This window comes from Lygodium microphyllum, chromosome 8, assembly GCF_053477565.2.
Source record: "Lygodium microphyllum isolate KBCC chromosome 8, Lygodium_microphyllum_v1.1.10, whole genome shotgun sequence".
NCBI lineage: Eukaryota > Viridiplantae > Streptophyta > Polypodiopsida > Schizaeales > Lygodiaceae > Lygodium > Lygodium microphyllum.
In genome coordinates, this window is record NC_141142.1 from 6,205,048 (window position 1) to 6,349,226 (window position 144,179).

Below are 144,179 nucleotides of genomic sequence, written 5' to 3' on the forward strand. Positions count from 1 at the left end.
TCTTGGATGTCCAAGGTGTAGAAATGCATGGCCCTTTCTACTACAAAGGCTGAGTATGTTGGAGAAAGGAAGGCCCGATCACACATTGTGACTGTTGAAGTTTCCATTTCTTGTGTCTCTCTTTCTTGCTCTTGCTCTCCCACCATAGCTCTCGAGTGCAAGCTTTGATCCTTCTCACCTTTCAGTAAATTCCCCGCCTTCAGGTCCTACTCAAACGATATGCATGACTCGAGATAGATTCTCGAGGGGCCCTTGTTACTAGTGCAAGGTGGAAACTTGGTGGAAATAAAGTGCATCCTTACAATTGCAGATATTGTCCTTTTTGAACAAGACTTGTATCTCTGATAAATTCCTAATATTAAGTTTATTTCCAGGGAACCTATTTGAATTTTTTTTCGTGTCAGTGCCATAAGATTACGTGAACGAACCATGTCCTTTAAGAGGCTAATTAAGGAAGTTGCTTTTACATGTCACACCTAAAAGTGATAAGACTAATTAGATAATTAAAGTACGCCTATTGAGGGAAGCAGGTGGGCGGAACCCCCAACGGGTCTGTCCAAGGTGGTCCCAGAGAACTGGGAGGCTTCTCACAAGATTTTAGCGTCGTTCGATCTATGGGCAGCATAGGTTAATACCGGAATTCATATCGTTTTTAAAGACCAGAAGGGGATTATGCCCTATGGGCAGGGAGGTGGAGCGACGCATCCCTCTCTTTCCTACTTCTCCGTGAACCAAGTGGGGTATGGACTTGCTTCGGATTGGGTAAGTCCGCATATAGTAAAGTGACTGGGAAACCTTGACCACCAAGGATTCAAGATTCAAGTCGATCATAGTGGGTTCGGCCACAAACATTCCGTTGCGAGGCGGACTCAGAAAATCCTTGGCGACAAACCCCGTGATATTGCATGGGAGTGCCGAGCAGCAACGCTTAGATTTGTTTCTCGATGGACTGCCAAAAATGTGCTCGGACAGCCAATAGGCGACATGTAACAAATGTGCACAGTGACTATCCATAGTGCATAAAACATAACATACATGTACACATACACTATCATCTTGATCACTCATTACATTCTAGCGCTCATCAAACACACATGATGCATTAGACACATGTTAGGTTTCTCTTTCCCTTTTTTTTTTCCACTTGACACCCAAGTTGCTCGCTCAAGGGATGGGACAAAGGGAAGAAGAAGATTGGAAGGTGGTATTTGGTAGTATCTGCACCAATGCACAATGCTACATAGTTCACACATGCACATGCACATTGCATAGAATGCACAACACCCCTATACTAATATGTATCTTTAGCCCCACTTAGCACACTAAGCTTTACATTGCATCTTGCATCTTAGTACTTTGTGCACCCTCTATTAATCCACTTTGGTATACATGCATGCATGTACGTACCTCCACACATGTACACTCGAGCACACATTGTGTCTCCTGCTCTTTCTTTGAATCAATGCTCACCCGGTTTGCAAGGGGAGTTTGAGGTGTAGGATGAAGAAGAAACAAGGCACCCCTTAGTGCCTTCAAGAGTGCCCTGTGTACCATTCTACCATCCTTGCTACTAGAACCTTGAACTCAATTCTCATCATACAAAAAGCCTATTCTAGTGCACATATCTTGTTCACTAACCCTAGCATAGTGCACTGCACTTAGTGCATTGCACCCCTACATATCCTCAAGTACTATGTAGTGAAATAGTACATTAGTGCATCCTAGCATACAAATACAACACTCCACCCTAGTGCATGCACCTAATGTAATGCACATAGTTTACTACAAGTAGAATACTACAATTTCTTGCACATAGCCCAATACAAAAAGCCCAATGTTTCCTTACACCTAGTTCTTCACCTTAATGCACTACATCATGCACTAGTGCACATGTACTAGGGCACACATACATTTATGCATCAACTCACAAGTAACCATTCATGCACTTGCTTGCCTCCACCCTAATGCACTCATAGTGCAAAACACCCACACCCTAGCTTACTAGAACATTAGACTACTTGCATACTAGCCACATGCACTAGCCCCTTGGATAGGCATAGTGCATGCACACTCTAAAGTGCACAATGCACATCTGCATATCACACACATGTACAATACACTAGCACCCATCCTTTCATTTGTCTAAGTGATTAACCCTACATAGCATAGTGCACATAGCTTGCACCTAGGACTAAACACCTCACTCATAGAATAATCCCATATACACCACTCTTGCGCACAAAAAAGGCATGCACACTTACACACCTACTAATTGCCCCTTTTTTCTCTCTGTCTTGGCAACACCCACCCTATTCACAAGGGCAATCAAGAGAAGCAGGGAAGAAAGACATGGACACCTTGCAGTGCACCATGTATGGACCCACAACACATTCTTGTACACTAACCACATGCACCAATGCATCTTAGTGCACATACACCTCATCCAACTTAGCACACTACACTAGTTCACTCCATTAAATTCACCGCAATTAGTACATGCATTCAATATAGAACACACGCCGTTATTTACTTACATACCATTATCGCAAAATGCTAGTACTGGACAACTCTAGTGCACATAGGCACTTGGGGTACCCACCTTCACGCATTTAGGGCATTCATCTTTTATTACATCCCCATTCATTGCTTTCTATCTAGCCTCAACCTAGTGCATAGTGCATAGTGTACACAAAGATGTACATGTGTACTTACACATTGCACACACCCATAATGCACTTACACTTGCATCTATCCACAACACCTACTATATGCATCGTGCACCAAGAACCTTACATAGTAAGCAATTTATCACCATCAACAAGGTCGGCAACAAAAATCTTTAGGGTCTTTGATTTGAATGAGATTCCATGTGCATGAAAAGAGCAAAAAAATATTCGGTAAGCCCTTTGGATCTATGTGTACCTTGGCCTTTAGGTAAGGGCCTTTTTGCTCCATTTTTCAATTTGACGTTGTTTAAAGCTCTATTTTTTACATATAAGTGCTACATCTGATTCTTTTTTTTTAAATTATGTAGGTTATTTAGGAACTACAAAACATGTCAATGATTACAATGTACAATGCAACATGCTATACATAGGTCACTAGGCACACGTAACCAGTTGACAAACTACCAAAACCAAGTAGTTTTAGGTTGTAGGTAGTTTGACAAACGTTGAAAATTACAGAATTCACAAATTTGGAGACTATTGTTAGCTAATATTGTATGTAGCAAGTGCTATTGGAGTCAAAACTTTTATGCATATGCTACAACAGTTCTTAAGCTACAATGTATTGTCATATTGTTTATGCATTTTTGCTCGTGAACGAGCAAAAACACTATTTCTTGATGTATGTTAGTGGGTTCAGCTAGATCAACCTTTCGATATACTCGAAAATATTTGGATGATATTATGCAATTAAATTTTTGAGGAAGCATTAATGCCATACTACCATGTTTTGACTATATGCATTGACCTCCACAATGTTTGGATATTGATATGTGTATTATTGGTAATAAAGCATTGGTTCATTTTCTAGCTTCTCTCAATTCTAGTTATAGTGGGCAGAGGTTATAGAAAGTCTATCAATTCTACAATGCAATTTGTTGATTTTCTTATTGATGTCACTTGCTAATTGATTGCTATTTTATACAAATGGCTTCATAATCTGCCATGGACATGAAACTATATAGCATCATGAAGTTTGATTGTACTCGCCTTAATTTGTGGAAGGAACATATCCAAGATGTCCTAATTTAGAGAAAGCAAGTAAGACTAATAAAAAGCATACATGGAAAACTAATAGACATGTGTGAACAAGATTAGTCTTAGAGCTTGATGCATTAGCCAAATCCACTCTTAGGCTATAGTTAGTAGAATTTGGGTATTTCACCATTATGAATGAGACCACCTACACATGACTTATGAAAGAAGCTAGGGGACACTTATGAGAAAGAAACTTCCTTTAACAATGTGTACATTCTTTGGAACCTATGCTATATACCTAAGCCTATTAAGAGCTTGATATCTTCTGGTTAGTTGGATGACTCGAGATACTCTACTACTTTTGGGAGTGAATCATGGAAAGTCCATAAGGGACTATTTGTTGTTGCTAAAGGGGGCCAAATGTAACACTTTGTATCTCCTTCATGTGTCTTGTATTATAAATCATGTAGTTGTAGTAACCAAGGTGCCAAATGTATCTTTGTGGCATTGTCAGTGTGACATATGTCTAGAAAAGGAATGGAAATGCTATCTCATTTGGATTACTCACCTTCTCTTTATTTTTCTAATCTTTCTAGTTACAATCATTGTATATATGGAAAGCATGCATGCTCAGCCCATAAGAAAAACAAACTTAGTGCATAGCAATAAATGTGAGTGTATGCTTACAAAGTCTATATGGGGTATCCTATTTTATCACATTCATTGATCAAGCAACTAGGAAAGTGTGGGCTTTCTCACTATGGATAGAAAAAAGGAGGCTCTGTCTTGTTTTAAAGAAGTTGTAGTACTTGCAATATGGCAAGAGACTTAAGAGTCTTAAGACCGATAATGGTGGGAAATATGTCTCTCATGAAGTTAGAAATTTTTGTGAAGCACATGGATATAAAGAGAACTCATTGCATACGGTAATCTTGCCCAAAACGGTGTTATAGAGCATATGAATAGGATGATAGATGGAAGGATGCTTAGGATGAAGGGAGTGAGCTCATAGTGGAAACACATGAGTAGAAGCAATAGCTATGGTAAAAGGAGCAAGAGCAAGATAGAGAGAGAGAGACACACACACACAAGATGTGGAACTTCCAATAGTCACAATGTGTGAATGGCCTTTCCTTTATTCAAATGTCGCTAAAAGAATAAAGAATAAAGTGACAGTGATGGACACATGCTACCTGCATCGTACAAGTGTGCAAGTACTATTTGTGTAGCAATACATAAGTAGCTAGACGTAAGCGCCTTTACCCCTAACAACCTCCCACTTAAAGGTGAATGTACGCCCACTGAGGAGAGAAGAAGAAAAAAGTGACAAAGTACAATTGTACACAAGTACAACAGGATGACAAAAGATGTCATCTCATCTAACATATATCAACTTCCTAAGAAAGTCAAAATGCTCTGCTAAAAGGCTTTTTGTGAGTAGATCTGAAAGATTTTGGTCTATTGAGATTTTGACAAGGTTAATAGATGTGTCCTGAGTGACCTCTCTAATGATGTGGTAACGCACCTCAATGTGGTTTGTCTTCATATGAAAGACTAAATTCTTGGCTAACTAAATAACATCCATAGAATCCAAATGCAATATAGAGACCATATCAGTAATACCAAAGTTTGCTATTAGATGGCCTAACTAGAGAGCCTTTTTATAAGCTTCAATGTTTGCAATATACTCAGCCTCCTCGATAGTAGAGAGGACCATGCATTTCTACATCCTAGACATCCAACAAACAATATCTCTAACAAAGATAAAGACATAATTGGAGGTGGACTTCCTCTTCTTTGCATGTCTTACATAATTAGAGTCAATATAGCCCATGAGTCCTATATCCTGGCCACCATAACCTATGCACATAGCTACTTTAGGTACCTCATGATATCCTTAATGGCATCCCAATGCTACCTGCTAGGTGTAGCCATATAATATACAACAACTCCCACTGCAAATGTTATGTCAAGTCAAGTGGCTATTATAGCATACATTGAACTCCCCACATTAGATACTTAAGGGATCTTGGCTATCTTGGCCTTAGAATCTCATTAGATTGCAGACAATTGGCCTAACTAACCTTCACATGAGAAGGAAGAGGATAGCCAATAGGCTTACCACCCTACATATGAAACCACTTAAGGACTTTTTGGATATACTTCCTTTATGATAGATCAAGGAGGCCCTTAAAGCAATCGTGCGTGATAAGCATCCCAAGAATATGTGAGGCATGTCCCATGTCCTTCATCTCAAAGCTTCTTGAGCTGAGTTTTCAAGGCATTTAACTCATGGTGATGAGCTCTCCCAGGAATAAGCATATCATCCACATAGAGTACCAAAATCATAAGGCTACCATCATGAGCCTTCTTCATGTATAAACATAGATCCATAAAACTACAACTATATCCTTGTGAACGCATAAAAGCATCAAACTTGTGGTATCATCCACTAGGTGCCTGCTTAAGGCCATAAAGGCTCTTTCTCTACTTATACACTAGTTGTTCCACGTCTTTTATTTTCAAAGCCCTTAAATTGCTACAAATAGATCTCATCATGCAAGTTTCCATGTATAAAATCCATATTTACATCCATACAATAAAAGTCCAAATCCAGCCGAGCAGCCAATGCTCGTCCATAGGAGAAAAAACTTCATCGAAGTCAACACTGTATTCTTCCTTGAAATTCTTAGCTACCAATCCGGTCTTATAAGCGGGCTTGGGATGTCCAGGGATACTTATAAGAAGTAAACTCTGACTCATAGTCATGTCCCATAAGTGACTATCATCTCTATGCATAGCCTCATCATAAGAGAGAGGGTCACCTACATCTATCACCATAACATAATCCATGGAGGGCATAAAGCACTTAGGCTAATGTCTAGCTCTAGTAGAGCATCTCAAAGCAGGCTATGATCCTGCACAATAGGCAGGTCATGGGCCACTAGAGCATCAGCTCTACTATAAGCTAACTCACTGGTTATATGGGAGGAGGAGGCTCCTCCTAAAAGATCACCCTATTTACCTCAATTACCTGCTTAGGCTACTTATGCATATTTTATCATAGTAAATGACATCATGGCTATAGATAACCTTGCAAGTCTATGAATCACATAGCCATCTCACTTGCATCCCCATCACCAAGAAAGATGCATTTCATGGACTTACGATCCAGCTTATTGCACTTGTCCTTGGAAACATGGCAAAATGCCTCACAACCAAAGATGCACAAATGAGCATATGATGGAGGTTTTCCAGTGCATATCTCCTCTGTAACCTAGCAATCAATAGCAATGCAAGGGAACATATTAATCAAGTGTAAGGCAATAGTAACTACATCAATCCAAAAGTTCTGCAATAAATCTGCCTAGCTAGCCATACTGTGGACTCTCTTCTAAATCATCATGTCCATGCATTTGGCACTACCATTCTAGAGAGGGATGTAGGGGGCAGTCAACTGATACTTAATACCTTGCTCATTGCAAAACTGCTCAAAAGCTTTTAAGAAATACTCACCCCCATTATCTAACCTTAGGCATTTCATCTTATATCTAGACTGATTCTCAACAAGAGTAAGCCAACATTGAAAGGTAGATAAGACATCCGATTTTTGCTTAATAGGGAAAGCCCAGACATTATGTGAGTAATCATCAATAAAGATGACAAAGTACTTCGCACCACCTAGCAACTGAGAGGGCATAGGACCACATACATCCAAATCAATAAGAGCTAAAAGCTCACCCATGTGCTTCATGCCAGACTTCTTATACATACTACTTGTCTATTTGCCACATTAACAATGATCACAAGGCTCAAAAGACTTACAGTCTAGGGGCAAAAGATATTACAAACTGGTAAGCATTTTTATTTCTTTCAAAAACATGTGCCCATGCCAACAATGCTAAAGAGATATATGTGGAATTGTAGCCACAGCCAAAACTTGGTCAACTGACCCAGGTACAAGCAAAGGATAGAGGATACTAGACTTAGCACTAGTGCAATGATAAGATTTTCATAAGAAATCTTCCATGAGGAATTACCAAAACAGATAACATAACTTACATCATCCAAGGTGCCAATAGAGATAAGGCTCTATGTGAGAGCCAGTACATGACATACATCATGAAGAGTGAATATACTGTCTGAACCAAAATGCAGTTGGACATCAACAATCTCCAATGTTAGGTCATTACCCAAATGAACATATCCTATCATACTACGATAGGAGAGAAAGCACTCTCTATGAGGGGTCACATGAAAGAAAGCTGCTGAATCTATCAATCAACACTGAGCATGTCTTAACAAAGCATCAATTAGCTATGAAGCATCCAAAGAAGAAGCTATCAAGATAAGATCATCAAATACATTAGACTGCACCACATTAATCTCCTCAATCTTAACACTAGACTTGCGAGGCACAATGCTGCAATCATTATTCTTGTCTTGCACTTTACCCTTTATCTTTTTCTTGCACTTATCTTTGTGCATTTTATTGCACTTTGGCCAAATATTGCCTGCTTTCCCACAACAATGACAAGTAAGACCGGACTTATGGCCATGGGACTTACTGCAAGATTGTCTAGTTGTCCTAGACTGAGACTTATTAGAGTCTTTACAATGGCCATTTCCATCCTACTTGCCTCTCAAAGTCAATGCATGTGACATATGGGGAGCATCCATATTCTTTTTGTTCACCTCCTTTGTTAAGAGCGCACTCTCAACATCCTATAATTTTAGCCCATCCTTAGCATAGAGAGCCATATGGAAAGTATCTCATAACTCTGATAGAGTACCAAGCAAAAATAAAGGATGCAAAGTATCCTTAAACTTAATTTTCTATGAAGCTAAATAGATGATGATGGAGTGAAACTCATTCAAGTGTGTAGACATAGAAATCCCTTCCTTCATGCGAAGGTCCATAAATTGTTTCAACCAATATATTTGAGGTGTAGGACTCTCCTTGTCATAAAGATTCTTAATATGTGTCCAAATCTCATAATGCAATTTGATTTCTAGTTACAACATCATAGTGAATCTGCTTAAAGAGTGATAAAATGATTGTGGACTTGCATAGCTCATCCAGTTCATCCCAATCCTCAAATGCAATGTTTTCATGTTTTGCATTTTCATTTTTGAGTAGTCGAACTTGCAATTTTTGCACTAAAACTTACCATTATCCAAGTCTTCCAATAGATGTAATCGGTCCCATCTAGTTTCTCAATATTGAAGATAGCACTATCACAAGAACCACTAGCCATAATAAGAAAAAGAAAGTACAAAGAAGGCAATATGAGCTATTGTAATACCCTAAAAAGCAACCCAAAAACCACTGGTAAATCAAGCAAGAGATTGGATATACTTCCAAAGTAATAAGCTATCCACAAATTATAAGAAAAAGACTATCAAGGCCGGGTGATCGACCTCGAATAGAATGGATAAAATTGAAATGACAGTCTATTGTAATAAAGTGTGGCAATATGCCAACAACCAACTGTGAGCAACCAAGAAGAAAGAAGCCAAGGAACATGTATTGAAGACTATCACAACTATAATGTATCAGAAACCATACATGAAATAGGCATAGATGTCATGCATATGGTAGGTATCAAAGGTAGATGAAGAGAAATGCCAAATGAATAACCCATTGAGCAAAGCTTAATACATAACCTAGAAGCTCATAAATACCAATGACAACACCTTGACAAATATAAGGTCCAAGCCAAAGATCAAATCAGTCCATGATAGGGTAACTGCATCCAACGAATATCAAGACAGCATGTACATATCACAATGAGTCCCATTATCTCAATGTAATACGCTCAAGCTCAATTGCATAAACCAAATGCTCTATAGTGCAGACAAGTGTCAATGTAGCTTAGTACATAAGCTAAATAGCTCCCACTGAAGCAAAATTTGAATGCCAAATGAGCAATCAGAGCTGAAAATATCATGTGAATGACATCCGAGTATCCAAGATCCATTGAGCATACATCTAAAAGCATTGAGCTCAAGTAGTTTGCAAGACTTTGATTGTAACATCCAAGTAGCATCCAATGATAGGGATGACAGCTAATATCAAAGCATCCAAGCTCCAAGCTCAGCTTAGGAGCATGTCAGGAACATATCCATAGGCGTACATGAAAACCAAAGTATCGGTACATCCAATATGTGGTACTCGAGTAGCTTCAAAGCATAATGAGCATAATCTTTATCATACAATTGCTTGCTATCCACTATGAACAATGGGATACGATAATCAAAATTGAGTAAATGCAAGCCCAATGAAAGCCCACAAGTATTCTAAGACATGTGTCAAGCATCCTCAAGTGTGAAGTGAACATTTGGACATCAATACCAAGCCGTGAAAGCATCAAGTGACAAGAGGCATATGCTTTTTCTAGATAAATGATATTCAACCATGTTATTATAGCAATGAAATATTTGAAAAAGCTAAATCGAATGTGTGCTAAAATTGGTCCAAAAGCATAACATACTATCCACACACCAAAATAGCATCCTTGAAGTATGAAACATGTATTATGGAATTTATTGTTTGCTATCCAAACCATAATAGTTCTATTCTGTGTGAAATAAAGAGTAGAAAACTACACATAGTCAACTCTGTGAGTGCCCATTTTTGTAGATCTCATCGCGATCTATGTTTCTAGCTATAGAATTCCTAAATCCAATACCATATACAAAAGTTATAGCCAAAATACGACAGTGCTATTAACCTACCATAGTTGTCCATGACTTCTACAGCATGCTTAGTATCCACTGAAAAATGGATACGAAGTTGCTTCTTAGCTCAATAAGCACTCAACAAGGCTTATGAAGCTCCTTAATAAGCACGAGCAAGGTGGAACAAGCCAGAAGAAGCAAAGACTCAATGTATACATCAAGAGAAAGAAACAAATGGTTGCCATTAAACCTTGAGTTGAAGTTTTGATCCAAGTTGAGGCAAGGATAAAGAAGCTCCTTGAATGCTTAGCTCAATTACCAGTTGAAGGAAGTGAGCTTAAGGTGGAAGCACGCAAGTAGAAGCAAGAGTTATGGGAGAGAGAGAGAGAGAGAGAGAGAGAGAGAGAGAGAGAGAGAACTCCAATAGTCACAATGTGTGAACAGCCTTCCCTTTATTTAAATGTCTTTAAAAGAATAAAGAATGAAGTGACAGTGATGCATGCTTGCCACCTGTAGCATATATATAGGTGTGCAAGAATTGTTAGTGTAGTAATACATAGGCAGCTAGACACGGGTGCCTTTACCCCCCAATAGAGAATGGTATCTAATGCTAGTCTTACTACTCAAGGAATTTGGGTTGATCATATCCAAGAAAGATATGCTTCTTGGACTTAGGATCAAGATTACTTGACTTGTCTCCTTTGGTACATGCATAAATACTTAACACTCAAAGACATATAAGTGTTTATAACTAGGTCTCTTTCTAAACATAACTCCTCTAAAGTTTTACCATCCAATGGCTCACTAGGACACCTATTAATCAAGTGCATTGATGTCTTTGGAGCTTTATACAAAATCCATTAATGAGACTAGCATTAGAAAGCATATTATAGACCCTTTTTTGACCACACTATTTTGATAAAGATTTTCATGAGCTATCAACTCCCTTTTTATACCATGTCTTTCACAAGTGTTTGTTAAGGCATGCGAAGTATATTCACTACTATTGTCAGTTCTTAAACACTTAAGGTTTTTTTCCAACCAATTCTCAACAAATCCAAAGAACGTTAAGAACACATCCAATACATTACTCTTCTTATGAAGATGGTAGGCCTAAACCTTCCCAATGGCATTGTCTATGAAAGTGATAAGAGATATAAAGCTCCACCCAATGAGACCTTAGACATAGGCCCGCACAAATCATTGAAATTGAATCCAAGCACTTTGATCTTATAGTGCCATCACCTCTAGCAATTTAGTTTGTTTACTGGAAAGACATTGCCCACAAAAACCAAGATTTAAGAAGTTCAAACATGGAAGATGATTCAAATGGCATAAAACTTTTATTCGAGGATCTAAAATGTGCCCTAAACAATGATGCCATAAAGAAACTAATGTGTGGCTATTCAATGATAGCTACATTATGGTCTTTAATCCTAGAAACAAACAAAGGGCACACCAAATTGATGCCCTTTAGCACCAATGAGAGAGCCTTGCAACTTTTCCATACACAATCTTCAAATGTCACCCTACAATCACAGTGATTGAGCTATCTAGTACGTGTACTAACCAAACTCTTGGTCAAGTCTAGAACATGTCATACATTTTGCAAATAAAAGAAGATCACATTGATAGAATCAAGCATACATCTCTAATACCGACAATGCTACATGCATAGTGATTACCAAGCGCATCCTTGTCTCTCATCATCATAAGTAGCGAACCATTCTCTGTGAGGAGTGATATGGAATGATGCTTCTTATAAGTTCAAAACCCAATTTTGCAACATGCCATTATCCATGGCAACTAAGAATGCATCAATAAAAGGAAAAACATACAAGAGCTTTACATTGTCACTGTTACATGAATTAACCTCTTCTATATTTGCCTTGGATTTCTTTTCTTTTTTGTCATTATCCTCATTATGCTTTTAGTTCTTTTGCTCAATCTTCCACTTGTAGCAATATTTCTTTATTCACGTGGTTGATTTCCTTCTTTTATGTGTCCCCCTTATTATCAAGAAGTTCCATCTTCATCACACCATACAAGAGATGAGCTTTATTGTTTGGTTTACCAAATGTATGTGCTAAAAGAACACAAATCTTGCTTAAGGTATATTTCAAATAGTATGAATTGCTAGGACACAAGACAAGGGATAGTGATGCTCATGTAAGGTTTACATGTAGCTCTCAGCTCGCTTCATGAACCTTTATGAGTAGAGGAAAATCTCTTAAATGTGGAAGAATAACCATTTTGCACATTGAAGCCCTACCTAAATGGTGAAAATTATGACCACATTGCTTCCCTTTGACTTTGGGTTACCCAAAAGGTCATTAGTCATTTATTTAGGTGGTATATATCCTCCATCTTGATTCTTTAGTTTTTAAACAAGATGTGGTCATTTTAACTTTTAAGGCTACATTTCAAGTGATTGGAACCCAATCTAAGAGCAGATTTGAAGGAATACATATCAATAAGATAGATGTGTATCCCTTTTCTTCTACTTTCCTAGATACATTCTAGAATAATAAGTCATTAGAAAGGACCTTAACATTCAAGTTCCTAGTAGATCATACATAGAATTGTTGTTTTCTGCATGTTTAGAGACCTATATTGAAACAAACTATCGATTAAATTCAGCACCTACCTTTCATGTTAGTTATTAAACTTTATAAAGCTTAGTAAAAATTTTAAAATTATTTTGGAAATTAGGTAAGGGCACAAAAACACTTTAAAAGACGCATTTATTGTTATATATATGTCTTGGCATATCCACATTTCTTAGGATATATATGCCAACACAAATGAATGTTATAATTGTATATGAAGCTAAACATTATGTGTGTTTAAAATAGCACAAGATAATATATCATGGAGAGTCTTAAAATTATAACTTAGAGTGATATATACATGCTTGTTTCTCGGTCTCTATGAGTGCCTTAGTATAGTCTAGTATTTAGGTATATTCTTGTTTATATGACAAGTAGAGGAGGGGGGTAAGTGATGGGGCTTGTTGTGGAGAGATTTTTTATTGCACTAGTATTTGAGATCTCTATTTTAAGGTTAACAAGTCCAACACTTTGGGAGAAGTTGAAAGGAAAAGAAGGCATCATGGGGACAAAGGTGAGTATTGCGAGTGGTTATGAGAAATTTGATATTATTAGGATTCACGGATTAATAATGTTCCTATGCATGCTTGTCATATTAACCATGCACTTTCATTATATACATAATCAATCAAACACTTATATGTCTAACCTATGTGTGAAATGGCCAAAATAGCTAGTGAGGACATCTATACGAGTTTATGGCATTGGATCCAAGTCGAGGTAAGTGCATGCAAAGGGGGTCCATCTCCTATTGATATATTTGTTAGATTTCCCATCATATTAATAGTATGGAAATTAGAGAAATAAAGTAGAGAGACATCCATAAAATCAAGTAAATAAGTGTGTGCATGTGCGTGTGCATGCGCATGTGTGTAAGAAAGAAAGTGAAGATAGGATAGTACTACATATAACGAGTGATGTTGGTTTCTATATATGGATTCATTGTTGTTTATATTGTAAACACATCAATTTTATTAAGGAACATTGGTGACTTTAGATTGTCAAGGCTTATATGCACTCAACAATGGGACATGATCAGATCTCTGATTGATTCAAGAGTTTGAACCACTATGGTAGACTAACTCTCAATTAGTCGTTTGCTTTCCTACTCAAAACCATTGGATTCATCTCTCACCATGACCATGTAAGAAGCAAGATCAACGTGAAAGGATGATCATGAATGAGAGAGAGAAGAGCATAAGTGGAAGCAAGACCAATGGCTATGGAGATTTTAACTCTTAGGAAGAGGTTTGGGTTATTGTACTCAATGATGCAAGTATTGGGCTACTTAAGGTTAGGGGCAACTTGTTTCATGGAAGTAGGGGGTTAAGCAAGAGATCAACTTGCTCAATAAGCTAGGTTCCCATTTAACTAAGTCCTCTAAGCTACGAGTTTGAATATAGATGGATAGAGAGTGCAAGAGATTGAATTCTCAACCATAGTAGCTTGAAAGAAGCTTCTAAGGGGCCCCAAAATAGAGTTGCCTAATGTTTCAAGATGTCCTAGAGAAAATAGACTCCTGTGACTAAAAGCCATAGTCCTACATTAAAAACTAACACCTTTTGGAAGCCTAAGTTCTCCCCTTCCATTAGTGAACATACTCTCAAGTTTAAACATTATTCCATTTAAATCTCGTTCACACTACGAGTTATCCAAACTAGTAACTCGAAGTATGTATTCACATTGGCATCAATACACTCATAATTTTGGAGGAATACTTTTTGTTGTATCATATTCACGCCACAATAATCGTGCTACTAGCATTGGAGATATAAAGGTAGTTTACATACCATTGGTCTTAGGCCTATTTAATACTTGAAAACTAGCTTTAAAAATACAAAGAATTGTAAAAAAATCATATGCCATTGGGATTATTAAAATATCATATTTACAATAGTTCTTGGGCTAGTTTGATAATTTGCTTTAGCCATTGTTTGGCTTTATTAGGCCATGGATCGTAAGATGTCCCTTTCGAGCTTGCAGTTGGACATTTGTTGGTATTTTGGTGTGCAAGATATCTTGTGCTCATTATAGCTTCTTCACTTAATTTAACAAACACATTATTTAACATTAAAATATTGGATGGCACAAAGTTTTCTTTTTGAAAGGAGCAAATGGATTATGTATATGTTTAGAAGAATTAGACAAAGCTTATAGAATGCAATGGTGTTAATATTGAAGAAATGGGTGGGTTGGCACATTTAGCTATCATATTTAAACACTCTCAAAGTCATTTATTTTAATGTAAAAGAAACAAAAATGGGTGCCTTTATGTATGGAAGAAGTTATGTAATTTGTGGAACAAGAAAATGGTAGCTTCATAGATATACTCGTTAATAAATGCCAAGGGAAACTCTTGTGAAGAGAGGCAAGTTAAAGAGTAAGTCTCATAACAAGAAGGATGTGGAATGCTTCTTTTGTAAAATAAGAAGGGAATTATAAATAAATATTGCTATAAGTGGAAGACCAAGCAAAAGAACTAAAACCATAATGAGGATAATGGCAAAAATCCAAGGCAAATATAGAAGAGGTTAATTCATGTAAGAGTGATAATGTAGATCTCTTGTATGTTTTTCCTTTTGTTGATGCATTCTTAGTTCCCATGAATGATGGCATGTTGCAAAATTGGGTTATGGACTTAGAAGCATTATTCCATATCACTCCTCATAGAGAGTGGTTCACTACTTTATGATGATGAGAGACACGGATGTGCCCATCTTGGTAATCACTATGCATGTAGCATTGTCGGTATTAGAGATGTACGTTTGTTTCTATCAAAGTGATCTTCTTTTATTTGCATAATGTAAGACATGTTCTAGACTTGACCAAGAGTTTTGTTAGTACGTACTTGATAGCTCAATTGCTATTGTAGGGTGACATTTGAAGATTGTGTATGGAAAACTTGCAAAGGCTCTCTCATTGTTGCCAAAGGGCATCAATTTGGTGTGCCCTTTTGTATGTTTATGGGATTAAAGACCATATTGTAGCTATCATCAAATAGCCACACATCAATTTCTTTACAGCATCATTGTTTAGGGCACATTTTAGATACTTGAATAAAAGCTTTATGCCATTTGAATCATCTTCCATATTTGAGCTTCTTAAATCTTGGTTTTTGTGGGCATTGTCTTTCTAGTAAACAAACTAAATTGCTAGAGGTGATGGCACTATAAGATCAAAGTGCTTGGATTTGGCTTGCAGTGATTTGTGCGGGCCTATGCCTAAGGACTCATTGGGTGGAGTTTTGTATCTTATCACTTTCATAGATGATGCCATTGGGAAGGTTTGGACCTACCATCTTCATAAGAAGAGTAATGTACTGGATGTATTCTTAAAGTTCTTTGGATTTGTAGAGAATCAGTTTGGGAAAAAACCTTAGGTGCTTAAGAACTAACAGTAGCAGTGAATATACTTCTCATTCCTTAACAAACACTTGTGAAAGACATGGTATAAAAAGGGAGTTGATAGCTCATGAAAATCTTGATCAAAATAGTGTGGTCGAAAAGGGTCTATAATATGCTTTCTAATGCTAGTCTTATTAATGGATATTGGAATAAAGCTCCAAAGACAACAATGCACTTGATTAGTAGGTGTCCTAGTGAGTCATTGGATGGTAAAAATTTTGAGGAGTTATGTTTGGAAAGAGGCCTAGTTATAATCACTTATATGTCTTTGATTGTTAAGTATTTATGCATGTACCAAAGGAGACAAGTCAAGTAATATTGATGCTAAGTCCAAGAAGCATCTCTTTCTGATCAACCCAAATTCCTTCAGTAGTAAGACAAGCAATAGATACCATTCTCCACATCCTTTCATTTATCATCCTATTCATATGCTCTATAACACCATTTTGGGAAAGATTACCATATGCAATGAGTTCTCTTTATATCCATGTGCTTCACAAAAATTTCTAACTTCATGAGAGACATATTTCCCACCATTATCGGTCTTAAGACTCTTAAATCTCTTGCCAGATTGCAAATACTACAACTTCTTTAAAACAAGACAGAGCCTCCTTTTTTCTACCTGTAGTGAGAAAGCCCACACTTTCCTAGTTGCTTCATCAATGAATGTGATAAAATAGGATACCCCCTATAGACTTTGTAAGCATACACTCACATATATTGCTATGCACTAAGTCTGTTTTTCTTATGGGCTAAGCATGCATGCTTTCCAAATATACAATAATTGTAACTAGAAAGATTAGAAAAATAAAGAGAAGGTGAGTAATCCAAATGAGATAGCATTTCCATTCCTTTTCTAGACATATGTCACACTGACAATGCCACAAAGATACATTTGGCACCTTGGTTACTACAACTACATGATTTATAATACAAGACACATGAAGGAGATACAAAGTGCCACATTTGGCTCCCTTTATCAACAACAAATAGTCCCTTATGGACTTTCCATGATTCACTCCCAAAAGTAGTAGAGTATCCCAAGTCATCCAACTAACCAGAAGATATCAAGCTCTTAATAGGCTTAGGTATGTAGCATAGGTTCCAAAGAATGTACACATTGTTAAAGGAAGTTTCTTTCTCATAAGTGTCACCTAGCTTCTTTCATAAGCCATGTGTAGGTGGTCTCATTCATAATGGTGAAATACCCAAATTCTACTAACTATAGCCTAAGAGTGGATTTGGCTAATGCATCAAGCTCTAAGACTAATCTTGTTCACACATGTCTATTAGTTTTCCATGTATGCTTTTTATCAGTCTTACTTGCTTTCTCTAAATTAGGACATCTTGGATATGTTCCTTCCACAAATTAAAGCGAGTGTAATCAAACTTCATGATGCTATATAGTTTCATGTCCATTGCAGATTATGAAGCCATTTGTATAAAATAGCAATCAATTAGCAAGTGACATCAATAAGAAAATCAACAAATTGCATTGTAGAATTGATAGACTTTCTATAACCTCTGCCCACTATAACTAGAATTGAGAGAAGCTAGAAAATGAACCAATGCTTTATTAGCAATAATACACATATCAATATCCAAACACTGTGGAAGTCAATGCATATAGTCAAAACATGGTAGTATGGCATTAATGCTTCCTCAAAAATTTAGTTGCATAATATCATCCAAATATTTTCAAGTATATCGAAAGGCTGATCTAACTAAATCAACTAACATACATCAAGGAAGTGTTTTTGCTCATTCACAAGCAAAAATGCATAAACAATATGACAATATATTGTAGCTCAAGAACTGCTATAGCAACCTTTTTTACGATGATAAATCTCATACTATGCAGGGTTTGTGATGGATGATACATATACTAGGTGTTGTGGATAGATGCAAGTAGGCCAAAATGGAGGGAGAACAAATCCTTCGAGCCGTATGATTGAGCACACCACAATAGGCGAGAGCATAACACTGCACTCAAGTTGAGTCTAGGCCCTTAGCTTGTGTGCATTCAACCACACACCCACCTTATCGAGCACTTGAGTGCTCATTGTCAACAACCTCCTTAAGAAAAACATAGCTGAGTAGCATCACCACTAATTTATCATTTTGTCTCAAGTTGTCCAGTTGCCCTCGAGCAGCAATCCTGACCACCTTCAAATCAACTCTATAATCCTATACTTGAATGTTGGTTCCCTACCAGACTATCTCTCAAACTTGAGCCATGTCAAGGCTACTTAAGTGACCCGTTCAAGGCACACCACTTGACTCAACAAGCAAGCATGAAGTAACCACTCAAGTGGTCAAGTGCACTCAACAATTGATCGCCAACCTAACTGGAGTGCTACCAACTACACTCTAAGATCAAGAAAAATGTGGAACCTAGATAGTCAATAACTAGGGTCACTCACTTGACAATAACTATCTGAGCTCATATGTTATTGTACATCAAATCTAGGTGCTCTCACTTGGATGCCCACTCAAGGCATAACACTCAAGTTAAGACACAATAGGCCTCAACTCAACTCTTCACTTAAGTGAGCAAAAGCATTTCCATTCAACTTGAGTGCAAAAGCTCTTGAGTAATGATTGCATCCTTAAGTGCCTACACTTGAGCTAGCCACCAACTCGAGTGTGCAATGATGGACAATAACCTTCTACATGGCAATAAGTTGGCCATGCATTTGAATGTTCACTTGATACTTGAATATTAACATAGACCAATACCAAAAACACACCACTAGACTCAAGCTCGTAAGTGGATTCAAATAGAGTAAATTTGAGTCTCATGTGTAAGTGATATCCGATGAGGCCACAACACTCCAGCCTTTTGCACTCAAGTGATGCTATAGGTTCACACATGCGAAACCCATGTGCACAAATAGTTCGCAAAGAAACACTGAACATGTTGTTGTTTTTCAACTTGCTGCAGTACTTCGTGCTGGATTTATTGCTTTTTAAGTTGCTTCCATACCATTTCTTGCTATAGGAAATTAGGTTGCTGTTGTAAGAATTCAAGTTGCAAGAATTTAGTTTGCAAGGATTCAAGTTGTTGCAATCCATACTGTAATTCTGGCATTACCAGTAAACCTGAATACTCTTGAAATGCTGAAATCTACTAAAAACTTGAAAATTCTAGCAAACCTGAAAAATCGTCTTACAAGTAAAGAACTTGAACACTTCCTGATAGAGAAAACTGCAATATACTTCTGGAAATGTCATCAACTCATCAAAAATCATCACTACTATGCTCAAAAATTGCTTATCCTAAACAATATCAACCATTCCTGCCAAAACATCAACTGCATAGATATCCACTATTGCAAGTACTTGCATAATTCTATTGGCTTCAACTTCATTTCCAATTTGATTAGAATACTTAAAAACTTCAGAAATATCAGGTTGAACTAAAACATCAACAACTTGATCATTATCTTGATCATCCACATCTTCGTTGTTCACTACATGCTCAAATTCTTGAGTATCCTCATTTCGGGAATTTTCATGTTGCTCAGGATTAGGATACATAGCTCTAGAATTCTAAAATAATTTATCCAATTCAATCCTTGCACTTTCTTCAAGTTTAGACTGCTCATTCCTTGCCAAAAGTGAATAAGAATAATGTCCTAAATAGTCATAAACTGCAATATGACCAATTTGTTGATTTTTGGGTATCCCTTTGAGTTTATTTTCAGGATAACATGTTCTCGAGTCATGATTTAATTTATTCTCCTCATTCCTTAACCTATCCTAAAATTTAGGCTACTCCTAATCTTAAGGAAAACTGCTTGAATGATGTCTTGACATATTTCGGCATGTAGATTGAACAGTTTGATGTTCCAAAATTGCATTTTCAACATTGATAGGCTACTCATTATACCCTTCAATGATGCTCTTCACATCTATTTTGAACACAGGTACCATCGAAGCATTTTCTTGAAGACACAATTCTTCCACATCACTGTCTACTTCATCTACCATATCAATTGTTTGTGCATATAGATTTTCAAGAATAATATCTTGATTTGGAATATGAGAACAAGACAAATGAGTATGCAAATCAGCAATTACATTATCCTTTTGAAAAACAACTTCCGTAAGAGCATTAATGACCTCGGAAGAATAAGAAACTTTCAAATCCATTATAGTCATGACATGAAAAACCTCTAATTGAAGCCATGCTTTCTCTTCTTGAAGCCAATTAATGACAAATAAAGCTTCAACTGCTACAATTTCAGCTACAATCTTCTCCTTTTCCAACTCAGAAGAAAGACATTGAATCATCTTAGTTGAAGATTGAGTCATAGGACACAACTCATGCAAATCTTCATGAAAACCACATGAATGGACTAACTTGTGCAATTCATGACTTTCAGCCTGCTATTGTAAATCTGTATCTTGCTGAAAATTGTTCATTTGATGTCCTAAAATTGGCTAAAAACTGATTTGCTGCTGTCCTGAAGCTTACTATCCTAAAAACTGCTCATACAAGCAATAAACTTGAAAATTTAGAACAGTGAAAACTAGCTGAATTCCTTCAGGTTGAACAATGAAATGACTTGGAATAGTATTCAACATGCTAGAAATATAGATATGCTTAAAAAATACATCTAAAAATGATGGATTTTGCACTATGGATAGTGGCATTTCAAGTGCTATTAAAGCCTCTTTAGTGAAATTTGACTCCCTTGTTGCATAATCTTTCTCAAAACCAATAAAGATAACCAAAAAAATAATCCATAATAGCATCTTCATTAAGAAAACCATAATCCCCATGCTTGTCATCCATGACAACATCATCTTCTTGAATATGCAATTGATCTTCTTGATCATTAGATTAATCAACTTCCTTGATGATAACTTCATCACTTCTTTCTTCTTTAGTAAAACAGATTTGAGATCGATTATAACAGTTGGCAAGACTCCAAAGTATGGAAAGTACCTTCAAATTGTCAATGTAAAGTGTGTGATGCTCCACTCTCCCATTGGTAAGTTCCTGTGTTGGGTTTAGGGTGCTTGAGGATTCTTGGATGCTTTGGCTCTTGTCCTCTCTCACTCCCTCAGCCTCAATCTTTGGCAAATCCATAGGTAAAGGGTAGCAATCATCATCATCACTTGAACTTGAATCTTGATTTGAATCCAAAATATCATAAAACTTCTCCTTGAGCTTCTCAACAGCTCTAAGCAATCTTTGAACCTGCTTCAAACTTGAGCAAGAATTAACCTCATGGCCCTCATGATCATAATTCCATTCATAAGCACCATTGAGTACAATCTCAAAAGAAGTCAGCTTTTCCTATGCTCTATCCAATCTTGAACGTGAACCTTTCTTTCTTGCTGAGGAGAACTCCTTGCGAATGCCATTAAACTGCTTACACAAATCAACCATGTAGAAATACTTATAGGACTTCCCTCTTTCACAGGACTCGTGAACATATGGACAGGACTTCGAAGCATGTCCATGCTCAAAGCATACTTTGCATCTCTTTTCCTTCTTCTTGGATTTACCCATAATGAAGCATATCTAAAGTTTGAAAAGAACTTGCTTTTCTTTGAGCCAACCTTCTAACTTCTGCAATGATGGAGTAGTAGATCTTCAACCTATGATGGAGTAGTAGATCTTCAACCTATGATATTCAAGTTATGCCTAAAAAATGCCTAAAAACTCATTTTTTGGCTAGACCTCTCAGTTTTATCAAGCTTCCTCCCATCTTTCCTGCAATTCAGGTTATGCCTATCATTTCCATCTTGCGATTCAGGTAACCAGCCTGAAATTCCTACAATTTAGGTAACTACCTGAAATTTGTGCAATTTAGGTAACTGTCTGGAATTGCTATAGTGCAAGCTATTCCTAGAACTTCATGTAGTTCAGGTTACCATTTCTTTTTGCATCTTGCATTTCGTTCCTTGTCCAAGTGAACACATACCTTATCCTTCTTTATCATCTCTCTTCACAAGATGGTAGTGCATGAAGAGAATGAGAATAGAGAGATGATTGCCAGGTCTTTTGCATGACATTTGCCTTGTCCACTCAAGTTAGAGATTTCTCCTTTCTTGAACTAGCAAGTTTGAGTCTGAGAAGCTCTTAAAACACCCATAATATAGCATACTACTTCCAGAATTAAAGAACAACCATAGTTTGCATATAATTTTTAGGAATACCACATAGACAGCGTAGTTGACTAGAAAAACACATTGTCGTGAATATTAGAGCCCCTATATTGCTCGAATTGAGATCAGGCACAAACATCACTTGATTTGCAAGAATAATATACAGACATATAGTACACAACATAACTGTTTGCAACAATATGCTGTCCTAAAAATTGTAGATAAGATATTTCTTATCCTTGAACTTCATGACCCCCTTTCTTTATGAATATGCCATTCTAAAATCCTGATATGATGGCTTCATCTTGAAACTTTCAAAATGATTAGAGATTTGAAAATTTCAACCTGAATTAGAAGCAAGAACTTCAAATTGGAAGATGGAACCTAAACAATCTGCCTTGAATCCACAGCATTGAAAACTTTTGAAGAGATCAAACTCTTCAAGAATAAGAACTTCAAAATGTCCTCCTTCAAACAACTTGATTGCACAATGTGTCTTATTGCAAAGATGACATGATACCTACAACTTGTAGAAGTGCAAAAAAATGAAACACGCTGCAAACACGCCTTGAATTTTTGAACAATCTTGCTACATTTTCCATAAAAAAGAAACCATATCTCCTACATCTTTTTGGAAAATATCAGCTTTCTCTGATCAGCAATTAGATATTGCCAATATTGTCCTCATTCACAGGCTGACCGTAACAATTTCTTGCTTCATTGGCAAACCATACCCCTTTCTTTCTTCCTAAGACAAAAGCCTAAATCATGAGAACTTTTCCCATGAAACTGACAGAATTGTGAAATTGTTTTGGCCTCTCAAGACCACAACAGAAACACAAGACACATTGGTCTGCCTGAAATAACCCTAATATTGCACGAAACTTCTTGAACCAATTTACAACCATCATACACATAATATTTAGGAAAGATACTCAGACATGAAACACATATCATATTCATGAATGTAGAATTGCTGTCCAGAAAGATATCACACAGTTTACTGCCATCACGATCATTCCTGATGAAATAACTTGAAGTAGACAACATTAATATTCAGGCTACAGACACAGATAGATAGATTCAACAATCATCTACATGCTCTGCCTGAAGAATCTCTCATTCTTGATATACAGGATCTCTATAAATACAACTTCTCCCCGTTTTTGACCTGCACCTGCCTTTCAAGTGAAACATAATATGAAAGCTAAAGTCACTTTACACATGCTAATCCCATAAACCTAAATGCATACAAGTAGTAAGGAATGAAATAGTACTAAATAGATGATAAAATCCAAGCCCTAACAACGTACCCACCTCATATAAGGCACTTAGGGCTCTTACTTCAATTAGGCCACACATGCCTTGAAAAACACATCAACATGCTCTTTTGACCATGTGTATTGCACTTAAGGTAGAACCAACATACTAGAACACATGATGTGACCTTGGTCCCATGCCTAAAATTCAAAACATTGTGCTTTATAATTGACACCACATGTAGCACCATATTTGAAAGGTCTAGCAAATAGGACATCCTTTTTCACAATTTGAGTAGCACATATACGTGATTGGCATACTTTCAATTTCAATGATCATGAGGATTTTATATTTGCCTAGAATTGAATATGCAGGTCCTATGTTAAGGATTGATGGTTGCATTTGTTGGCTTAGACCATTCAATCTCAGTTCATGGAGATCATAGTTTAGGATATTAAAATTTGGTCCTTCATTTTGATTAGAGGACTTTTACATGCTCTCTTTTTGCAACAAGTTTAAGATATGTTGGAGGTATTAGCTTTTCAGATCTTCAAGGTCAACATTATGGCCTTAACCTTATGAATCAAATATTATATCTTGTAGATTTAGTTTAGGTACTGCTATATGCTTTGTATTTGGCACTCTCTAGATGCATGTGAGCAATGTCACATTGTTTGGTGGAAATTCCAACAATGTACCATTTTTGTGAGTAATTCACTTGTCTTCCTTTTTTGTGTCCTAACAACATGATTGGGATAGGGCAATATTCCACGTGAATTATGTTGCCCTCTTCATTGTATGTAATGTAAGGGCTTGTATATTCCTCCTTAGCATATCGTTCTTCCATGAGATGCATAGGAGGGTTGCTAAATGGATATGTTATGATTGGTCCTATGGATTTTAGTATCCCCCAAGGATTAATTTAAGTCATTGGAATGATTGGTCCTCAATTGGGTGGAGCTGATAATGCTAAAAGAGGGGTTCTTTGATAGATAGAGCCTTTATTGGGTTTATGGATTCCAACATGTGCTTGTGGAGCAATATATGGTAGCCTTCTAGGGGCTCAATAATAAATTGTGTTATGGTAGGAACGGCCACAATTGGACCATACTTAATTGGGTCTAACACATACTGAAGGTCGATAGCCTACCCTATAATATACGCAAGGTACATTGGGTCTATTGGTTATAGGCTACCTACGTTAGCCACACAATCTTTCATAGTCTCTCCTTTCTACTGCCCTACATTCATTAGTCACACAAGGAGACTATGTCCTAACCGACTTTACTGAAATGCACTATGAATTTGTCTTTCAATGTAGAGAATTTTGACTTCTCCGCAACAACCAAGCTATTGAATCGAGTTCATCCTTTCTCGCCCAAGCACAATCCGAATTCTTGAACTTTTCTAGAGTCTAATGTAAGGTCACGGGCCTCACATATCGGCTTGAATTGTTTTATTAAATTTTAGGGATCATCTCCCACCTATTTATAATTTTTTTTTTGTGGCAATGAAAATTTTGGTTTGCTCTTAGTTTTCTAGGTGTTCTATTTAGACCAATCAACAAGTTCTTGGCTATGTGCATTCTTACTTGGAGATGTTGGAGTTATCAAGAAGTGGAAGATGTACTAAGACGAGGAATCATTACTGGATCCCATTGCTCCCAATTTGAGAATCAACCTCTTAATATTGTCGATCTCTCTTAGCATTTTGATTTATTCTTTTTGCTCCTTAAATGTGTCCTTGCTACTAATGTGATCAAAGCAACATAGCGTTCTTGGCAACTCAATTAGTTGTTTTCATACAAGCAAGTTGACTCATCTCAACATTAGGTGGTGATGTGAGTTGTGATCCTAGATGTCCTATACCTACATGACTTGAAACCAAGTCTACCCTATCCTAGGTATATCTAGGTTTATACAATTTAGATTTGTGTGTTTGGGATTAGGAGGGGTCAATTGAGGTGTAGCCTAGGCTAGGGTCCTAGGTCTATATACTATCTAGTTCTAGTGTACTTAAGTAGCATGGGTTGGGAAAGCACATGACTCTCCATGGTTGTCTTTGTGTGCCCTAGCCTAAGGGTAATGTAAGAAGTTGGTTAGGCTTTAAGTGTGCGTGAGTTGTACTAGGGTTATGCCTACAAATGTCCTAATGTGAGTTGCTTTAAGTTGAAATATCAAAATAGGCTAGCATGCATGTTTCATTTGACGATGGTGGAGAAACCTAAAATTGGCCTAGTGTAAAAGGGTGTGTGTGTGTGTGTGTGTGTGCCCCTATGAGGTGTGCTTGTTGATCAACAATTCCTCAATGTATTGAATGTGATATGTAGGTGTGAGATGTGGTGTGTACCAAACATGTAACTTAGCCTAAGAACATTGTGGTTTGTATAGACATTGAGGAAGGTGAGTTCACCTAATAACCTAGGGGAAGGATCTAAGAGGTCATGACCAAGGGTTAAGTTGGGTGTTCAAGGTTTAAATTCCTAAGGTTTATGCATTGCACTACTCCTAACTTTGCATGAGAGATGTAAGTCTAACCCTACTGTGAATGCCCTAGGTTGGGTGTTTATGTCAATTGTGATGTGAGGCACCATCACTAATGTAAGAAACAAGGTATATGCCTAAGTTTATGATTTAAGATGAATGGATTTGTAAGTGGAGGATTAAAAGGGTATTTCATGTCTCTAACACCTAGTGCATATTGATAAGTGACTACTTAGATATACCCTAAGAAATAGGTGTATGTGTGGAAAATGGAAGGTGGAGGCAGCTATCCTAATGATGTGTGTATGTGCCGCAGTTAGTGTTATTCTAAGGTTGGGATTCCCTATGAGGTGTTCCTCGAATGTCCTAGGTGTGAAAAGGAAGCATCTAGCTTATGGAATACTAATCTACCAGTGTGTGTTGTTGTGCCTAAGTAGCATAACTATGTATGGGACCCAAGTGGGTGTGATTGCCTATGTGCTTTGAGTGCGTGGCAAGGACTACTTGGCTTCTCTATTAAGTGAGATGTAGTGCTAATGATGTTAGATGTGTGAACCTTTAAGTATGCCTATGTCCAGGGTGGCCATATTGTGTGGTGATTTCTAGGGGTGAAGTGCCTAAGCAAGGATACATATGTGTTTTTGTACCTACATGCCTACTTGTGGTGGAAACATGGAGGTTTCAAGTTGAGTGCATGTGAATAGGGGCTATCTGTGTTGCCTCTAGAGTTGAATTGAAAAGCAAGGGAAGGCCAATCATTTGGATCTTTCATGGCATAGGCAATAAAACGCGCAGCAATGAATCGACCCTCTCCACTATTTTGCACTCTTGAGCAGTGTCTTCTCTTTTTTCACCGTCCTACCCCTCTTGATAATTAGCAACCCCAGTCGAGAGGGGTAGGAAGGTGAAAAAAGAGAATACAATGCTCAAGAGGGGTAGGCATGCAACCTATTGAGTCATGCAACCAAGGGTCCTAATGATCATGGAAGTCATCCTAGAAATACATTGGTTGCTCACAATTGGAGAACAATGTGTTCCCGATTGCTGAGGTGCTAATCGCGATGAAGACACCCATCATAAACTCTAATGTTGATACTCACAAAAGTAAATACTCACCATCATTAGAAATGGACAATGACGCTCTTATCCACATGGGTTTTCTTGTCGAGGGCACATAGGTAAACTTTTTCATAGGTAAGGGAGCTAGTTGTGTGTGACATCAATTGTTGAGTGGTGGCTTATCCATTTAGATTCATATAAGATGTAAGTCATGTAAGGCATAAGTTGAGTACTCCAATCGTTTAGAAATGGAGTCAATTTGAGCATGCGAAAGGCATGTGACTATTGAGGGTTGTTACTCGAGTGTTGGTGGGTTAGGTAGGTGAGAGATGTGAAGTATTGAGTGGTCATGTGTATACTTGGTAGAATGGGCTAGAAATCTACGACCACTCATAAATCGATGGGTGGGTTAGAGAAAGAGAAAAGGTGATAGAGACTACTCTTTTTTAGTGATGGCACCACTACTCTCTCTTTCTGTGTGTGTGTGTGTGTGTGTGTGTGTCCCCCCTTTGTGCTTGTAATTCTTACAACTTCTTCTTGGAACGTACTCAAGTGTAATGGAGTTGAATGGAATTGTAGGTTGGTGACTTAAGGGATAGGTGGGATGTGGTGACTCAAGTGCTTGCGGAAGACTGAAGTGATTGCACTCGACTTTAGAATAGAAAAATAGAGAGTTTGATGGTTCCAAATACCAATAGACTTTCATCAATCCCTTCTTGACACACTTGACAACATTTGGAAAATGGATCAATCATGAAGTGCAACTAATTCACCAAAGGAATAAGTAAAACTTGCAACCATAATCTATGTCGCAAAGGATTGGAAAGTTTGCTAAAATGTTAAAGTTTTTTTTTTGGGATTCAATTTTCAAACCTAATCTATACTATCCTAAACAATCAAACTCAAACTTTAAATTAACCCCCCACTACTCCATGTTGTTCTCAAGCATATATGCCTCTTATTGTAGTGCAAGGTAGGAATGCAAGTACTATTGGAATTTGATTCCATCAGAATCTTGCACATAGCCTCCTCTACCCTAGGAATATGTATGTCACATTGATGATGGTTTAATATGGGGGAGAGTATAGATCATATAGGGGACTAGAGAGTTTTTTTTGTGTTTCCTTTACCCCTCTCCATTGCTTGTTACTACCCTTATATTTTTAATTCTTCTCATTTTAAACTTCCCCTCTCCTTTCTCTCCAGTGTTAGTTTGGATGATGATAGCTATTGATCAATGATGGCTAAGAAAGTTTGAATGTCTTTTAGAAGATTTTCTAGAGATTTTGGCATTTGGCCTTATTAGCTCATTCGTAAGTGAGAGGCAAGAAAGAAAACTCAAAACCTTAAGACTCAAGGAAGTGACTTGACAAGACATGCACATGGGTAGATCCTTTTCAATCATTCACCTCCATAAAGGTGAGAGTGAGTGGGGAGTAAATCGAGTATTCCTCAATCTCCAAGTATAACTAGACTAAACTTAAAAAAATATAGCACATTTTTTAAAAGCTTTAAGTTAGAGTTAATCTATAGTAATGTAAAGGCCATAGCCAATGAGAGGACAAGTAGTTAGAGCGGGCCAATGGAAGGAAGTGGGTGACAATGCCCAATAGAAGCACTAGCGTGCAATGGGAGATAAGTGGCTAATGCTAGTGGCAATTGGGTAGCTAGAGGATGGTGAAAGGGTGTAGTATCACATGGTGACTTCAGTTCCCTTGCAATGTTGCTTTGCAATTAGCAAGAAGTTTACCATGAAGTTGGCTAGCATTCCGAAGTGCAAGGAATGCTAGTTCTTTCTTATATTATAGAATACGGATGATGTGAAGATATGATAGTATCCTTAGTTGTTACATTTGAAGTCACTATGCACCAAAATGTTTGGTTTCCACTATCTCTACTTGGGAAGTTATTAAATGTCCCTCAAGGTTTGATGAGAGTGGGGCCACAAATATTTCCATCCCATCTTGAGCTTTAATCATCACACATCTTTCTCGCTAATACGACATTTGAACGAGGAGTGTGAAGAGCCTACGAAATATCTTCAAGCTGTAATATCAAAATTTGTGATGTAATTGGCCAAAGACTAAGGTTCAAACACAAAAGACCGTGTTTTGAAACTCCTTTGAAAATTACTAGCAAGAGGCTGAAAATATCGTTATTCAAATTTCTGACTTAGCCGGATGCTTATGCATGTACCTTTTACATTGAAAAGAGAAAGAAACGTTATGCCATGTTGAACGATGGATGCTATACAGCACCATAGGTGCCCCCATGACCACATTGTCAAGCTACCTACTTTCTTTTGCATACACATTTGAGGGAGAATCACTTTATGCAGACGCATGGCAAAAGGACATGCCGCGCAAATGGCGGTTTGTGAATGGGGATGATATATGCGTCTCTGTATGTTTACGACTGATACTGGATGCCCCTGCGATCACCACCTTCTTTCCAAGCGCTGCAGTGATTTTGTGATGGCGCAACGATTGCTTCTTCGATCTCATAAGCACCTGCTGCCTTGCAACCTGCGCAGGCATGGGGGCGTCTGTCACCTCTTCAATGAAGCGGCTCGCCCTTCCATCGTCCACAAACGCAGCACAGACGTCCTCCATGACCCTTGGTTCAACAAGGTATGCCTCTTTCTCGTCCACATTTGCATCTTTCATCTCGATCGTGGCAATGTTGCTAGCTCCGGAAGAGACAATCTATTATGCGTCGCGAGCCTTAGAGCAGTCCCGCTCTTGGTTTTCTCTCTTTTCTTTTTTCATGTTTAGGGGGGCTCCCGGGCGAAGGGGGGTTGTGGGAGCTGGGCTCCTCTTGAAAAACCTGCACACGATATAGTTTCTGTAATGTTCAGTCTTGGACATAGATTTGCATTTTTTATGGATCGATCTCGAAGCTTCATAACCGCAGATTTAGAAAGTACTGTTTCGAGCTGGGGTCACTGAGCTTTGTCACCGAGGCAAGGTAACTTTTTCAAAAAATCGAGGCGAACCATTTGCAGATAACCCTTGTAAGTTGTGGTTGTTTTAACTCTTTGGAATAGGCTTAAATTAGTAGAGCGGTCTCGTAGTTGCAGGAGAATCAGCTTTTCTTGAACAAGCAGAAGTTGAATTCTACACGATGTTGGTTTTTTATTTGGGGCACATCATTTCCATAGAGGTGATTTCTATGGATCTTGAGAAGGTCAAGGCAATCTTGGAGTGGCCTTGTCCTAAGCATTTGTCAGCGATGCACGTGTTCTTGGGATTGATAGTGATCCAGCGCATGTGCGTGGACCACTATGCACATGTGACATTGCCTCGTATAGATGCCAAAAGGCCAAAGAGAAGGGCAGGTCCATGAATAGTGGGGGAGATACTTCCAAGGAGGTGGTAGCTTTGAGGGAGCAAAAGAAGATCAAGTAAGGAACAAGTGCTTTACATGCAAGTAGAAGGGTCACATCGTCAAGAATAAATCCAAAAAGCTTGACTCAAAGGATGAAACTTCCAAGTTGGGCACCAAGATTCTGAAGGCCTTAACCTTGTCCATCATGGCTTCTACCCTTAAGATAATACCCTTGGGTGACATGGATTCTTATTCCTTGGGACATCATGATCTTGTGCTTGTGCAAGCGATGGTTATAGGCCATCTTGCACTTGGCTTGGTAAATAGTAGAGCATTTGAGAATTTGATCCAAGGTAGGTTTGTTGAGAAGGATTATCTCCTAATGGTACTCACCACTATGACACAACTAGTATTAAGGAGAGAATTGAGAGGCGAGAGAAAGAAGAGCAGAGGAGAGAGAAAGGAGTGATGAGGAGAGAGATTAGAAAGTTAGGAAAGAAGAGAGAAGCCATAGAAGTTGTGAACAAGAAGGTGAGGTAAGAGATAGTAAATGTATTAATGTTCAAAAGATGTGAAAATTTACATGTCTCACCCCTTTTATACCTATGTTAGTGTGACAAGGTATTATTAATAATTCCACACTAAAATATATATTCTTCCCAGCTTCTTACAATCTATCCCTTTCCAAATGTTTTTGCCTAGAAAAACAAACTTACACGAGTTGGAAAGGATGGATAAAATAGAGTACTACTCTGTTTTCAGCTATATAGAGTACGGAAATGAATGAAAGATTTAAGATATATTGATTGAAATGAAGACATAAAGGTAAGTCTCAGGTGTACTCATGATTCCGATGTCTTAAAAAGAGTTTGAAATTTATAAGTCTACGAGAAATAAGCTTAAGAATGAGAAGATAGCTCGTTGTAAAAATAGACCCTGCTGAACAAAATCTGTTATAACTTTTGGTAGCAGTATCTAAATAAAGCGTGCCACTCCAAGTGTAGCTTTTAAAGAGCACTTTGACTTTGTGTAGGTGGCATATTTCTAAAAATTTGGCAGAGTAAGAACGGTTCTAAAACAAACTACTGTCAAGATCCTATTTGCTCCATAAATAGCTCCACTGTAGTTATGCTTCAGCTATTAATGCATCTTGTAGATAAGGAAACTCATCTAATATAGATTCGGGCCTCCAAGAAGCTTGTTCAAGTGGTAAACGTCTCCATCTAATCAAATATTCAATGATAGCTCGAGAGCAAAGCTTTTTCTCACGCTAACCTATGATCATGTGGAGGATGTATTGAATAAGACTTTGTTTATCTATAGGTGGCAGCTCATCAACTGTATCCATAAGAATACCATAGAAGAGCTTGAGTTGACTAACATGGAATATATTATGAATCTTGGTGGAAGAGGGTAGTTTCAATCTATATACCAAGTCTCCAATGCGCTTCAGGATTTTGTAGGATCCATAAAACCTATTAGCAAGCTTGTTACTAGATCTATCCTTCAAGGTAGAGTAATGAGACTTGGGCACTTTCAACAAAACTAAATCTTTTTCTCGGAACTCTAAAGGTTGCCTATTTTCATTTACATACATCTTCATCTAATCTTAGGCCTTCCTAACATTTATCTTACATTGTTGAAGAAGGGTCTGCATTCTTTCCAATTCTTATTTCCCATGAGGATTGATTTTCTCATTGAAAATGACTGTGGGTAAGGGCACCTTATAACCATACAGAGCCTCAAAGGGTGAAACTTCAATACTAGCATGAGTGGAGTTATTATGGATAAAATCAACCAAGTGCAACCAAGAATCATACGCATGTTACATATCCTGACAAAAATGGTGAAGGTAAGTCTCTAACCACTTATTTCTGTTTTTTGTGTGACCATCAATATGTGGATGATAGGTTGTAGAATGAGTCAATTTAGTGCTTATGGAGTCAAATACCGCCTGTCAAAAGTTACTCATGAACTTTGAATCTTTGTCATATACCATCACTTGCAGTATTCCATGCAATCTAAAGATCTGCTTTATAAATTGATTAGCCACCTGTGAAGCAGTGAACCGTGTCTTGGTAGGATTAAAGTGGGCTGCATTGGTGAGTCTATCCAGTGCCATTTAGCAGTAGATAAACTAGTAATGAAGTCCATGGTAATGTGCGTCCACTTGCTCTCAGGAATAGGTAGGGGTTGCAACATATCACCTAGCTTATGGGGGTGCTGTTCTTATTTTGCTGATAAGACATACATTTCATAATAAAATCCTTAACATCTTTCAACAATCCTTTCCAATAAAAACTTTTGTTGATCTTATCATAGGCTTTAAAAACTTCAAAATGTCTAGCTAAAGGCGAAAAATGCAACTTCTTTATAATTTTTTGTGTGAAAGAAGAAGTAGAGCAAATAACAATCTTGCCATTTCACCAAATCAAGCAAATTTTAAGTTTATAATGCGAGCTTTTCTCTATGAGAGCTTACTATAATTTCTTAAAAATATGGCTGAGCTCATAATCCAAAAGATAGGCTTTCTATAGTTCTTCAATCCAGTCACTATGTAGCTTAATCATAGTTGAAACTTTACATGTTCACATGCGGAAGAGAGAATCAGCTACCACATTGTCTTTGCCCCTCATATGAGTGATGTCAAAATCATAATTTTGTAGAGTAGCTATCCACCTATGTTGCTTAGGAGTGAGATTGGATTAAGTAAGAAAATACTTTAGGACCTTGTGGTTACTTTGAACTCTAAACTGGTTGCCATACAAGTAATGGTGCCTTTTCTTTATCACATATAAGATAGCTAATAGCTCTTGGTCATAGAGATTTATAGCCATTTTCTTATATGTAAGCTTGCGACTTTTAAAACCAATAACTCCATGCTTCTGTAATAAAACAACGCCTATGCCATAGCCACTGTCATTACACTATATGGTAAACTCTTTGGAAAAATCCGGACATATTAGAATAGGAGGAGAAGTAAGGAGTTCCTTTAATTGATTGAAGCTATTATCTACAAGTGTATCTTAAAAGAAAGTTTTCTTATTCAACCTGTCAGCCAAAGAAGCTGTAATAGGCACATAATGCTTAATGAATCGGCAATAAAATGACGATAGACCAAGAAATCCTCTAAGTGAAATAGTGGTAGTAGGTGTTGGCCAATCTTTAACACATTTTATCTTCTTAGGGTTAGCATGGAGGGGGAGAGTACCTCTCTAATGAGTTCAGTGACTTCTTGTGGTTGCAAAAAGAAAAAATAGATATATTGCAGAAGTTGCATAAGCATTAATGACTGAAAATAATATGTTAAAATACTTTTTGTTTGAAGTTGTTTATATTGCTGTCCATATTATGAATAGAACTCTCACAGTTGTAGTTCATGGATGACTCCTAAAGAATGCTTTATAGGCAAAAAGGCCGATGTGTCACACTTGAGAGTGTTTGCTGTATTACATATCTTCATGTGCTAGTTGAGCTATGGAAGAAGCTTGATCCAAAGGTTGAAAAATATATTTTTATTAGATACTCTTTAGAGTAGAAAGGGTATTGTTGTTATAACCCTATCACATGTGAGTTTAGAGTAAGCAGGGATGTTATTTTTTATGAGATGAGTAGTTGGTATGCATTTAGTGGTGGCGCGTTGGATGATGACGATAATCATGATAGTTATGTGCAGAAAGAAAAGGAAGAATCACAAAGTCTTAGTAGACCAAAAACATCATCTGGTACTACATTGTCGAGGTTGAGCGAGATCCCATACTCTGGGCATCAATCAAAGCATTGCTCTGGGTGTCCCCAATGCTCACGGATTAGGCTATAAACAGAGAAGTCATCTAGGTACACCTCAATGAAATCATGCATGTGATTTTGAAATGCGGCCATTATCACTCTCTGAAAGATACCAGGGGTATTATAGAGCCGAAACGACATCACTCTATAAGTATAGGTTCCCTATTTTGTTGTGAAGGTTGTTTTGGATTGATCTTCTTTTTCCATCTGGACTTGGTTATATCCACTAAATCCATCCAATAGGGAATAAAGCTCATGTCTAGCCACTGTGTCTAATAGTCAGTTTGTGAAATGAATAGGGAAATGATCATTCTTTGTCTTGGAGTTCAACTTACGAAAGTCTACACATATTCACAACTTTCCTTTCTTCTTGGGTACTACCACGATGGGTAAAACCCATTCACTATCAGCCATTGGATAGATAACTCAGCTTCAAGGAGCTTCAACAACTCTACTTTCACTAGGGTGAGTAATTTGGATTCATGCACCTTTATCTTTGTCTTACCGGCTTGGCATCGGGCTCTAGGTCGATGTGATGTTGACACACCATGGGATCATTTCCCTTTAGATCTTTATACGATCATGCAAATATGTTCGAGTTCTCCTTTAGTAGGTTATGCAAAACGGACATCTTCTCTTTTGGAAGATTGGTATCCATCTTTAAGTGATGTTTAGTACCATTTGCATCCTTAAAAGTTAATTGCTTTTCACCTTCCACTTTATACATGGAGGTCTCGCGGACTTCTTTTGGATATATATTCGACTTCTTTAAGGGAGTGGCCTCCTCATTTGATGCTCCACTGGAAGTGTATTTTTTTTTCCATGGGGACTTAGTTGGCTCTTTGGAATGTTGAAATGGTACCATGGCTATTTTGGATTTTGTGGGAGTGTTAATCATCTCTTGGCTCGAGGACTCATCTTCTAAGGACGCCTCCAAGAATGTCACATAACAGGAATCATCTGAGTTCTTTTTAGGTTGCAGAATTGGTGTTTGTTGACAAGGTGCATCATTATCGTTCTTTCTTGAGAATGATAAATTAGGGCAACAAGAGTCATTGCTAAGGAAGGCTTATTTTGTTTAATCCATTTTTTATAAATCCTGTGTATATGGTGAGATTCATTTACTAGTCCAAACAGTACTAGAGTCATTTTGTCCAATAACATGGGATCTTTAGCTTCGAAAGCTTTTGGGAGTTTCCCCTTATTTCTATTCTCTTCCAATTGAATAATTTCCTCCATCTGGCTTTTGTAATCTTCATCTTTACTTTCATCTTTGTCCTCTCCAAAATTTAGCTCTGTCTCTGTAGGGGCTATGTAGGTGAAAAACAAACTCTTTGTTGTATCTTCTGCTTTTGCTTCTATCTCTAGCTCTACTATGGCTATGTAATAGAGGGAACAATACATCCATGCTTCTATCTCATTATTAGAGGTTATTTTAGAATTTAATTTTGAAACTGGCAGAAGATATTCACCCATTGACAAGGACTTTGCTTGTTTTGGAAGTTGGCTTATAGTGCCCACTATCAGGAATCGTGCCTTTGTTTTCTTGGGAAAGATATGTTTGATAGCTTTTTTATGTGCTGATGTATCATTTGTAACTTCTTGGAGGAGTCTATTAAGACTTCAATAGAGGTGGATCCATTATCTTCTTGCGAGCCATATAACTTTACTATCATCTTGTTGGGTTCTTTGCCTAGGGCCAAGGTTCTCTTGAACTAATCGGTTCGCGCTTTTGCTTCAAAAAGCCATGGTCTTTCTAGTAGTAGAGGATATGCGGTCCTATAAGAATTTGATTTTACCACCAAATAGGTTAATCAATAGTCTTGTCTTGTGAGAGTTGTCTTCACATATGTGGAAGAATGTCCAAAGGCTTAATTCTGCTATGATCTACTAGTCTAATAAGCCACTGTATAGGCTGTATGCCTTGCAGGCCTAGATTCTTCATTGTCACATCTGTCATTATGTTCATTGATGAGTCGCTATTAATCAATGCATTTGCAATAAAACATTATTTAATCCAAACGCTAATCTTTGGGGTGTTAGGATCTAAGAAGGCGTTAGCCACATCCACTTCTTTACTGGCTCTAGGGCCTTATTAGGCTTGGTGGTAGTTGTGGGAGCAGTCCTTAGGCCACGTTTTCTTGTCAATATGCTTTTAAATTTTTTTCGGCGGCTAGGGGACAACATCAGCAATTGTTGGAATGTTAGGTTTGGTTTAAAGGTGTCCAAGTCTTTGACCAAGTCATATTCTTTGATAGGATCCATGGGCTTCTTCAACCAGCTAGGGAATGGGGCAACATTCACTTTCTTCTTCTCTGTTTCTTCTAGAATCGTCAACATCTGAACTTCTTCAATTATTGGGGGTACTTTTGCATTCTCTATCTCCTGGACATCTAGTTTTGCTTTTGTAACTATCTCTGTATCCTTCTGTGGCACTGGACTGTTTTGTTTCTTTGTTGGAAAATTGAACCTCACAGTTTTGACAAAGGGAACATTCTCTTTTAGAACTGTGGGTTCTTTTTTCCTGGTACATGTTATTGTGGTAACTTTTAATTCCACCAAGTTGGAGGCAGGTTTTTGGGTCTTCTATTGATTATCAATGGTGTTGGCTTTCACAGGAGCTGGATTGGGATAGTCTTTTGCAGCATGTTCTACTCCCTTGCATCAACTGCATAAGGGCTTGTAGTCTATGGGCCTTCTAGGGTTTGGACAATTTGGCGAAATATGTCCATTTTCTCTGCATTTGTAACTTTGAGAGGGAAACCTCCTTGGGCCGAAATTAGAGTTGAACTCTCTAAGCTTTGGTCCCATATCTTGGGTTTTCATATTGGATTCCAACAAGTTGAATCTTGCTTTCTCATCTTTTTTCTTTCGTTCATGTATCTCCTTCAGAGAGCAAATATCCTTTGTGTGGTTCTTTCTTAAATAGTACGAACAGAAGGCTTTAGGGATAGTTGGTTTTCGGGTATATTTAGTGGCCAAATGTCCCACCCGATGGCACTTTTTGCACCATGTATTTAATCGCATCACATCTTTTCCATCTTCTACAATACTAGATATGTTGATGGTATTCATTTTCAGTGTTTGTAGCTATTCTGTAATCACATCTATTAACTCTTTCTTGATGTTTGCCATTGAATTAGACAATAGTCCTTCAAAATTTCTCCTCTTGGAGTACTTGCAGTGGCGTGTGCAATTCCATGACATTTTTGATATGTAAAGGTGAATGGTGAGGTAGCAGAAGAACCAAAGGTGCATGAACACCACCTGGAATTGAAGGTGTAGAGGTCCTAAAGGTTGTGGCTATGTTCAAAGAACCCTCCAATGTGGCATGTGCAATCATCAATGCTAGGAGGTGTCTGATATGCAAAGGTGAATGGTGAGGTAGCAGAAAAAGTGGGTGGGTTTTGAAATGAAGATGCATTTAGTTGATTTTGATTAAGAGATGGCAATTGAAATGATAATGATGATATAGAATTCAAGGAAGAAGAAACACCAAACTTATCTTGACTTGAGAAGAAAAATTGGAAGAAGGAAAGAAAGAAGAAGATTTACCAATCTTTTTCTTATAATCACCCCTTCCTGTATTATCATACATGAATGGATCTTCAGTGGGAGATTTTCCATGATCAATATAGGGGACTCTAGCTTTATCTTGATCTTTATCCAAATGTTGCAAAGGTGGTGAAGCAAAAGAAATAGGAGGAGGAGCAAAAGTAGAAACTTATATACCTTGCAGCGAAGTAGGAGAGAGAGATTGAAAGTAAGAAATGTACTTCGGATCTCTCTCTCCAAGAGGGGGGTGCATCTCTAATGGGTGTCTTGATGGCCTTGCAACATCATTAGATTTATGCACTACAATTGACGAGAAAGAATCAAGTATATCTTCTTCATGCAACTTTTGTTTAAAGGCTTGCTGACATAGCCAAAATTAGCTACAACTCCTCATTTGTAATGGAGTAATGGTGCGTCTCTGTTGCGTAACTAGAAAGATCTCCCTGACCGTGTTGGAACATTGCAAAGCTAGAAGTGGATGCTGGTTTTGCTGAGTTCTTGGCATAGGCTCCTACAAGGATTGAGTAGGTGCTCTACCACAAAATATGTAAATGTAATCGTATGACAAACAAGCATACTTATACAAAACACAATTATGGCTGGGGTAACTCAAAGACAATGATCACAATGAATAATGAGGATGAATATTGAATAGAAAACAATGCTCAACGCAGCAAACACATTGTGTAGTGAAGAATATTGATTCCCGGACTCTACTGTCTGAAGGACAGGGTAGAGAGTATGAGCTGAGAGCATGTCGTACTTTGACGAATCCCAAAACGCAGCAACGCAACCTTTAAAGGTGTTTGGTAGCAACAAATGTAGCTGTAGGATGCAAAATGAGTGATGACAGATGGGCAGCAAACAGGGTAAAACCAACAAAGGCAGAGGATGATGATAACGTGGCAGCAAAATGCAGCACAAGAGTGTGAATCTGACCAGGCAAAAGCAGAACATAAAAAGTGCGAGCTGCAGGATGATGTTTGTGGCTGGATGGCAGCAGGCTGGTGAAAACACAGCCTGTCCAGCAGTTGCCGGCTGTCAGTCAGCTCCTGGCTGGTCCATGCAGGCTGGAAGGTGATGAACATCAGTAAACTGGGCTGGCTGAATGCAGGTGACAAAAAGAAAAGAGTGGACAATAGGAATGCCTGGCTGGACAGCAGCTGAACAATGGCTGGGAATTGAAGAAAGCTGTGGGGAAGGCTGGACAGCAGGTACCTAATGATGATAGACAATGGTGGGCAGCTTCGGCTGAGATATACTTCACATGTGGGGTGTGGACAGCAAAGCTTTGGCACTTGCAAGCTGCAAAAACGAGATTGAGACTAGATGGAGGACAGCATGCCTATTTATAGAAGGTTTGGGTCCTCCCAACTAGGGTTTGTGCTTGTGCAACACAGACAATCTCTAGGAATGCATTTCTTTTTAATAACATGTTTAATTTATTAATTAACTGATTTTTGGGGCTGTTTTATTAAAGCTAATGCATTTTTAGCTCAATAGCACCTCATGTAAATCATGAAAATGAGACCATTCTTAAATTATCTTGATCTTTTCAAGATCCATTTGAATCCCTTCAGAAAAGATGACATGTTGAGGATAATTCATGTTGAGGATAATTCTCTGTGTGGTCCCTTGGTAGAATTGGGTTGTCCACGTAAAACACAAACACCATAGTTTGGTCATCTGAGTTGTGGACATATAAATTAGGATCTGAGTCTGATCTTCGATACCTTAATCTTTTTAGAAGAATGGTTTCAATTTTCTTGTTCCAAGCCCTAGGAGCTTGCTTAATGCGGTAGACAACCTTCTTCAACTTGTACACCTGTCGAGTTGACTTAGAAAACCCAAGAGGCTGCTCAACATAGATTTCCTTCTGCAAGTTTAAAACCACCATCTTCGTTTGGCTATAATTAAAAACAACATAGCATCAAACTCCACAATGAGTCCTAGTCCACAAATCTTGCTTATAGATAACAAATGGATCTTTGACATAAAGGCGCCATCATGCTATTTGAGAAGGATCTGAATCTCACCTACTCCACTAAGTGGGATGAAAGAGTTGTCTCCAATATATGCATTGCCTTTCATCATATGCAACAGTCAATGCCTTCTTTGGATGGACTCATGTGGTAGGAAGTTCCACTGTCCACGATCCTTTCGTGAGCTGTGGGTACCGTCAATGTTGGATCAAAGGAGGAAGGTGTCTCTATCACCTTCAAGCGGAGAAATCTTGATAGAGTAGGAGCAGCAGTAGCTCTAGAAGGCTTGGGATCCTTCTTGGATTTCTCGTTCTTGTCCTTGTCGAGGTAGTCTCTCTTCCAATGACCTATCTTGCCACAGTTGTGGCAGGTGAAGTTGTCCTCCTTGGATTTACCATCTTTCTTATTCTCCTCACCCTTCTTCTTATCCTTCGCATTTTGACTTGTTAAAGCCTACGAATTTCTCCCCTTTAGTGGAAGGTGGAGCTTAAATCGGTCCTTGTGGTCCAATATCATGAGCACCAATGCCTTCCACTTAATCATATCAGCTTTATCCCAAAGTGTTCAAAGTAGAATAGAAACCACTTTAACAGGCAGGTAGCTATGCCAAAAGGGTAAGAACCATGTCCTTGAGGAGATCACCTTTGTGGCATTGAGAATCTCCATTTGTAGCTGTTGCAGTTTGTTCATGTGATCCTTCATCAAATGGAATTGTTTGGATCGAAGGTCCAGATCTGCACCTCCAATGACAACCTCTTCATGGGCGCCATCCTATTCTAGAGCTGCTCGAAGTGTGGCCAAATCTATCGTGCACTTGGCATATGCTTCACAAGTGCAATGACTACTAGTGTGCAAGAGAGAAATATGAACGAAAGGATTGAAGCATTGAGTTTGTCCCAATGCACTTGTACCTTCTTCAAATCAGCTCTCTTGGTGTGAGAAAGAGCTGTAGAGTCTTTGACCCTCAGAGAGTCAAATTGTTCATTCATGAGTTCTGTAAGATCATAGGAGTCTATGATAGTCTTCATCATCACCTTCCAAATGTTGAGGTTGTCTCCATTGAGCTTTTGATCCTCAGGATGCATTGGTAGAACATAGACCTTGCAGTCCATGATGGCTTGGAAATTGATGCCTGAGTCTGTAGACATCCTTCTCTCGCCTTGAACGATCACGCTAATTGGGTAGGCCCCCTCTTAACTTTAAAAATGTAGCCAGCTAGGACTTCTGGAACTTTGAGGTCAGTTTACTGCTGGAGGTGATAGAAAAAACAAAATCTGATCTGACGGCTGAAAACACAGCCTTTTCAGTACTTCTCTTATTTAGTCCTTTGCAAAAATCAGGTCTGCCCACTCCACCTGACTCCATGCAGATCCAAGCAGCAGCCCAAATCAGCGAACACAGCAACTCTTCCTTTGTTCACGTGCACCTCCCCTCACTTCAGCCGTAGGTTGATACATAGCCCATCTGCTCACACTTGAATGCTGAAAATGCAAGCTTTTTGACACGCTGAATACTCCTTTTTCAGGTTTGTCCACCTTGGATCAGCCCTTCACTGCTCTGATACCATGTCAACATGTTGTGTGGCAGGAAGTGGATGCATGGGCTGTGTGAGAGAGATGAATCCATAGACATGACCATGCAGGCTGCAATGTGCATCAATAGGCTGCTGGGGGGCGAAAAATGGAAGCAGGTTGGCCAGCAAGGTCATGTCTATTCATTCATCTCTTTCACTCAGCCCCTGCATCCACTTCCTGCCACATAGCATGTTGACATGGTATCAAAGCAGTGGAGGGCTGATCCAAGGTGGACAGACCTGAACAGGAGTATTCAGCGTGTCAAAAAAGGCTGCATTTTCAGCGTTAAAGTGTGACCAGATGGGCTATGTATCAACCTACAGCTGAAATGAATGGAGACGCATGTGAACAAAGGAAGATTTGCTGTGTTTGCTGATTTCGGGTGCTGCTTGGATCTGCGTGGAGTCGGGTCAATCTGCGTGGAGTTGGCTGGAAGTGTGCGAAAAACAAAATCTGATCCAATGGCTGGTTACAGCACCCCAAATCAGCAAACACAGCAAATCTTCCTTTGTTCAGGTGCCCCTCCGCTCACTTCAGCTGTAGGTTGATACATAGCCCATCTGCTCACACTTGAACACTGAAAAGGCAGCCTTTTTTGACACGCTGAATACTCCTTTTCAGGTCTGTCGACCTTGGATCAGCCCTTCACTGCTCTAATACCATGTCAACATGCTGTGTTGCGGGAAGTGGATGCAGGGTCTCAGTGAAAGAGATAAATGCATAGACATGACCTTGCAGGCTGCAATGTGCCTCAATAGGCTGCTGGGGGGTGAAAAATTGAAGCAGGTCAGCCAGCATGCCATGTGGCAGTGGCATGCATACTTCCCATGACTGCCCGCTGCCCTGCCCACTGCCCTGCCCACTGCCCATGACTGCCGGCTGCCCATTGTACTGCCTGTCCGTGGTACCAGCCTGCTTCCTGCCCTGCCCACTGCCCACCGTCCAGGAGGCGTCACCTCTATCGGGGATGTGAACTTGTGGAGGCACTTATGAAGTTCTAAAATATGATCTGATCCTCAATATTGTTGTACTTGGCTTTCTTTAGAAGAATCAAAATTTAAACTGCTGGATGTATTGATTCATGCATTGTATTACTATTTGGTTGATTATCTAATATTGCTTTTGATCTTGTGCAGGGTACTGCATTTCCCATGACTGAGAGAGATCGATTAGATCTGCGTGGCCTGTTGCCTCCTCGAGTCATGACCTTTCAGCAACAGATTGATCGATTCAGTATGTTTGAGTTCCTGTGTTATTGCTGTTCTTTTATTATGTTTTTGGGATGTTGTTGGGTGTGTGCGCTTGACATCTATGGCCTGCATGTATCTGTGTGTGCGCTTGTAAAGCGTGGCCTAACTATGTAAGGTGGGCACTGATGTGGGTGTGTTAAGATATGGCTTTTATGTGTCTGCTCATAATTTTCTTATCATGTGGATATATAGGTTCTCACTTGTTAAATGTTACAATAGAAAGTCATTGCTCTATTTCTCCATCACCCTCGTAAAGTTACCTGTATTTCTGTTTCATTCTCGTCTATGGAGTGAACTTACTTTATCCTCTCTATCTTGCTTGTAGTTTTGGTCTTTTGCCTAATCTCCATGCACCTCCTTGTTCACCCAAGAAAGCCATTCTCATGGTCACTGCACTGCTCAGGCCTGTGTGATTGAATCAATCCTCCATGTTGTGCCAAATGCATCCAACCTCTGTGCAGTGCTACATCATGTGTGTACTTGACTCTTTATGCATGGAACACAAACTGCAAAACATTTCAACCTTCTTGAACTTCCTGATTTGATCTTTGGTTGGAGCTTTTTGCCCACCACCTTCCACAGGAGCAGATTAGGTTGGCGGCGTGGGGTAGCTTCCCATGACCTGGCAAGTCTTATTTCCCGTGTGTTAACTGATGTCTGGGGTTAGGTATCTCTCCACTTGGTGGCTACATTGGACGGGAAGGGGCTAGTTGGGTGTTTAAAATCCTCTATCTTCTTCATTTTTACAGATGGTTTACCTCGGTGATTGACCAGGCTCTGCCACAAAATCCTGGGTCCAACCTTGGAGGAGACTGGCCAGTTCTTTGAAAAATGAATCGGAATGGCAACAACATTTAGAAGAGCATACATAGGCAATGTTGGTTGAAGTAGTCTACATGGCAAGAACATCCAATGAAAATGAAAAACATATAAGAGCTGCAAAATACTTGGGAAGTAAGGGATCAACAGCATTTATGTATCGTTGTTGGTTGATAAGTAATTCCTCCAGGAAAGACCAATGAAAAAAAGAGAAGTAACTTTACCCATTGCCTTAGTGTATTGAAAAAAGTGTTTAGGATATCCACAAAGATTTTATATTACTCCAAATCAGGCTTGAAAGTAGAGACATGTGTATGCATAGTAGGATAATATGACTATTGGATTGAATGGATAGCTCAATAGACATGAAGTGGAGTAGAAAGTGAGAGTGAGATTAGACACACAAAGAAGCATGCAAGCGTACCTTCACTAAAATGAATCACAAGAATGAGAGTACAAGGTGCAATCCTAAGATTATATAAACCTACACACTGAAGTGTGTTCACATGAGGGAATAACCCCTCCCATGCAAGAGGGTAAAAGTGCCTGTGGATAGGGTGCATTCTCACCATAGAAACTTCCAAAGAAATACAAGGTGTATTTAACAACCCCCTATAGTGAATGATGTGAACGAAACAGGAATGTCACAAATCAATCCTCAAATGGAAGTAAGTCTAAAGCTTTGCAAAAAGCTTCAAACCTTTCTTTTGGTGCCTTGGTGAATATTCTGTAGTTGTTACTTGCAGAGTGCAGGTTCGATCGAAGGTTATATCGATGTTGGACTGCAGGACACTAATCCAATTGATACTATACAAGTGAATGTATCTTCTAGCGGAACTTCTGAGTCATGGAAGGAAGATGACACAAATGCAATTCTTCGGGTGCAATTGATGAATGCAACGAATGCATTTGCATATGTTGCTCCACACCCAAAATTTTCTAATGTAATGCTTGGACCTTAAAAGTCAAAACCCAAGAAGAGGCATTTGCATTCTAGACGTCCTAGAAGGTCATATGGATAATAGCCTCAGTCTATGCCATTTAATGGGCAGCATCCCAATGCGCATGGGGTTCTAGTTCAAAATGCATGGTGCTAGTATGCATGTACAAGGGAATAATTTTCAGCATGCATTTGGGCAGCCAACTATATAGCAACCATTGGCACATCCAGGTTGTTTCAAAGGTAGTTCCGTGTTCTAGGCCATGGATAGCAATGCATCAAGTGGTCTTAGTATACAAGGAAATTATGTTGCTGGTTTACGGCCTGGTTTATAGCAATTACATGGCAATGTTTTTGGTGGTGCACAACCAGGAATGCAACATGGCATGTATGGAAATATTGGCATGCAGCGAGGGTTGCAATTAGTCTTGTATGGACATGTGGGAAGCCTTGTAGAGTAGTATGGAATGCAAAGTTTACCCAAGAATGAGTGTGGCTGATGCGAATGCAGGAGTGGTACCTCTTGTGCCTTCATATTTTCAGCCACCAATTTATGAAAATCTAATGCCTAAGGAAAAGGCTAAAGATCATAGGATTAAAGGTAAAGTTCCTTGTCGTTATTTGGTGAAGTTTAATAACTATGCACCATTGGGTGCAAAGTGGATGGAAGAGGGTGACTTATCAGATTCACGTTGGCTGTTGCAACTTTACCTTGAGGCATTTTAGTAGGAGGCATAGTTGTCTTCGTATGTAGCACGGTATGATTCTTACAGTATGGTACGGTACGTATTAGTATGATTCCGTACAAAAAAAATAGAGTACTTTTGGCCACACCTCAAGCATTAACCTTCCACACACACACACACTCTCTCTCTCTCTCTCTCTCTCTCCCCTTTTTCTCTCCCTCTCCCGAGCCTACACTTTTCTTATTTGTATGATCATTTATGTATGATATATTCAGATTCCAATTTCATCTATGTACTTGTATGTTGTAGCAGATCTGGCACATCAAGCATATACCATAGAGGGTTTGGCATGTTACCCTCAAGCAACATTTTATATACTCTAATAGCATTGCTCTTTAGACTTTACACACTTATTCTATCATCTTTAGTCCAAAATACCCAATATGATTTTTTTTTTTCATACTAATATTGTACCGTGCCTTATAAAATCTTAAGGTATCATTTAGTACTAATCGTACCTTTTGTACTACCTGACAACTATGGTTGGAGCCAATCTTGGTTGTAGCTCCATTAGGCTCAATAGAGTGCGGATTTGGAGCATTGCGTAATGCTCAAGAGGAGGTTTAGCACTTTTCCTCCTGGTCAAATACACTCGGATATTTAGTGGCTGCTTGGTGTACTTTATGTATACTGGAGGTATTGTATGCTAACAATATATTTGCTTTGGGACCTACTATGGTTAGTGTTCTAGAGATTGAATGTTGTTATGTAGTTGTGTGTGGATACTTACTATGGCACTAAGTATCATACTTTTTGGGCAACTATGATTTGGACTGTAGTTGTGGACATGTATATGGCAGTAGCAACACAGATATTGCTTTAGGCCATTTTGTGTAACATTCTAGTGTATTTTATGTTGTTTAACTTGAATGGATTGCTTTTATGCTTAAGGTGTGTCAACAATGTGGATCTCTTGGAATTTCCATAACCATAAGACTTGTGAAGTAGCATGGATCTCTAGGGATGGCTATGGGCATGAGTCTTTTGAAGTAGTCATGGCTATGGGCATAAGTCTTCTGAAGTAGTCATGGCTATGGGCATAAGTTTTATAACACAATTGCTATAAGTGACGGAGGTATCTAGTTGAGCATAGTGTTTGTGAAAGCATTACAGTGTGGCATGTGGATTTATGCATGGTTTTCTCTTTGGTTCTTGAAGACAAGCAAGAGATGTGAGTCTTTGTGATGTGACACTTGTCATATGAGGTTTATTTCCTTGTGGTCCATTGCTATGCTTTTTGGAATGCACTTGAGGATATTACTTCTATTTGTATTGTTGGCAAATGCATGTTTGCACAGAGTATGGCTTTGGGATGCTGCATGATAGAGAACTTTATTATGGCATGAACTGCTATTGTGCAGCAAGTTACAACTTGCCAGAGCCTTTGTATTGATGATGTTAACGTCATGGACTTGTGTTTAGGGCTTTTGCAAATGTTAGCTGGCTGTTTTTCTACACTTGATCTATCGATCATAGATATGAGCTTTGAGGATGATACATAGCTGATATGGAGTGGGTGAATCTCTCAATATGGCAGCTTGGTGTGTTTGCACCCCTAGCATGTAAAAGTTAAAATACATACTATACTATGTTTGACAGTTGAATGGGATGGATTTGTTGAAATGTACGGTCGTCTTTGGTGTCAAAAGAAGTTGGGGTCTACAGTTGTAGAGCATCGATGTTTGATGTTACTAAGAAAGTAGTTAAAACTTTCTTTGGCAACTTTGAGACAAGAGATGGATGCTTTTGTAAAGAATTTGCATTGCTTGAATGAAGCTATTGGGCTTGTTGTATTCTTTTGTCTTAATAGAGAGTAGGCTTTGAGACTTACTATGATTAGTGTGATAGACGTGTGTTTTTATAGCTCTACTTGGTTATTTACTAGTGCAGTGAGTACTGCTTTGATAGCCATGGCCCATGGATATGTACAATTGTGATTGGTTGTATACTAGTATAGTAACTATAATCTTGGAGAAATGTACATTGCTAGAACATGGAGTAATAGCAACATGCTTGGTTACTTGGAAACATGTATGGATAGTTATATATTGGTAGTACATGAAGTAACAACAACATGCTTGGTTAATTGGAAACATATATGAACAACTGTACATTGACATAAACGTAATAATGACAGTATTCTTGATTATTGGAAAACATGTAGTAACGGTAGTATGCTTGGTGGTTGAAAAATATGCAGTAATGGTAATATGTTACTTAGTTGTTGAAAAACATGCAGTAACAATAGTATGCTTAGTTGTTGGCAAATATGTATTAGTCATTTCATATCTTAACTATGTGCAATTGAGGTCGCTTGTGATGTTTCAAGAGGGGGATATGTCACTAGAATGAGAAATGAATGTAATGATTTAATTAAAGTTCATGATGGTTTTTAATTACAATGACCTTTAATTTTGGTATCCCTAGCTCTTGGTATGGTGGCCATTGCATAGGTAATGAAGGATTTGATGTTGGGTATGTAGTGGACAAGTATATAGGCTATGTGGTTTAAGAGCAAGGCAAAAGTAACAAGATGCAATGTGAAACATTGATCGTCTTGAAAGTTTGCACCTTAGAATTAAGTTACATTGAAAATTTTGTCTAGTAAGTAGCTCACTTTTCTCTAGTTTTGGGTTGCCAAATCATTGAATGTTCAGGGCATTCGGACATATGGGTTTGATTTTCCAGCCGCTGAAAGCATTAGATTCAGCAACCAATCTTAGGGCAAAAGCACACTAGAGATTAGGGTTTATGGACAATAAATTTACATGTTTGAATGACTTCAATTTGATAGTCAATTGAAGGTGCACTTGTTAGGGCAAAGCTTTGAGATTGTTGGATAATCAATGCTGAGGCCTTATTGGAAGAATCAGATTGGTTTGGGACTGAGATTCATGTAGATTCCTCATTGATTGCAGTGTAGCGGTAGTGAGAGACCTTGGATGCATTGCTCAATGTTTGGTCAACATTGGAGTGATTGTAGCTTTGTATGCTTGAAGACATGTACATTGGTTTGAATGTGTAATTGAGATAGATTTAAAGCTATTGATCAAGGTTTGTTGAGAGCAATTGAGGACATAGCAGTTGGAGTGAATCTTGTCCATTGAAGAGCTAGACATATGAGGAATCATTAGCAAAAAGAGAGCTGGCTTGTGATAGTCACATTGATCACACACGGGGTTTACAAGTGGTTCGTGTAAAGGATCATCTTCAATATTAAAGAAATACCATAAGGGGTGCTCACCTTGAGGGCCAAGTTGATATCATCTACTGTACAAGTGTGCTCTAGCTCACGGGTACTTTGTGTCATTTATTTTCTTTGCTAAATTGAATAGTGTATCTAGTTTAGGTGCCCTATAGATAAGATCTATAGGCTGGTCTCATCTTCCATGGAAGCTTTAATGACAAGGATAGGTGCTATGCTTTGATAACACGATGAAAACAGAGGGGAAGAGGGTGTGCAGAGTGAAGACAAGTGTTGGGTATTTCACTCACGCCTCACTTACGCCTACGCTCATATCGGAGTGTCGGTGATCAATAGGACACTGGGGCACTTTTTACTCTCGGTAGGAGAGGTTTTTTCCCCCAGACTTATGGTATTATTTTGTATGTGCTTATGACACACGTACAGGCACTTACCGTGTTCGGGTGTGAACACCCCCCTATAACCCTAAGGTTTAAGGGTTGTACCTTGTACTTTCAGTTTACACTCTTTTAGTCTATTGCATTGGGTGTTGTGTCTCACTACTATCTATTGTTTTCTGTGCTGAGCTTCGATCCTACCTCCACTCTCACATTTGGTATCAGAGCATTGGCTCTGCTCAGCTCAGGTCCTGCCCAGCTTCGCTCATCCTCCAGGAGCTTCTTGCTCAATCCACCTCCTGCCCTTTCCCTACTTGGTGTGGCTCTAGTGCTGCTAGTCTCCAGTAGCTCCTCGCCCAGCGCCACTGCCCTGTGCCACCAGACTGCAGCTTTCCAGTCCGCTAGGGAGCTCCTCGCCCGTGTAGCTTCTTGCTTGGAGCAGTGCACGTCCCCTGTGCTGCGCCACCTGTCTGCAACGCCTCTTGTCCGCCGTGGCACTACGTCTTCTACTGTGCCACGTCAAATGCCTCTTGTCCGCCGTGCGCCACGTCTACTGCTGCGCCACGTCAAACGCCTCTTGTCTGCCGTGTGCCACGTCAATGACAGCCCGTCAGACGTCAGGTATTTTTAAAAAATTTTCTTTATCCTTTCATTCCAGATAAATTTTTGGAAGAATGGATTCCTACGCAGCAGGCACAGCATTCAGGAATGTGTTTGGGACACATTGAATGCAAATTTCTGGCCAAATTTATCAGACGTGTTGGGGCTTTTATGTTTTTTGAGGACATTGGCATATGAACTGCAGCTACAGTCATAGAAAGACTATTTTGAACACATTTGAGGCAAGAAATTTTGGGGATTTTGCTGGTACAATATTGCTGAACATTGATTGCACGTTGGACTGCGTGCATAACAGACAGTTTTGACAGAGTGCACCTCTAAACACTAATTGCAGAAAGTTATTTCCTGCAATTTCTGGAAATTTTCAGATTTCTAGTGAAGTTCTGCTTCGACATTGCTCTTTTGCATTTTCGGTAATTGAAAAATCATGGCAAATCAGGGAGGAGATGTTTTCACCTATGTATCCAAGGAGGATAGATTGGATGGAAATAACTATTCACTTTGGTCCTTCATGATGAAGAATGTACTTGTGGCCAAAAATCTTTGGGATTATGTCAGTGGAGAAGAAGCTCGACTTGGAGTTGTCGCTCCAGCTACTCCTCCTCCAAGAGGACGTGCACCACGGGCACCTCAGCCTGCTCCACTTCAGCCACTTCTCCAAAGAACAACAGCTCAAAAAGCATGGGATACATGGGATGCACAGGCTTCGTCGCTGATTGCATTGGTAGTTCAGCGGTAAATCATCCCCCACATTCATTCAGCAACTTCTTCACGAGAAGCTTGACTAACTTTGGAGTAGATGTTTGCAGGCAAGAATGAGACTCGCATCTCTTTCCTAAAGAAAGAGCTAGAGACATTGAAAATGCATGAAGGTGATTCTATTACTCGACTTTTATTGATGACTTTACTTGATTTTGTTGGGTCTACTCTTTGGTCAAAAAGTCAGAAGTATACGATGCATTCTTGGCTTTTATTGCACTTGTTGAAAACCAGTCTGGTTGTAAAATTAAGACTCTCCGTTCGGACTGAGGGGGGAATACATGTCCTCTATGCTGAATTCTTTTTTGAAGCAGAAGGGCTTTGTCCATCAGTACACTACTGCTTATACTCCACAGCAGAATGGGGTTGCAGAGAGAAAGAATCGGTCACTCATGGAGATGGCCAGATGTATGCTGAAGGCAAAGAGCTTGCCTCACAGTTTCTGGATGGAAGCCGTCATGTGTGCTTGCCATGTTTTGAACAGATGCCCCACCAAAGCATTGAAGAAAATTACACTTTTGAGGCTTGGAACAGCCGGAAACCTTAGGTTGGACACTTTCGTACCTTTGGGTGCCTTGCATATGCACATATTCCAAAGGTACTCAGGAAAAAGTTGGATAACAAGGCTGTCAAATGCATTTTTATGGGATATAGCAGTGAGAGCAAAGGCTACAGACTCTATGATCCTGTTTCTAAAAAGGTGTTTGTCAGTAGGGATGTACTATTTGATGAAAAATCAGAATTGTCCCTGGCTGGTTTAGATACATATCAGGCTGCCCGTGATGTATTTGAAGGGCTGCTGCCCATTACATTTGGTGATTCAGCTGGAGTTTCAGCAAGTGAACTCAATGTTCAGCCAGCTACTCCTTTGGAAAATGCAGAGAATCAACCATTAGCTGATCTGAATATTCAGCAAAGTGCTGAAACTGAAATTCAGCAAGAGCTTATGCACAATCAGGAGGCAAGACAAATGCCTAGATGGTATTTACAGACTATGAAAGATAGTCATTTGGATGCACCCATGGCTGGTCGTACTAGAAGGCAAGCTCGTATGCATGATACTGCACATACCATGGAGTTCATTATGGCAGCAAGCACCTTCGATGATGAGCCTGAATGTTTTGAGGATGCACAACAGAGTGTACATTGGATGGCAGCAATGAAAGCTGAATTGGATTCTATCACTAAGAATTAAACATGGGATTTGGTGTCTTTGCCATTTGGGAAGAAAGCCATTGGAACAAAATGGATCTACAAGCTAAAACGGAATGCAAATGGATCCATTGACAAATACAAGGCAAGGCTTGTAGCTAAAGGCTATGCACAGAAAAAATGCATTGACTATGAGGAGACATTTGCTCGTACCTCTCGTATGACGACCATAAGGTCTATGGTTGCTTTAGCTACTCATTATGGATGGACTGTGCATCAATTGGATATTAAAACTGCATTTTTACATGGGGAACTTCATGAGGAAGTATATGTACAGCAGCCCATTGGTTTTGCGATTGAGGGCTTGGAACACTTGGTATGCAAGCTGAAAAAAGCTTTGTATGGTTTGAAACAAGCTCCTAGAGCTTGGTATGCAAAGATAGATGCTTTTTTGCTTAGCCAAGGGTTCATTAATAGCTCATCTGAGTCTACCCTTTACGTGTGTAAAGAGGGGAGATCCATGCTGATCATTTGTCTTTATGTTGATGATCTCTTGCTTACAGGGACACATGTTGATCAGATTTCAGCATTTAAATAAAAATTGCAGCAAACTTTTGACATGTCAGACTTGGGGTCTTTGCATTATTACTTGGGCATTCAGTTCATACATGATGCTAGAGGTGTTGGGTTATCACAGTCAAGATACATTGGTAAACTTCTTGAGAAGTTTGGCTTACAGGATTGCAAGCCGGTTTGTACACCAATGGAACCTGGACTTAAACTGTCATTACATGATGACAGTGATTTGTTTGATATACACACATATGCTCTAGCAGTTGGATGTCTTATTTACTTATGCATTACTAGGCCAGACATACAGCTTTCAGTTTCAGTCCTGAGCAGATATATGCATCAGCTATGCATGTCACATTGGCAAGCTGTTAAGCGTGTCTTCCGTTACTTGCAGGGTACTAGATCTCTTGGATTGCTTTATGCCAAGGGGGGACCACTACATTTACATGCTTACAGTGATTCTAATTGGGTTGGTGATTATGATTCACGTCACTCCACTAGTGGCAATTGTTTCTTTCTTGGCTTAGCAAGAAACAGTCCACTGTTGCCACATCGTCATGTGAAGCTGAATACAAGGCAGCTTTCACTACCACAGTTGAATGTGTATGGATTAGATGCTTGCTTGCTAATTTGGATGTATTTGTTACGGAGCCTACTCCTTTGTTCACTGATAGTCAGAGTGCCATTGTAGTGGCACGGAACCCAGTGTTTCATGCACGCATGAAAAACATTGAGATACATTATCACCTTGTCAGAGAGAGGCTACATGCTGGTGATATCAGCCTTGTCTATTGTCCTACCACCAGTAATGTGGCAGACATCTTCACCAAAGCTCTTCCTCGTGACAAATTTGAAGCATTTCTCCATGCTTTAAATTTGATCTCCTTTGGTGGCGGATGATCCTTGTACTCTTGATCACTCTTCACTCCAGGGGGGTTTGTTGGGTATTTCACTCATGCCTCACTTACGCCTACGCTCATATCGGAGTGTCAGTGATCAGTAGGACACTGATGCACTTTTTACTCTCGGTAGGAGAGGTTTTTTCCCCCAGACTTATGGTATTATTTTGTATGTGCTTATGACACACAGTTACGGGCACTTACCGTGTTCGGGTGTGAACACCTCCCTACAACCCTAAGGTTTAAGGGTTGTACCTTGTACTTTCAGTTTACACTCTTTCAGTCTATTGCATTGGGTGTCGTGTTTCACTACTGTCTACTGTTTTCTGTGCTGAGCTTCGATCCTACCTCCACTCTCACAACAAGGTGAACTCGAAGTATGATGATGTGGCAGAAAGAAATGAAGGAGCTCAGGCTGACATGTCTTAAGCAAATGGCTCAAAAACAGAATTAACATACAAGTTTTGGGCAGCCTATAAATATGCAGAAATTTTAAAATGGTCTGAACAGCTGCAGGGGAAATCTGGCCGACTGGCAAGACATAAATATGGCCATGTGGCAAAATGCCCACAATAAGAAACATAGAAAATAGGGCCCATGGATTGGGGCACAAGTACCATGACTATGACCAGATATGGAGCTGGACATACATAATCTCAATGGCTGCAATTGTAATTGCTTTAGTGTGAATCTCATCATGCACTCTTGGATCATGCACTTTGAGTCATCTGTGCTATCTGTACTTGTAGAAATAGCAAGGTGGGTGACATTGGAACATTAGAAGTTTGCAACTATGCACTTGTCAATGATTATGATAATACTAACATTAGAAGTTTGCAACTATGCACTTGTCAATGATTATGATGATACTAATGTTCTTTTTAACCTGAGCTAGTCTTGTGTTTAATAAATGGATTTGAAATTTCAGGCATAAGTAGCGTTAATTCAAAATTTGTTGATGACTTTTTGAAGGAGAAGGTTTGGATGTTACATTGTCAGCCATTTTTCTGCACTGTAGACGAATGTATGCTGTCCTTCTGAAATAGGATCTGGCTGCTGATAGAGCTAAGGGAACACAGTGTGTGCCTTTAACAAGTACAGATTATGATACAAGGCTCAAGTTATGGTTTTCAGTCTTGGAGTTTATGGTTTGTGTTTGCAGTGGCGGACTTTGAAAGATTGGAACAGGCTTCAAGAGATGGCCCTGCTGATACAACAGCACTTGCCAAGTGGCGAATACTAAACAGATTACATGATCGAAATGAGACCTTGTATTACAAGGTATTTCTATAATTACTGATGCATCTGAGTTATTCAGGCCAGCCTTCCATTTGGTCTTACAGATCTAATTTTGTTGCGCAATGTTGTTGCAGATTCTCATTGACAATATCAAGCAGTTTGCACCAATTGTGTATACCCCCACAGTGGGTCTGGTTTGTCAAAATTACAGTGGTCTGTTTAGACGACCTCGTGGAATGTATTTTAGTGCAGCAGACAGAGGAGAAATGATGTCTATGGTATACAATTGGCCTGCTGAACAGGTGCTGCAAATTTATCTATTTTTAGGCTCTTTGATACATGCCAGCACCTACGATCTAGTTTTCAATCAGTGTCTTCATATTTGTAAGAGAATGGTGCTACCAAGCGATAGCCAGTGAGGATCTTTCTTACTTTGTAAAAAATATTGGAAGAAGAGGATGCTGCTTTGACTTGTCTCCCTAGAGTGCCTTGTTAAGCTAAAGGTCCATTAACATTAAAGCTTATTGAACAGCCCAAAACTCAAATGCATAACTGCGCTTCACTGTTCCATAAGTGAAGTCCTAAACTTTGGTTGTTCCATCTCTATAAGTAGAGAGTGTGCTAGGTCACTTGCATCCCTTTGTATCACCACTCATACCTCTCTGAGAGTCTTTAGCTGCTATCATTCTCGTTCATCATCATCTTCAGCCTCCGCGTCTGCTTCGGCACCTGATCATCACACTCCAGCTGCTGTCATCTTCATCCAAGCTATTACATTTGACGTCCAAGCAGGCCAGCCTGTTCTTGCCAGTTTCTGGAGGACTACTGCTGCCCTACTTGCTGGTCACTGTTGCAGCCTGCTGCCATCATCAGATCAGGCTGCATTTGCTCTTTCCGGACCCTGGTCATCATCGCCTAGCTGCTGATTCACTCCAAGAGACTGCTGATGAGACTGCCCTGACTGCCATGCCATCAAATTTTATCCTGCTGCTGCATTTTTGAGTTTTCGGCATGGACTTCATTAATGTTTTCATCTACAGCAGGTCACTTTTGCATTTTCAGCAGTTTCCTTCATCAGTCTTTACTTCGACTGGTGGTTATTGTACTTGAGATTCATCTCCAGTGGATGACATACTCCGATACCTTCCTCAGCCACTCCAATGAGAGTCATTGATTGTTAAACTGCTCTGCCTTTGAGCATTGTGTATACATTCATTTTCGATCATCAAATTCTCGTCTTACACTATTTTATATTTTTGCATTTTTGTCTAACTTATTGTGTTTAGTTGTGTTCATAGATTTTGCATTTTCTCAATGAAAACCCTAGTATATCTTCACATGGTGTTAGAGGTGGTGCTCTTTTGAAGAGGATTGTGCAACTATCATGAAGGCTTGGTATGTGCGAGATAAACAAGTGACATGGAACCAACTCACAATGGTTGGACACTTTACTCTTGGAAAGCGGTTGTCTCTTCTTAGGTTTCTCCCTCACCAGAAGCTGTGAGGCAGCGTTTTGCTCTCAATGAGGAGAACGACGTATTCTCCCCCTTGTATTCACATAGTCTAGCATATATTGAGCGGATACTAGATGCAGAATTTATAGAGTACTTATAGAGAAGATGGCCCAACTACACTCCTCTTTCAGCACTTAACACTGCATCAAGAGTTGCGCATTAGTTAGAGTATCTGTTTGGTGAGGTTGGCCACCTCTCCACTTAGGGAGCATATTGCACATTTGGCAATTGACGAATCCTCACCTTCATCACAGCTAGGCTTGATGTCAGGTTTGTATAATCCTTTTGACTTATGTAAACTGGATTCCTTCTTTGTTGCTTATTTTGCTATGCAGGATTTGGTTGTAAGTTACCATGGAGACCATGACCAATATAAATGCATCAATATCCATAGAGGAGGCCCTATAGGCAGATGTATGCCTTCATGTATATACCTATTATGGTGTTAGGCTTGTATAATCTGTTTGATTCGTTTAAGCCAAAACCCTTCTCTCTGTTGCTTCTCTTATGTAGGATCCCGTTGTAAGTCACCATGGAGACCATGACCAACATTAGGTAAAACATCATCAGTACAAAATTACTACTATTGCTGAGCACTAAAGAACCAAGGTAGTGCTCTCCCATGAGCGTGAAAGGTAGTGAAGGAAGAGGAACTAATTATCGCCAACCGTCTGTGCCACTACAAAATGAGTTACATAGTAGTAGTACTAACAAGCACCAAAGAACTAGGCTCTAGCATAGTGCTTGACTTTGAGTATGAGAGGTATGCTACAATGCCAACCATGTAAATAGCTCCTCATCTCAAAGCATCATCATGCCTTAAGATGCATTATTGTGAAGAAAGCATAGTGGAACTTGGAAGCGCTTTGTCAATGTTCACCATAGATGTGAAGATGGCCCATTTGTGCACATCATTGTGTGATCACCACTCTTGGACTCTTGGCTTGTAGGCGACACATCCATACATTGGGACGGTGTGGGCTGGTGGTACAAGATGGCAGCACTTGGGATGTGGTTGTGACTTGGCACATTGCTGGCTCCGAGGCTTAGGGGCGAGCCTGTTTAGCTCTATGGCCGGGAGGTGAGTTCGATGTCCATTCTCTTCTTTCAAGGAAATGTCAGTGAACAATTGCTTCTATCAGAGAAGTGTATCTATTGGTGGAGTTGGATCACCTCCCTAGGGATCAGCATGTGTTCCTAAATCAATTGATGGCCATTCAGGTCAAATACTCCTTAGAACTTTAGATTCTTTTTCCTTTGTTGATAAAGTTTGAGTCTATTTCTTCGTCGATGAACTTTAAAAGAGTTTATTCCTTTGTTGATACATTGGTTGTCCATAGCATAATAAACGCACATACCCTTTTGCTTGTCAGGTCTGGTATTTTGTCTTGATGGTCTTGTCCTTATTAATCGGCAAAAATCCAATGTAATTTTCACCTAAATAATATATTTAACCTTGTAAAGTGAGTGACTGGGTTAAGCATGAATCCCTCTTTCAGGATCAGCCAATAATTGTGAACTTTTGTTCAAGCTTTGTTAGTTCATTCTTTTTCTGTTAGTTGTTGCTCTCAATTAACCATTTTCAATCTATGCTACTACAGGTGGACATGATTGTGGTGACAGATGGGAGTAGAATTCTGGGGTTGGGTGATCTCGGGGTACAGGGAATCGGCATTCCTATTGGGAAACTTGACTTGTATGTTGCTGCTGCAGGCATCAATCCTCAAAGGGTGGGGTGATTTGCAATTGATGTGTGAGTGGCTTCCTTCCATTTGTTGTTTGAACGTGAGTTGGAAGGACTTAAACCTGCCATGTGGTGTGTGTGCACCCAGGTGCTACCCGTTATGATTGATGTGGGCACGAACAACAAAAAGCTTCTTGAAGACCCACTATGTAAGGTTCTTAAAAAGGTTCCTGAATTCATATTTTGTGTTGCATTAAAATGTCGTTAGATATTTTCCCCCTCTCACTGTGGAGGCTAAAACTATGCTATGCTATTAACATCGGGTTTTTTCTCTCTGCACTCCTGCTGATGTTCTGTATGGACTTTGGCCTCTAGCTTCCATGTGATGCTTGCAAGGTTTCGCCAGTTTAGAGAGTTCATGAGAGCGAATGCTTTGAAGGCGATGCTTCTTGACATGATCCTAGAGGATAGGGCAACTATTGTAGAATCAGTTCTAACTAGTGGATCAAATGTTTCACTTTGTGTTGATCAGAGATGTGGAAAGGAGGGTGGTTCATCAAATCTAGGACAGAATACATCTGATGACTGAGCCCAAGCAAAGTGGGTAACATTGGTTTGCTTCTCTCTTGCATGGGAATTTGGGTTGAGGAGGACATCCACCCTCATGTTCTATGTGTGGCAGCGAAAGGAGGATTCAATCTCATCTGTACATTGTGGGACAGGAGTGCTTGAGTCTCTTCTCTTGGATAAGTTACAGACCTAGTTACTGCCCTGGCGATTGGTCTTTGAAGTTGACTTCTTTGCTGGCATGGAATGTTTGTCGAAAGTATTCTACCACAAGAACAATGGCTTGTGCATCTCAGATATATGATTTTTAAGTTGAGCCAATGTATGACAAGATAGAACCTGTTCTATAGATCCTGCTTCAAGTTTTTATTTTCACTTTAAAGTGAGAGAAGACACACTAACACAAAAGAGTCCAGAGAGTAGAACAACACTCTGAACGGCCCATGAATGTAATGCCACAAACAATCAGAAAATAATCTGAACTCTTTCCTAATCTGTAAGGTTGCTGCCCACTATCTACCCAATTGAAACCGAATATTGTGGTCCACACATTTATGGATCAAAAAATCCACATGTCCGTACCCTACCCTCAAGTAGCAGCTACAACATCCATGCATACAAGCCAAAAGTAGCAGGATACAAGAAAACCACTAAACTTTGTAACTGTGTGGCTGTCTTCTGATCCAAAGCTCTGGTAATTTGACTGCACAAACAACTTGTAATGGGGATAAAAATCTAAGATGCCATGTCTGTGCTGTTTTTTAGTACTTCTTTGTTTTGAAATATTGTATGCAATCATTTGCAAGTTGCAACCTTGTGCGTGTAACTGCTGCATCCCTTTCAAATGCTTCTGTTGCTTAATGCCTGAAATGTGCCCACTTTCCCCTTTCCAGGGCTCTGAGGAATTTAAAAACCTGAAGTTTCAACTGCCTGTGTGTTTGTTTAAGATCCCCATGCATAATACTTGCTAAATTTGCAAGACTCAAATTTCTAGGGAATAACAGATCCTTGGCTTTATTCCACTTGGCATTGCGGGTAACATTTAATGGCGGAGTTCAAGTGTTACTTAAAATAATAAGCATTGCTAGGTCCTATGAAAGATATGGGTCTGAGAATAGAGGACAATCCCACCAATGTTGTACAACGAAGGAAGAACTTGCAAGACTTACGAGATTGCTATCAAAATCCCCAAAGTAGGACAAATTGAAAAAAATCCTGGGTGAATGTGAAGAATGCCCAAGGCTTTGAAAAGTCCCTTGAATACTCACATTTTTGTCCAGCTCTAGTAATTGTAAAATCTCTGCCATTTGCACATTGCAGTACACCATCTCAAGTTACAAGCTTCAGCACAATTTCGAAGAGTAACAAGTTCTCGGGCATCTATTACCAATGTTGTTCAAGGTCCCTATTTCAAGTGATGTTGAAAAAGGTCCAGTTCAGAAATTTAGCAAAGTGATCTAGAAGGAATTTGGGATTTGTTCTAGATATGACTGTTTTCTGGACACCTTACTATCAATAGTCAGATAATGGTATTTTGAATTGGAACAGTAGGAAGCAGGTTCAATGCAGATTTCTTTATTACTATGGATTGAGAACGTGATATAATACTTGATTCAGCTCACATTGCTTGTGCTTCTCTGCTCATAATTTTACTGGTTACTGCTAAAATCCCCTAGTAACAAAAAGGCAGAATCTATCCTCCCTTTGTTTCTGCAAATTAATATCTATGCACTTCCTGATGCTTTGAGGCTTGTGTTCTGCTGAAGATGAAGCAATTTTGACTGTTTCTCATATTTTGAATGCAGTGTAAATATGTACATGCTGTTTGTCAGTAAATAATAGCTACTAATCTTGTCTTTAGAGTAAACCCTGCACCCACTCGGAGTATGCTGCTTTTGTGAATGTTCCATCTGTTTGAAATTCAGGTTTTTGTATCAACGGATAGTTCAAGCATTTTAAATTTGAAGGTCGTTTGTCATGAATAGATTTAGGAATTCAGCAGCCAAGACTGGATGGAGATGAGTACCTGAGTGTTATAGATGAGTTTATGGAAGCTGTCTACACTCGCTGGCCCCATGTCATTGTGCAGGTTAGTTCAGAATTCACTTGCATGTGTGGTTTTTTTTTTTTTTTTGTGGGTGGGTTGTTTAGGGGCATTCCTTATGCTGGTTGGTTTTGCAGTTTGAAGATTTTCAGAGTAAATGGGCTTTTAAGCTGTTGGAGCGCTATCGCTATACATGCCGGATGTTTAATGATGATATTCAGGTGCAAATAAGGACAAATGCTTTACCATACACTGATAGGAACAGCTAGGATAGCATGTAGATATACTAACTTGCATGAATATGCTGCTTTCAGATGGGCTCATAGCAAATGTGCTGCTGTATGAAAATAATGACTGGCTAAGAAACTGTAAAAACACATGAATGATGACTTGCATGAAGGGGAAAAATATTAAGTGTCTAGCAAACATTACTGTGTACAGTGGGTTTTTGAGTTTATATCTTGTTAGTCGTAAGCTGTAGTGAATTGGATGGTTTGTGGATTGAGAATGGCTATGGTTGAAAGTTGCCTAGCAATCAAAACCTAATCGTATGGTGACTACAGCTCTGTTCAACCAGTAGGATCCTGGCAATACATATTCGTTGCCAGAAGGTTTCATGAATAGCCTTTTTGGAGAAATTTATCTGACTACAGGCTTATCTTGCAGCTCAATAATACATAATGTGCAACTTGTCTGATGAAAACCTAACAGCTTAAAGAGCGTCTACATGAAAACTCATTATTTATGAGGATCAAAGCGCATGCCACTGTTATAATTCTGTAAGACCAGTGGATTGTGGCAGGAAACATTTCCAATTGATATATATGTTGAAATTCTTTATGGCAGTTTCTTGAGCAGACACTACAGGAGGGTTTAATGCATTCAGTCCAAACATTAAGCAACATTTTCTTACCAAACTGAAAAAGGAGCGAAACCTGTCAAAAAACTGCAAGATAGGGAAGTTCTGGATCATTCTTGAGAGGATATATGAGACTTCATGTACTCTGGGTAGATAGGCTCTAAGGGTAGACATGTTCATCACACCATGTAGCAAACATGTCATAATGATAGTAATAACAACAAGGACAGAAGTATTATAAGGATGTCAGATGATTTACCAAACATTTGTTGCAACAAACCTTCCTTGAAAACCTCATGCTTGAAAAGCTTTCTACTTGAATGCTCGATGCCTGCTGTCACCCTGCATCAACAAAAGTTTCATACAGCATCTTCCACGTTAATTTCAATTTCTTCATGGCGAGAGAGAGAGAGAGAGAGAGAGAGAAGGAGAGTTATATCGCTGTCTACAAAAAGCCAAATCAGCCTATGAGACAAAAATAGATATATCTGAATTTCAAGTGACTGTCATGTCTTCCAAGTAGAATTAAGAAACTATAATCTAAGTGCATCTAACTAGGAAACAACAAATAACTAAAAGAAAGCATTGGGGATCAAATACAATGTGGAACTGATATGGGGAACAATATCATCTCAAGATATCTCTTATGGGTCTATCTGACATAGATGGGCTAAGTGGCGAGGTAAGCTACTCGGTGACATGCCAATATTGTCAGTATCCTCTATTGGTGCCTCGAGTGGGGACGTGCACTGGCAGACCATGGACAGTGTGCTCTGCATGTCTGGGTGGCCTTGTCTAAGGTGACTCCATGTGGTGAAACCACTGGTTGGTTTGGGGTATGCTTTGAGCTGTCAGGTGTAGTTGTAGCTTTGAAAAGGTTAGTAAGGTTGCACCGCAGTGGCTCCCCAACATACCTCCCTTGAGACTGTAAGAGGTAATCTCTATGTCGGCGCAGCTCCAAAAGGAAGAGTCCAACACTGATGATCTGGAAAATCCATCACCCTGTGGGAAAGTTGGCAGATCTGATCCTCTGGGGGAAGGGAATCTACTCCATAGTGATAGGTCTCTAGTTATAATTGGTGCAAGGATATGCAAAGTTAACCAATGGCACATCGTACTCCATAGGATAAGTGTGTGGCCATGTATCTCTGCTGGGTCACAAAACCTTCGAGGGATACATGTAGAAGATGCTTTTGGTAGAAAGCCATCTTCGTCCCCAAATCCTAGGTAGGCACCAACCAAGTCCTAGTTGTATGTAGCTGAATAGTGTCCATCCTAATAATCCTGTTCAGCTTTTCTTGGGTGAGCTCTAAGGAGGGGGAATCCAAGGTATACTGTAGAGGTGGAAGGTGATCTATATGTAGCCCATTTAGCTGCAACCATGTGTTTGTCTGAGCATATCAATACTCATTGTCAGCCTATAGTGCTAGCACGAGAGGCCAATTGAGCATAAGTGATAAAATATGACGGACTAGAGTCGATTGAGAATAACATGTTACACACCCATCATCCATTGTTGACTTACGTCAAAGTTTAGTCTTTCGACAAGCTATACTATGATTTAGACCTCATGCACACAACAGAAAGGAAGTTTTTTTTCGGTTTGGGAGCAAAACTTTTTTTGGCACTTAGAAGACAAAAACCCCATGTTTTTTATACAAAGAAACGTTTCTTACTTTAAGAAATGTTTTGTAAGATTGAAAGGAAAGAAACTTGTTTCTTTGCTGCTATTCTGCTGCCACCCATCGTAGATCTCCCCCCCATCTAGTACTGATTGCTTTGCTATAGCTCTCCTTGTATGATAAAAGCTCAATCCCCAAATAGGAGCTTTGTATAGGATCGTTGGTTTAATCAATATATCAAAGATCCATAGCTTCGTTCGAGGTTCTTGGAATTGTATATGCATACATTGGTTCTCCATGGCTTCTAATGCTGTAGAAGCTTAGGTCAACCTATTCTCAATTGCTCTTCTCATAGTAAATCTTGGCCTTGCAAAAGTGATTCTCAAATAGACATATCTTTGAACTTGCTCCACTATCTCTCCACCATATATAAATTGAGGCAATGATAGTTCGATTCATTGGGTAGAGGTGTCAAACACCAAATCTTGGTCTTCCCAAGGTTTACTATGATGTCTCTCTCTTGGCAAAAGGTATGTAGTGTATCTAACCTCTCCGGGCTGATCAAGATAAGCACAATATCATTTGCATATAGTAGTAGATGTATTGATATTGCCCACAAGCTAGGTCCATCTCTTGCCAAACTACCAATATAGCATGATATCTCATCAATGTATAGCCTGAAGAGAGTGGGTGAATGTGGGCAACCTTGTTGAGATATTTGCAATCACACCTACTTTAGTCCCTTTGTGAGAAGCAGTGAGGGCTCAGGACCAGAATCCCATATGCACAGTAGGAGAAAGTACCACCACTCAATTCCTATAAAGCATTGTACTTGCACTCTTTTTCTAATGCAATGATAGTACTCTTTTCTTTCCAGTAAAGTGTCATGTCACTATCAATACACAAGATTGTGTTTATGAGTCCAAGTCTCAATCTTGGAACCTAATTCTCTTGTGTAACAATTTGTCCTAGTCAAGGTCAATGTCTTCATGAGTTTCTTTTTTCTCTTTCAACCTTCATAGCTTCTGCATCTGCCATGCTCTAGATCCCGCGTATTTCACATGGTATCAGAGCTCAGTTGAGCATGGCCCAACTCTCCTTTCACTCCTCTTAGCTCCTTTCCATCTCTTCTTAGCTCAGTTTGAGTACTCGACCCTATCTCCAACTTCATTTGCATTCCTATCTTCAATGAAGCTTCCATGGCAGCCATAGACAGCAGCACCCTGTCAGTTTGAAGCTTTCATATCTCTCTCCACAGGCCAAATCTCTCTGAACTTCCTTCTGGAGAAGTGTTTCTCTACTTCCAAAGATCCTTTTTGGCACCTCAATCATTGAGATTGGGCAACTATAGCTTCAGCATTGCCTCTTTTCAGAGTTGCTGCCATAACTATGTTTGTGGATAGCACCTGCCTACCTCTGTTGGAGCAGCCATATCTCATCAACTAGGCCATATCTCTTCGAGCTTTCTTTTCAAGAGTTGTTCTTCAGGTCAAGGCGCAACTTCTTGGCACAAAAATCAAGGAGATTGATGCACACCATGCCCGGCATTTGCATTTTCCCAAATTTGGGCGCAGTTTTGACAGCGACCACGTTGACGGCTTAGATCTCTCAACTCGAGCATAATGAGTACAAACTCTCTTAGGGGGAGTTAGATCCATTAGTCAGAGTCCTCTATCTCAAATGGTTTGAGCAGATTCAATCTGTGGAGCGCGTGGGAGCTCATTTACCAGTTTTTGGTTCTTGTTTTGACAGACAGCCATAGTCATTTACCTTTAAGCTCATTTTTCCTTCATTTTCTCTCTCCTGCCAAAACCAAGCTAAGGCCACTCTAATATGAAGTTTTCAGCAAGTATTCAACCATCAAATCAACAAGGAGGGAAAGCTATGAAGAGTTTTTGAAGATCATCAAGTCAAACTCAAGCAACAAACATCAAATTTCAAACTAGTATCTTTTGATACTTCACTGCCATTGCTTGTGTCTTTTGACACATACAAAGATCAACTCATTCCTGGTTATCCTCAGTCATTTGAAGCTAATTTGTTGTTGGTCTCTCAAGTCAAACATGGGCAAAGATTCTCCAACTGTCCGTTTCAAAGGAGTCGGGTCTCATACGTGGCAGACCCGCATCAAATTGATCCTGATGAAGAAGGGCCTCTGGGCCATTACCACTGGAAAAGAAAAGAAGCCTCGTGATGCAGATCTTGCTGTCACTTGGCAAAAGAACGATGATAAGGCTCAGGTCATTATTAAATTGGAGCTAGATGACAGCTATATCCACCATGTAGATAATTGTGAGACCTCACTGGATACATGGAAGAGACTTGACACCTTGTTCGGTGCACAGTCTAAATCATCAAAGTATGGTCTCCTAATTGAGTTTTTCAGGCTTGAAATGAAGTCCAGCACATTACTTGCCACACATCTAAATTACATGGAAGGACTTCTAACCCAACTTGCAGGAATCAACATTAAAATGGAAAAAGATGTTTGCACCGGTGTTCTACTTAAGAGTTTGCCTCCTGAATATAATAATGTATCAGCAATTTTAATCAACATGCCAAATCCTGAACTTGTTGATATCCAGGCATCATTGTTAGAGAAGGAAAAGAAGCTAAAAACTAAGGAAGAACCAAGTACCTCTAGAGATGAGCATGCATTATATGTTGGCAACAGGTACAAAGGCAAGAAGGATCAGCTCTTCTGTGACTTTTGCAAAAGGACCGGAGACACCGAGAAGTGCTGCCACGCGAGAAAGAGGTGTTAAAAAGCCTATCTAGTTGCAGTCAAAGAAGAAAAAGAAAATGGAGCAAAGGAAGAAGAAGAAGACCACCAGGAGAAGGACAAATCTCATCAGTCATTCTATTCAGATAAACTTTTTTAGTTTTGTATTTCCTAGCCCTAATGCCTCAAACATAAATTTGTAAACTCCTCAGTTATCCTTGTACTACAGTCTCTGTACACTTTGTGAGGTTCCTGCTACAGCCTCTGGATGTCCATCATGTTTGTGGTACCCACACTTAGCCTTTTTTGCAACAGCCTCTGGTGTTTTTGCCATGTTTATGGTGTGCCCACACTTTGCAGGTGTTGCTTTCACTAAAGCCTCTACATACTTTGTACTTTTGGTTGTGATTGAGGAGGGGTGCTGAGATATTTGCAATCACACCTACTTTAGTCCCTTTGTGAGAAGCAGTGAGGGCTCAGGACCAAAATTCCATATGCACAGTAGGAGAAAGTACCTCCACTCAATTCCTATAAAGCATTGTACTTGCACTCTTTTCTAATGCAATGATAGTACTCTTTTCTTTCCAGTAAAATGTCGTGTCACTGTCAATACACAAGATTGTGTTTATGAGTCCAAGTCTCAATCTTGGAACCTAATTCACTTGTGTAACAATTTGTCCTAGTCAAGGTCAATGTCTTCATGAGTTTCTTTTTCCTCTTTCAACCTCCATAGCTTCCGCATCTGCCATGCTCTAGATTCCGCGTATTTCACAAACCTTGCCTCATCCAATATTGCTGACAATCTCGTACGATATCCCACTTGGAGCTTAGACCTATCCATGTCAGCTATCAATACAATGTCATTTGCATACAGTAAGAGGGGTATCCAAGTACTAGCTAGTGGAGCTCCTCTATCTCCTCTGTGAGAGATATAATCAGAAATCCCATCAATGTATTGGTCAAATAGTGTTAGAGAAAGAGGACATTCTCGCTTTACCCCAATGGTGGAATGAATAAATGCGGAAAGGCTTTCAGGTGTCCATATTCTACTAATAACCTTCTCATATTGAAATTGGCTTTCAGAAGCCCAAAGGCCAATAAACTGCGACAGTTGTTAGTCCCAAAGCTTGCCCCTTCTATTATTTCTTTATATTAGTGATGTATGTTAGAAATTGGTTACAAATGGATGTACTTCAGGGATTTCTTGTGGCACAATTGGTCCATAGGTGTACAATGATCTTGTCACCTTGAATGCTGACCTTCAATTGATTGTAGAGTGCTCAAAACGTAAACGAACACTTCAATCTGCGAAACTCTAAAAATAATAGCCAACTTTGAACCCAATTCCATGGAGCATTTGTCTAGACAACTGTCTTGAAAAATATAAGTTGTTGGCTAGCATGGATGCTTTGTTAGAGAAAACTTGTCAATCATATGATTTGTTTGCAAGATTGCATAAAAAATATGCACCAAAGAATATTGTGTGCTTGCTAGATTCTTAGGTTCTCATAGTTACACAGTCACAATTAACTCTTAATATATCTTCCTCAAAGAAAGAGTTGTGGTTGGGATGGCTTGGCAAATCAACTATTCGGAGCTTACATGGAACATCCCAAGGTTCCCCTTACTCTTATGTATTAGAAGGTATAGAGGTTTAGTGTGATGCCTTCTAATTGGAAGTCATGTAAAGAAATAATCGAATACACAATACAAATACAATTGTTCGACAAAGCACAGATTGATAAAAGAACTAAGTAGGGTTAGGGTGACTCAAAGAAAATGAACAATGAAGATGAATGAATGGATAAATACAATGCTCAATACCAAAAACATACTATGCAAGGTGAATACTAAACCTTGAACTTTGATTTCTTTGGAGAATCGAAGCCAAGTTTGTCATGTCCGATGGCACCCGATTAGTATGGTTCGATACTAGTATGGTACTAATTTGACTAATAAATCTTGGACCTATGTTCGATGAAAATTTTTTTACATGCAATTTAAAGGCTATACTCAACGTTTGGACTTGAAATATTTGGACTTAAAATATAAATTTAGAGACTTTACTCAAAAGTAAGTGCAAAAGAGAGTGTGGGAAGCTCAAGAATCAAGTGAGTACGTACTAGAAAGGATGAATGAGATGGGGGAGAAGGAGAGGTTTATAGAGGGAGAGTGTTTTAGGGTTTACAGTTGGTGAGAAGAGAGAGAGAGAGAGAGAGAGAGAGAGAGAGAGAGAGAGAGAGAGAGAGCTTATTCAAGTTCCTTGGTGGCAGGTGGTGAATTCCACGAGGTCTATTAAGGTCTTCTAGTCTTTTCTCCTTTCTCATTTGATTGCATCGTGCCAACAAATTTTGCAGTTTGTAGTTTGGCGCCCTTGTGATCTTTGTTAAGGAGAAGAATTCGTTGCAAGGAGAAGTGCTAGCTACCTTTAGGTTGTTGGTCTGGCCTGATAAAGACTTGCAACGAGATAAGTTTAATCAGATGGCTTGCTTGGGGTTGCAAACAGTCCATGATGGTGTCATTCCTAGGTAGCCTCATCGTTATTCTTTTTTGGCGCATTCATCAGTACTGTTAGGTGCGTCGTGGCTATCATGACATTTGGTCGTTCTTACAGGAGAAGCTTTTGAGGTTCTCTCCATTGCTTGCTTTACAACGATTGTCTCCTTGGCAGGATTGGATGTTTGTGTTTCTTGATGATTTCGAGAATAGGTTAGCTAATTAGATCTATTGTCGGATGGTCGAGGTCAAGAGATGGGTCATTGGAAAGGCCAATAAATTATGGCATATTTGGGACAGCAAAAAGAAGTGACAGGTAGGATTTGTCCAACTCTGGAACTCTAAGGTTCCTTATCGGGGTAAAGTGTTCATGTGGAGGTTGGTTATTGGGGTCTTCCAACTGGGGATGTGTTGCGTGCTTGCAAGATCTCTCGAGGCCGTTGTGTATTTTGCACCACATGAGATGAGACATTGCTTCATCTCTTCGCCTCTTGCTCTATTGCTCGGCAGATTTTGAGTTTTGTTTCTTGTGTGTGGTCCTCAGTGACTCAGCTGCGGATATCAGCTTGTTCGTGGATTATGGGAAGGAGTACTTCTATGTATGCCTTGCAATCAGATTATTCTTGCCTTTTCCATTTCCTTCGATGGACAGCTATGTGGCATATTTGGCGTACTCGGAATGCCTTTATTTTTGATTCGGCCTTGGGCATCCATGGTCATGTGGTCCGTGTTCGTGGTTTAGTGTCATGGCAAATCTGCTCTATGGTTTCAGCTGATCTCGTTCTTCCTGACGTTGTTGCTCCCTAGTTGGATATTGTTCACTGTACGCCTGCTGTCCTTTTTGTGTGATATTTGTGTTAGAGTTTCGGTAGCCTTTCATTTGTGTTTGTTCTGTTTTTCTTGGCTGACTTGATGGTCTAATGTAAATATTGCTACTTAATTCAATTATCTTCATGAAAAAAGAGAGAGCTGTAGTAGAGAGTGATACACGATGTGTGGGTACGAAAAAGATGTACCACTCTTTAGGATTTGTTAGACCATGATTGTGCGCGTGTGAAAGGCCGTAGATTTTTAACAAAGGATAGACGTTTGAAGAAAAGAATGATTTCTTAAAAAAAATTTGGGTGACGGCTGATTGCTCGCTGAACTTGCGCTCGTGTTGACCTGCCCTGACAGGCCGCACGCGCGTCATTGAATTGCTTTGCATTGACCTGGATGACCTGTGGAACTGCCCATGGAGAGCCTGCCTGTCCTCCGTTGACCTGCCCGACCTGTCGCCTGCCTGTCTAGGGGCTGTTGGTGTGATCTCTCCTGTTGGTTGTGACCTGCTTCTGAGTGCGACTTGCAACCTTCACCCTTGATACTAGTTTTGTTGCAAATTAGAGTTGGAAGTATGAGATAGTGTGCATAAGAGGGAGAGAGAGAGCTCAAGTACAAGAACAAGATCTTGTTTAGTCAGTTGCTCAAGGTACAACTAGTACACTCTCCTCTACGTTTGAGTGTATACTTTAGGCTGTTTATATAGCTATGGAGGAGTTAGGGTTAGGGTTTCCCTTGTCCTCCAGTCCATTTACATCTAGCTACCCTTATTCTTTCCAGTGTAAGAAGAGTTTCTATGCTTTATCTTTCAACACCCCCCCCTCAATGCCAGGTGGCATTGGATAAAACATAATAGAATGCCTTCCTTTAATTCTTAATGAGATGCCTTTATAAATTAGGCTACAAGAAAAGGTTATACGTAGAGAGTGCTACAAGACTCAAAATAGTAGATCACCTGTGGATTGGGAGGTGGCCTCCAATTCCTTAGGTACTTCTGGAACACTGGGATACTTATTGGTGATATGCTTGGTCTTTTTGCATTTATTGCACTTCATTTTGTCAGGATATTTCTTCTAGCAGTTGCTCATAATATGTTCCTTTTTGTGACAGAAGGAGCACTTAGAAGAAGTTGTATGGACTAACACTTGCTCACGGGAAGTAAATGCTGAAGACCTTTTTAGTATGGCTTCTCTTCTCTTCATCCAGGCATGACTGGATGGTATTTACTAAAGTTGGTTTTGGGATATTAGTTAGGGTAGTCACAAGGATTGGAAAGATCTTCTTCACAAACTGTAGCAGGATGGCAATGGCATCTTCATCATGGATGGGTGCTTGAACGGAGGCAAGTTGTGCCATAAGCCCCTTCATATGTGAAATGAACTTTGCTTAGATCTTCTCCCTGTTTGTATTCCAAGCTAAAAAACTCAATCTTGAGAAATATCTTGGAGTTCTTCCTCGTAGCACCGTAGAGCCTTTCAAGCTCATCCCACTTTTCTTTTGCAGTTGAGAGTTGGTCAATGTGATGAATTAAAGATTCATCTAAATGAAGCATGATGATGGCTTGAGCTCGTTCATCATCTTCTATATCAAGGGGATTGGATGGGTCAATTACTTTGGTCCCTTTTATGAAGGGCCAGTATTCTCTTTCTATCATTTTGTATTTGACCAAGACTTGCCAAGGATGGAAATCTTTTCCATTAAATTTCCGAATTTGAGGACGGACATCAGCATATGTTGTGGCCGTTGGGAAGGTCTTACCACTTGTTAGAACAAGGGCAGTGTCTAGTCCCTTACGACCTTGCCACTGAATGCGGAAGTAAATCAAGGACACCCTTACAAACAATTGATATCAAAGTTGTAATGAGGAGAAATGCTGAAAATCATACATATGTAATATTTCAAAATGACTTTGGTGGTCATTTCTTATGTGCAATTTTCTTCCGAGGTTTAATGGTCTTTTTAGGCTTCAATGATGTGAACCTAGTTTGGACTTCGGGCTCCTCTTTGTGGTATGGCTTGTAAAGAAAAATACCCTAACACAGAAACATAAACAAAAACCGTACGACAAAGCATAGATTGATTAAAAGAACACAGTTAGGGTTAGGGTTAGAGTAACTCAGAGACAATGAACACAGTGAATGAATGAAATGATATGATTACTAATAATACGATGCTCATGCAGCAAACACACTATGCAGTGAATGAATATTGAACCTCGAACTCTTGTATCTCTAGGATCAGAGCAGGGGTAATGAGCTGGAGAGTGTGTCATACTCCGAGTGAGGAGAGAGGAAGACTAAAAATGGAGCCTACAGGAGAGAGAAAGACTAAAAACGTAGGCAAGACAGCTTGTAGGAGAGAGAAAGACTGCAACGACTGCAGAAAGGAGAGAGAAAACTGACAGGACGGCAGCTAGAGCCTGCAAACGTAGCAGTTTGCTGGCGTGGTAGGCTGTACGACAGTAGTACAGATGAACATCAGTCAGTCGCCAGACAGAAACAGCAGCAATCATCGTAAGGGCTAGAAACACGCGCTAGACTATAGGGAACAATGATGGACAGCAAGGGTTGAGATGTCCTCCGTGATTGTGGTGTGGGCAGCAAGCTGGTAACATCTGAAACCTGCAAAAACGAGATTGTAAAAGAGTGGAGGACTGGCTGCCAATTTATAGAAAATTAGGGTTCCAGATCCTCTCCCACTTAACTTTCTCGATCCGCTCCCCGTTTTAGGGTTTTGGCTAAAATAAGCCTAAAATAAGCATGTTTTGGGGCTGTTTAAGTGGCTAAGTGCATTTCTTAGCACAATACCCTCTCTCAAGCCCAAAATAGGGCGAGAAAAGTAGGCGAGCCTAAATTTTGATTTACCCCAAGGCGTGCCATCCCAAAGCAGCAAGGGCATCGGACAAAAGGTGCACGTCGGTTGCCTAGCGGCCTACCAAGACTACAGAGGCGATGGATATCTTACCAAGGGAGCTCAAGTGATCACCCCAAAGTGGTCAGGGCATCGGACCAAGGGTGCTCGTCGGCTGCCCAAGGGCCTACAAAGGCGAATGGAATCAACAATGGACTTGTTTGTTTTGTTTTGTTTTGTTTTTTTTTTTTTGAAAAGTGTTTTGAAAATACATAAGTAATATAGGGGCAGCGACCGATTAAGTGACAGATAGGAAAAGACAAAGAGAGTTTTAAACCCAAGTTATTCACAAAACTAGTAAGCCAATCCCTCGCACTGAGGAGGATAAGTGTCTCAGGATGATAAAAGTGAGTGTATGTGCCAGTCATGTGTTGAATATGTGGGAGGCAAAAAAAACGGTGGGCTTAGCAAGACAAGCAAAGCAAGCAAGCAAGCAAGCAAGCAAGCAAGGGTAGGGAAATTGCCTTTAGGAGAACTGCCATGTGTTATGCTACGAATATGGTGGATCCTAGAGTTGACCACTCCAAAAGACCAAAAAGGGATAAATGCGCACAGATTCATGTTGACATGAACAGAATGCCAATGTATAGGGTAATGCAAAGGGAGATGTAAGATGTCATGCTCATGAAATATGCTATGCAACGGTGCCACTGGGATAGTGTCCTCGCAGGGGAAGTGTTCACTTATCCAAGTGCCCTTTTACAATCAGGTCATCCTGATAGTGCTGATAAAGCTATAAATGCCCATAATACAATACAAAAGAATAAGTGAATGTAATGTCTAAAAAACTGTAAGCATCATCACTGTCACGATCAAGAGCAGGAGCCACCCCCTCTCAAACTGGAAGGGAAAGCAAGAGGGAAGCACCCTCTCCCCGTCAAGTTGAAGAAGTAGGGGAGGGTGTACCCAAGCCGATCGAGGGTAGTAGGTACTGAAGAACCGGTCGGATGACCGCATAGTACCTAGCTTAACCTGCTCTCTGGAAAAGTGGAAGTGGACTCCCATATGTTGTGTCCGTGGTGTGATGATCGGATTGCCCGCAAGGGCAATGGTACTCTGGTTGTTGCAGTAGACAATTGTGGGAGAGTCACATGGAAAATGAAGTGCCATCGTCTCTGTGGTTGTAGATTTGGAGGCTTCTTCGGGAGTCTCCTTGCTCTAGGCGACATCTCATCATCCTTGCATTTGCAGACTCAAAGGCTTCTTCAATAGTCTCCTTGCTCGAGGTCATTCTTTGTGCTATGGCACCCTTGTATCAGATTTGCTTCACTATTTCAGTCCTTCATTATCTTATTCATTCGAGTTTCTCCTCTTTGGAGTGTTTGCCGTACACACTCTGTGTTTGTCCCCACAAAATCTATTCTCTCTCTAGTTGTTGAGTCATTTCTTGACAAGTGATATGAGGAGTAACCTACAAAGATCAAGAGATCGGCTTGAGGATGGAGCTTTCCTATTTTATCATGAGGAGTTTGTGTGTAACCACAACCCACAAAAACTCTAAGGTGGAAAATGAGAGGTGGAGTGTTAAAGAATGCCTTGAATGGGGTTTTTCAAGGGATTAGTATAGTCAGTGGGCGCTAGTTAAGGATGTATATTGAAGTGTTAATCGCTTAATTCCATAGGTGCTCAGGGAGCTCTATTGCGAATAGCATAGAGTATGCCATGTTTGTTACTGTGTGGTTTTTATGCTCTACGATTTCATTTGAGTGGGTAAATTGGTAGAGGTGAGCTAGCGAGAGATGCCATGCTTGTGCAAGAACTTGGAAAACTTGAAGGAGACAAAAGCAGTACCATTGTCATTCCTCATAGAACTCATACAAAGGCTAGTCTAATTTTGCACAAGGTGCATCCAAGTAGAGAAGTATGTGAAGGCATTAGATTTATGCTTTAGAAAGTAAACCCAAGGATATCTTGGAAAGTCATCGACGATAAGGAAGAAGTACAACATGCCATCAATGGCGGTAGTGGATGTTGGCCCGCAAAGGTGAACATGAATCAACCTAAGGGGCCCCTTAGCTCCATGAGTAGTTTGTTGAGAAAATGGTGTGTAGTTCTGTGTCCCAGATTGACAAGGCTTAAGAGACATCCTTGGACAGTTTTAGGTGTGGAAGGCCCTTGACCATGTGACGATATGACAACTCATAAAGAGAGGCAGAGCTAGCGTGTCCTAGGAAGAAATGCTAGAGGTGCTCATTATTCTTTGGTTTCCTAGTGGAAGCTAGGGTGTGAAATCATTGGAACTCAAAGTTCTTGGTGGTCAGCTGGGAGACGAATGGGGACATCATATAGAGGTGACTAGGCTGTACCTCGCCGAGAGCAATCATTAAACATGTTAGGGCATCAAGCACCTCGACTATTGCTATGGTAATGAAGACTACTGGCCGGAATTAGCAAAATTGTTGGACGAAGGATTTATCCCAAGCTAGGGGACATAATACATATCATGCAATGAAGTGAGATTCAGGCATAGCCACATGGAACAGGCGGAATGGAGCCTTGAAACACTAGAATATTGTTCCCTAACAGTTTGGGATGGGAAATACGTTCCTGAGGCTTGAAACATTCCCTGTTTCTTGTGTCACAACGTTCCAAGCTGCTTGTTCCATGTCAAGAGCAGGCCATTCCAGCACGGCAGTGTTAACAGTCACCTAAGTTGCTGAAATGTTGTCTTTTGACTGAGATAGTCTTCGCCTTTACCCCCGGCTCTAGTCCGTTATGTGACAAAACCTGCCCGCTGTGCAATGTGTGCGCCTGTTGCCCTATCTGCCAGCTCCATCATTGTAGCTTGTGCTCTCTCCTCCCTCTCTCTTAGCCAGCTCTATCTCTTTCTCTCAGCCCTTTGAACCTTTGCTTGGAACTTGTCATAGCCTCCCTTCATAGCGTCTCTTGCTCACTCGTCGCATACCTGAGCCCTCATCACCAAAGTGGCTTGAGTTGGTTCTTTGCAAGGCCGAACTAGGCGCAACACACCTAAAGATTGGCATGGTGGGATGAAGTGAACACTGAGCGCCTTGCTTGTGGTGGAGCACGCTGATGGATGTGCAAGCTATGTCCTTATGGGCACACAAGTGGAGCTGATAAACTCATTTCTTGAGAGAGGAAGGAAAATATGTACATTTTTGCACATGATTGACATGTGAGAAGAGGCGAGAGTCGGAGGTGCGTGCAAGCCTTGGCTCGATTGAGGAGACATGTGGCTGTTGATCCCACCATACGCATTCCACAAGTAGCATCACTTGCACACTCTCCCATCGGCTCTAGCTACACCTGTATCCTCCCATGTCCAAAGCATACTGGAGGTTGAGGCATCTACTTCTGATGCACCTTGTATACAATGACAGAGTATCATTGAGGCTTTGTGGGATCTGTTGGAGGACGAGATTGATGCTACTTTCACTTGCCTCTATGTGGATCACAGTGCCTTTCATACTACGAGGTAAAATATTAAAAATAAAAAGTGTTCCTTGTTTATCTATTAATGGAATAAATTTTAGTGATAAATCTTGATTTTGATCTTTGAAGTTTGTATCCAAGATTTCATGTGTTGTGAAGAAATACCCTAATGCGGAAACATAAATGAAAGCATACGATAAAGCATAAGCTCAACAGAATACAGTAAAGGTTAGGGTAATTTAGAGATAGTGAATACAATAGAAATCTGAATGAATGGCCGAATACTGAGTATACAATGCTCATGCAGCAAACAAACTGTGCAAAGAATGAAAACTGTACCGTGAACTCTCGTGTCTTGAGGACCGAGCCAAAAGTGATTAGTGGGAGAGTGTTGTACTCCTGATGCATCCTGAAATGCAGCAAGGCAGCGTCTGAGTGTCAGACAGCAGCAAACACAGCAAACAGTTATGTTGGATTAGTGTTGAACAGGCAGAAGAGAGAGAAAACTGCAAACACAGATTTAGCTGATGACATGGTGGCAGTTTGCACAGTAAACCAGGCAGTGTGTTATGACTAGTATAATTTCATTATTCCTACCATTGCTCCCTTGAATCTTTGGATGAATTGCTGGAAACAATTCAATTTATGCTCTAGAAGGAATAATGAACTAATTTTGGATCAGGCTTGGATGTCTTGGGACCATGTTACTACTCCAAGCATATGGGTGTGGCTGCTCTTTTGGATGTTAAGGAACACATGGTGTGTTACACCTGTGGACATCCAAACGGGTGTCACTAGTAGTGTTCATAGTGCTCAAGTTACCTAGTGTGAATGATCTAGGGGCAGTTGAGGGATGGGAGATTTCTCCTTACAGGGCTCAAGGCTTTATTATGTATATCATCGTGTGATCATCACTGTTGGATTCTTGAGCTTGTATGGCTCTATGGCTGGGAGGTGAGTCTAATGTCCATTCCTTTATGTTCTTTGTTGTGGGTACAGCTTGCATTGTGCCTCATGCGTAGGTTGGATTCTGAGGGGACATTTTGTGGCGGCTCTTCGTTTAGCTCTCTTACGAGGCATTTGTTTGGAGCAACTCCCTTGGGTGGATAGTGTGAAAGCTTTTGTTGAGAAGGTGGGCATGGCAATACACATATTCATGTCTCTTGGTGGTGTGTTCTGAATTGTACTAGGAGAATAAAGCATCCTAAGTCAGTTTTGTTGCCACACTGCATCTCTTCTTGGCAAGAGCTATTGTATTTTACTTGTTGATGCCCGCCAGAGTCTAGACAAAATGCCAGCTCCTTAAGAGATGAAGTGTTGGCTATTTCTAGATTGCTTCATTGGCAAGTTAAATCATTGTTCAGAAAGCAGCTGAATAGAATGGCATGATAAGGCTCACGATGATGGGAGATTCTACTATTCCTCACCAATCAAGGCATTCTTCTTTTCGCTATTTGTGTCAATACTTCTGCATATCTAGAAATCATTGGCTGGTGTGATATAGGTCTGAGGAGCAATTTGGGCAGCATATTGCCCTTCTCTATGGACTCTGATCCCTTGGTGAGATTGGAGTTTCACCCACCGTGATGATTTTCTGTAAATTTTAGCAAATGCAATGTACCATAAGATGAAAGAGGATAAAAGATGTGGCTTTCGCATGCTGGCTGGATGGCCTCTTAGACATCTGGTTATTCTTTAATTTCAGCAACCTCTACAAAGAAAAAGAAGGGAGCTCAAGAATGTTTCAACCAAAGATACTCCAAAAATAACATATGTTTGCATGCTTGAGTAAACACACATGGTTAAAAATATGGTCCATACTAGTGAATGCTTTGCATGCAGGAAAAATAGAGCTGCTGCACAACAACAATCTCTTGATGTTTTGTCTAGTTTTACATATGGGAAAAGTGAGGTGTTGTCATGACATAGAGATTGTTTATTATGTATTGTCATGAAGTAGATATTGAGTACTGAATTTGATGTTTCTTGAGAATCTTTTAAACTTGTGTTAATAATATGAAATTTGCTAGATATGATTGGATGTTAAGCAGGGCACAGCTGGGGTAGCAGTTGCAGGACTTCTTGGAGCGGTGAGAGCTCAAGGCTTGCCTATGTCAGAGTTTGCCAAGCAGAAAATTGTGGTTGTTGGTGCTGGAAGGTGCTTATTATGACTTGCCTGATTGTCTTTGCTCCTCTTTGATTTGCAGAATGTTAGAACAGCAAACTGCAAATATAGATTTTCTTTACAGTGATCACTGTGAGGAATCCATTATTCAAGTTTAATCACCTTATGCACCCAGATTCAAATTGACATCACACTGCAACTTGTGATAGAATGAAAATGTTCTCTCATAAACAAGTATAAAAGAGTTGTTTGTTTATAATGATCACACTGAGGAATCCATTATTCAAGTTTAGTCGCCTTATGCACCCAGATTCAAATATACATACTGCAACTTGCGATAGAATGGAAAAGTTATGTCATGGACATGTGTGAATATAAAAATGTTGTTTGTTTGTAATGATGAAACAGCCCTATAGTTTGTCAATCAGTATTTTGAAAATTTTCATTGCGAAAACCTTAACACCATTGCTTTTTGGTGGTGCCTTCTGCTTAATATTTTAAAGAGAAGTCTGATTGTGGCTTCAAGTCCACTTGTGTGGTAGGGAGACCAATGCTTTAATTGGATTGTTCGTAGTGTATGTGAGAATGTACATATTGTGGTCTTTCTTAGAGTTTGGGTCCTGTTAAATTTGACATGGCTCTTATGCAAGGATCAAGGATGTGGGGTGTAAGTGGTGAGCCATGCCCTTATAAAATTACAAGGGACTCCCTCATTTGCAACTGAAACTTGTAAGAGAAGACAGCTTGCTTTTACTTTAAGGGTTGTCCCCATTATTGGCAAGAAAGTAAATAATGTTGGTGAAGGCCTGCTGACATTTGGTAGGGAGACCTATGTTTTAAGTGGGCTTGTTCATATGTATGTCAGGGGCACATTTGTTGTAACTTTGTCATAGATTTTGGTCCTTTTGAATCCGGCATGGTTCTTATCGAAGTATCAAGGCAAGGAGGTGTAAGTAGGTGGCGAGTACCCATTTCCTTATAGAAGGACCAAGCACTTGCTTATTTTGCAGCTAAAGGTGTTAGAGAAGTTGGAACTGTCATAATTTTGAGGGCCAAGGACATTATTGTTAAGAATTAAAAGTGTTGGCGGGAGTCCAGCTGATGGTGATTCAACATGTGAAAGCAAACAGTAGTGCTGCAGGTTAGTGCAACATGATGCATTATTTAGGTAGCTTATGAAGCAAAGTTTTTAAACAGTCTTCTTAGTCAGTGAGTGCAAAGTATGGGGGCAACTGCAATGTAGCTGGAGCAAAGATAAGAGGCTTGGGAAGTGGCAAAAGAGACCCTAACAGACTCTCTCTCTAGGAGCGGGGAGGCTGATAGGGTCATTGATGAGAATTTTGAGAAGCATATGAAAAAGTAGGATTCCTCATAACTTGAGATTTGTCCTATTGAGGTAGCTGGTTGTTGTGCTGCTTTCTAGGGAAGCACTTGCACTTGCAAGGAGAGACATTGTTTGCACTCTATCCCTTCTTATTTGTTTCAACATGTGAGGCCCTTTGGTCTTGGCCACTATAATAGTTCATTAAGAATGGCTAGACTGTGTGAACTTCCCAATGAAAGTACCCATGTTTTACATTGCAACTACTCTGTATCTTTGGCTGATCTAAGTAACCCTACCTCATCTAGTGCAAGCTCTCAAAACATCTCATTACTTGTCGCATAAAAAGTAGTCTGACTAATTCTTGTATAGGCACTAAAGTCTTCTACTAGTAAGACATCCTTGATGCTCATGAATCTCATGGTGTCCTCGTAAAGTGATGCATATGGGGACCTCTCTCTATTAGTGAATCTAGAGTATATTCAAGAAAGAACACACCACAGTCTAGTTCTAGGTCTATTAGTGCATATTGTGATCTGTAAACACAGAGCGGTGTGGCGGAAGCGGGAATACAGAGACAGGGCGACACAAAATGAACACTTAAGGTGCAGCAGAGATGAGAAAAGAGACTTACATTAGCTTACTGAGTAGTAAAAGGCTGATAAGAGAGCTTGGGAGAGGATACAAAGCTTGAGTGGTGAATGCTAGAATGCTCTTGTTGATTCGTGTTCTCAAATGAGTTACAAGGGATGTATTTATAGGCTGTGGTAGTGGAAACAATCATTGATGTTAGTGGGATGTGAGTGCGCATCTTTTAGTGCATGCTTGCTGGCACATAATGTGCATGGAATATTGTACAAATAGGAAAAGCCTACAAAGTAGGTGGGTCAAGGTGGTTGGTGTGACAAAAGGTCTGCCATGGTGTTGTGTATGCCCAAAATATGTTGAAAAGCTACATCAAGGGCATATCAGAGTGTCACAATAGCATCAAACAATGTTTAGTACTGCATCAGAACTGGACCAATTTCAAGACATTATTGCAATCTACCAGGTCACAGCACATTCAGAGGTCACAACTGCATTTAGAGTCTAGATCTTCATACTTGCATTTAGAGACAATTCACACCACAATTGCGTTAGCACACAGCATTCAGACCATCACAGTTGCATTTAGAGGTTCCACAATTCTATTCATGCCACAATTCCATTCACATTCAGCATTCAGACCATCACCACTGCATTCACAGTTCACTACTTTTTAGTTTCATGACTGCATTTACAGCAGGCCACAATTGTGTTCAGGGTTTCGGAGCTTCAATGGTTGCTTTCAGATAAAGTCATGACTGCAGGCATGCACATTCATGCGCGGCGTGCACATACACTGTTTTTTGGGGCTTGGCTAGCTAGATGACCTCTTATAACACACACACACACACACACACACACACACACACACACACACAGAGTCTTTTGGGTTTTGGCTAGCCAGATGGCCTCTTGTATCTGCTTAATGCTGGATGGCCTAGAGACGTTGTGTGTCTTGTAATCTTGTACCCTTTTCGTGATTAATACAAATTTTCAAGTTTTGGCTGGCCAAATGGCCACCCCCCAAAACTTTTAAGGGTTTCATAGGTATGTGATGGTGTTGTTGCCAAAAACACCCATATAGGAAGTAGTGGTCACTCAAGCTTTGGTAGGGATGTGCTTTTACATGTGATTCCCTATGCTCAGTGGTGAACCCTCACATGTGTGGTGCAAGGGTGTAGTCCTGAGATGTGCTCAATGTTGTATCTTTCTATATGATGAATACAAAGGATTCCTTATTGATATATATTGTGCACCTTTTTGTTGTGCCATTTCTGTGCCTTATGACAAGTTATGACTCAAAGCCTCGTAACATGTCGCAGATCGCAACGCGACGACTCTGACATGACATGACACGACGCGACATGACATGACACAATGTGACACGATACGACATGATTTTCCTTAGGTGTGATACGTGCTAAATACATGTGATTCTCTATGCTCAGGGTAGCGGATCTTTACATGTGTGGTGTCACGAGGGTGTAGTCCTGAGATGTGCCTCAATGTTGTATCTTTTTATATGATGAATATAAAGGATTCCTTATTGATATATCTTGTGCACCTTTTTGTTGTACCATTTTTGTGCCTCATGACAAGTTATGACCCAAAGCCCCATAACATGTCACGCAATGCAACATGACTCTGACATGATATGACACGATGCGACATGACATGACACAAAGTGACACGATATGACATGATTTCCCTTGGGTGTAATATGTGCTAAAAATTGAAAGAGAACCTGTTATGCCAATAGTGTTGTGAGGGATCCGTGGCGTGATAGGGACGTGCGGCATACTATTCAAAAATGTCTTGGAGAGAGCCAAAGCTATGGAAGGACACTTTCTTTGAAGAGGAGGATGAGCTATGTCATTGGTTTAAAATGATATTCAAGAAGGAGGTGCGGCTCAAATGGATTGAGTAGATAAAGAAGATCATCAAAGCACTGGAGAAGACCCACAAAGGAACAGATGTGCTTGTGCAACTTGGAAGAGAAGGCTGAAGTGCTAGAAGAAGATTTGGAGAAGATCAACTACCAATTGCTCATGGTGAGAGAGAGAGAGAGATTGTGGCAAATGAAGATGGCCCGAGATCTTGACACGGAGCTACAAGGAGACATCATGTTGAGGTGGGATTGGGAGGCTATTTCTGGATCTAAAGGAGCAAAGGAGTGGGTTGAACTATACTGGAAGCAGATGAGAGCCGGAAGAGTTAAAGAGTTGAAGAATGGAGTGAAACCAACCAAAGAACAGAAGAGCCAAGAAAAGAAGAGACAAGTGATAAAAGAAGAAGAGTTTTGGTGGGATAAAGTTGAAGAAGAAGATAAGGGAGAGGATGAGCTCAACCCCAATCTTGGATTATCTTGTCCCTAACAAGGAGCTAACTGCTACTACCTTAACTACTATCCTGAAGATTACTACCAAGAAGAAAAAGACTTGTTAGATGGAGCCATAGAGAAGCTCGAGGAAAAGATGAATCAAGAAAAGAGATAGAACAGCAACTAGAGTTGACTAGGAAGAAACTAGAAGAGAAATAAAAGATAGAGAAATATATGAAGAAATAAGTAGAAGAAAACCAGAATAAGAAGTAGAAAGAAGAAAGAGAAAAGAGAAAGAGGTGGAGGAGCCAAGCTAGAAGAAAGAGTATGGAGGCCTTGAAAGCCAAAAGAGGAAAACAGGCTAGAACAAGAAGAGCAAAGAAAAGAAAAACGTAGGCAGCAAGGCCAAGAAAGTGAAGGAAGAAGAGGAACCAAAGATAGATCTAGGCAAAGAAGGTCGAAAAGAAGAAGGAAAGATACAGGAAGAAGAGAATGAGAATGAGAAGAAGAAGAGGAAGGTGAAACCAGACACCAAGAAACGAAGGCAAGTTGCTAGAGCCAAGATGAGACACGAGAATGAGGATGCCTCCAAAACCCCCAAGCTAAACTCGTGGCTAAAGACGAAGCAAATCCAACCTTCTATCCAAGGTCACATCCCATCCCAACCAAATCGGATCAAAGTAGGAACTGAGAGTATTTCAGCAATGGAGTGATTGGCTACGTGTTTGAGCTCGAAGTGACAAACCCTTATGAGCTTGGACAAATTGTATCAGAGGATGAAGCCTCAATGAAGGGAGAGCATGAGGGAGTGCTTGCAATATGGTTCGACCAAGGTAACTTAGTACCATGGAAGGGAACCTTGCTAGTTGAGCCTTGGAGAACCCTTCAACTTACTCTTAAGGTGAATGTCTTTGGACTATGAAACCCATTGGGACCATAGTGAATGCTAGTAAAGATTGAGATCTTGGCACTCAAGCCGCAAGTACTGCAAGGAGTGGTCATTCCGATTCTATGGATCCATGACACTCTGAGCGCTCCAAACATGGGCGTCACCTCAAAAACTTCAATGGTACTTCTACTTCCGCAACCCCAAATCCAGGCTATGTGTGACAAATTAGTCCATGCCCCCCAAAGAACTTCAACTCCAAATGAGGCTAAGAAGAGCTAAAGAGGTGCCATTGACCAAGACCGCACCTTCCCTATGAAAAGGCAAGTTGAACCAATCAGTTTGTCTAAGTTCAAGGCAAAGAAGAAAGATCGGACAAAGAGGCCAAGGAGAATAATCCAAGTACTTGACTTGGAGATGAGGGCAAAGCGTCTTGGCAAATGAACCAAGAGATTCAAGTTCCTAAGACCCAGGGTCAAGGTAAGGAGAGAGGAAGGAATTGCAGAAGGAGCAATCCAATGGATGGCCTATCTAAAGGCATGGCACAACATGGCACCAATTGAGCCACCACACCTTGACCCCAACAATATGCCTACAAAGCTTGGTATGCAAAGCCATGTTGTGCCACTCCTCAAATGTCATTGAGTCCAGGGTGGACGGACTAGAGTGATAAAGTATAAAAACTGAGTCTAGATGGGCACACCTTGGTTAGCTTGATAGGAAAAGTTATGTTAAGACCCCCAAGTTGTATTGTTGTGGACACAAACCGGCTTGATAGAAAAGTCTGCGTTAAGACTCTGCTAATGAGTCAAGTCCTAGATTGATAGGCACTAACTGACTTAATAGAATGAGTTGTTAAGACCTTGGAATGAGTTAAGAAGATCACCCTTAGATTGCTGAGGATAGCAATTCATTAGGTGGGGATGAGTGTAAGGGCTTTGTAGATATGCCATGGTGTTGCTGCTATAAATACTTATATAGGGAGTAGTGATCACTCAAGCTCTGCTTGGGATATGCTTTTACATGTGATTCCCTATGCTCAGTGGTGAATTCTTACATGCCGACGTCACAAGGGTGTAGTTGTGAGATGTAGCCCTATGTTGTATCTTTCTATATCACGGATATAAAGGATTCCTTATTGATATATCTTGTGTGCCTTTCCGTTGTGCCATTTTTGTGCCTCATGACATGTTATGACTCGAAGTCCCTTGAAGGTTCCTCCCCCCCCCCCCCCAAAAAAAAAAAAAAAAAACCCTATCACAAAACAACAAGAGAGAGAGGTGATGTTTGGTCATGGTTTGGATATGCATCAGGTCTCTGTATCAATGTTTCCAAATCTTCCCTTATTGCTTGAATTGGGATGGTTGGATGTGGTTGTTCAACAAGGAGACATCGTAGGCATCTTGTTTATGTCTTGGGTGTTGATTTGCAGCCAAGACTCTTGCTAAAATGGGTATCACAAAACTTGGAAGCCAAGTTTGTTCATTGGAAATCTCAAGCTTGACCATTTCATACGCGCTTGAAAGTGGCATAGATCATTATGGTCCCCATGTTCACTTCTTGCAATTGCTGCTGTGGACTAATGCTGCCTTGAAGGATCTCACTCGGCACTTCTATTTTATGCTGTGGAAGAAAGACTTTGTGCATGGTGGCATTTCATGGATATCTTGTTCTCATGTTTGCACCCCGAAATCAATAGGTGGTGGGGCTGTTCTGGATGTTGAGACCTATATGACAGCCCTTTGTTGGTCTCTTTCTCAGGAAATGTGTGTTAACCAACCACCCTAGATTGTGATTGCCATTGCTTTTCTTGAGCATTGAGGTCTTTGGCATGGTAATACAAAGATTAAAGGATTGTGGTGGCATGTGCTTAATGCTAAGGTTCCATTCTCTTCATTTGTTTTAGTTCTTCTCAATCATTTGTTATGTTCACGGAAAATGATGCTTTGCAAAGTTCAATGGCATCCATTAGAGGATAGACTAGCTGCCAATTCATTGTAGATGGAAATTCTGGCGATGCTTGGCTCGCTTTCTTGGTAGGGCGAATGGGAGGAGAGATCTAAGCTTAATCACATGGCTTGTCTTGGATTGGTCTCTGTGGCTGATGCCACTCTCTTGTCTGAAGGCACTTTGATATCTTTTCATACTATTAGATGGGTCTTTTGGGTCCCTTGTGGCTAATGTGAGCTTTGGGGCAAGGTCTCCAATCTTTCGCAGGATTGACAACCATTTCCTATTCTTGATTCTAACTCTCCTTGGTAGGATTGGGACCTTGCAGGGCATCTAACCCTTGAGTCTTCTTTGGTTAATTAGATTTATCATCTCATGATCCAGGCTCGCTCATGGTTGAGGAACAAAGTCAATGCCTTTGGTGATTGTGCAAATTCTCAGTTGGTGGAAATTGACAATGATGGAGGGATGAATCAACAAGACACCATTCAAATGTAAGGTACTCATTTGGAGAACGTTGGTGGGTGGCCTTCCTCTTGCATCGGCTCTCCACTGTAGGAGTATTTCCAGTGGGAATTGTTTCTTCTGTACTGTATTGAAGCTCCTCCACTTCGTAGGGATCCACCTTACTTGCATCCAAGGTTGCTGTCCAATGTGCAATCATTTTGTATATCACTTGTACTGCAGACTGTAAACTTGTTTTGCTTGCTACACACAAGGGCAAGGCAAAATGAATGAGAGAGAGAGAGAGAGAGAGAGAGAGAGAGAGAGAGAGAGAGAGAGAGAAGATTTACGAAAAAAAAAAAGAGAGAGAGAGAAGAAAGAATGTTCTATTAATCTCTACAAAAGGCCAAATTGGCTTATGAGACTAGAATGTTACATTTGAAAATTCAGGGAATTTCCCATGTCCCAAAATAACTGACATGTAATGCTGTGACTATGTAAATGAAAAATAAAGAGTGAAAAGTACATAGCTGATGAGTACAAAATGATTTCTAAGCTAGATATAATGTGGAACTGCTCAAGATATCTATCATAGGTTTGTCTAACATAGAGAGACTGAAGCAGCGAGATAGGTCCCCCTATGACGGTGTAGTATCCATTGTGTTTGTAGATTATGCCTCACCTGAGGGTGTGGATCAGCTGGACGTGGGTAGCGGGCTTTGCATCTCAACGTGGCTGTCTAAGATGGTCCCCCGTGGTGGGGCTGTCTTTTGGGGACCAGGGAGGGCTCCGTGGTGGAGAGAGCAGTCGATGCTCTATAGAACTCCATGAGTGCATATTGGTGTGTGTCTCTCATGCTGGGTCTGTAAAGAGATGCTCTTTGTGGTAGTGTGCTCCAATAAGAAGAGCTCGAGACATCTCCAATCCAAGAAATCCATAACCTTGGATAGTGGCTCAAATCCCTCTTTGAACAGACAATGGAATCATCCTCCGATCTCATAGTTCATAGAGCATTTGCATAAGTAGTGCTACTCTGTCTGTGGTTTGAGCTGACAGGTGGCAAATCTTGTCCTTCGAGAGGAGCGAGTCTGCACTGTATCTACCTTTTCCAATCCAGAGCTCGTGTGAGGATGTACGGAGCTGCCCAATGGCACATCATACAAGATGAGACTGAATGTGCCTCCATGTATCTGGGGCAGAGAACAAAGCCATCAAGGGATATGTGTAGAAAGCCATATTCGTCCCCAAATCCTTAGTAGGTGTCACCCATGTCCTGGCTATGTGTATCTGAATAATGTCCATCCTGACAATGTGGTTTAGTACCTCTCAGCTGAGCTCCAGGTAGGGGCAGTTAAAGTTGTACTGTAGTGCTGGGAGGTGATCCATGTGTTATCCAAGTAACTGTAGCCATGCCTCTGTTTGGACATACTAGCACTCAATATCCCCCTATAATGCTAACTATCTAGATGACTCTAGTCCGTGGGGATTATTTGTGTATCGGCAAGGTCCAAAGTCTATGTAGGAAAGTCGCTGTTTGGAAGAGGGCCTCTGTCACTAGAGATGGTACTCCCATCTCTGCTCTGATAATCTCATGTGGTATAGAGGGCTTACTTTGAACCATATATGAAATTATCAGTACTAGGGGTCTCTCCATTTGCTCCCACCCCTCACATATCTTCCCTTCCTTGGGTAGGCTGATCCTGTGTGGCTCTCCTTGTATAGTAGAGGCTTGATTCCCATATGGGGACCCCATACAGAAGTGTTGGTGTGACCGAAGTGTTGAAGGGCTAGAGCTTCGTTCGAGGCTCTTGAAGCTGTATCCGTGTGCACTGGCTCTCCATCGCCCCTAGAGCCGCATAGTCTTGTGTCAATCTATCCTCTGTTGCTCTCCTTAGAGTGAATCTCAGTCTTGAAAATGTAATGGACCCCATACAGAAGTGTTGGTGTGACCAAAGTGTTGAAGGGCTAGAGCTTCGTTCGAGGCTCTTGAAGCTGTATCTGTGCGCACTGGCTCTCCATCGCCCCTAGAGCCGCATAGTCTTGTGTCAATCTATCCTCTGTTGCTCTCCTTAGAGTGAATGTCAGTCTTGAAAATGTAATCCCCAAGTAAACATAACTCTCGACCACGCCCACTATCTCCTTTGCAGAGGTGAAATGGGGTACTAATTGCCAAATCCATTGGGAGGAAGTGTCAAACACCATAACCTTGGTTTTCCCAAGGTTCACTGTGAGATCCCTAGCCTAACATAAGGCCTATAGTGCATCTAGGTGGTGTTGCAATCCCTCCGGTATGCTAGAGATGAGGACTATGTCAATGGCATTCAATAGTATGGGTATCAATGCCCCCCAGGCCAGCTCCCTCCCTTCCAAGTCCATCAATGTAGTCTGATATCTCATCAATATAGAGGCTGAATAGAGTAGGTGAGGGTGAGTATCTATGTTTCATCCACAGAGAGAGAGAGAGAGAGAGAGAGAGAGAGAGATAAAGAGAGGTCCCTGCTTTTGTGTGTCGGCCTGGCCCGTTTCAGCCTTACGTGAGCTCTGCCCCTGCACGCTTGTAATCTGTTGTCCACGAATACTCCTGCTCTGCGACCTGTGGTTTGTGTGGCACCCAGATCTGCTCCTGAGACAGAGACGCTGCGTAGGGAGAAGGGACAGCTATGCCCTAGGCAGAAACAGGCCTGCTGTCCGGGCAGTCTTTAGCGCACCCTTATACAGGTAGGTAACGGCTGCACCATATTCTGACAGAAATGACGAATCTGCGCCATGGCTGAAGATTTTTGACAAGCAGAGCCTGCGGTCCGGACATTCTTCTATTCCACGTGCAATCTGCCTCTGTGCACTGATAAAGAGAGCAGACCTGCCCCTGTAGAGAGAGAGAGAGAGAGAGAGAGAGAGAGAGAGAGAGAGAGAGAGAGAGGCGATGGTAGATCTGATCCCCCCGACCTGCGGACGTGCTTACCTGTCCCGTGTGCTGCCTGAGTTCTCTCACGTAGGGTCTGTTCTGCCCTGCCTGTGACATCGCGCCCTGCTCTTGCCTACCTGTGATCATCCAGTTGACTTGTTGTGCTTTCTGGCGGGCGACCTTCCTGCCTGCATCGCCCTGCTCTGTGACTGAGACAGAGAGCGAGGTCACCAGTGCAGGGTCTGTTCCGCCCTGCTCAAGCCCTGCTCATTTTGTCCTGCCTGTCGATTCGTCTCTTGTCCCTTCTGACGCCTAGTAATCAGCATCGACCTGACCTATACTGACATCCTCTGTTCTGTGCCTGACAGCGAGGGTGCGACGACCGGCCCTAATCCGGGTAAGTCGAACTGTGAGTGAGAGAGATTGTTAAAGCCCTGTTTTCACTGAACAGCAGTGTATAGATTGGGGCTGTGGTCCTGAGGTCCTGGGGTACTACGACCTACTGAAGGACACAGGTTCTGTCCTGTTCTGTGAAAGACAGCCAGAGTTGGATAATTTGTGTAATCAGCATAAACCTTGGGAATGGCGAACTTGCAGGAATCTAATGGTATTGACATGGCCTTTCTAGACCAGCGTATTGGAAATGGGGATGACAAAGACTCGGCGGAATCAGATGGCAATTCGTTAGCTGAGGGTTCTGGGCAGTTAATGGAAGGGGACGAGATGGGTAAACATTGGAAGATGTCAGTTGAAGAACCGGACTTGTGTGCCATGAATTTGCCTCAGCAAATGTTCAGGCCTCGTGCTCTCAGACTAATGAGTCTTGTCAGTTTATCTGGCCTATGCCAATCATCTGATGTCGGAATATGCTCAAGCTAATGAGGGTAAAGCGAGTTCTTTACCGCAGGGGGAACATGTGGTCGCTGTTATGGGTGTTGATCTGGTTCTACAACAGATTGCTGCCTTCCATGAGAGGGCTGCATTTTTTATTTTACGGAAGGACCCCATTGATTTCCAGTATCTGTTCATGGTTGCTATCCATGCTTACCAAGGTGGAGATGTGTCAGGATGATGTTTTAAGGCAAGACTAGGCATCCCTTGTGGAAGAGATCTATGATGGCTCGAGGGGTTTTTTTAAAGGTTTTCTTCCGTTCTCCGAGAGTGCGGGCTCATATTATGCATCGTATCCCGTTATTCATGGATGGCCAGTTAGTCCATATGGTTCCCTGGAGGCCTATGGCCGAATTTCAGGAGATACTGAGATAGGCATGCCCAATTTGGGTTGAGGTGGTTGATTTTCCTGCCCATCTTTGGCGACTTCTTCCCTTCGTGTTGAGATCTCTTGGAGAGGTGTTGGTGGAGCCTCGGTTGGCCTCCTGTAATAGGAATAGGGCATGTATACTTTGGGATACAGGGAAACCTCGCTCGACTAAAGTTCATATTCAGGTTCTAGGGTGGCAAACTTTGGTCTATGAGCTCAAATGGGGTACATTTGCTGGACACTATTTCAGGTGTGGGAAATTGGGACATTTCATTTCAAAATGTGATAGAAGCCGTCTTTGGATTGTGATTTGGATATGCATGACCATCTTCCGCAGTAGGTAGCTCAACAGCCTGAAGTCGCTTGTGAGTAGATTGTCCAGCAGGGACAACTAGATGGAAAGAAGGCTGCTTCTTAAGCTAGAAATCAGTGTGCTTCGCCCTCGGGGGGCCAAAACTTGACTCCTTAGGATAATTCCTGGGTATTGGTGGTTCGCCATAATACTAGACAGGAGCCTCGGTCTACTCCTGTTCACCCAGCTCCCCAGACTATTACCCAGACATTTCAATGCCGAGGTAGGGGATTCTCTATGAATCCTCTATCTACAATTGGTGGTAATGAGAAAAGGGTCTCTGATACTGCTTTGCACTTTGATTCGCAAGGGAGAATGTAGTGATGTTGGCTGTCAGATTTTCATTGCAATCATCTTTGATTTCTCAGGATTGTCGAGGTAGATTCACGATTTTGGAAATCCAATATGATAGAAGTTTTATGGCTGGTGGGCGTGTATGCTCCTTCTACTTCTCATGAACGTCGTCAGCTTTGGGATGACTTGCATTTCCTTGCTATGGCTTGTCAAGGCTTTGTAATGGGTGATTTCAATGCGTGTACATCTATGGATCAGACGACTTCTCAACACTCGGTTATGGATGGTCTTGAGCATCAAGCTTGGGATGCTTTTGCAGCTGAGTCTTTGAAACAGGACATGTAGTCTTGGTTGCATCCCTCACACTCAGGATATACTTATCATTCTCTTCAGCATCCAAACACATGGGCCAGATTGGATAGAATCTATGTTTGTCAAAGTGATTCTTTTCTCCCTGTAGTCCTTGATATGTGGATAGAGCGAAAGCATGTCTTGTTTGATCACCATCCTTTGATCTTGGAAATGGCACATCGACTAGTTCATGCCTATAAGGCTCTCCTGGCTCGCCTCCCCTTCATTTCAATCAATCCTTTCTCTTGCAAAATCAGTTTTTGGTATGTATTCAGCAAATAATTGATTGCTTCCGTTCCAGGGTTCTATCAGAAGGATTGGAAGCATGGCCTGTTTTTAGGGATAATGTGTGTATGTTATCCTGACAATTCGGTATTCAGCATGCTTCCATTTTATGCGCTGAATTGCTGCGTGCACAATCTCTGTTGGCCCGTTCTTTTTCTTTATGTCAGTTGGGGGATACTACAAATGACTTGCTGATAGGCATTGAATGGTTGAAAGGCCGAGTTCAATCTTTACAAGAACAGGAATATGCTAAATTCAAATTGTTGTCTAGAGCAGAGGCTTTGCACGATAACAATTGTCAATCTGACAAGATCTTTTCTCGATTACATTAGAAATATGCCCGGGAAAATATCATGCATTTGAAGAATGAACAAGGTGTTACGGTGACAGAACCTGCATCCATCATTCGGATGTGTGTAGATTTTTACAAATCATTGTTGGGCCCCCAAGAGATTCTAGTAGACATTGTTTACTCTACTCGTAGATACATTTGTGATTTGGTTAGAAATCAGGTTCAGCACAGAGAGAGAGAGAGAGAGAGAGAGAGAGAGAGAGAGAGAGAGAGAGAGAGAGAGAGAGAGTTGTGATCGCAATCTGGTTTTGCTATGGCAAATCTGTAGGAATCTAATGGTATCGATATGGCCTTTCAAGGGAATGACAAAGACTTGGCCAACTTGGATGGTGATTCGTTGGCTGATGAACTCCGGCCATTGCAGGATAGTGAAGAGATGGACAAATGTCGTAGGATGTCGGTCGAAGGACTAGTCTTAGGCCTGAATTTGCCTTAGCCAGAGGTTCATGTTTTGTGTTCACAACCCGATAGGTATTTACAGTTCATGCTGGCCACTGCCAATCATCTTATGTCGGATTATGCCCATTGTAATGAGGATACAGCTAACACATTACCGGATGGGGATCAGGTAGTTGCAGTCATGGGAACCGACTGTCTTACAACAGATAGCTGCTTTCCATGAGAGGGCAGCCATATTTTATTTTACTGGAAGGACTCCTTTGATCACTAGAATTCGTGCTTGGCTGCAATCCATGCTTGTCAGTTTTGAATAGTGCTCAGAAGATGTTTCAGGGCGGATGCAGATTTCCCTAGTTGAAGAGATTTATGATGGCCCGAAGGGGTTCTTTGAGGTTCTTTTTCGTTCTGTGGAAGTACATGCTCTTATTATGCAACACATTCCTTTGTTTATGGATGGGCAGCTAGTTCATGTGGTCCCTTGGAGGCCCATGGTTGAGTTTCAAGAGGTGCTGAGATAGGTATGCTCAATTTGGGTAGAGGTGGTGGATTTCCCTGCGCATCTCTGGAGACTTCTCCCTTTGGTTTTGAGAACCATTGGGGAGGTTTTGGTGGAGCCTCGGCTGGCTTCCCGCAATCGGAATAGGGCATGCATGCTTTGGGATACAGGGAAACCTCGCTGGACAAAGATTCGTTTTGAGGTTCCAAGGTTACAAACGTTGGTGTATGAGTTGAAATGGGGTACTTTTGCAGGACACTGTTCCAAATGTGGCCAGTTGGGCCATTTCATTTCAGAATGCCCTACAAAAATATGGAGGTAGGGCAATGCCCTATGGATCCAGATATGGTAATGCAAGACCACCTCTCTCAGAAGTTGATTCAGAAGCCCGTAGCTGATCTTGAGCAGCTTTCCCAACATGGTCGTAATGAAGGCAAGAAGGATGTTTCCCATGGCGGTGGGGAGCATGCTTCGCTTGTGGGTGGGCGGAATTTGTCTGTCCAGGAAGATTTGTGAGTCACTGTGGTTCGTCGTAATGCTAGACAGGATTCTCGCTCCACTCTTGTGTATCCTCCGCCACCTCCAATCACTCAAACGTTTCAACGCAAAGGTAGGGGATTTTATATGAAACCTCAATCTTCGCGTGCTCTGGCAGTAGAAGATAAAAGGCCTTCTGATTTTGCTTTGCGCTTCGATGCGCATGGGAGGCTTGTGCTTCCTCGGGACGTTTTTCGCTCCTAGCAACAATAGTTCCCTTCCCATGTTTCCATTGCGGATTTGTAGAGGGTAGATATTGTTGATGTTATTTGAGGTGAAATGGAGAGATTCCAGGCTGCCAAGGCTATTGATGTGAAAGGGAAAAGGAAAGCGACGGTTAGGGTTGTCTCCGTACGTAGTACAGACTGATCAGTACGGTACGGTATGGTATGTATCCGTATGATTTGGTATGAAAAAATGGGCATTTTTTGCCCACTCTAAAGTCTACAACTTTCTTTTTTTATTTTTCCTTTCTTTTTTTTTCCTTCTTTCTTTCTTATTTCTTCCCCAAGCCTCTCTCTCTCTCTCTCTCTCTCTCTCTCTCTCTCAAGCTTCTCACACCCTCTTTTTCTCTGAAGCCTCTGCTCTCTTTCTCTCTCTCTCTAGCCTCTTCCTCTCTCTAGTTGCACTAGTACCACGTATGAAAGGTTTGATACTATACCATACTTTAGGCACCGTACCTTACGTATTAGTACCATAAGGTACCAACTTAATGGATATATCTTTCCCATTTGAACTACACTTTGGGACGAGCTAAATGGACCTTATATTAATATGATTCTCCCATGAGATTAGGTTATTTGAGATTCAAACAATTTCTCTCAACCTTCTCTCTTTCAAGCCCACACTTGTCTTATTTGTATGATCATGCATGTATGATGTATCCACTCCCATCTATGTAGTTATAAGTTGTAGGTAGCAGTAGCGCATGTTGCGCATTCCGCATAAGGTTTTGGCATGTTACCCTCAAGTACTCATCTTATATTCTCTAATAGCATTGCTATTTAGACTTGAAATATCTATTCTATTATCTTTTGTCTAAAATAATCAAGTTATTTTTTTGTCGTACTAATATCGTGCTGTACCTTATAAAATCTTAAGGTACCATTTAGTACCGTATTTAATTGTACCGTACCATACTTAGCGTACCTGACAACTATGGTGGCGGTTGAGTAGTTTTTCTCATTTGTGATTAGTAGTTTTTCTCATTTGTGATTAATAATGAAAATTGCTCTGTGGAATGTGAAAGGTATTTCTTTGAGCAACAAGCAGTATCGGTTGTGGAAAGTGGTGCTAGCTGGAAAATGGGATGGTTTCTGTGCTGTGGAGCATAAGTAGCACGCTTTGGTTGGATCTTCTTATGTATATAAGGATTATGCAGTTTTTTTTTGAGTGGTCGACGTCCGCACAAATCGAGAGTTATGTTGGTTGGCAAATCCTCCCTACAACCATTGTTGGTCTCTCAGGACCCTCGTGGCTGATTTTTAATTCTTGAAATAATTTATGAGGGAGAGGTTTTGTGGATTGTAGGCGTGTATGCTCCTTCTAATGCAAGGGAACGTCGTCAGCTTTGGGATGACTTGCACTACCTTGCCATGGCTCGTGTCAAGGCTTTGTTATGGGTAATTTTAATGCCTGTGTTTCTGCAGATCAGGCGACCTCTCTGCATTCAGTTATGGATGGTCCTTAGCGACAGGCTTGGGATGCTCTTGCAGCATCATCTTTGAAACAAGACATGTGGTCCTGGATGTATCCATCACAAGCCGGATATACTTATTGTCTTTTCAGCATTCAAATATTTGGGCCAGATTGGATAGGATCTACATCTACGAAAGTGACTATTTTTTTCATGCAGTCATTGATATGCGGGTAGAAGGACAACATGTTTTGTCAAATCATTACCCTTTGGTCCTCGAAATGAGCCACAGGCCTGTTCATGCATTTAAGGCTCTCCTTACCCATTTGTCTCTTCGCTTTAATCAATCTTTTTCACAGCAAAATCAGTTTCTGGAAAGTGTTCAGCCTATTCCATTTCCTTAGATGGACAGCCTTGGGATATATGGCGTACTTGGAATGCCTTTATTTTTGATTTAGCATCGGGCATCCATATGCATGTGGCTCGTGTGTGTGGATTAGTGTTATGGAAAATCTCTTCTATGATGTTAGTTGATTTGGTTCTTCCGGATATTGCTGCTCCTTGGCTGGCGATTGTTCGTTGTACTCTAGGTGTTGCTTCTATGTGATTTATTAGTACTGTTCATGTAATAGGTTCTTTTGGTTGTTCTGAGAGCCTGCATGCCTCATGTAAATATTAGATAGAGAGAGAGTGAGAGAGATGGAGCATGCTGACCTGATGGATTGATGTAATAGAAAGTAAGAGATATAGAGAGTATTTTGACCTGATGGTCTAATGTAAATATTTACTACTTAATTCAATTATCTTCACGGAGAGAGAGAGAGAGAGAGAGTATATCGAGGCTCTACCTCTCACCCTGCAGATGTACCTCCTCCTTAGGGGCTGAACATCAAAGGCATTGGTAGGAAAGACAGAGGCCTACGTGACAAAAGCTCATCAAAAGTCTTGATTCTTTGTTTCTATCTAGTCTTGGGGTATCGCTTGTACTCTCACCCTTTTGTATTTTCTGAATCCATTGTATCTGGTTCATACATGATGTCCTAGAGTCACCATGCGCTTTGTAATCTTGTTTCTATCTAGTCTTCGGGTATCGCTTGTACTCTCACCCTTTTGTATTTGCTGAATCCATTGTATCTGGTTCATACGTGATGTCCTAGAGTCACCATGCGCTTTGTAATCTTGTTATCTTGTACATTTTTTTTCCTCTTTGCAAACAATGTCGGTAGGTTGTTTAAGGAATGCTGGCATTGGTCTGCTCCTTGCTAATTGATTCTCTAGATGATCCATTCCTGCTACCATTGTTTAAGGAATTCTGGCATTGGTCTGCTCCTTGCTAATTGATTCTCTAGATGATCCTTTCCTTGCTAATTGATTCTCTAGATGACCCATTCCTGCTACCATTGGCCACAAGGTTGACAAATCTCATTCAACAATTCCAATTGAGATCCTATTAGCAAGCCAAATCGCAAAGCCAATGTTTAGTTGGCCATTGAGTATGCATAGCACTAAGCAGTAAGTCATGCTGGCTCAATTGGATCTCAAAAAGGCTTTTGATTATTTGGATTGGTCTTTGGTGGTAGAGGTCATGCATGTCCCTTCTGAAACACACAATCAGCATGGATGCCTCTTTATGGGTCATGCTGAATGGTGGGGTCACTAAGCCCTTTGAGCCCATTGTACTTTGCCCTGGTGACCCATCCAATCCTTTCCATGCTCTCTCATTAGGTGACCACGGAACATTTTGTGGGCCAATCGTGGGAGTGGATGATACATTCATGATTCTCAAAGCAGATGAGAGAGCCTCCACAAGGCATTGGATGCATGGAAAATTTTTGGCCAAGCCTTTGGTTTTTATATTAATATAGTCAAATCCTCCCTCATCAATTGTAGCGAGTCTGATTTGTAGCCTTTGCAATGGCAAGGGTTGGTGATCCCTTGTGGAAAAGCCCTGATCTTCCAAAAAGAACTGGGCAACAAAGACCTCGGGGTATCAATCAGTGCACATGGCACAAAAGAGAGACTAGGGAAGAGCAACCATGTGTGTGTGCATCCAAAATAGCCCCACCACCCATACTTTTAGGAGTGCAAGCCCGTCTCCAAGAGATCCACGAGATACCTGTATGCAAAGTGTCATTTTCCATAGGACAAAGTGAATGTGGCGTGTAAGAATCCTCAAGATGGAGCCAATCCAAGGAAAAAGCAACAAAAAATATGCGAGTGTACAAAGCAGAATGGACTATGGGCGAACATTGAAAGGCCAAGCCTGTGATTTCCACTATAGAAATTTCTCCTCCAATTCTAGAGAAATCCATTGCAACAATTGCTTGTGAAAAGTTGGGTCCTTCAAGAGTTTCAATGGCACCTTGCAGAGGATCATTTGGCCAATAACTTTTTTTAGATGGAATTGTTGAAAGTGTCGAAGCTGATTTTGTGAAATGGGAAGCAAGATACTTGCCCTAAATTTAATCGCATGGCATGATTAGGCTCATCTTCAATTTTTGATGCCACTCTGGTGACTTGCTAGAGGTTGATGCCTTCTTGCACTATAAGGAGGCTTTTTCGCATCCCTCAAGGTTATAGAGACTTGTGGGACCACTTTTTGATGGCATTGCAGCCTAGAGCTCCTTCTTTTCCCTTGTTTTTGATTGTCCTTGGTGGAATTGGAACCTTGTAGGTTGACTAGAGCTGGAAAAGGCTTCGGCTAATTAAGTATACTATCTTATGATCAAGGACCACCTTTGGTTGGTTACTAATTCCAATATTGTTTGGGGCATGCACAAATCTCAGGATTGGTGGAAATGATTATCATGGAGGGTTGGTTCAATAAGACACCATACAAAAGTAAAGTCTTCCTTTGGTGTGTCATTATCGGTGGGTTGCCTCTTGTTGCGGTACTTGCAAAACACCGCATCTCAAATGGTGCATGTTTTTTCTGCGTCACCATTGCGAAATCTTCTTGCTCCCATTTTCTTTCATGCCCTTTGGCGCGGCAAATCTAGTCATTGTTGTCTACTATTTGGTGGGATGTGGTCAGCATGTCACTACGCCCCTTTGATTGGGTCTTTGCTTGGTCCAAATATCGTTGTTTGGCACAATCACATATGAAGATTTTGTTTCCATTCCTCTATTTTTGGGGCTGTTGGCACAATTGGACAATTGGACAACCTGGAATGCTTTTGTTTTCCACATCTTGGGTGCAAACTCACCTCCCCAAGTTGAAAAGTCTCCTACATTGGCAGGTGGACCTTATTCAGCACATTGATCTCTTTTCTAGGGGGGACTTGGTCCCTTGGCATATGGCAATCTCTACTACTTCTTTGCCATGACTTTTGTACCCTTTTAGTTATCCAATCTTCTGTAAAAGAGTGTATGCACAATGGCCTAGAGCCATCTTGCATCTTATAATCTTGTGCTTTTTTATAATTAATACAATTACCTTTCTATTACAAAAAAAATGCAAAGAGAGGGAGAGAGAGTTGTTGAGAACTCCCATTCCTTTATGGCGGACTTGAATATGGATTATATGAATTAGACTGATGCAGACCTGGGTTTGAATATGGATGTGGAAGAAGATGCAGTGAAAGAAGACATGGTGCCTTGCACTAACGAGATGGCTCTACTCCCCCTTGATGTTCAGCCATCTATCAAACACAACAAGCATCTCCATGATGAATTTATTGTTGTTCATGAGGTCCCTGATTGGGATGACTCTCTGCCTCGCACGTGTGCTCATGTGTCTTCTACTTCGCAGGATTTGCAAGAACCAAATTCGGAATAGTTGCTTGAGTGTGCAAATTTTCTTTTGGAGAAATATGTCAACCATAACCATCAAGCTATTCCTGTTTGCATAGAGAAGGAGATTTTGGATACACAAGTGCATACTCAGGAGGTTCTTTACTTCTTTTTAACTTTTCATGAGCAAGGCGTTATTCTCTTCTTCATCGGCCTGATTCCCATGCTTGCCAAGATCCGTCAGTGGCTAACATCTATCCTTTAGACTAATTGTGTGGAGGACAACTTCACTGGTTTGGGAGACTTCTGATATTTACTCAACTAGCGATGTCCCATATGGGTAGAAGTGGAGAGTTGTTCGGCTCTTTATTGGGCCCTTCTCAAGGATACAATGGCTGCCGTATGCCATGTGTGGGTACCCCCAAGTTAGAAGGCAGCCAACGGAAACAAACAATGTATGCTATGGGACGTCGGCAAGGAGAGACTTGTTTGGTTGCACCTTGATTGTAGCGGCATGCGGTCTTTTTGTTGAGATGTCAAGCTCTACATTAGCCAGCATGCACTACACACCTTGGTGATGTGGTAGGATATTGCTCACTTGTATGTTAGGTGACTGACATGAGGATACACTAGTGATTCTACAGTGGGGACCATACCTAGGTAGTCTATCCTTGATTATGGCACATTTATTGTGCCACCTCTTCTTTCATTAGTGAGTTCGTACTTAGTGACCACATGTTCATACATGTGATATTTTCATATTAGTCTTTTATCTCTCGCCCCTCTTGTGTATTTTTATGGTATTAGAGCTGTCCCATGGCTATGCAGAGCTTGATTGAAGGTTGAGATGAAGGCGTTGGAGCATGAAAACAAGCAAGCAAGCAATGAGTAAGATGTTCTTTCACCTTGCTTGATTTGCCTTGGATTATAGCTACACGATGCTTCTCAGGCTAGTAGGGCTGTAGTCTTGGATTGCAATGAAATTTGGTGAGCAAGAAGATCAGTGTATATATTACACATATGCCCTTTAGGACATGCCACTATGATTTTTGGCATGTGAGGTCATTTTGGTCTCCGTTTTGGACTTGCAAGTGATTTGACATCACTTTTTCGGATATATTATGGTTTCGGCTGTGTTAGTTGTTTATAGATGCACATGTTATAGATTTCAAATCTGTAAGGTTTTAGGTGTTTACTGGATTGTAGACACATAAAACATTAGTATAAAAATTGTAGATTACGGTTATTGTTGTGCAGTTAGTGAAAAAGGCTGTGTGTTTAGTTGTGGTGCATTTGATATCAGCTTGCTTGTAGATTACAATTTTTTGCAAGTTGTTTGTTTTGTCAAAATGTCAAACAACTACTACCAAATTATTAGCAAGAAGCTTGATAAGAACAATTATTCTACATGAAAGTTCAGGATGACCAAATTCAGAGTATATATTGTTTGTCAATGTCACAAATAGTATGATGGGCTATTTGTAGGAATCTGATACTCGGCTATTATATAAAAAAACTTGGCAAGGTTGTTTGAAGTAGACACAAAGGGTAGAAAGCTGTAGCTCATGAACCAAGTGAAAGGAGGGAACCTATCCATTAATGATTCTCTCTTGAAGATCAAGACTATTGTGGAAGCTCTTGAATCTATCCGTATGGTAGTTGATGATGATGTTGTGCGTGCATGCTTAGATGGACTTGGAGATGAATGTAAGAGCCTCAAATCATTTATGAAAATGAGAGATGATATCCTCGACTTTGAAGACTTGATTTCGATATTGATAGTTAAAGAGAAGAACCTTGGCTAGGATTTCTCTTATTCTCAAAGCAAGAACAAGTCTGAACCTTGTGCGTGCATGCTTAGATGGACTTGGAGATGAATATACGAGCCTCAAATCATTTATGAAAATGAGGGATAATATCCTTGACTTTGTAGACTTGATTTCTATATTGATACTTGAAGAAAAGAACCTTGGCTTGGATTTCTTTTCTTCTCAAAGCAAGAACAAGTCTGAATAGGTGCTTTACTCTTCTAGCAGGGGTAGAGGTCGTGTCAGAGGCCAAGGTAGCGGTCATGGTTAAGGTTATGATGCACAACAAAATAGAAGACAGTCCCGAAAAAGAGGGAGTCAAAGAGGGCAAGTTGGAGATTCTAATAGGCAAGAGAATTCTGGTGCTAGTAGAGAGTGTTGACTTTGTAGTCAGAAAGGCTACATTTTTAAAAATTGACTCAAAAAGAATGTTGAAATAAAAAATGATAAAAAGCAGTAAGGCAATTATGCATCAAACACCATAAATAATTATAACAAAGGTGAACAATTGTTTGTTATGCAGCATTTTATGAATACTATGATTATCGATAGTTCATCAAAGAGATGATGTATAGTATGTAGACTTAGGTGTCTTTAACCACATGACTTCTCACGAAGAGTGGTTTAGAGAGATGCGTAGTTTAGAGTTTCCAGGCTACGTGGAGAAAGGGGATAAAAGAGCTTACCCCATTACTCATGTTGGAAATGTTTCTTTGTGCCGACATACGATGCAAGAAACAAAAGGCCAAGGAGCCTTATAGTGCCCTTCATAGAACAAATTGTAGATTGTTTACTCTTGATGTAAGTCTGTCTGAAATGGATGCTGCCATGTTTGCACAAGGTTTAGGTGTTGTGGTTGATATTGCCCTTCATAGAACAAATTGTAGATTGTTTACTCTTGATGTAAGTCTGCGTGAGTTGTGGTTGATATTGCCCTTCATAGAACAAGTATTTGGATGTATTGCTTATGTGCATACTTCTGATGAGCTGCGCAATAAATTGGATCTGAAAGTAGAAAAATGTATATTTGTTAGATATTCTCTTGAATAGAAGAGATATAGATGTTATAACCAATAAATTGGATTTGAAAGCAGAAAAATGTATATTTGTTAGATATTCTCTTGAACAGTAGATGGTACAGTAATGTGCAGAATCTAGTTGGAATTGATAAGCATGAGAGTAGCTATGTAGAAAACAGGTTAGTAGTCATAGACATTGAGTGGACCACAAGAGTCTCCTAGTCATGGTTCTGCTGATAGACCTTGGAGCTGCAGATTGAGGTCACACCTTACTCTACCAACTACATCACAGATGTCAAGAAAAGGTAAAGAGAAAGTTAGGGACTCACCTATTATGACAAATGTATCATTGGGTTGCTCTCATGCTCGACATTATGGTATTTGTCATATCTCTCTTTGCAGGAAACATCGGTAGGTTATTGAAGCCATGCTAATCTTGGTCCGCTCTTTGTTGTTGGATTCCTCGGATGATTTGTTTTTGCTTCCATTGGCTACAAGGCTGGTGAATCTCAACAGTTCTAGTTGAGATTATATCAGTAAGCTAAACTACAAAATTTAACTAAGAATTTGCAAGATGCTTCATACTAGTCACATTCTTTCGAGGGTTGCATGTGCCTCCTTCACGAGAGAATATGATGAGACTTTAGTATATAGAGGGCTAAGATGGTTATGGATCCGCAATCCATTGTGCATATGGCAGAGATTACTTTCAAGTCCTTCTTGGTTCTTTGTCTCCTATTGAGTAGATCATCCATGCTCGTTTGGCTTTCTATGCCTTGATTCTAGATAGTCATGTTGATCTGGATATTGATATTCGCGAGGAAGAGGTTAATGGATGTTTTGTTGCATTTTCCCAAGGACAAAAGTTCGGGATGGGATGGCTTGACTAATGTATTCTTTGAGGCTTATGCTACTAGGTTGGCAAAACCCTTGACAGTCATGTGTCAACAAGTTTGGGAGATTGGGATTTGCCTGCATCATGGAAGGTGGTAGTTATCAAGCTGTTTTCAAAAGTACTCTCCGCCTCGATGTTGAAACATTGGTGACCCATTTCTTTGATGGGATCTATGTATAAAATCTTCCCTAAATTGCTGGCTAATGGCTTGCATAACCATGGATTTATCAAGGCCAAGAATATCTTGCACAATGTGTTGAATGTTCAGATGGACATTGATTATGGTAAGCACTCTAAGCGGAAGTCATGCTTGTATAGTTGGATCTTAAAAAGGTATTTGATTGCTTGGATTGGTCTTCTATGGCCGAGCTTATACACGTTATGGGTTTTGATCTACGCATGTCTCGTCTGATATACACTATTAGTGCAAATGCCTCTTTGCGGGTTATGTTGAATAGTGGGGTCACTACATTCACTCTTGCTCACTCAATCAGACTGAGCCACTCTCTGGGCCCCTTGTTCTTTGCCTTGGCAACTCATCCAGTAACCTCCAGAAGGCATTGACTCCAAGAGATTCAAGAGATATCAACATGCAAAGAGTCATTTTTCCATAGCATAAAATGAGCGTATTTAGTAAGATCTTTATAGGTAGAGGCAATCTAAGGCAAAAGCGGCAATAAGTGAGCATGGGTAGCATGATGGATTGTGCCACTTTAAGGCGCACGTGAAGAGGCCAAGCCTACGATTTCTAGTTTAAAAAAACTTCGCATCTGATTTGTGGGAAATCCATTGCAACAATTGCTCCACGGACTAAATATCAATCCCCAAGGGATAGCTCAAATGCCTCGCAACGTTACCATGAAAATTCAACATACCTTGCCATTGCAACCCACATGCTTGCTCTTCTGTGGTCTCTCTTTCGTGCTATGTGCATTGATTGGCACCCCTAGGCCTTTGTTGATCGTTTCTTTTTGGAAGATCGGGGTGTGCTGCATGGTAATTCGAGTATTCATTTCTCATGGGGGCATCTTCTTAATGCTGATGCCCCTTTCTCATCATCTTCCACTTTCTTGGTGACTCAATACATTTGCTCATGGAAGTTAGATCTTTGAAGGTGCAGTGGCATCCTGCGGAGGATCAACTTGATGGCGAATTCTTTTCAAATGGAATTATTGGTTGTGTCCAAGCTACTCTTGTGGGATGGGAAAAAAGAAGACCACCCTAAATTTAATCATATTGCATGCCGGGCTTTTCTTTTGTTTTTGATGCCATTCTAATGAGTTGCAGTGGGTTGATGTCTTCTTGCACCTCCAGGAGGCTTTTTTGGATCCCTCGAGGGTATCGAGATTTGTAGGACTAGCTTTTGATGGCATTGCAGCCTAGGGAGACCTTTCCTACCCTTGATTCTGATTGTCCAAGGCAGGATTGGGATCTTGCAGATCGACTCCATCTTGAAAGGCTTTTGGCTAACCAAGTGTATTGCCTTATGATTAAGGACCACCGTTGGCTGACTACCAAGACCAATATCGTTTGGGGCTTGCATAAATATTAGGCCTGGTGGAAAACAACAGTCATGGAGGGTTGGTTAAACAAGATTCCATATAAATGCAAAGTCTTCCTTTGGCATGTAATGGTTGGTGGGTGTTCCCTTGCTGCAGCACTCGCAAAATGCTGAATCTCCAATGGCAATTGCCTTTTTTGTCTCACCAGTGCAGAATCTTCTCACCGTTGTTTTCTTTCATGCCCTTTCGCTCGGAAAAACTGGACTGTTTTGTCTTATATTTGGAGGGTCATTGTTGGCACGTCTGTGTGCCCTTTGCTTGGGCCAAATATCCCAGTTTTGCACAACCAAGTTCCTTTTCTCTGTTTTTGGGGTTGTTGGCACAATCGGATTACTCAAAATGCTTTTGTTTTTCATTGTGTGTCTGGTGTTCAAAGATACTGTGCTAAGCTCAAAGGTCTCCTACATTGGCAGCTGCATCTTATTCAGCACACTGATCTCCTCTCTAAGGATGACTCGGTCCCTTGGCACACAACAATTTCTACTGCTTCTTTGCGGCGATTTTTGTACTCTTTTAGTCATTTGATATGATATAATTACTCATTACGTTAGAGAGAGAGAGAGAGAGAGAGAGAGAGAGAGAGAGAGAGAGGTGTAAATAACTTTGATACAAACTGTACTTCTGTTTTTAATGATTTTTCTCATTGAAACATCGCTCATATAAATCTGACTTTTTCCAAGTGCTCAATTCCTTTCAAAGCAAGACTCAAAACCTGAAAAGGGTATTGTTACAGGCCTTATTTTTGTGCTTTGATTCACAGTGCTGGAATAGGTGTTATAAATTCTGCTAGGCAAGCAATGGCGAGAATGTTAGGTGGTACAGACGTTGCCTTTGGTGAAGCAAGCAATCACTTCTGGCTTCTTGATAAAATGGTTTGTTGTTCCACTTTAAACATCGTGATCAAGGTCAAATCTATATTTCTTGATCCTGAATAATTACATGGTGTGTTGCAGGGGCTTGTCACTAAAGAGCGGCCACATATTGCTCCTGAAGCTGAACCGTTTGCCAGATCTTCTCAAGAAGTTCAAAGTGGAGGCATTAGAGAGGGAGCATCAGTTCTGGAAGTGGTAATAGTCTGGTGTTCGATAATCACCTGTGGCCGAAGTATCTGTAGAGAAAGCCACCAAAATTTCAGCTGCTGTAAATCTAATATGCCTATCAATAGGCACTAACTCTATGGTATCCAATCATGGCCACTGTGTGCTGTCTAGGTGAAAGCTGTTAAGCCTGACGTTCTGCTAGGGCTGTCTGGTGTGGGGGGCATCTTCAACCGAGAGGTCTGGAAGTATTTCTCAAAACACACTGACTAGCTTGTAACTTCACGAGGGTTCTTCAAATGCCTGAAGATCATCGGGCTCACACTGGCTAATCTTCCAGGTTCTTGGGGCAATGTCTCAATCCACATGCGCTAGACCAGCTATATTTGCAATGTCTAACCCTACCAAAAATGGTATTGCTCCTCCCTTTGTCTTAGTTGTTCCTCACTCAGAGAGGCCCAACTAGCAGTAGAATGATTATGTGCTTTGCTGTCCTCTTATCAGCGGAGTGCACTGCTGAGGAAGCTTTCCAATACGCTGGGCCTAATATTATTTTTGCCAGTGGGAGCCCCTTTGCAGATGTTGATCTTGGTTTGTTCTGGCTCTTCTCTCATTGATCTTTCCTCTTGGTTTTTTCTTTCTATTAGTTCATGGACTCCGAAGGCCGTACCCCCACTTCTGTAATTATATTTAATTAATAGACACTTCAGGCCGTTCCGCTCCTCTAAATATGGTTAGCAATAATCCCTTCATATTACGGTGGAGTAGTTCACTCTAATTTCTTAACGATGAAGCACGTTTGTTCGATGTTTGGGGCCAGGAAACGGCAAGGTGGGCCGCTCAAACCAAGGCAACAATATGTACTTGTTCCCAGGGTGGGTATGCACATCTTTGGTCATGTTTGGCTGTTTGGATTTGGGTTTACTGGTCCTTTAACGTGAGTGTGTGTTTGTTGCGGACAGGATTGGGTTGGGAACACTTCTATCAGGCGCACGATTAGTGTCGGATCGGATGTTGCAGGCTGCTGCAGAATGGTATTATCCTTGATCCTAATACGTGCCCATGGCCGCATCACAAAAATAAGCCCACTTTCAGTACCATGTTATAAATTGGAATTTTTGTCCCACGCAGTCTTGCAGCTTACATGTCAGATGAAGAGCTACAGCAGGGGGTGATCTACCCGTCCATCTCCAGGTTCGATCAATTTTTGAATATACGTTAGGTCGAGGCAGTTAGAACCATGTTTGCACGAGACTTGTTGCCAGATGTGAGATTTTTGTCTGTTTCTTTTTGCGCCCCCCTACAGCATCAGAGATATCACGAAGTCTGTGGCTGCGGCTGTCATGAAGGAAGCCATAGTTGAGGATCTTGCTGAAGGTTACAGGGATAAAGATCCAAAAGAGATGGCTGCTATGTCCGAGGTAAATACAAGACTGAAATGAAATGAGGACTGCTTTGTATAATCGGGTTATCTGACACTCATGGAGTAAATTGACAGGAAGACATATTGAAGCACGTGGAAACGAACATGTGGTCACCAAAGTATTCTGCTCTAGTGAGTCCACGCTAGGCGAGAGGATTCCTCTGCAGGAAGAAGGAATCCCAAGGTTCCTGGTGCGGCTAAAAATTGAGTGAGTGATTTCTTTTTTGTTTGTTCAAAGCCTCGCATCATCAATTCTTGGATCTCTTACTACATGCTGATCATATCCATCTTCAACGAATAAGCGCGTTTCAAAGACGTGATTACATACTGATACTCCTCGATACACGGACAGCTGCTTACATGCAACGAATGTGCAAATTGTGGTTACATATATTATATCTATGAACAATGGAACCATGCTTTTGTTGGTAATCGGTCATCCAAGCCTTATGTCTATTTTGGGCATTCACCAAGGCAGACTTGTATGATTGTTGCCATGTTGGTAATCGGTCATCCAAGCCTTATGTCTATTTTGGGCATTCACCAAGGCAGACTTGTCTGATTGTTGCCATGTTGGTGATTAGGATGCTTTTCTTATGTGTTTTACCATAATTACATCATGATCCTAATGCAACTCAATTTGTTTGGCCTTTTTACTCTCCTTTATAATGACTTTGTTGCATTTATGAGTTGTCCATCCACCTTGTCATGCTTCAAGTTATACTATTGTAAGTTCATCTATGACCCAAACTTTGGTTCCCTTTGAAGATTCTGATTGCTTTAATGATTGAACTTTATCTTGCATATCTCCAAACACCAAAGTCGCTTGATTATTTCCTCGCTTGTTGATTCTCTATGGTACTCCTAGTTCAACCGTGGTTCGAGTCCCAGCTTTAGTTTGATTCTTAGTCTTTATAACTCGGAACATTTACATTTTTTCACACTACCCATCAGGAGGCCTTTTGATCATGCATGGAGTGTTAACATTCTTTTGCTATGTCGCTTCACAAACTACTAAAAATATAATGTCTATTGTATATGTCCTTGTTTTGATTCACCTTCGTATCTCCTTTTGCACTTTGGTTGTCATTTCCTTGCCTTTATCTTCAATCTTCTTATTAGTTATAATCGCCTTGGTTGCTAGCTTCCCTCTAGCTTTGCCAAGCACGAAAGCACTTTGGCAAATGAATCCTCGAAAATTACATTCTCTATTATTATGTTTTTGCAATTGCAAGGATTAAAAGTATCATGGTTTTCTTGTATGTTGTGAGGGCGTAATGAATAGATGCTCTACTCAATACTTCCTTCCTTTTATATACATTCATTCAACTAGGTAGAGTGCAAAAAACTCCATCTAGAACCCTTATGATCACATTTGCAATCCAACTTTTACAACTCTCCTCCACTATGTCTATATGACAATTGAAATATGTACTCGTACATGCACTCTAACCTCAAATAATCATATAAATTTTGCAATAGTGCATGCAACAAACTCTTGGGCATCTTGTTTTTTGCTTTACCTCATCATATCTTCTTGGCTTGCTCTTCTTTTTGTGGTTCTCCACTTTTTTCATGAGGTGGTGGTAGTTGAGTCTTTGTTGTTTCAAACCTTTTGGTCTTCTCTCAATTACTGATTTTTCTATTTTGTTTCCTTTAATAAGTGATTTGGTTCACTAGTTTCTTAATCTTCCCCATTGACTTGTACAATGCCTTTATCAAGTCCTTGTTCCCCTCACCAATTGATGTATTGGGTTGTGAATGGGGGATTTCCTTGGTACTCTCGCAATAAGACCTTCCTTTTCCACATGCTTATGGGATTGGGCAAAATAAGAAACAATATAAGCATGCATTTTATTTCAATGTTTGACAATATTACACTTACCAAGTGGTGAGTATGGTTGTCCCCCATATGGGTTGATTTTAGCTATTTTGAGTACAAGTTCAAGTTGTTTCCATCTTACTATGGGCATCATATATTAAGGTGTGGTGGTTGACTCCCTTATCAAGAGAAGCATCCATGTGAATTTTATCTTCATATTGGTTTCTCCTTAGGTTTTAGCTCTGTTAGTTTTGAGTACTCTCACTTCAACTAGTTATTGTGTTGCATTTTGTGCTCACACTGGTACACGCTCAATCTCACTCTTGACTTATGTGTCTTCACAAAGGAAGTTCTTATTTACAAAGATTGATACTTTATACTTAGTTTGCAACCTTTACCTTTCTTCTTGGAGACCCCCCTTGTTTGTGAAGGGGAACTTTAGCCCTGGCTAGGATATACATAAAATATTGATCGTCCTCTAAACTTGAGATATACACATCTAGATATTAGGACTAGTGCTAGGGAGTTAGGCTATCCTCTTCTTTCTATATTTTAGGTTTAGTGTTAGGGAAGCATGGCTAGCATCCTCTTTCTATTTGTATGGGATCTCATATATTCTCACTATGTTTTTTTACGCAAAAGGAAAGAGAGAGAGAGAGAGAGAGAGAGAGAGAGAGATGAAATGAAATGAAATGAAATATTAACACCTACAAAAGACAAAAAACAAAGCAAATAGAGTTCTATTTAGTAACAATGAGCTACAGATGGTACGATGGAGAGAGAGAATGTGTGTTTATGTTAAATTACTAACCTCATTAATTGCTCATTTTTCTCTAACTTTAGGGTCAACTTGTATTGAATAATTTTCTCACATCTCTTTCTAACTTCTCTTTTCTATTACTTCCTTGTCCTTTGCCTTAAATAGTCCTGTTCTCAAAAAAGTTTACTAGGACCTTGAAAAGTAAGTTGTTAGAGTTTGATTGTGTTTCCAATTTTGAGATTTAGTTTCCTATATCCATATTTGTACTCTCTTTTCAGATTTTTCTCTTGTTTTGTTTGTTGTTTCTTTTCTTCATTGTGTTCTCTCTCTTCTCACTCTTTTTGTATCTCTCATTCTCCCTCTATTACATTCAAGTAGACCATTGGAGCACCCCTCCACACACACACACACACACACACACACACACTCTCTCTCTCTCTCTCTCTCTCTCTCTCTCTCTCTCTCTTTCTTTCTTTCTTTCTCTCTCTCTCTCTCTCTTGCTCTCCTCTCTCTCTCTCTCTCTTTGTGTGTGTGGAAAGCAAACAACTTTGAAAGGTTCATTTGGATTATTAAGTGCTTGTACATGCTATCAATAGAGGGGGAGGCTTGAAGTTGTTATTTGGATTACCAAAAGCACTCTTTGGTACTTAACCTATGCAAATAGTATCCAAAAGTTCTCGTTTACATTAGAGTTTTCACTTTCTTTTTCTATTTGAGTTTGTAATTTGTTTAAGAAGCGTTAAATAAAGTTGCTCTTGAATGTTGTAGGCTTTGTATATGTGTGCGTGTGTGCACGCATGCACGTGCATGTGCATATATATATATATATATACATACATACATACATACATACATACATACATACATACATACATACATACATACATACATACATACATACATACATACATACATACATACATACATACATACATACATACATACATACATACATACATACAGACAGACAGAGAGAGAGAGAGAGAGAGAGAGAGAGAGAGAGAGAGAGAGAGAGAGAGAGAGAGAGATTTGTATTAACGTCTACGAAAGGCCAAGTTGGCTTATGAGACCAAAACGTTGCATACAAAATGTTTGGGAAACATTCTAGGTCCCAGTAAAGCTACCATCTAATGCTATGATAAACTAAGAGAGATGGGATACATACATACATATGTGTGTGTGTTTTTGTGTTCGTGCTAGAAAAAAGTTGATTGTCTAGCCTAAGGACATGATGAAGTTAAGGCATATTCACAATTATTGAAGAACCATACTCTACATGGAGAGGAATGAATCATAGTGATCTTATTGATCAAGTATGTAAAAAATGGCTTTAAAATGAAGCCATAAATCTAGAACCACCAATATAGAATCGGTTTAGAGTTTTGGAAATATTTTAATAGATCCACAAATAAATAAAGCATCTACAATTGATGAGATCTTAATATAGTTAGGTTTAGTCGAGATGAAAACTATGGCTTGTTAGGGTTCATAATCTCTTTTAATTTAGAGAGAAATCATACTCAAAAGCTTAAGAAAATTCTTCTTATACCTAGTTTGCTTGACAAAAGAAAAATAGATTGGAAGCAACTAAGTGAGTAGACTTGCTTGGTAGAAGAAATATAGATTGGAAGCAACTAAGTCAGTAGGGTTGAAGCCATTGAAGATCCAACTAGAGAATCAGAATGAGGAAGATAAGAGAAAAGCTTGCCAAGTGGAAAGTTGTAAGGATTATTGGTGGATTAGCAAAGGAAAATCCATGATAGTAGATGCTCAATCCCTTCTATAGAAAAACCTTCAACATAGAATGCTAATAAAAGTATCAATCAATAGAAAAACATATGTGAGAATATGTTGGTTGTAATGGTGTGTTCCAGGATATGGTGCTTTCTTGACATGAAATCCTCATTTGAATGACATGAGATGTATATAATAAATCCACTTCTCATCACAATGCTCAATAGAAAATCTATATTTAATTTTTGATGCTTTAACTTTCATCACGTTAGTTTTACCTTATAGCAAGGCAACATTTTCTTTACTATACATCATATACCTTTGCCTCTTGAAGTATTGTGGTGGGGGATGTGTAAGAGGTTAGAAGCTAGAGTGCAAGCACTATAGCACAAAAAATACGCAATGCTTGAGGCTTGTAGGTTTGGAGCACAGTCAATATTCTTGAGGGTATTATATTTGTCAACAAAGAGGACTTTATCTTTATATGACCCATGTGAGCAAATCATAGATATTTATACAAAGTTTAGAGCACATATAAGGGGAGGATGGTCTCATCTGAGTATTGACAAAGGAAGGTCCTCAAGTTTTCAAGGTCTATGTTTGATATGTAATGGACAACTGCAAGCTTCACCCCAATTCTCCAAGTGCAAAGTCCACCCCAATGCCCTTGTCCTAAGAAACTATCATCACACTAAACCATTGCTTGCATAAATCATGTGAGTATGCTAGCTAGGATTTTGCAACAAATAATTTAGGCTTTCACAAAGGTGAGGATTGCAAATAGACATTAGAGCTCATATTTTTTGGCTACTCATTTTTTTTGGGCTTTTCTTTTTACAAAAAATTCATTCTAGTTTCTATGTATGAACATTTATAACCACCTCACCTTCCATCTACTAAATTCTAAGTCTTCTTTGAAAGCTCGTGAACTCCTCTTCAAAAGGAAGTTGCTATGAATACTCTTGAGCCTTTTAAGGCAAAATCACAAAGCACTAGGGGCTTCCACCAAGTCAATTGTGTTAGTGTCTAAGAAAGAAAACTCCTCATTGTAGTCGTTGACAAACTCCTCTTCTTCACATGATTCTACAATTGTGCCCTTGCAATAGTCTTTCATAAGACCATGTGTTTTGAACATAATTTAATAGAATTGAATGCTTGCTTATGATATTGAAGGTTGGAAGATTTTTTTAGAGTGATTCAAAATTTTGTTTTATAACTTCATCTACCTCATCCTTGAACAAATTGGATGAGGTTTGGAATGTCAAGTTTAGCTAACAACTCCTCTTCTTCAATAGGTGAAATCTCCCCATCATCCATATTTGCGTCAATATCTTTAATTCTCCTACAATAGCTAACCCCCTTGGTGAGGTCTTGTTAGATTAGTTGGCTCATCTTATTAAATTTGCATAAAAAAGAGTGAATCTAAGGAGAAATATATACAAATTTGAGAAAAAAAAAGTGAAGGAACATAGACCCAACAATGCACTAAATTGGGTTCCTACAATGTGAAGGAACATAGACCCTCATTGTCAACATGCCCCATTCTAGTATTATGTCAATGTTGCTTTTAAGTTCTAATATAATGTGAATGACTCTTTATTTGATTCAAATATTTGGACTGCATGGCATGCACATAAGGTATACAAAAGCCTTAGATGTCCTTTTAGGTGTGTTCTAGCATTTGACTTAATGTTTGATTGATAAGTGGTTTTTTGAGTCTTTCTCTTCTTTATATAAATGCATGGAGTGAGGTAAGTATTCAAGAAGCTTCCTAAATCCTTAGTGGGTACAACCCCCTCTAGGGCGAACTCGAACCAAAGATACTCCACAACCTACTTGAAAGTAAGGAAACAAGAAGCCTTATTAGGACCAATTCCGCCCAAAGATACTCCACAACCCACTTGAAAGTAAGGAAACAAGAAGCAATGTAGTTTCTCCTATGCTAAGAGAAAATCGCAACAAAAATCAAGTGCAACCACATCAATTCCAAACGTGGCTAGAAATTTTGTCAAAGAAAAGCAAGGTTCTTTTCTGCATACCAAAATTATTTCCCAATATGAAATAGGAGCTCCAATATCAATTACAAGCGTAGCGAGTCCCTAAATACTAATTTTTAAAAAAAGGGAAGGTAGGGTATTTTGTCCATGGAAAATTAAGTCCTAGAAACTTTCATGAGCCAAAACTCCATTTCCCTTCAAGATTAGAAAAAAAATATCGAACTAGATATTGGGCCCATTCAAATATCATAGTTTAATAGGTGGGCCTTTTGGATTCTCTAATAGGAAGGCAAGATTTTGGCATCTATGGAGGGTAAATATCCTCTCTCCAAAGCTTGGGTTTTTGATTGAAAAGAGGGGTAGTTTGGGACTTTTAAAAAGGGTAAAAGATTAGTATACAGATTTTGAATATCTCTATCCTCATACAAACGTTTTTGTTTTTGGTTTGTTTTTCAATATTGCTCTTTTTTCCTTCCATGAACTTAGTTTGACCTCAAAATAAAGTAGCAAACTCCTTCCCCTGTCTTGTCTATTTGAGTAAAATTTCATCTATAGGGTTGGAGATTTGTAATGAGAAATTAGGGTTTTGATAACTTCTCTTATCTCTTCAATTTGTTCTACTTGCAGCAGCAAATTTTGGTAACAAATGTACTCAAGCCTCTCTTTGTTTCATCTTTTTTTTGTTGTTTTTTTCAATAGGTTTGATGCTAACTATGAGAGAAATGAGCATTTTGAGCATTAATCTTGACTCTAGCTTTTGTTCTTCTTAGAAGATAAAAAATTGAGCAAAGCACCCATCTTCTCTCTTATAGTTCTTTCTTCATACCACGAGGTTATATTTGTGAGATAATGAAGATGATCTTTATTCCTCCAATTGTATTGCAACCTTATTCTAACTCATGGTACATGAAAGATTTTTTGCCAAGGAATAGGTCACATATATGGAGATATATTGTGGGCATAACATCATTCTTCTTCATTACGAGCTATGGAGGATTCGATGGGATGAATAACTAAGGATAGTTGAGATATACCTTTTTTCCAGTGCCTTTATTGAATGGTTACTAGACATTGGAGATGAGCATGTACCTGAAACCTTGTGGATATATCAGAAAGTGCTATAAATAGTACTATCCGAGAGAGTTGTTGTAGTGCCAAGAAGGCCTAATTTTGGCAAGGGATGTTTTGGTTATCCCCAAGAGTGAGTACATTATGTTGTTTGCCATGTACATGAGAATCCACCAAGATATGAGAATATAGATCCTGATACTTTTCATGAGGAAAGGATCCATGAGATGATGTATTGGTAGATCATGGTATGATCAAATACATATTTGTAAGTACTTTTCATAAATATAAAGTTTCGTTATTATTTTTGAAGAGCATGAGTTATAAGCTTATGATGATAGTTAAACTGCTTTGACAAGTTAGTGATGAAGTATACTTTATGTGAGTGATTTTTGAGATTATGTACTCCACTGCTTGTTGCCAGCCAAACATATTGGAATTAAGAGAAAGTGTAATGGCTATGCTAGGAAAGACTCATCTATGGGGTTGTTTAAGCTTACAAGGGGCTACAAATGGAGCCAAATCTCGAGAGGTGATGACCTTACATGTACTTAGACTTAACTCTATAGTACAAAGATGCGAAAGTTTATCTCAAGTTGTTGAAATGGCTTGAAGAACTAAAACTAGTTCGATGGTTCTTATTTGAAGGACAGCTGGTTACTGATACTATGACAATTAGTGGGGAACCAATGACCCTACATCGTTGGGTGTATGACCAATATACAAAGGTTATCCCTCCTGATAGGATACCCTTACTAGGAGTGTAAAGTAAAAAAATTATGAGCTTCCAAAGTATCCCAATCTCCCAAAATCTTATCGATTCCTAGAGATGAAGGCCAACCCACCTTGTGTTGTAACAAAGAAGTAAGGGAGATAATCAGAATCGCCAACTGGTGCGAATTGATGAAACATACAAGGAACTCCAAGTGAAGAAGTTTCTTCTCAAGAATACACCAACACCTAGGTTTAGCGGTGAAGGGCCCAAGGTGAAGCAAGATGCAGAAGCTTGGGTTGAGGCTTTGGACGACTATTTTCTAGCCGCTGAAACTACAACTGCAAATAAGTCCATGATTGCTCATTTTCGTCTTACTAGCGAAGCTAAGCTTTGGTGGAAAGAGTTTTGCCGAGATAAAGGGGTAACAGAAGTTTTCCAAACTTGGGAGCGGATCAAAGAAGCTATGAAAGGACGTTATCTTCCCCCATCTTTTGAATCAATCAAGATGAATGAATTCTAAAACTTACGACAATCAAGCCTAACCTTGAAAGTATACTATTTTAAATTTGTGATTCTGTGCAAATATGCACCCCCAATAATAACGTCTCAGCAGATTGCAAGGTTGTGTCAAGGACTAAATCCACCTTTGGACACTCGCCTTGAATCAAGGAGACCAATGACTCTCAAATATGCTCTTATGCAAGCAAAAACTATGGCCAAGAAAATCGCTCAAAATGGCCAAAGGAACCGTCCAATAAACAACTATGGAAGGGGCTACTCAAACCATAGTATCGACATGGCCAATGCCAGAGGGAATAGTAGAACTAATGCAATCACCCAAGGACCAAATAGGATAGGATTCGGGCAATGCTACTAGTGTAGAAGGACTGGACACCTAAGGGCAAATTGTCCTAACCATCCTCAAAATTCTAACCCAAACCTAGTTGGTGGAAGAGGCCAAGGGAACGGCAACAACAATCCCGGCCGTGGACGTGGAAGAACAACTGGTGCCCAGGTAAATACCATGATTGGATAGCCCGAGGAATGCACGTTAGATGAAGAAATTGAAAGAGGATCCATTCATGCTGTCGTGGAAAGGAAAGGAGTAGACCACCAATGTTCAGCAATTCAATCTCTAGCTACTTACAAGGGGTACATCGTTTATAATCCTAATTGATTGTGGTAGCATGCATTCCTTTCTTGCACCAAAGTCAGTTAAAAGATTGCATCTCGAATCCAGGGGGACAAAGAAAATGATAGTAGAATTGGCTAGTGGGAAGGAAATTGCCTCAACCGAAACTGTAGGGAAACTTTAATTTGAGTTAGATAGTCATATAACTGAAACAAAATTTTGAATCCCACCATTAGGATGCTATGATTGCATTCTGGGAATGGATTGGCTCTAGAAGAACAAAGCCTAGATTCTATGTGTTGAAGAGGAAATAATATTTCAAGACTTGGAAGGAGAAATTGTAAAGGCATATGGGAAAGCTAGAAGAACTAGAGTCCAACTAGCCAAGGCAAGTTGACTCAGGAAGGGATTGAAGAAAGGTCAACCAATCTACATGATCCAGTTTAATAAGGTCGAAAAGACTAATGAAAGCACTCTACCTTCTTAGATCAATGACTTCGAGGATGTCTTCCCAAAAGAATTGACTCAATTGCCTCCAAAGCATGAGGTTGATAATGAAATAAAATTGACTCTTGGAGCCGAGCTAGTGTCAAAACGACCGTACAAAATGTATATTCCTGAAGCTATTGAGCTTAAGGAACAACTAAGGCAATTGATAGAGCAAGGATTTAACTGCCCAAGTAATACACCTTGGGGAGCGCCTATTCTCTTCCAAAAAAAAAACGGAACACTTAGACTCTGCATTGACTTCAAAGGACTAAACGAGGTTATGATAAAAAACAAGAACCCCATACCCAGGATTGATAAACTTTTAGATCGCCTACACGGAGCCAAGGTTTTTTTCCAAGATTGATCTAAGGTTTGGATACTATCAAATTCGAATCAAGGAACAAGATATCCCAAAGACTGCCTTCAACATTATGTATGGTCATTATGAATTTTTAGTCATGCCATTTGGATTTACTAATGCCCCAGCTACATTCAATTGTCTAATGCAAGACATCTTTTGACCATATCTAGATGATTTTGTGCTAGTATTCTTTGACAATATTTTAGTATACTCCAAATCAATAGAGGAACATGAAGGTCACTTAAAGATTGCCCTAGTAGCACTTTGTAAAAATGAGCTCTATGCCAAGATGAGTAAATGCATATTTCTCATTGACAGGATTGAATATCTTGGATACATTGTTTTCGCTAATGGACGCTTTGTAGACATTTTCAAAGTAAAAGATATCTTAGAATGGCCAATACCTAAGACAGTAAAAGAAATTCGAGGATTTTTGGAACTAACAAGATGGTACTGAATCTTCATCAAGGATTATTCCCTCATTGCTGCACCCTTGACAAATCTTTTAAAGAAAAATATAGTAATCCTTTGAACCATTGAGCATCAAGAAAGCTTTGATAAGCTTAAAGAAGTTGTAACCATTGCACCTGTATTAAAACTCCTTGACTTCAGTCAACCATTTGAAGTGATCGTTGATGCAAGTGGACTTGCAATCGGTGCGGTGTTAGTACAAGAAGGAAGACCAATGGCCTATACTTCCAGGAAATTGAAACCCTACGAGTCCAACTATGCCACTCATGATCTTTAGTTACTCGTAGTAATCCATGCCTTGAAACTGTGGAGACACTATCTATTGGGAAGGGAATTCACTTTAGTGACAAATCATAAAATTCTTAAGTGGACCTTCACCCAAGCTGACCTAAACATGAGGCAAAGGAGATTGATAAGATATTGCAAGAGTTTGATTTTAAAATCAAATGTCGTCTAGGGAAGGACAACGTTGTTGCATATGCATAAAGCCGAAAAGCCTTTCTTAATAGCGTTGTAGAAGTTCGAAGCTTAAGAATCGTATCCATACTTGATAACCCTGTACTTGAGCTTGTACGCCAAGCTGTTTCTTCTTAGGATAAGGAATATGAAGGACTCATGGCTAAGGTACTTCAAGGAGAAAGCTCTGACAAAGAAAGGTCTAAAATTAAGAATTATCGTGCTAGCAATGGTTGTCTATATTACCTTGATTGTCTTTGTGTCCAAAAAGTTCAGAAGTGAAGGCCAAGGTCTTATGGGAAGCACATGCAAGACATCTGGGGTATGCTAAGACACTCAATGTAGTTCGTAAGAGCTATCACTGGCCAGGATAAAAAAGGGATGTATTAAAGTATGTAACTCAGTGCTTGACTTGTCAAAGAGTCAATGCAGAAATGATCAGGATGCTTGGAGAGTTATAACCCTTGGACATTCCACAAATGAAACGAGAGTCAATAAGTATGGACTTTGTTGTTGGATTACCTACTGTTACTAGTGGATATGACTCCATCATGGTAGTGGTTAATAGATTGACAAAAGTTGCACAATTGATCCTAGTCAAAACAGCCTATAAGTCATCTAACATTGCTTGAGTCTTTATCAAAGAAGTATTTAGGTTACATGGATTGCCAAAGTTCATAATCAGTACCGAGACTCTAGGTTGACCTCTAAGTTTTAGACTTGCCTATTCCAAGCAATTGGAACGGAGCTATGCTTCAGTATTGCTTATCATCCTCAAAATGATGGCCAAATTGAGAGGGTGAACCAGACCATTGAAGATATTCTAAGGTCTTATTGTGGCAAAGAACTGAAACGGTGAATTGAACATTTACCTTTGGTGGAGTTTGCTTATAACACTACCTTTCAACAAACAATCAAGATGTCGCCATTTCAAGCCTTGTATGGGCAAGAATGTTATACACCTCTAAACTTCTCAAATCCCACTCTCAAAGTAGAGGCTTCTAAGGCTATGCTTGAAGAGATGGACCAACGAATCCAATTGATTCGACATGACATCCAAGTTTCTCAAGATCGGAAAAAGTCATATGCAGATCTTGAAAGATCCAAAAGAACATTCAAGGAAGTTGACATGGTGTTTCTAAGGGTAAGACCAAGTTATTATGGACCATATGAAGTAATCAAAGTAATGAAAAGGCAAGCCTACAAGCTTAAATTGCCACCTCATCTCAAGATTCACAATGTATTTCATGTAAGCCTATTGAAACCTTATGTACCAGACCTCGATCATGTGCTTAATGATGAACAAATAGTCATGCCTACCCAAGGAATTCTAGAAATGCAACCCAAGAAGATTCTAGATATAAGGGAGAAACCTCTAAGAAGTTGGATCCTAAGAGAACCCTTAGGATCCAACTTCTTTCATAAGGGTTGATGAGGCAACCCTTATGAAAGAATACCCCTAGTTTCTCTCGAGATGAGGACATCTCGATTTCTCTAAGGAGGGAAGAATTTAATGTTCCCATTACTTAGTTTATTTTAATAAACAATGTGCATATACATTCCAAAGAAAAATGATTTATGTTGCATATTTTTAGAAACTAGATCTAATTATGAAACTAACTCTACTTATGATAAGATAATTGTTATTATTAATGAGGTATTATATACGAGTTCATGGAAGAAAGACTTGGGAAACTCTCCCAAGACTAGCTTATTAAAACTATGTTTGTAGTATAGAACAAGAAAAAGAACTAGCCTAGTAGATATTCACTTGGCAGCTAAGTGCACTTGGGTGACAACACTACCGGGATGGGTGACCTTCCAAGAAGATTTTCCTATAAGCTAGTGGGAGCTTCTCACACACAGCCAACAATGCCAACGAAGCCTTTGTAGCCCATTGCTAAGTATACCAAGGCCAAGATACCAAGGTCTATGCCTTGGTCAACGCCTTAGTTGTATGTCTTGGAGTGACGTTTGCTTATCGTGTTACAAAAATGGATCCCCCTCCCTAATGTTGTAAAAAACACTAAAAGAAAGTGTTCTCTCTTTGTCATCGATGACATAATCAAAAACCACTAAAAAGTAAGCGTCCTCTCTTTACCCCACCTCGATTACTATATAAACAAGAGTAGAACGTCACGTAAAAAACGACTGGTGCAGAAGTCTCTTTGATGTTGACACAACGAAGCTCTGCTACAATAAGCTAAATCTCTCCCTCTCTCTCCACACCTATGCGGAAGCACTGCTCGAATCCATCAGTTTCTTCTACGGCTCCCAAGAGACGTTGAGATGCTGAGCAAGGTCATGCTCAAAGAGTTTGAATAGGTTCGAGATGCTGAGGCGCAAGCGGAAGTTAATCTCGAACCTATTCAAACCAAAGAACCAGTCATCCCACGACAAATCGAGGTTGCGGCCATAACCCATAATCATGATGGATGGGCGAACGAAGATAATCAAGTTAGTACATAAGAAAATGATCACAATCTTACTTAGACTTGTAAAAGCATGTTAGTATTATCAAATGCTTTTTAGGAAGAAACACGAAAATTGATGAAAGGGATAGATTCTATGCATCTCATTGACAATTTTGTTAAAAATATTTTATGGTTGTGACTGCTTTTGGATTTGTGAATGATGAGTTATGGCTCTTATGATTCAGAGCTTGCACAGTCGGACAAGTTGTGGATTGTGGTGGTTCGGGACATTAGGGTTCCCAACCCAATTCTCTCTTATACTCTGTTGAGTATGGAAAAACTCATCTGCAGGTGGGGGTCCTATGCTCCCGAGGGATATAGATGTTTTTAATATTTGATCACTCGAGCACCGGAGAGGGCGAAGGGCCAAGTGATAAGTGCCCCTCTTATGTAGGACCGCTCCAAAGGCTCAGAGAAGCTTAGAGGGACTCTGAGCCAGGAAGTTCCTTGTTGATCCTGCAGATGGAGTGCGATCACATATAGCCCAATCCCAAGGAATTAGAAGGTGTCTTTCTGCGAAAAGATGGTTTTATACTAATTTGCGGAGTGATGTGAAATAAAGTATCTAATTTTTGAATTGTTTGTTATATGCTAAAGATTGAGTTTAACGAACCCAGTTTAATGGAGTAATAAAAGGAAGCTACTTTTATATGTTTAAACAGTGTGATAGTATGCTTTGCTAATTAGAAAACTAAGCAAACCCCATCAAGGAAAGTGGGAGGCTTTGATCCAGATGATTGGACTCCTATAGTTGGGTGGACCCGATAAGTTGGGTAACTTTCCAACGTTAGATAGGGCTGATTAAATCGTGACCCTCCCAATATTTGTAAGATTAGTTACCAGGTTTAACACCGTTTTAGGGGGCCGGAATTGAGATTTTACCTTATGGGTAAGGGGATCGAGTTACACTCTCCCCAATCTCTCACTCTCTTTGAACCAAGTGCAGTGTTAACCTCACTCCTACATTTGATTGATTACAAAGTGGTCTTTCTTAGGGGGTGTTAGATTATTATTGGGGTGACTTGTCCACGCTTCCCCTATGAAGTAGAAATGAGATTCCTATGTTCAACTAAGTCTAATGTTTCCCATGGGAAGATGGGATGGTGATGTGCATGGACATGAATTTCAGTTGACTATTAAGAAGACTCCTCCAGGTCTGTTGGAGGAGAAACTCCACACAGCTCTGGTCCCCTAAAACAATGTTAAAACTGGTAGCTAATCTTACCGATATTGAGAGGGTCACGATTTAGTCAGCTCTATCTAATGTTGGAAAGTTACCCAGAAAGTTACATGACTTATCGGGTTGACCTAGCCATAGGCGTCCAATCATAAGGATCGAAGCCTCCCACTTTCCTCAATGGGGTTTACTTAGTTTTCTAATTAGCAAAGCATACTACCACACTGTTTGGACATATAAAATCATATTTCTTTTATTACTCTGTTAAACTGGGTTCGTTAAACTCAATCTTTGGCGCATAACAAACAATTGAGAAATCAGATACTTTATTTCACCATCACTCCGCAGAGTGGTATAAAACTGTCTTTTTGTAGAAAGACACTGTCCAGCCTAGGATCGGACCTTCCAATCCCTTGGGATTGGATTGTATGTGTCGCACTCCATCCGTAGTCAACAGGGAATTTACTGGCTCAGCGCCCTTCTAAGCTTCCCTAAGCCGTTGGAGCCGTTCTACATAACAAGGGCACTTGTCACTCGGCCATTTTCCCTCTCAGGTGCTTGAGTGATCAAATATTAAAAACACCTATCCCCCTCAGGAGCATAGGACCCCCACTCGCATGTGAGTTTTTCCACACTCCGCAGAGTGTAAGGGAGCATTGGGTTGGGGACCCCAATGTCCCGAACCACCACAATCCACAACTCGTCTGGTTGTGCAAGCTCGGAATCATAAGAGCCATAACTCATAATTCACAAATCCAGAAGCAGTCATAACCATAAAATATTTTTAACACACTTGTCAATGTGATGTATAGAATCTATCCCCTTCATCAATTTTCATGTTCCTTCCTAAAAAGCATTTGATAATACTAACATGCTTTTACAAGTCTAAGTAAGATTGTGATCCTTTTCTTATGTACTAACCTGATTATCTATGTTTGTCCATTCATCATGATTACAGGTTATGGTTGCAACCTCAATTTGTTGTGGGATGATTGGTTCTTCGGTTTGAATGGGTTCGGGGTTAACTTTTGCTTGTGTCTCAGCGTCATGTTGAGTTCCCTTAGCAATGGTCACTTCCTCACATTAGGGAGATCTCTAAGCATTACCTTGCTCAGTTTCTCGACATCTCTTGGAAGCCATGGAAGAAGCTCATGGATTCGAGCATCGCTTCCATGTAGGTGTGGAGAGAGAGTGAGAGATTCATCTTATTGTAGTAGAGCTTCATTATGTCAACATCAAAGAGACTTCTGCACTGGTTGTTGTTGTTTTTGATGTGACACTCTATCCCTATTTATATAGTAACCGGGGGGTAAAGAGAGGACGCTTGCTTTTTAGCATTTTTTGATGACGACATCGATGACAAAGAGAAACCACTTTCTTTTAGCGTTTTTGACGACATCAGGGAAGGGGCTCCATTTTTGTAGCGTAATGGGCGGGTGTCACTCCAAGGCATACAACTAAGGTGGCGACCAAGGCATAGACCTTGGCATCTTGGCCTTGGCATACTTAGCAATGGGCTAGGAAGACTTCGTTGGTGCCGTTGGCTACGCGTGAGAAGCTCCCACTAGCTTGTAGGAAAATCTTCCCGTGAGGTCATCATCCGGGCAGTGTCGTCACCCAAGTGCACTTAACTACCAAGTGACTATCGACTAGATTAGTTCTTTTTGTTATTCTATACTACAAACATATTTTTAATAAGCTAGTCTAGGGAGGGTTTCCCAAGTCTTTCTTCCATGAAATGGCATATAATACCTCATTAATAATAACAATTATCTTCTCATAAGTAGAGCTAGTTTCGTAATTAGATCTAGTTTTTAAAAATGTGCAACATAAATCAATTTTATTTGGAATGTATACGCACATTGTTTATTAAAATAAACTAAGTAATGGGGACATTACAACTACATAGATTGGATATTGTTGACTATTTCTGAACTCAAGTTAGAGAAATGTCAATGGATTTAAAAAGTCTAGCTAATGCTCTATGGACTGAACAAAGAGAATAATGCAAGAGAGGTAAAAGGAAATGGAGTAATTTAGTATGTGAATGTAGGTTGGATAGACATAAAAAAGAGGATATAATAGAGATCTAAGAGAAGTGAAATGGAGTTAAAGAGCTCAAAGAGAAGGGATGTCCAAGCCTTTTCAAATTTTAGAAAATTCAAAAGTACCTTCAAACACATTTTCGAAACTATGAAAATTAACTTTTTCTTTGTTTCTATTTATGAATTACACCACATTTTCTATTTATTTGGTGTTGAAACCAAGCACCACGCTCTTGTAACTAATATCTATCTAAAATAAAATTTGGTTTAAAAGGGCTATTGAATGACATGAGCAAAGGAATCTAAGAAAATCCTTTATGGATAATATTAAAAAGATAAAATTGAAAAAATAGAGAGAATGAGATTATTTTATTATCTTCTCTCCACTTTTCCTTGTTTTGAGGAGGAAAAGGGGGGGGGGGGCTAAATGACCCAAAAGAGAGTTCACTTTTTCCTAATACCATATTTTTGTGTATAAAGGACAAAGATACCAATGACACAACCATCGTGGTCTTCGCAAAGTATACATTCCTCATGTTTCTATTTAATGATAATATCTTGACAGTCTTGGCATTATTTGGGTATTTTTTTGAAGTGAATCCTACAATGCAAAAGTCCCATTTGCATGCCATAGGGTCTAATGTCCTAACATGCAACTTCTATGCATATCATTGCTTATATAAGTGTCTTATGATGCTTCATTCTTGTTTGATTTGATTCTAAATTTTTCTTAAAGGTCATTGATATATAAATCTTCAATTGAAAAGAAAATCAAGCTATTTGTTTTTGTCCTCTTCATCTCAACCAAAGCAAATATAAGCAATATGGATATCTTCTTACAAGTAGACTTACAACATCATTGTTCCTCCAATGGGGGATAAGTGTATGCCAGATAAGATGTTTTCAATAAGTGAAAGACAAATAAGGTCATTTATTTTAGTATCCAAATTTGATTATTGATCCATGTAATTCACATTAGAGTGTTGTACTAATTGACCTTAGATTTAGAAGTATTTTCTTCTCTCCATGGATTCATAGGGATGTCAAACTATAAGTTCCAATATCTCATTGGAATGTTATAGTACTTAAACCTCGGTTTTGGAAAGATTTGCCTAAGGAATTCCCTCCATGGATTTGGGGATGTCAAACTATAAATTATTAGTGTACATTTGGGTTCTCCACCAACTCCTCCTAGGAAGAGAGAGGGAACTTAAAGAGTTGGAAAGGCCCCCAAAGCTTCCAGGAGAAGAGGTCTATTAGGACCAAGGAATACAAAGGATGGAACACTTAAGAAAAAACCAAAAAAAAAAAGTGGGGAGAAAACCTCCTTAGGCACCTTTTGAGGAAAAGGAAAAAGAAAAAACAAAAGAGGAAGGACAAAACACAGCAAAAAGGAAAGCTCAAAAGTTATGTGAGAAGGAACACTTCAAAGAAGACCCCTCACAAGGAAGCTTAATATTTAGCTAGGGAGAAAATAAGAAAAAGTTAAGGAATACTGCCAAGAAGATCCTTGAGAAGCAGACATAAGGTTAAGACCTCCCAAGGACCCTAAGAGGGTGCCAAGTAACCAAGGAGATAGAGGGGCAGACATCCCCAAAAGAACCCCTCAAAAGAACCCAACAAAATAGCTTTGATATGATTCTTAGGAAAATGTATTCTTCCTAAAACTTCATACTAACTTTTGTATCATGTGTATGCAAAATCAAATTCTATGCAACTCTTCCAAGATTCCATACACATGTATTTGTTGGAAAACTGTATGTTGCAAAGTAAAAAAATAAATATTTTGGGATAAGATGATGATGGTCAATAAGGTTGCCAACTTCTATATTTATATTATTTAAATGTACTTAGTAACTCTAATGGTTGCCATTTTGTACTTGTTTATGAAGACATATCTTCATAGAGTTCTCATAGTAACTATAATTAAAACAATAATGTAAATAAATTGTATAGTGGTAGCCTTACAGTGATATGGAATGATTTTTGGATAGAAGGCAACTTGTGAAGTTCCTTTATAAAATATACACGTCAAATGGTTATATTTATTTTTCCATTCTACAATTTGAAGCTCATAATCAATCCTTTCAATCAGACTTTAACATCTTCTCTCTTTCATTTGTTGATCTTCTGAGCACCTCTCTAAAAAGAAAGCAATTATGGAGCTTGTCACTTAATGGATGCCATGTACCATTGTCTTTTTCAAGTAATATCTTCTCTCTTTCATTTGTTGATCTTCTGAGCATCTCTATAAAAAGAAAGCAATTATGGATATTGTCAGTTCCTGGATTCCATATACCATTGTCTTTTTTCTAGTAACATATGGATTCCTATTAGGAGTCACTTGGAAGAATCCATAAAAAGCTAGGCCTAGGTAGCAACGTTGGGTTACTATAATATCTCTAATCCAAATTGTTGTAGCCTTTAGGAGACTACTGACTATGACTCCACTATCTCTAATGCTAAATGTTGTAGAGCTCAATTGCACAATAACCCCATTCTTAAGGAGCTAAAAGATGCCCAATTTGAGAAAAATGATCAACAAAAGTAAAATGACATATACTAGTTTTTCTTGGGAATCTAACATGATAAAGTGCATACCCACATACCTCAATTTAGTATTTGTCAACACCCCAGTGACAGAAATTCTTGCAAAGTTGTAAAGAAAGAAAGGTCACAATGCACTTGTATATAAATAAGCCACTCAGTTGTCCCTTTGTTTGGACATACTGTTGACCTCCATGAAGAAAAAGTGGTTACATAGGAATTACACTTTTCCTCCTCATTCAGCCTATAAATCATACACAAGCAATCATGTACATCTTCATGTAATGATTTTGTGTCCATCCTCATGGAATTTGAAGTTGCATTAATCAATTCTTGTATGGTAAACACAACACCTTGTCTTTCTCACCTTAATATTTATTGAAAATAGGCTTTAGCCTCTAAAAGCAAAGAAGTTGGTGTCAATGGAGGGATGTTGCTTTTCAAACTTCATGAAGAATTCTACCCAAATTTCCTTAACAAAAGTACAAAATCAAGAATTATTAAGTATTATTTAGATATTATCAATAGTAGTTTTAGTGGTTATAGTGTTAATACTATTAATACTAACAGCCTTACTAGTAGTAATGGTATTAATAATCTAAAGAAAAACACTAGAGGCTAGTGATACAACTTGAGATGCTGGATCTACCAATATGGTAATGTTTAGCTACTCACAAAAGCTTTTTCTTTCTTGATTCTACTTTTAAATTATGTATATGAGAATATTCAAGAAGTGCCTCAATGTCTTGGACCATTCATTAAAGAAGAAAAGGTAGAGGATGGTAATATCATGTCAAAGGTAGTAGCATTTGATGAAGGTATACCTTGATAAGCTCCAAGTAATGGTAGGATGAAGCCTATTGTTTTTTTCATTGATCCGCTATCTCTACAATATTCCTTCTTGCTTGGACATATCCTTGTGTTTCTTGCTCATTTTTTGTCCAAAATCGAATGATACACTGAATTAGCTATTCACTTAGACAAGCAACTATGTGTTTGCAACCTTCTTCCACCCATTTCAACTTTCTTTTATTGTACATTAGTACAACTTTCCTTCAAATTTCTTGGTTGGATACTAAGTAGCAACTCTCGTATCATTATATTGTTTTTTGTCGTATTGCTAGCAAGCATGTACACTAGAGCTATCTTGCATGTAGTTTTTATGCACTTTCCACTCCTTTGACCATGCTTACTAATGTCTTCATGGTCTCTCCAATTTGCTTCTTCACATTCTTGTAGATCCAAATGCTTTAAAACCCTACCAAGAAATTATTGTCACAGTTCTCTATCAAAACTTCCCCTAATGTTGAGGAAGTAAGATATTTGGACAATGCAAGTCCATGCTAACTCCCATCATAGCATTTGAAAATTTTTCTAATGATCCACAAAGGCACATGCCTTAGTTGAATGTTCTATATGTACAAAAACATGTAAATGAGACTCATAGAAAGAAGGTGGGCCATGGGAGAGGCAAAGGGAGAGCTAGAGAGAGACAAGGAAGAAATAGGTGGATAGGGGGGAAGGGAAAAATGAGTAGACAGAGAGAGAGAGAGAGAGAGAGAGAGAGAGAGAGAGAGAGAGAGAGAGAGAGAGAGAGAGAGAGAGAGAGAGAGAGAGAGAGAGAGAGAGAGAGAGAGAGAGAGAGAGAGAGAGAGAGACAAATGGAAAGGGAGAGAGATGGGGGAAGGAAGTGTGATATTGGTAGAGTAGGAGATAGCTTTTGAGAAACAAAAATCTGACAAAATCAAAGTGGCAACAAATCAAAAAAATTGAGCACTTAAAGAAGAAACAAATTACCATGTACATCTAAAATTTCTTGAATTTCATGACTCTAGTTATTTAGATCTCTAAATTTCTTTTCTTTATCCTTATTTTTAATAATGTATGTATGTTTAGTACCCATCAATTTTTTCCAAAAACACTACTATCAAATGCATCCTATTATCCATTTTTCCTTTATGGATGGGAAATATGTTGACAAACCCATGTTGCTATCCAATAGTATATTTCTACCTTAACACAATTGATATATTCATGGTAGAATGAGGTGTTTTTGGTTTTGTTTCTGTAGATGTTGATTTGTAAGGTCAAATGGTCATGTGAGATTAGATTAGTAATAACTAGCATCTCTTTACATATCCATGTGAGACATTGCACATAATGTCAAAATTTGGCACAATTATGTACATTGAATATATTAGGTATTTCATAAATAAATAAGCTCTTGCTATTGATTAGAAAAATCCTTTTAAAGGTTACACAGAGCCCCTTCCCATCTATAGGTTTTGGGGGATGTGGAGGAAACAAGACATTGTTGGTGAGACACTTCACTTAGGAATGAGGGGTGAAGCGGAGCCATAGAAATCCATTGGAGTGCTATTAATTGCATACAAGCATGAGAGAAGCAAAGATGCTTGGGTTTTAAAATGCAATGACAATGAATATGAGTGAAGAATGTAGATACTTTTGCTATTTTGTCAAATTTTCTACTCCTTTATTGTTTTTTATTGTTTGAATATTGCCCTTATAATCTATGTCCCACCACACTATATGTAATGAATTTGGATTCCATACAAAACTCTTATCCTTGCAAGTATTGGGTAGAAAGAGGCTATAACAATGGTTCTCAATCAATGAAACTTTTGGTTGGCAAAAAAATTTCAAATAGAATAACAAAGAAGAGATTGAGGTGAAATATATGCACAATAATTCTTTTGTAGCCTGCACAATAGGTGATTTTAATTAAGAATGGTAAGTGATTTCAAGTAGGATAATGGATTAAGATTATGAGGTGAAACATATGCACAAGGATTCTTTTACAACCTACATGAAAAGTGAGTCCAATTAACAATGGTAGCCAGTCCAGCCCCATATGTGTGACTTCTGTGTGTGTGATTGGATTATTCATATTCCTAGTCCTACTTCATGTGCCACAATATTCATATCAAATTCACATTTGAAATATATTGTGCCACACTCTGAAATAATTTGAATGTGCAAAAGTATTTAAGGGGCTCAAAGTGAGCATACAACTGGGTGTAATATTTCAAAATACCCTAATCCCTTTGAATTCCAAGTTGTTTCCTTGAGTTCTTAGGGTTCCTAGGGCCTAGTGCCTTCCCTTATGCTACCTTTTGTTTTGATGTCATGGCATGCTAAGTTTGAGAAGGATTAAGATCTCTATGTGTAGATTCTAGAAGCTTGCATGCTTACCATATGAATGTCCAAAACCTTTAGTTTTGCCCTAGTGAGCTTGACGAAGCAAATCAAGAAAGTCTAGTAAAATGAAAGACTTACAAGTATGAAACAAATGACATACACATAAAATAAGTGTATAAGGAGACATCTGTAACATATGAGTATGTCAGAGCTAAAATGGAAGACTTATATGTCAAAAAGTACATATGCATGAAATGGGTTTATAAGGAGACATCTATGATGCCAATAATTATACCTTCAAGATGCATAAGAAAATCAAGTCCATGCATTGGTATAGCAATCTCTCTATGATTCATAACAAACATAATGATAGGCTATTATGTGTTCAATCATATTTTATGCTTCATTACCAACATCTTATGCCTCAAATACTAAAGTTTACAAAGTGCTAGATCTGGTCGGAGCAACATCTCAATTAAAGTAGCACAACCATTTTCTTCATTACAAGGTGAGGTTATGTATAATTCTTGCAAAGTCTAATGTTATTTATTTTTTGGTGCACACTTAGCCTTGTACTAGTATTATGTATTAGTCCTTATTAGTACTATGCATTACTACTCAACATGAGTATTGTGTGAATACTAACTTAGTACTATTTAGCGCTTCTTTAGTGCTATTTAAGTACCTTGTTAGTGTTGCATGATACTTTCCTTTTCTGTTAGTATAATCTTAGTATTGTTTTGGTGCTATATGTTGTTATTCTATGTTAGTATTGCCTCAGTTAGTACTATCCTATATTAGAAGTATGTATCAAATGTCTTCTTAGTATTGTATGTTAGTATTATCTATGTTAGTGCTCTTCTGTGTTAACAATATGTGTTACTAGTCTTTTATGTTAGTGCTCTTGTATTATAGTAATTTATCTTAGTTTTTTGTTTCATTAATATGTTAGTGCTAGTACTTGTTAGTACTCTATATTAGGTTAGCACTCTCTTTGTATTATATTTATTATTCTTTTTTGTTAGTATGTCATTACTCTTTCATAGTACAAATTAGTATTATGAGTTAGTACTTTTATTATTACCATATGTTAGCATTGTTTGTGTGTGTTGATAATACCATTTTGTGTTAGTGCTATTCCAATTTAGTACTCTATTTTGGTACTATGTTAGTACTAGTTAGTACTTTTAGTACCTTGCGTTAGTGCTCTATCTTAGCATGCATTAGTCCTATGCTAGTACTTAATGAGAACCATGTGTTGAGCACTCACATGAATACTATAGTCCATCTTAGTTTTTTGAGATGTGTTAGTACTATGCTAGTGATTTGTGTCAGTGATTTATAGGCTTAATGTTAATACTCAGTGGACTATGGATGTGAAGATAAAAATAATGCATGTACAATACTATTACTATTTGATCAATGGTAACATGACATTAGCAAAGATGGAAAGCACAATAGCTTTGGAAAAGGTAAATTGAAATTTGGGAGCTATGCATTCTTAGAAATATGTGGATTTGACTCTTGTACATAAATAGTTAAGAGGCTTCTTCTCATCCATGTTGAGAGTTTGGCAATCACACCCATTTGTATGCCTCTTTGTATGGAGTTGTAAGGCAAGGGACATGTAACCAATCTTGATCCCATAGACACAGTGGGGCAGAACGCTACTATCCAACTACTATAAAGCATTGTACTTGACTATCACTTTCATGAAGTTGAATGAGCAATATCATGATACTTTCTTCTTTCAGTTAAGTGTCATTATCATTGTCAGTGTCTTACACAAGATTGTGTTTATGAGTCCAAGCTTCCATCTTGGAACCTAATTCACTTGTGTAATAGTTAGTCTCTTCACTGTCTATGTCATCATGAGTCTTGTATTCATCTTCCTTCTGCCATAATTGCCATGCTCTAGATCCATGTTTTTGACATGGTATCAGAGCTTAGTCGAGCATGACTAAGCACTCCTCTTAGCTTTGCTCAAACTCAGGTCAACTCAGTTTGAATGCATAACTTCCTTTTTTCACTTGAATCTCACACTCATTGTTTGGCAGCCATAGCCAGCAGACTAGACCGGCAGCACTTTGAGCTTTATATCTCTCTCTACAAGCCTTATCTCTCTAAGCATCCTTTTGGATTTCTCTCCCTTGACTCCTTGCACTTCTCCTTGGCACATCACAGTGAGACATTAGCCCCTTTGTAGCCCGACGTTGCTGAAATTCATCGTTGTTGTCTTGTATGTGCATATCATTGTTCATACCGTCGATTCTCCTCCTACATGCTATGGTTCACTCTGCAGCTATAGGGCTTTTAAAGCTCCATATCCAAGCTCTCTCCCCATATAATATCTCCAAGAAATTCTTCCCCTATGAGCTACACCAGAAGAAAAACCAATAGCTACCTACAAACCCTAACAGGGAAGCAATAGCTTCCTCATTTCAAGCTAAAAAATCTCTTCACTTTCTCACCTCTCTCAGCTCAAAGAAGTCCATGCTACTCTGATTCTCTAAGTCACTAAAATTCCCGGCAAGATTTTCCTCCAAGTCAGCAAAGAAGAAGTTTCGTGAAGATTTGAAGACCTCAGGCTCAAGCATCAACATGAAGTTCTTCACAATACTTCATTTTCCATTTTCTGTGGCTCAACCTTGGTGTACTTAAAATCTCTGCTATCGAGAATTTCTTAGTCTCCAACAAGTATAACTTCAAATCAACAAGCAAGTTGAAATGCAAGCATTGACATGCGACGTTAAAGTTGCAAGATAGTATTTCTTGATACTAATAGTGTTGCTTGAACACTAATTACTATTGTGCTCCTTGGCACAATCTTTTCTGTCAACTCACTCGCTAAAAAATCTCAGAATTTCAAGCTAAAAATATGAAGATATTTACATGTATGGAAAGCAACATAACTCTTCTTAATCATGTACAACAAATAGAAGACTTGCTTACTCTACTTGCAGGAAGACATGGAGCTACCTACATCAAAGAGCTATCAATGAATCTATTAGAAGATTTTGAAGACATTCTAGCTACCTTGGACATCATGCAAAACTTAAAGATGATGGTACCTTTGCTTGAGGGGGACCATGAAGAAGAGGACTAAAAGATCAAAGCAAGCAAAGTTGTAGAGAAGAAGAAGAAGAAGATCAACTTGAAGGCCAAAAGAGCAAAGTGGACTACATCAATGTGAAGAAGGACAAGAAGATTTGTTATGCTCGTAATGACATATCTAAAGATGAAGAAAATCACAAGGGCCTGTCGGTCCTTGACCCAAAATTTTGCTAGACCCTTATTTTGTATGTTCTTGCCTCTAATGCTTCTTTCATAAGCCATGAAAAACTCCTCATGTAAACTATGCATAATAGCCTCTACACACTTAGTGAGGCCTTGTAGTAGCCCTTGGATGTCATCCATGTTTTTGGTACCCACACTTAGCCTTTTTTACGACAGCCTCTACATGATTACCATGTTTATGGCATACCCACACTTAGCAAGGTTGTACTCATGACAGCCTTTGTACACTTAGTGCCTTTTCATGATTGTGATTGAGGGAGGGGTGCTGAGAGTTTGGCAATCACACTTGTTTGTATGCCTCTTTGTATGGAGTTGTAAGGGAAGAGACATGTAACCAATCTTGAATCCCATAGGCATAGTGAGGCAAAATGCTACTATCCAATTACTATAAAGCATTGTACTTGACTATCACTTTCATGAAGTTGAATGAGTAATATCATGATGCTTCTTCTTTCAATAAGTGTAATTGTCATTGTCATTGTCAATGTCTTATACAAGATTGTGTTTATGAGTCCAAGCTTCCATCCTGGAACCTAATTCACTTGTATAACAGTCAGTCTCTTCACTATCTATGTCATCATGAGTCTTGTCTTCATCTTCCATCTGCCATAGCTGCCATGCTCTAGATCCATGTTTTTGACAACTTGTCAATGCCCCAAATGTGCACGAAAATAATAGTATTCAAGCAAGGGGAAACCCCTCAAAATCAACTTCAAAACATCAAGTCACCATACAAACTCTTCATTTTCAACAAAGGGATAAGACATGTTTCTCCTATAATTAGGTATAAAATCATCAATAAATGCATCTTTACAAAGCCAAATCATGGCACCTAGGGCAAATCCCTCCAAAGACCCATGGTACTTTTCCACAAAAGATCATCCAACACAAACCTTCTAGCTCTCTACTAGATTTTGAGCCAATTTAGACTAAGTAACCTTGATTTTTCTCTTGATATAAAACAACTTGTCCACAATAGAGCAATAGTGATAGCGGTTCTGATAGGTAACTAGATATGAACTAGTGATTTATTATAGCAACCAATGGCTAGTCACTTTATAGTCTTGGAATCCCTTTAGAAAAGAAAGATTAAGCCTTAGAACTATGCTTTGGGTTATCTCAGATCCTAATCCTCCACCCCCTTGGTATAAGTCACCTATTGTGGTGCACAAATCGGATGTTGTATGCATACGTAGTGAATGTCGGAAAGTCCCCAAGAACAAAGAACTCTACAAACCTTCATAATTTCAAGTACAAAGCAAAAGTAAATTTGCACGACATGAGACAAAAGAGACAAATTGGGTGCAATCTGCCCCCATGCCTTGTGTGAGCGTTTCACAAGGCATATATTTATAGATTTATTTATCTTCAAGCTAAAAAATAGTCCACTTTACAAATAGCAAGCTTTTGCTTCTGCATTTGTGTTTGCCCAAATATACAGTAAGGTGTTTGGCCATCCAAAAGTCATTGTGTTGTGCCCAAATACAAATACCAAATAATGAAGTATTTAATCAAGCGCCTATGCGCATGCAAGATAATGAATGTTTTGTCAAGTGCTTTAATAAATAAGCATGCTTAAATAAATATTGGTGTCGTGCCTTTAGTGATAAGGCGTGCACCCATAAAAAATAGTAAATCTTCTAGGCATTTGGATTCAAGCCATCGCCCAGTACTATCCACCACCACTGTCGCTTGCTCTACACATCAACTAAAGCATTCACAATTGTTAGAAAATAGTTAAATAAAATCCAATGAAAAGTGAATACCTAGTAGTCTTCAGCCACAAAATAATTAAATAGGTTGAAACTCTGTCCTAACCTTAATTTAATTCGAGTGTGCACTCTAAACTCATAAAAGTCTATTAATTTAATATGTATTTTATGGAATCACCCGCCATGGAATCGCCCATATGCACATTAAATTGATTTGATGCCTGAAAAGAACAGGCATCCCGTCAACTTCTCGCACAAGAAATCCACCTTGTGTACGAGCCCCGGCAATAAATAGTTTTACGTAATCCACTGTGGTCACGTAATCCACTGTGAAATATGCATCCTGGCATCATATCCCCAAATTTCATGTTGCCAAGACACAACATGCCATTTTGCTAGTTTTTGTATGCAAAAAAAGGCATGGATGTGGGTGTCAATGATTTTCTAGCAAGTAGAAGAGAAAGGGAAAATAGTAGCAACATAAAGGGTATATCAGAACAAAATCATTTAGCATAACTAGCCTTCATGCCAGTGAGTAGAAGAGAAGGTTCCATTTTTAAAAGCTTATTCTTAAAATTAGTAAGTAGCCACAAAAAACATGGTTTAAGTGTAACTTCCATGCCCAATGGGCAGCCAAGATAGTAGAATACATAGAATTGTTGGATCAACATAAAGCTATACTACAAAATCCATGATGGGGGATCATTCCATCCAATAAAGATCAACTTAATCTTAGAGGTACTTACAACCAAAACCAAGACAACTACAAAACCACCATTTTGGAGGTATAAATGCATCCACCAATTGTTGGTCGGCTCAAAGAACATCCAAGTTATCATTGGCAAAAAACTAAGCTGGCATGGATCAACCATTGGGAAGTCTAATCATATTAATTGTATGAACTCTGACCATTGGGAAGTCTAATGAAAACAGTATGGGTGACATAGGACAACCCTATCATATGGACCTTCTGAGCACAAAAGAACTAGAGAGGATGTGGTTCATTGATATCTTAGCACATGAATTAGAGAACATGGCAACACAACCATGCTACAAAATCCATGCCCAAATCCAAGATGAGCTAGAATCGCAACGATGAAATCACATCGCATATGATCAAGAACTTGTGTTCAATTCATACATACATACATACATACATACATACATACATACATACATACATACATACATACATACATACATACATACATACATACATACATACATACATACATACATACATACATATATATATATATATATATATATATATATATATATATATATATATATATATATATAGAGGATAGAAAATAAATAGAACCCCCACTCACCCTTTAAGAAAAAACCCTCTTTATTTCTTGAATACCAAAATCATTCTCCTTGTGTCACATAAGCTTAGGAGCCGTGTGGTTGGTTCAAAATCCCCAAGGCAAATCTCTAAATAATATATAGAATATATTCTATTGATCTAGGAACATAAGGCTTTTAATGATTATCGTTAATGTGAGTAAAATTATTATTTTCAATCTTGTATAATAGGCCAGTCATGCTTTTGAACTGCTTTCATTTTGCTTTGGGTTATTATTGGACTTGCGAAGGTCCTCAATGGTGTATCAATCTTGTTTTTTTAATAGTGATATACTATTGACTTTAAAAGAAACTAAAACTACAAGTAGACCACTATGTACATCTCAACAATTTTCCTTGCCATCTCAAGAATTCACTTTTCCCATCAATATTGACCACACACACACACACACTCTCTCTCTCTCTCTCTCTCTCTCTCTCTCTCTCTCTCTCTCTCTCTTTCTCTCTCTCACCCAAGATTCTTTGTATGGAGTTTGTAAAAGAGGACTTGAGAGAGAGAGCACCCAAGATTCTTTGTATGGAGTTTGTAAAAGAGGACTTGAGAGAGAGAGCACCCAAGATTCTTTGTATGGAGTTTGTAAAAGAGGAGGACTTGAGAGAGAGAGAGAGAGAGAGAGAGAGAGAGAGAGAGAGAGAGAGAGAGAGAGAGAGAGAGAGTGTGTGTGTGTGTGTGTGGTCAATATTGTTATTGGAATTAAATATTATTACATAAATTATACTTGACTTATAATAAATATGTGTATTTATAAGTAGTACTTATATTATATATTAATATTTAATTATAGTCATAAATATACATTATTATATTATTATAATTATTACATACATATACACATAATTATAACTATATCCATTATTATAATTAATAGGTATAATAGTTAAAAATAAAAATGATACATTCTTTTTGGAATTGGAATAAATTGTTGATAGAGATACTACTAGCAATGATCCATAATAGAGGGTTGCATAACTCAATGACATCATACTTACATGCATTGCTACTATTACGACTACAATGTAGGTATCAATTGTGTTATATATTTATATATTAATTCAATAATGTACACATGAATTATCATTATTAATATGCTAAAATAGTTGATTACATATTAATCATTCACTATTAATACACTAACTAATTATTAATCAAATGTGTACTCTGTGTGTGTGTGTGTGTGTGTGTGTGTGTGTAGGTAAATACATATACATATTATGTATTACGTATATATGTTAATATATAATTATAATCTATATTATTAATTAATGTATAATTAGTTTAACTAATTATGACTAAATATAATTATCCTTCATATATTTTTGTATTAATGATAAATGTTATATATGTAATTGATTAGGTTTTAACTAATTACTAATACATCATTTAATTATTAATTAAAATATATAATCATATTTCAATTATCATATTATACATATATAATTATGCATATATATTATTAATTATTAATTATGAGAGAGAGAGGGAGAGAGAGAGAATAAGAACAAAAATGTGAATGGAAATCACCACAAAATGATGGGCTCAATGTGTGAGGATAATATGCATGCCATGATAGGCTTAATGTGAATAGAAATCACCAGTAAATGTGTTTTCAAGAAGGGGAAAGAGAAGAGAAGAAGATGAAGAGAGGAGAAGAAGAGCTTCTTCATGGTCCCTTACTTGCTCTCACACACACTCTCCCTCTCTCATACTCCCTCTCTCCCTCTCTCGTGCACAAGAAGGAAGTAAGAGCAAGAAGCAAGAAGACAAGAAGTTTGTGGCCACACATAAGAATAAGTTTCTTTATTCATTTCTTGACTTATATACATGCCCTTATCCCTTCCTTGAGCAACCATCCCCTTTTTTGTATGGCCTTTGTCCATTCCTCTACTCTACCATTTCTTCTTCCTATTAGCATAGGCCTCAACACGCACCTCTCATTCTTTACAATTTGTATAGGAGAGAGCTCGGCACTCTTTTACAAGATGAATTGCAATGCGCGTGGCTCTTTTCTTGCTAGCATATCACGATGTGCTTATTATTGTGTGATTCCTTTTACATTCAAGGCTTTTTCCTACACTTCATGTCTTTATATTTTTCTTGAGTGTGCCTTTCTCTTCCGTTTTTCTCCCGCCTTGGAACTATCCTCAATTTCTTCTTTTTTTTTTTGGCTTTTTTGTCTTGGTCTTTCGAGGATGTAACATTACCCCTCTTCTAGCTGGGTGCTAGTTCCATGGCACCTGATGGTATGGGTGGAGTTTGTAGAGGGTTGAGGAGGAATGGTTCTTGGGGTTGTTGGGGAGGTGGGTCATGTTGGGCATGCTCTGTGAAGTGATCTTAGGAGGTTTCCAATGGAGAAGATAGATGGTTGGTCGAAGAAGGTCTCTATAGGTGTGCTGGTTTGCCATACTACTATATAATGTTCCTGAAAAGTAAAAAGAGTGCACTTCTTAGGAAGTTGTGTCTACCTTATCGTGTAGTGTGTCGTGCAAGTGATAGTGGAACTTGGAGATGGGTCAAAGTCTAAGGTGTTGTCCCACACTTGGCATGTTGTGAGTGACTTAGGGAGACATGTCTATCAATCATGTCTAGCCCTTGATGTGCCCAAATTTGTGATGTGGGGGAGGGGCTAGAGTGGTCCCTAGGTGCAATGCTTGTGACTCTTGTAGAGTATGAAAGGTTGATTTCATTGTTGACTTCCTTTTCTTCCCGCTTCTTGTCCTTTTTCTTTTTCTTTTTCTTGTATTTTCCTTTTCCGTCTTTTCTCTTTTCATTTTTTTTCCCTTTCCTCTTTTCTTTTCTTTTTTCTTTTTCTTTATTTCTTTCTTTTTCTTTTGAATTAGAAAGGGATAACACTAAGAAGCATCGTGTTCATGAGCAAGGCCCAAACTATGTGGCAAGGCTTGAGGGCTTTGCTTAGAAAGGCCCTGCTCTACAAATACCACTTCATATTAATTGTTACATCGAGTGGAGTAGATGACAAAAACGGGTGGTTACATCTAGTGAATCTATTATCACTCATGTCTTCTAAGAGGTGCATACAAAATGTTGGCAAGAGGGTGGCTCTCATCATGAGGTGCACCATTGCATAGCTATTTATTCTGATATTGTTATCAAAAAAGAGGGACGTAAATTTCTCTTCCTATGTAGTAGGTTTTTGTTTTAATATTATTCGCATGAAATAGAGATAGTTACATGTGGTGATAAAGGCGGAATCGGGGCATGAGGAGAAGTTGAGAAAACCTACTACTATGGATGGGCGGAGGTCCCTTTTGATGAAGATCAGGTTTTCTTCAAGGGTTGAGGCACTAACATTGTAGATAAGAGGAAAGTCATATCTACCATGCACTCCCAGTTGAAATCAACTCCCATCCTCCTCATGTAGGGCCTGTAGGTAGGATCATCTTGTTCATGTGGTAGGGTGCTACAGAAATCCATCCAAGCCTCTAAGTTAGAGTCCCAGATGTTTCTACACCACCTAGGCCAAGCCTCATATCCCTCCACCCTCCGAGATATCTCCACCACCTTATCTTTCTAGTAATCTGTAGGTTCCTGCCACCTTGTGGGGTGTCTCATTCATTCCTCTAGCCATCTCCTTCCTAGCCTTGTTGAAAGCTTAATGACATCCTCCATCACCCTTGGAGATAGCACTCTATCCAATTTACAAGGGAAGGTGAAGGAGAATTCGAAAGGGTGGTCGCAGTTTCCCATTGCTCCCACTTTGCAAGTTCCTGGCCCTAGTTCTTTCACATGATCATACTCCTCACTTTAAGGGATGGCTACTTGTGAAACTTGCAGTGTCTTGGCTTGCATATTTCTATGGGCGAGTTCCACCTATTCTTTGCATTTGTGCCTCATCTCCACCATTCATTCAGGTGGCACAGCTTTCTCCCCTTGCTCTTCTAGCTATGCTTGTGGCTGCTGTAGAGGGGGGCTTAGTTCCTGCACTTGTTCTTCCTCTTGTTGATCTTGTTCAAAATCAAGCCCTTCTTCTTTAATTTTCTCCATTGTCTCTTGTTGAGACAACTACATTTGCTGCTCTAGCTCCCTAAGCCCTAGCAAAGCGAGTTCATGTGAGGTTAAGCCAGTTGAGATTAGATGGTCTCATTGCTCCTCTACTCCCAAGCTGGTGTTAGGCTTGGGTGCCTTGGCATGGAGTCCATGCTACAGCACCCTCCTTGCTAGTTCTAGTTTTCTTTTTACTTATTCCAATGTTTCTTCTCTACCTCACTAAATGATATTTAGCACTATGCTAAAAAATGTGTGTTGTTGCTCTAGCATTCATGTCTCTGGCAGTCGCAACTTTTCTCTTTGCCAAGAGGCATTCACACTCAGAATGGGCTAGCTTGTAAGCTAAGTTTTTAAATCTATCTTTGTTCTTGGCTGCCCATTGCTTTGCTCGTCTTTCATTTGCTCTAGCTCTTGATTTTGGTACTAGGCTAATGTGGCAATCACCTACTCATGTTTCTACCACAATGTGTGCATTTGTTGTTGCTCCTCATTTTTGTGTTCTACTTGTTTTCTCAATGTGGCTTGCTAATGGGGAGCTTCTTGAAGTTGGTTGTGCAGCTCTGCCAGCTTCTTCATGATCTCCTCATCTCTTTGGGTCCTTGTTTCCTGTAGCCTATCCTTGCCTCTTCTCTTTGCCTCTTTAACTCCTTCATTTCCAACTCTAGACGCATGTTTTCCCTGGAGTTGAAGGCACACATGTTTTCTAATGAAATGCAGTTCTCTATTTCTTCATCATACAAATCCTTTAGGCTCTCTTCTCCTTCCCTTTCCCTTAAGGCCTCTTTCAGTGCAATTGTTACCTTGTTTAAGATGGTCATTACCCTTGTTCTTTCTACCCTATAGGCTTCAAAGACAAATTTCTCCTCTTCCAACTCTATAAGTGTAGCCTTTTTCTCCTTTGTCATCTTGTCGAGTTGGCTTTGAAGCTCTTTTACCAATTCATCATGATCTTCAATGCTATGCACAGCTAAAGGCACCAAAGTAGTTGATACTTCTAAAAGTAGTATCTTTGGCTCTTGGCATGATTTTGCATCAATTGCTTCTGTTGGCCTCTTTGTTTCTGCAAGGGGGGAGGCCTTTGCTAGGTGTAGGTGCAATTTCTTGCACTTTGCTTATAAGTACTACACCTACGCCATGATGTTGCTTTCATTGACAGCCTCTTTAGTAGTTCCTTGTGTTGAGGTGATTGTAGGGGTAGCCATGACTGGTGGCGTTTGCGTGTAGAGGGGCTTTACCCTTACCTTCCATCACCAATCTTGGTCCTATTGTTAGAAAAAATATGAGACATAGATAGAGGAGAGCCACAGATATCTAAGTCATGCTCTCGTTCTTCTTCCATTATTGCATTGTTCTTCTACACTTGCTCAAAAGTAAATCATACATTAGGTTTTGCTAACCATGACTAACTCTGATTAGGTCACATCGACTAATCTGACTTATTAAATGTCCCACACATGTACACTCAGACACAGCTAAGATATTGTCGGTCACACACAAGATAATGAGCTTGAAGTCTCAACACTCCCCCTTAAGCTTAAGATAAAACTTGTACACCAAGTAGCTGTCAGAATCGACTGAAATTATCTTTACCCAAAGACTTGGTAAAGATATCTACTATCTACTCATCTGTCTTCACATGCATAAGATCCACTTTGCTTACAAGAACCATCTCACGGATGAAATGATAGTGTACCTCAATGTGTTTAGTTTTGGTATGGTATACTGGATTTATTGCCAAAAGTACACTACTAAGATTGTCACAAAATAAAGTCACCGGAGCATCCACCTGTATGTCCAAATGAGCCATAAGCTTGAGCAACCATGCAATCTCACATGCTGCCAACACAGCACCCCTGTGCTCTACCGAGGCTCTACCTCAGTGCTAGACAATGCAACCGTTGGTTGTTTCTTTTGTTGCTCCACCTAATCATTCCACTTCCAAAGCCAAAGGCATAACCACTCATAAACTTGTGATCATATGAGCATCCTATCTAATCTGCATCCGTATATCCAACTAGTTTCAGGGCCTTATCTTTCTCATAGAACAACCCATAATCTACAATAGACTTTACATATCTTATAATCCATCTAACAGCATCCAAATGTGGCTTTTTGGGCTTCTCCATGAATTGGTTTATGAGCCCAATAGCATCACTCAAATCAGGCCTGGTGATGGTTAAGTAGATCAAGCTTCCAACCATCTGCCTGTACATAGTCACATCATCAATTTCAGCTCTAGTGCTAATGTCCAACTTGACATTTTGATCAAGAGGTGTATCAAGAAGTTTACATTTAGTCATGCCATATTTCTTCACCATTTCCATGGCATAGTGTTTCTGTATCAACCATAAACCATTTTCAACCTTGATTACCTCAATACCCAAAAAGTACTTCAGCTCACCTAAGTCCTTCATATCAAATTTAGATTTCAGCATTCTCATAACATTCTGTATCCCAAATTCATCATCACCTATTATTATCAAATCATCCACATAAATAACTAGCACTACCAAGCCTCTATCTGCCTTTTTCATGAACAGACTATGATCAGCCCTACCAACCATGAATCCCAAACTTTGTAAGTAATTTATTGATCCTTGCATGCTAGGCTCTTAGAGCTTGCTTCATCCCATACAATGCTTTTTTCAGCTTGCATACATAATGTTGAAATTTAGGTTGTACATATCCTTCGGGCTAATCCATATAAAAATCCTCTTCCAAGTCACCATTGAGGAAAGCATTCTTGACATCCATCTGTTGCCTTCAATTTCCAACCTTTAGCAGCATCCAATGCAATCAACATTCGTATGCTTTCCATATTGGCAATAGGACTGAAATTTTCTTCGTAGTCTAGTCCATACTACTGAGCATAACGCTTAGCGATGACCAACTTGGCTTTGTACCTCTCTACGCTGCCATCCGACTTGCATTTAATCTTATAGATCCATTTTCAACCAATGGTCTTTTTCCCATCTAACAGTGGAACAAGATCCCAAGTACTATTTTCAGCGAAGGCATTTATTTCCTTATCCATAGTTGTATACCAATTCTTATCCATCACTACCTCAGCATAAGTGGTAGGTTCCTTAACTTCCATAACCTTCATCATATAAGCATAATGCTTTACAAAGTATCCATTGTAAGTCAATCTATCCACAAGATACCTAAGCCTCTATGAGCACCTGAGCTATGGTGCACTACTCGACTCCCCTCTCTCATGAGGCGAATGTACCTGTTCTACCTAGTACTAGGCGTAATCATTGTTGGAATACCAAGCTCGTTGTCTAGACTACCAACTAAGTCATAGCGTGAAGTCATCATGCCATGTGTCATCATACCATATGCATCCTAAGAGACTTTTTCTTTACCTTTGCTATCCATCACATCATATCTCCCCCTCATTAACATAGTGATGTCAGTGGACGGTGAGCCAGAACTACTTAATCTCCTTGTCCATGGAGATACAAAGGAAGATACATCCATCACACTAGGACCTGTCAATGCACTACTTTGCTGCAAATCAATTGTAGAAGCATGTGCAAAAGGCACATCACACGGTACTACTATAGGTGATGCATACCAAGTGGCCATCTCATCAAATATAACATCCCTTCTCACAAGTGTCTCCCATGTAGAGAGATCATAACATTCATATGCCTTGTTTTCTTGCGCATAACCAATAAATACACACATGTGCTTTCGGATCCAACTTCATTCACTTCTCATCACGAATATGCACATAGGCAATACACCCAAATACTTTCATGTGACTAACATAAGGTTTGTAACCATACAACTTCTGAAAGTGTGTCACATCGTGAATGCATGCAGTGGGAGTCCTGTTCAAGATATACATGGTTGTCATAATAGCCTTAGCCCAATAATAGAGCAACATATTCTTCTCATTCATCATTGCACAAGCAACTTCCATCAATACCCTGTTCTTTCATTCAACTACTTCGTTCTATTGTGGAGTGTAGCTGCATGTAAGCTACCTATGTATGCCATTTTTAGCCAAAAATTTGTCAAACTCATGTGATACATACTCCCCACCACTATCCAATCTCAAACAAGAGATGTAGCAATCAAATTCTTTCTCAACTTGCTTCTTAAACGGCTTAAAAACAGCTAGCACTTCATCTTTTGTTTTTAATATATACACCCAAGTATAGCAGCTAAAGTCATCAATGAATGTCACATAGTATTTGGAACCTCCCATAGATGCATTATGGGCTAACCCTCACACATCAGAGTGAATCAACTGCACAACTGTCGTTTACTATTCCGTACATGCTTGACAATGACAAAAGGCAGCATTGACTGTTTACTAGATTGACAAGCATGACCAATATCAATGTATGCAAACTTGGGTAGACCTGTCACAAGTTGTTTCTTCTGCATCATTTCCAGCCGTTGAAGATTAACATGCCCCACTCTCTTATGCCATATTTCTAAGTCTCTAACTATGCTTGAGCCATGAGCAAACATGGTTGATTTCAGTTGTGGTAAAGTGGCATCCAAAGTAAACATCATGCCTTGTCTATGACCACAAGCAATCAATTTGCAGACATTATCAAACTCTTCAGCATAAGCTGCCATTGAGCTGGAGTAGAAGCGCGAAAGGACTAATCTGAGAAGAACCAAGTCTGGGCAGCTAGCATGAATTTTTGCATGCTATTCTTGGGGTTGGGCAGTAGCAAAATGATGGCTCATAAGCCTCAATCAAGGCTATATGAAGGCTACGGTAAGCCTAAACCAAGTCTAGAGCAAGCCTGCATTGCAAGCCAAGGGAAGAAGGACTACCAATCTTCATGTGCATACTAAGGTAAACCTACCCTGTAAACTAAGCTAAAAACTCACTATCCTAAGCTCAACACAAGCTTAAAGAAACCCTACAATGCACCCACAAAGTTGGGGAACTCCTCGTCCTGCTCTGATACCATGTTGGAAAAAACGAGACATAGATAGAGGAGAGCCATAGAGTGCTAAGTCATGCTCTCATTCTTCTTCCATTATTCCATTGTTCTTCTACACTTGCTCAAGAGTAAGTCATACACTAGGTTTTACTAACCATGACTAACTCTAGTTAGGTCACATCGACTAACGCGACTTATTAAATGTCCTACACATGTACAGCTGGACATAGCTAAGATATTGTCTGTCACACACAAGATAATGAGCTTGAAGTCTCAACACCTACCTCTTTAGCTTCTGCACTCATGCTTGGCATGTCATCTTGTGTTGGGCTCATCATTGCAAGTTCCTGAGATTGGAAGGGTCGCTCCACTCGTCTCTGAATGGCCAGGGCTATCTCCTCCTCCTCTTGTTGCTTAGTCACTCTCCCTCCTCTTCTTTCTTTTTTGTGCACTCTTTTTCAAGCCTTTTCAATTCCTCCTCCACCCTTTGCAAGTCTCTATTTTCTTCATAGGTGGACCGGATTCTTCTTATGGGGATCTTAAGAGTGATCTTTTTTCTCCCCTCCTAGCTGGACAACTCTGATCCTTGTTGCTCGTCAGTAACTATCCTCTCACTTGAGGTTTCTTGCTATTGCAAGGGTTGATCAGTCTCCTTTTAATTAGGAGCTCTTTCTATATTGTCATGTTGTTCCTTGTGGAATTCGTCCTCCCCTATTCTCTTGCTAAAAGTGACATAGTTGGGCTTGCTGCTAAGGTGGGGGAGCAATGCTTCTCTTGGATAGGAGATGGCTCTAGGGTCTCCTCTACTACTTCTATTTCTTCCACCCCCAAAGCTTCATGAATGATGGCTATTAGTACTCCTCCAAAGCCTATGATTGAAGCCTTAGAAGCAAGTTTTATACTCTTTGACTCTACTGTGATAGCCGGAGACTCCTCCCCACTGGCCTTGGTGTTGTGTTGGTAGTACATTTTCCTATGCATATATTGTCTTTCGGACATAAGCATTCTAACTTATCTCATCCAGGGCATTTTCTGCAAGGCTCTCCAGCAATGGCACACCTATTCTATTCATAAGAGCATTATATCTCTGACTTGAGAAAAGGGTATAGACCATTTTTACATGTAGTCAAATGGTGGGGTTAGGAATGTCAACCAGGCTGATCCCATCATTTGTGTAGATCTTCTTTTTGTCCATCCCTAATATCCCATATATGTCCCTCTTTGGCCTTTTCTATGTCTTCTCTACTAATCCCAAGGCCTTCTCCACAATTTCTGGATTGAGGGCAACTTCCACCCTTCTAGAGGTTTCTTCTTACCTAATGGTTACCGTGCCATTGTTCCTTTTTGGACATCAAAAGTTCTTAGGAATTCTATACATTTGCTGTGATCGATGTCTTGTCCCACCTTTTCTAGGTATTTGGCAAGATTAGATCATTCTATCATCTGTGCCACTGCCTTCTCGGATGTCACCACTCCTTCCAGATTGTGGATATTGTGGTATTTTAATTAGTTGAATGCTCGGATCTCCATGGCTAATCTATATGTTCTATGCTCCTCCGCCAAGAAAGGGAGCATGTTGACCTACCATTTAGGTTCTTGTCACCACACAATAGCCCATAATTAGTTCTCTTAAAAGGGAATCTCTTGCACGAAAGGTAAAATTACTAGAAAGATTAGTGTCTGATGATGAGGAATATAACCCACACACTTGATGGCAACTTGTTGCTCTGCATTG

General features: G+C 39.6%; 1 protein-coding gene across 3 annotated transcripts; it reads left to right on the forward strand.

Annotated features, from left to right (window-relative positions):
* The first annotated feature begins 29,540 nt into the window (after nucleotides 1-29,540).
* Nucleotides 29,541-112,324, forward strand: NAD-ME1 (NAD-dependent malic enzyme 1). 3 transcript variants are annotated; one of them, XR_015691542.1, is made up of 20 exons: nucleotides 29,541-29,953; nucleotides 42,687-42,783; nucleotides 54,054-54,172; nucleotides 54,265-54,432; nucleotides 57,246-57,374; nucleotides 57,477-57,537; nucleotides 59,881-59,984; nucleotides 60,077-60,160; nucleotides 76,812-76,918; nucleotides 103,036-103,147; nucleotides 103,229-103,342; nucleotides 103,487-103,552; nucleotides 103,653-103,725; nucleotides 103,817-103,903; nucleotides 104,133-104,187; nucleotides 104,275-104,346; nucleotides 104,444-104,506; nucleotides 104,619-104,733; nucleotides 104,811-104,943; nucleotides 111,962-112,324. XR_015691542.1 is itself a non-coding variant. In XM_087682526.1 (19 exons), exons 1-19 carry the CDS (start codon nucleotides 29,717-29,719, stop codon nucleotides 104,880-104,882), a joined length of 1,935 nt encoding a protein of 644 aa, XP_087538652.1. In that variant the 5' UTR covers nucleotides 29,541-29,716; the 3' UTR covers nucleotides 104,883-105,387. The 3 variants fall into 3 exon arrangements, 1 of the variants encoding a protein (XP_087538652.1); XR_015691541.1 differs by lacking the exon at nucleotides 111,962-112,324 and adding an exon at nucleotides 105,038-105,387; XM_087682526.1 differs by lacking the exon at nucleotides 111,962-112,324 and having other exon boundaries at nucleotides 104,811-105,387.
* Nucleotides 112,325-144,179: the final 31,855 nt, after the last annotated feature.

Bases quoted from the DNA above. Each gene is read 5' to 3' on its own strand.
- NAD-ME1 (XM_087682526.1), top strand. From the start codon at position 29,717: ATGCGTCTCTGTATGTTTACGACTGATACTGGATGCCCCTGCGATCAC. The intron at 42,784-54,053 runs GTATGTTTGAGT...TTGTGTTTGCAG, and splicing joins GCAACAGATTGATCGATTCA to TGGCGGACTTTGAAAGATTG. The intron at 104,734-104,810 runs GTAAATACAAGA...GTAAATTGACAG, and splicing joins AGATGGCTGCTATGTCCGAG to GAAGACATATTGAAGCACGT.